Raw genomic sequence first — 144,179 nt, forward strand, 5'->3', positions numbered from 1 at the left:
AAGCAAACACAGCTTTTGGGAGCCTACCTACTCTTGTGTACTAGGACAATTTCCAGAAAAGGAGGAATCATTGTGAGCTTTCTCCAGTCCTCAACGGAAGTGTCCAATATTCAGTTCAATATAATCTTGGTATTTGAATGACTAAAACCCAGGTCTCCTGACTTCCAAAAATGAATTTTCAAATATATTTATTTCAAATATTCCACAGTGTTTTAAAATTAATTTTTTTTTTACAAACGAAACAACAAAAAACTGATAGAACTGGAAGGCAACTTTTTTTTTTTTTAAACCCACTATCCTTTCTATACCTTTTTTTCTCTGGTTGCTCCTTAAATGTTGATGTCCTTCATGATTCCATCCACCACCATAATCAGATGACTCCTAATTATCTATCTATAACCCAGACCTCTGTGGTTCCAAATACGTACTAGACATTTCCATTTGGATGTCCCACAAGAATGTCAAGATCTATGTGGCCAAAAGTTAATTTATCTTTATTCCTTATTACGATAAGGCACCATTCAGTCATTTTCAAAGACATTTATTGACCACGTACTATATGCCAGGCACTGGGAATACAGTAGTAAAGAACACAAAGTCCCTGTACTCCAAAGAGACATTAAATATGTAAACAGGGTCATTAGAGATTGTGATAAATGTTATGACAAAAACAGAGTGATGAGATAGAGTAACTGGGGGAGGCTTCTTGCAGGAGGGAGATCAGGGAAGAGCTTTCTGCAAAGGTAACATTTGAACTTTGATTTGAAAGAAAAACCACCCATGCAAAGAAGTGTGGAAAGAACACTGTAGGCAGAAAGAATAGCAAGTACAAAGTCCCAAAATAGGAAAGGGCTTAGTAGCCTTACATGGCTAGTAGCAATGAAGTTAATGAGAGAGAATAACATAGGGGATTGATGGGAAGTAGGAGTCTAACAATACAGGACCTTGTATGCTGTGTTAAGGAGTTGGAATTTAAAAATAACAAGCCACTGAATGGTTTTCAAATGGATGAAAGGGGTGTCACAATCTGATTTACATTTTTAAATAAGCATACTGCCTGGTGTATAGTGCATGGATTGTGGAGGGGCAAGTGGGTGAAAGGAAAACCAATTGGGAGGTCATCACAGAAAGGCCTAGAGAAAGCTTGGACGAAGGTGGTAGCAAGAGATATGGGGGTAAATGGATTCAAGATTAATAGTGAACGTAAATCACCAAACTTGGTGACTGAATTTAGGGGGTGAGAGAAAGCAAAGATAGCTCTCAGGTTTTTTATTTCAGCACCCAAAGATTGGTGTCACCACCACTCATTCAATCTCCAAAAGGATCATCCTCTATTTCTGCCATCATCCCCTTCCCCCCCACATCCAATCAGTCACTGTATTAGTTGAGGTTATCCAGAGAAACAGAACCAATAGCATGTGTGTGTGTGTGGAGAGAGGGAGAGAGAGAAAAGGAGAGAGAGAGAGAAAGATTTTAAGGAACTGATTCACAGATTGTAGAAGCTGGCAATTCTGAAATCTGCAGAGCAGGCCAGCAGGCTGGAGACTCGGGCAAGAGCTGCTGCTGCAGAGGCCAAAGGCAGTCTGGAGGCAGAATTCCTTTTTCCTCAGTGTGGGTTTTTTAAGGCCTTCACCTGATTGGATAAGACCCATCCAAATTTTGGAGGATAATTTGCTTTACTCAGAGCTTACTGATTTAAATGTTAATCACATACAATAAGCATATTCACAGCAACAACTAGTGTTTGACCAAAAAATGGTTATCATGGTCTAGCCAAGTTGACACATAAAATTAACCATCACAGTCAATGAATTGTTTTAACCCTTAAATATTTCTCAGATTAGTTCTTTCCTGTTACCACTGCTTTACTTTAGGCTTGTGTTCTCCTTTAATTAATTCATAAAATATTTGCTTTATGGTATTAGATACTGTGCCAAATGCTGGAGATACAAATGTGAATAAAAGATATGGATTGTGTCCTAGGGATCTTGCATTCCAGGCTTCCCTGCCTTCTGCTTGCCTACTTCTTATCTATCTTTATAACGGATGACTGTGTATCATTGCCTCTCACACTTTAACAGGCAGAGTCATCTGAGGATCTTGCTAAAGGGCAGATTGCAATTCAGCAGGTCTGGGATGGGGCCTGAGATTCCGCATTTCCAACAAGCTCCCCAAGTACTGCTGTAGATCAAGAATAAACTATGAGTAACTGGGCTGTAGAAAACCTCTGGAAAGACCATGTTTATAAAAGGTGTTTGTGTAGGAGCACCGGGCTGCCTCAGTCAGAAGAGCCTGCGACTCTTGGTTTCTGGATCCTGAGTTGGAGCCCCACCCTCGGTGTAGAGATTGCTTAAGTAAGTAAGTAAGTAAATAAATAAATAAACTTTTTAAAAAAATGTGTATTTTAGACTCCCTGAAAGGATACACAAGAAGCAGAGAACCGTTGCTCCTAGAAAGAACTGAATGGCTGATCATTGTATATACTCCTTTATATACCAAGTACGTGTATTACATATTCGAAAATAAATTAACAACAAAAGCAAAGTAAAAATATCTGAAACTGCTCCCCTCTTAATACCCTGCAGTGGAGCCCAGTGGCCCAAAGGGCAGAGTGCAGTTTAGCCCATCTTAAACCCTTTATTATGATCAGTTTACCTATTCAGCTTATCTCCGATTGTGCCAGTCAGGTCTGGGACCACAAGCATTCCTTCCACCGGAAATGCACTTGAGCAAATTTCACGTGGTCTTTAAAACTCCAGATACCTCAGCACTTACCCCAGGAAGCCTTTCATGCATTCCCGCCCCCCGCTCCCCCTGCAGTTAAAGTTATTACCTTTTTACATTTAACCTCATAATGCTTCTTTTTGTTGCAGTCATCACACTGTGTCGAAATTTTGTTTACATGTCTATCTTTGCTACTCGATTGTGCGCTCCTTGAGGACAAGGCTAGAGATTAGGCCTACCGTAGACTGAGTTCCGAAATTATTCTGCGAAAGAATCATGTACTGGCCTCAAGGGGCTCACGGGAAGGGGAAATCCTCGAGTTCTGGGGCTCTCTTCGATCCCTTCGTGACTAACTCGAGGCAATCGTGCCAAAAGCTGAATTCGAGCACCCAGGCTGGGAAGGCGGCCAAGAACGCGGCCCCGTCCACTCGCTCCTTCCCGGGCGCCGGGCCCACGCTGGCTTCCAGAGGGAGCTCCCCTCCGCCAGCGCGCGACGCCCCCTCCGAGGGTCGGGGCCGTCGGTCCACCGCCCTCACTGGCGGGCCTGGCGCTCACAGCCCGCTTCAGAGCGCAGCTTGGAAAGCTTAGGGGTCTCCTTGGTATCCGCCAAAAACCCCGGGCGCCGACCAAAGTGAACAGAGGGAGGGTGCCCCCGACCGGTTGGGGCGGGGCTGGGGTTGGCAGGGGAGGGCTGGCGAGGACAGGCGAGGGCCAAGCGCCTGGCAAGGGACCACCCTTCTAACTTCCTCGCACTTACGTTTCCTCCCCGGAGCCCACGCCGGAGCAGCCGTCTCCTAGCCGCTTCCTCTCTTCCCGCCCCACTGCCTTCAGCACCACTACCTCCACACCGTGGACTACTGTACCCTTGGGTCTCACCCTCCCGCCCCACTCCCGCGCCGGCGGCCGCATTCCACGCCCCCTTCTCGCCTGCGCGCGCGCGTCGCCCTGCCGCCGCCGCCAGAGAGGGCGGAGCCTGAGCCGCGGCGCACAGTCAGCCACGGTCCCAGCCTGCCCCGCGCCGGCCAACGAGAGCAAAGCCAGTGACTCACCTCCGCCGCGCTAACTCTTCGCTAGCTCTCCCCTCACTCACGCTCACACCCGGTTCGAGATGGCGGCGGCAGCGGCAGCGGCGGGGGACTCTGATTCCTGGGGTGAGGCGAAGTTACGGGGGCAGGGACTGGGCCAGCGCTGGCCTCAAGCCGAAGCAGGCACTAACGCGGCTCGCTCTCTTCCGTAGACGCGGACACGTTCTCCGTGGAAGACCCGGTGCGGAAGGTGGGGGGCGGCGGCACGGCCGGCGGGGACCGCTGGGAAGGCGAGGACGAGGACGAGGACGTCAAGGTGGGTGGGGGCCGGGGCTCCGGGCAGCGCGGGACCGGACTGGCGCTGTCGCGGGCGGGGATGCCCGCCAACGGGCGGGCGGGTGGACTCTGGGCCCAGAGGCGCCGCCCGGGCCTGCGGGCTATGAGTCCAGACGCGAGCGTAGGGCTCCATGGTGCCCTTCTCTCCTCTGCTGGCCGGCCATATGGGCCGGAGTCGAGCAGCGTGGCCCTTTGGACTTCCTTGGCGGGGACGGAGGCGGCCCCGGCCTCAGCCCTTCTTTAAGGGTCTGCGCCCAGGCCAGGATCCCACCCGCCAACTGGCGACGGGAGGTGACAGCAGCGGCAGGGCCCGGCCCACGTGCAAACTTCGCGGTCTGGAGCCGCTCGCCAGAAGGATCTCGGAAGTTGGGGATTGAGCCCCATGGTTTTTCCCATATGGAAAGTCATGCAACCCACCTGCCTTTTTGAGCTCAGGCCTCCCAAGGGTCAGTAACTCATTTACGTTTCCGAAGGCTCATTTGTAGAGTTTGTTCGAGCAGTTAGATGAAATGCTGTGGTTTAATTTCAGTGTTTTGTTTTTTTTTTAAAACAAGACAAATAGATGCAGTAAAGTGAAATAACTTTAGGCTTCCCTCCCCCACCCTGTGGTAAAAGGATGAACCGAGTACTAAGATAGTCAGCGGCTAGTGGTCAGAAACCTAAGGTAGTCCACACAGCGACCTGGAAAACGGACAGTTCACAGAATGAGTTATTTGTCTACATACGAACGACACCTAAGGAAATACTGGTTGGAATAGACGAGGGGCCAGTGTTTTTCTCCTTCGTCGTTTGTTTTTTGCAGACTCCTGGGGACTCATCAAATGGCTTCAGATGACAGTTTGACTAGTGCGTTCATTGTTTTGTTTTTGTTTTAAGTAGCTAACAAACCTTTCAAGACCAGAATGTTAAGGTTCTTATTAACAGAACTCTCAAAATCTTTTTATATTTGTGCAGATAAAGTTTTGTATGAATTGAGAAAATGGTTTGTCTTGGTTTTGATTCGCTTAGTGGATGTTTTACTTTCCTAACTTCTACCCTTCAACACATATTGGGAACCCTATTAAGTCCTTCTGCTTGGGTTGAAAAACTTTAAGCTAGATAACACTGAACTTAATACTACTTTGGTTTGGATTTTACCTTTTTCTCCTGAGTCTGATGAGGTGGATGTCCAATTTATGGAACAGCTTGAGGTTCAGGAAAAATAAGAGCTTTGCACACATTGGAATTAATAAATGAGTAGTACTCTTGTGAAGATACTTAGATGCTCCACTTACATGTTGTAGAGACATGGGAATGGATTGTCTGTCAGTCTCATTGCAAGATATTAGTTACCTCCCTACATTGTAGTGGACTTTCTGTTTTGAGCCTTCAAATTTGTCCTTTCACTTTCTCCTTATTGGATGCAGCTGTTAGGACATCTGTTCTGAAAATTGGGAATAATTTAGCTAATGAGAAGAAAAGATTAGAGAAATCAGAAAAGAAGTACCAGAAAATGAAGTCTGAATGGAGCAGTCTAAAGTGATACCATGAAGTAGTGTGCCTGAGATTATTGGATCTAAAGGGTGTCAGTCCTGATAAATATAATTCTGACCACTTGTAACTAAGATTTACAGGTTGTAAGAGACCATAAAGGTCATCTTGTCCACTCACTCTTTCAGTGCAGGTTCTTTCTTTTATGCAAATATCTTGTTTCTTTTACATAAACATTGAAGTTGATCTTGAAGAAAAACTGAACTTGTCCATTTTATTTCCTAAGTTGAAATGTTGGTTTATTTCTTTTGAATTTCTTCAAGATTCCCAAGTTATGGTATTCAAGGAATAGTTTGATTCCTAGGCTTTGGAATCAGACGTGGATGTATATTACTGGCTTGTCATTTTCTGTATTTGTGGTTATAAACACGTTTTTTAATCTTTCCTTTTAGTTTCTCAATCTATATTTTCATTATAGGAGATAACTTCAGGGGGTTGTTTGCTTTATTTATTTATGCATTCATTCATTCATTCATTCATTCATTCATTTATGGTGGGAAGGGAGAGAGAAAATATTAAGCAGGCTCCACGCCTAGTGTGGAGCCTAAGGTGGGGCTTGATCTCATGAGCCTGACATGACCTGAGCCGAAATTGAGTCCTACACCAACTCAGCCACCCAGGCCCCCCTGTTTTGTACTTTTAAGTGATTTAATATGTCTTAGCGTTATGCAGAGTTGTCTGGCACTTGGGAGGCACTCAATAAATGTTAATACTCTCTTACTTCAAGATGTAGTCTTAATTTTTCTGGCTAAAGGAAAATATACTGGTTAGATCTAGTATCTGGGGTTTATTTTGTGCCACATTTTGTGATTTCCTAAGCTCCAGAGTAAGTTATCTCCACAGTGGCTATTTACTGTGAATTTTGGGTTTTGAATGGGATGATCTTGGTTATCAAGATAGCAAGTTTTTGCTTGCTCAGAGTTTACCAATCTAGAGTTGAATTTTGTCACTTTGGATGGTAGCAAGTAATACCAAATTTCTGAATTCTAATGTTTTAGTACTTAATCTTTTGGTAAGGATGCGAAAACAAGGCTTAGTTTTCATGAGATCAAATAATCATAACCTTTAAATAGTACAACATACAAATTTTTTTAAAGTCTTCAAAGGTAAGATATGCAGAAACAGAATAAGTTCTTCAGTTTATGTCATCATCTAGTGTTTAATCTTTAAGAATATAGATTTAATGTCATTTGTAATGTCCTGAGAAATGAAAACTGAGGTCTTTGTTACAGTAATTTGCTTCAGTAGTTTACTGTCTTTCAGTAGACATTACAACATTTTGCTGCCCTTGACTTTTCAAGTAGGTGTCTGGTAGTGGCAGAAATGGATTTAGGTGAAACCATAGAATTGTTAATATTCATGAGGAGAGAAGCCTATGCTTCTTCCCAGTTAAAAAGATGACAACTAGGGGCCCCTGGCTGGCTTAGTCGGCAGAACATGCGACTCTATCTCAGGGTTGTAAGTTCGAGCCCCATGTTGGGTGTAGAGATTACTTAAAATTAAAGTCCTTTAAAAAAAAATGAGAACTAGGAAGCATACTCTCCTGTCACATTTGTTATTTTACCTTTCTTACTGTCCTGATGTTATTCAGAGGTAGTGGGAGGAATTGTTCACTTAGCATGTATCACTGGACTCCTTCCCCATTGCTGAAGTGATGTGCAGGTTGTGTCGACTAAGAAGGCACTGAGTACCTATCCTTTGCAAGCAGGGACAATACAACTTGAGTCTCCTAGCATTTCAGTATAGAACAGATTAAAAGCTGGATTTATTCAAGGTATGTAGAATTGTTTTGGGGAAACCTCTCCTGGCTGTGTTCAGACGTTTCTGGCATTTGCTCCTGTAATGTTTTTATAGAATTTTTAAGAAAGATCTGAGAATGAACTTAGTTGAAAACTGCTTGTCTCATCCTACCCATTCAACCATCTGTTAGGATCCTGTCCGGCTTAATAGTTTAATCTACCAGAGTAAGGACATTTTTCAAACATTGGAAATAGCACTTCTGAAGAAGGGGATCTCTACTTCAGAGGAATGGGAGATTATTGGGAAATACTCAGAAATTGGGCATTTTGCCAGGAAATGAGTATCTTGAAGTGTGTGTGTAACTTCTTATGAAAAATTCCAGATATAAACAGAGGTAAAGAGAAGTTTAATAAACCGATGAGAAATCTTATTTTTTTCTGTATCTCCAGTTACTATTCTCCCCTCATCAGATTATTTTCAGGAAAATCTCGATTATATCATTTCAGTTCCCTGATAGTTTTTATAAACTTAGTAAGTCTTTAGTTAGAAAGCATGTTTGTTACTGAAAAATATTTACCTAATGTGTTTGTCATGCTGGATGACTGAAAATAAATAAGCCATTTGTTTAGTATTCAGTATCTTGATCTTGCTTTAGCCAAGCATTTAAAGTAGAATTGATTAATGACAGTTCTAAATATGAGACCAGGTAGGCATTGAGATGGAATTCAACTGAGTGCTGAGCCATAATACATAGTAGGATGTTAAAAACTTAATGAATTGAATTAAATGAAGTAGAATTTATTGAGACAGGTACCTTGGCTTCCAGAAGCCAGGCTAGTCCTGAGATGATGGAAGAACATTTGGGCTTTTTTTAAAAACTGAACTTTGCTGGGAAGTCTAGTCTTGCCAGAAGCCTGTTAGAGAGTTCTGAGGCCTCTCAGAGCAGGTCAGTACAGCTTACAGAACATCAGTAAAAGGCTCTTTTCCTGCAAAAGGTTATTCTTTATCTAAACCAAACTACTTAAAGAAAAGTAAAGGAGTATATGTTAATTAATGGACTCTTGCTATGGGGCAGAAGAATTTTATCCTCCTTTGAAGCTACTTATATTTGATGATCTATAAATATATCTTGCTTAAGTTGGAAAGCATTTTCAGCCCTAAATGTGTTCTCTTATTGCATGTGACATTCTGTAGTTGTACATTATAAAAATGGCAGATTAGCCAACTACTGGCTATATTATTAGAAATTTTAAAAAAGCAGGATTTAAAATTTTTGTTTTGTTTTCAGTTCTCAGTCATGTTCAATTGGGAAGCAGATTTTAAACTTGAAAAGCAGCCATCTTTTTCAGAGAAATGGCTCAAATGATATTGGGTGTGTATTGTAGAAGAGTATAGATAAGCAAGTAGTTTATAAACTGCCTCTGTTTTAAGGAAGCTAGCCACTTTACAAGAGCAAGCTAGGTGTTCTTTTGAAGATAAACTGAATATTATAGTTAGCAGATTTCTTACCTACCAAAAATAATTGGGTAAGGAATTTACTTGGTTATTGATAGGTATTCTCTGGAACCAAATAACCATTTAGAGCTTACTAAATTACAGATTTACTCGCTATTTAAGTGTGTTTTAGTTGTTTCTTTAAGAACCTTTTTTGAATTTTATCGGAAGTTATTGTCAGCATTTACAAAATCCTAGTGTTTATAGAAAAATTGGGCAGATTTTGACATTCTACTTTACATGTACTTAGGCACTTGCAAATTTTATAACTAAGAAAACAAAAACTTTAAGTTCTTGGAGAAAACTACCTGACCTGCTTTTGGGATTACAACTATTTGGAAGGGTGACTAGTCTCTTTGTTAACATCACTATGCTCCCTTCTTTAGGGACTTGTCCCCAGTGTGGTAGAAACTTCAGGGCAGATTTGAGCACTCTGGGGTGGGGGTGACAGTCAGGGCTTGCCTTTCATGGTTCTTTTATGAATGTGGGAGCAGGTTCCATAGCTGTTCCCAGGACTGGTTGATAGGAACCACTGCTTTTGCTTCTAAAATCCATTCTGTGGTGGAATTCTAGGTAGCCTCATTATGTCTGTACTGATGGGACAGTTTAACTTGAAGGTCTGGAATAAAGTTTATGCTTTGATGGGGAAACCAGGAACAGGGATTGAGGTGGTACAAAGAGTTGGTATAAATGAGATACTGAGGGAGCAGTGATATGGGTGGGGGTGATGTTTTACTGGCAAAGGGAACTGAGAAATGCTCCTCTGATGTATCTGTTTCTCCATTTTGGATGTACTGGGATGGAGCTGCTCATTTTAAGCCATTCTTCTCCCCTCTTGGCTTCCTCGTACCAGAGGCTGCTGGACTATTTTCTTAAATTTAGTAGAAAATCATCACAGGCAATTTGAGGTAGGAAATTGATAGAATTGTAGCTGGGCATAATACTGTGTGCCATACCCTTCTCTTTCATGAGCTTTCCTACAATTCCAGTGGAACTCATTCTGGAACTGATTGAGAGAACACATTTTGGTGGGGAGAGACCTAATTCTCAGATAGTTATTGTATACTTCAGGGCTCAGGTAAGAAGTTATGTTTAGTATGAAACTTTAAAGGAACTTTGGTCCATTTAGAACTGTTTCCTTCATTTTGGGGGCTTTTTGTTGTTGTTGTTGTTCATTATATTTCACTGAGATTTTGGGATAGCTATCTCAGGGCCTTAATATTCTTATCTATAAAATGGGGCTAACACCACCTGACTTGTAGAACTTTTGTGAGGGTTAACTGTGTTATTACATGTTAGGCCCTTTGCTCAGTGCCTGGTGCAAAGTAAGTACTTGGTAAATGCTTTATCATCATCATCATATCATCACTATTATTAATAGAGAGTGGTGAATATGTATCCCTTTGAAGTAAGCAAATGGTCTTCCTGTCAGAAGCACCGCCTAAGCAGAATATCACTCACAGACCCAGCTTTCTATGTTCTTTGAAGATTAAAACAACAACAAAAAACTCCTGGTGGTTAATTTTTATTTTTAGCTATAGGGTTCCTTTTGTACTATGGTGTATTGACAACAAGCACTTAAGCAAACCAGTGAGATTATTCAAACATTTGCTCTCTAATTTCTAACTCTCGTATCTTAGATGTCCAAACAGTGACTAGTAGGTTTGCTTTCAGTCTGTTAACCTTGAACTGTGAGTTAAACAGCCAAAGTAAGGTGATTATAAAAATATTTTCCTTTTTTTTTTTTTTGAGATTTTATTTATTTATTTGTCAGAAAGAGAGAGAACACAAGCAGGGAGAGTGGCAGGCAGAGGGAGAAGCAGGCTCCCCGCTGAGCAAGGAGCCTGATGTGGGACTCCGTCCCAGGACCCTGGGATCATGACCTGAGCCAAAGGCAGACACTTAACTGACTGAGCCACCCAGGAGTCCCAAAATATTTTACTTTTATACAAATTTCTTTCTACTCTGCTTGCAGACCATATGGCAGCCTTAATCGGGATTTTTTAGTTCTTTGGTGGACTTAGAGATTTTTATTAAAATCAAGGCTTGGTTAGTTTAAATACCTAGACTGATTCAGATTATGACCTGTCTTATTATAAAGCAAAAGCTTGGTGTCATGGCACATTAGTCATCTTTTACATCTTCCAGTTGCATCAGGGCCTCCTGCTTTGCATCTGCAATCCTGTGGTTCAGCTTCAAATGGCATATCATAGTGTGCCTGGTAGTTGCTGAGACAATGGCCAGGCTACCTATAGATTAAAGCCCTATCTAAATACAAGGCTGTGTCTGTCCCTATTAAACTTAAACATTCTAAATGTTTGGAGCCTTTGGAAAATTGTTTGATAATCAGTTTATATTTAGTGACTCTGTTAGGTGTAGAAAAGACAAGAGTATAGATCCACCTTAAAGGGCCCTACCCAAGTTAGGGAGTGGGTTCAAGAAGCTATTGATTAGCTCTTGACTGGTCTTAAATACTGGGTTTAAATATTATATGGATTTAATTCATTAACAGGGTTGTGTTGAATGGAATGTTACTTGAAATAACTGAACCATTGCATTTGGGAAAGTAAGAAATACAGAGTCCTTTCAGTTTTTTATTTAAAAGAGCTGCAAATTACTTTAAGAGAAGTAGTTTTGGCTTGGTTATCTTGTATTTTGTTAACAGAGAAGCTTTTTTATAGAATTAGCCAAGTTGATAAAAAGTTAATATGGAAAAACAAACATGCAAGAATGGCCAGGAAAATACTAAAAAACCTGAAGGCCTGTAAGGGTGGGACTAGCCCTGGCCTATGTAAAAACATACTACAATTAAAGTAAGGAAAGCAGTATGGTATTGGTCCATGAAGAGAAAATAGATAGTGGGATGGGATAGAAAGCAGAAATAGACTAATAAGTACCTGTGAAAATTTACTATATGGTAAATCACTGGACTCAGGTGGACTTTTTAATAACCGATGCTGTGACAACTGGGTAACCATTTGGAAAGAGAATTAGATCATACTTCATACCATACAAGAGAAAAAACTCCACATGGACCCGAGATCTAAATGAAAAAACAATGGAAGTGTGTATGTTCTAGAAGAAGCTGACTTGAAATCCACAGGCAAGAAAAGAAAAGACTGATATATTTTACTGCATAAATATGGTGGGATCCATATACTTCATGGGGAAACACTAGAGGCATTTCCATAAGAGAAGAAAATAATCATCATTATCACTGCTACCATTCACAGTGTACTAGAGGTTTAGCCAGCAATTGGATAAATCAGTTGTGGAGGCATAAGAATTGGTAAAGAAGTAGGGCACCTGGGTGGCCCAGTTGGTTGAGCATCAGACTGTTGGTTACAGGTCAGGTCATGATCTCCAGGTCATGGAATCTGGGGCTTCAGGCTCCGAGCTCAGCGGGGAGTCTGCTTGAGATTCTCTCTCTCTCCCTCTCCCCCTGCTCTCTCTCTCTCCAGATAAATAAATGTCTTAAAAAAAAAAAAAAAGATTTGGTAAAAAAAAAGTAAAGCCATTCTCATTTGCAGATGATATGATAGTACACCTGGAAAACTCTAGAGAATCAATGAAAAGTGATAAATGGATTTAAAAAAAAAGTTAAAACATAAGGTAGCAGGATATAAAATTAACATATAAAAGCCAATTATATACACAAATAATAACCAGTTAGAGGACATAACAGGAAAAAAACCCTATTTACAGTAGGAACGCAGAAATTCTTAGGTATGTACCTGAAGAGAAATTCACAAAACTTCTAAGAGAGAAACTTTATTTATTATTTTTTTTTAAATTTTTTATTTTTTTAAAGATTTTATTTATTTATTTGAGAGAGAATGAGAGAGAGCACATGAGAGGGGGGAGGGTCAGAGGGAGAGGCAGACTCCCTGCCGAGCAGGGAGCCCGATGTGGGACTCGATCCCGGGACTCCAGGATCATGACCTGAGCCGAAGGCAGTCGCTTAACCAACTGAGCCACCCAGGCGCCCTATTTTTTTTATTTTTATTTTTTTTAAGATTTTATTTATTTATTTGAGACAGAGAGAATGAGAGAGACAGAGAGCACATGAGAGGGGGGAGGGTCAGAGGGAGAAGCAGGCTCCCCGCCAAGCAAGGAGCCCGATGCGGGACTCGATCCCGGGACTCCAGGATCATGACCTGAGCCGAAGGCAGCCGCTTAACCGACTGAGCCACCCAGGCGCCCCTATTTATTTATTTATTTACAAAATATTTTATTTATTTGAGAGAGAGAGTATGGGTTGCGGGGGGAGAAATAGGGAGCCTTGCTGACCCAGGGCTCGATCCTGGGATCATGACCCAAGCCAAAGGCAGACACTATGAGCCACCCAGGCGCCCTTAAGAGAGGAACTTTAAAACACTCCTTGAAAAATATAGACATAAACTTGAACAAAGGAAAGACAGATCTTTTCCTTCGCTAGGGTAGCTCAACATCATGATGTCTGTTCTCCCAATATTTATTTATAATTTTAATGCAATACCAAAAAAATTCTCATAAACCTGTTTCTGTGGAGTTAGAAAAGTTGATAATAAGGTGCACATGGAAAAGTAAACATGAGAATTATTAATAGAGGTCCTTTTCTTTAGGATAACTGGGATGATGATGATGATGAAAAAAAAGAGGAAGCAGAAGTAAAACCAGGTGAGCCACTGGGGTTCCTTCATTTTTGGTTTTCTCTCTTGGTGAGCATGTAGTGTTCGTGTTAAGACACATGATGGAATGCTCACAAAATTGAAAATTGAAATTGGTGTTTAGAAACCCAAACATCCTTCTATTCTCCCTTTATTGTTCTCTCCCACTTCTTCTCTCCCCTCAAATCATAATCCGATTGGATTACTGCCTGCCGCTCTCTGTTTGAGTGCTGCTGTTAGGAGAGGGTAGAGGGTGTGGCCTCATTTTAATGCTCTAAATCCTGCTGAAAGTGCTGGGGAAATATGAAGGGAGATGTTTGGGTCTAGGGGTCAGATCAGAGAGTCCCAGAACTTTTCCATTCTTACTTGCCTGTAAGTCACCATATGAAACTAGCTGGGAGAAGTTGGTCTCTTGAATATACAAGTGTTATATGTCTGTCTCATCCATAAACTGGTAAATATTCAGGGTAACTGATTAAAACATTTCTTTCAGAAGTCAAAGTTTCGGAAAAGAAAAAAATAGCAGAGAAAATAAAAGAGAAAGAACGGCAACAGAAGAAAAGGCAAGAAGAAATTAAAAAGAGGGTAAGTACCATTCATTTCCTGCAATACAGAAGTCTCACATCAGTAGTGGTACAATGTCTTAACAGACAGCAATCTGAAGGGCTTCGTAAAGACTGTTCTTGGACGCTATCAGATAAGTGAATCCCCAAACTGAATTTGTGGTTTTTGCAAAAAGGTAACCCAGAAGTTTTATGTATTAGAATGCCTTTTAAGTTTCCACATTCGGCAACAGTCGTGATTGTGTAGTACCACAGTTAGTGATTTTTGCCAGTGCCTGCAGTTCTTTCTAGTTGTGATTAGTCTTTATTTGCAGTGTACATATTGGGTGAGTGAAATATAAAAAATACCATTTCTCTGCCATGTACTATGTAGGTGTTTTTGTTCCTGATTATTTGGAGGAAGATCAGGAATACTCTATTAATTTTCTTAATAGAAAATATGTTTACATGATTAAAAAATCAAAACAATAGTAAGAAGAACTCCCAACTCTTCATTTATTTATCCTGTTTTTCTCCTTCTATCCCTTAAGTGAGTATCAGTTTCTTACATCACTGAGGTATCTTTATGTATTTGGATACTCCTATATATTCTTATTTCTTGCTTTTCTTACTTTTTTTATTTTTATAGTTTCACCTTACTTTATTTACTGTATCATGTAATGTATTTAATCTTTTCATACCAGATCATAAAGAGCTTTTTAATTTTTTTTCTTGGCTTTTCATTCAGAAAAATTTCAAACATAAAAACAGAGAAAGTGAATTATATATGTCACCTATATGTAACAGTTGCTAATATTTTGCCATATTTGCTTCATCTCTTTTGTTGTTGTTAAAATACAATCAAGTACATAACAGACATTATGTATTTTATCTTTAAATACTTCAGTATGCATCTCTGAAAGAGCAAGGCTCTTTCTCACATGATTACATACCTAATAAACAGTAATTTTTTAACATCCTCTAGTATTCAGTTTATATGCATTTTTCTGATTGTCCCAGAATGTCTTTTATGTATGGTTTGTTCAGACAAGGACCTTGCATTACGTTAGGTTGTTAGCATATCCTAAGTCTCTGGAGTGTCTTTCTCTCTTTAAAATGACATTGACTTATTGAAGAGAGGAGCCCAGTTGTCTTATAAAACATCCCACCTTCTTGATTTGTCTGATTGCTTATAGTCCCAATTTCCTGTAACTTGGCAGTTTGATTGGATTCAGATTAAACATTTTTAATTGGAGTCCTTGAGAGGTCATGCTGTGTGCTTCATACTGCATCACATCACACCAGGAGTCACATAATGTCTGTCCTATTATTAGGGATGCTAAAATTGATCACTCGGTTAAGGCAGTAACATCCTTCTATTACAAAATTACATATCCTTGCAAGTAATCCAGTCTGACATCAACGTCTCACCCATTTGTTTAGTATTAGTGATGATTGTTGCCTAGTTTTATTAGGGATTGCAGAATGGTGATTTTTCTCATCCTGTTATTTCTCTTCCATTTGTTATTGGCTGGCTTTTTTTTTCCCCGAGAAGGGAAAAGTAAGAAAAAAGTAAGAAACTTTGCTGTTTGGTTACTTTGGATATGGTTTGTGCTGGAAGAGTAAAAGCTTAATTGTTTTCTTTTAATTACCAATTTTTCAGAGTAAGGAGGGTGTATAATAGTAACTTCAAATGGTGAAAAATGAGGGATTTTTGTGGGTTTCTTTTTGGGTAAATTTGTGGATTTAGAGTTTTTTATAAAATCATTGTGTTTTACTCAGATACAGTAATTATTTTTTTGATGCTCATATTGTCCCAGTTTTAGCCAGTAGGAAACCCTTTAAGTTGTTTAGTCTTCATCTTTTTGACAGAATCTTTGAAAACTTCCTTGCTTTCTGACAGTAAGAAGTGTTGGGTTCACCTGGTAAACTCTTCTTTAGGCCTGGAATCAGCTACTTCTTTATGGTTCTTTTTAGTTGGAAATGATATTTAGAGGCCAAATCTAGTTGCTAGTAGTACTTACTGTTACTGAGGTGGTCTTGCCTCCTTATACCCTTTTTTTGGGTGAAGCTAGGAAATAGATAAATGTACATGAGTATATGTGTGTATGTGTTGTGTGTGTAAGCATTAGTTCATATTGATGTTTTCTCTTATTCTTAAAATACTGGTTTCTAACAATGTTAACGTAATTTTTATTAGCTTTTCTACAATACCAGTAATACTAACAATGTAAAGCTACTGAATCAAGTTTAGGATTTCCTTGCAGTTCTTTTTGGGCTTAGAATATATCCTACTAAGGATATAGAATTACATTCTGGGTTCTAAAGTCATTTGTATTATTTTCCCTGTGTATTTTGATATACGTTTTAGGGTCATTTGTTTCCATTTGTTTTCATTTTTAAGGTTTTCTTTCTTATTTAACTTTATTTTTTAAACATAAATTATGTTCAGAAGTCAAAACTATAGTGAAATGGTACACTCAGAAGAGTCTCAGACATCCATTCCTATTCTATCCTCTCCATCCTGTTCCCTGTCACCCCCTATAAGAAACCATTTTCATTAGTTTTTGGTTTAAACTGATAAGAACAGGGCGCCTGGGTGGCTCAGATGGTTAAGCATCTGCCTTCGGCTCAGGTCATGATCCCAGGGTCCTGGGATCGAGTCCCGCATCGGGCTTTCTGCTCCTTGGGAGCCTGCTTCTCCCTCTGCCTCTCTCTCTCTGTCTCTCATGAATAAATAAATAAAATCTTTAAAAATAAATAAATAAATAAACTGGTAAGAACAGATTGCCTAGATGCACCATATTTTATTTCACCAGTCTTCTAGTGATGGGACAGCTAGATTTTTTTCTCCCAGTCCTTTTAAAACTTGATGAACAGTGCTTCCATGAATAACCATATGTGTGTGTCATTTCTAATGGGTGTAGTCACATTTGCAGGATAAATTCCCAAATGAGAGATTGCTGAGTCAAAGGGCAAATCATATTTGTGGTCTTGATAAATGTTCACAAATTGCCCTCTGTATGGGGTTGTACTAGTTTGCATTTGTCTACAATGTATGCGAGTGCCTGCTTCCCCAGTCAGTAACATTTTAGATACTTTTTAATAACTTACATTTGTGTATCTAAGTATATCTACATGTGTGTTTCTATGATCAGAACAAGCAATAGAATCTTATAACTCAGTCTAAGAAGCCATCTTGATTAGATCTTTCTTGGTCTTTGAAGTTAAAATTTATACTTCCTTTTTTGTATCTTGGTATTAGTCTCCAACATAAAGAAACCTTAGTTTGTCTTAGGTCAAGTATTGAGTTAAGATATGTGCAGTTTTGATGCAGAAAATACTTAATGATGTCCAGATCTACTAAGACGGTTGAGTCAAGATATTTCCCTGAGAAATATGCTGAGAATTCTTTAACTTGGTATAATGACGTTTCTTATTTCATCTTCTTCATGAGAAACAAAATGCTGTGTATTACAGAAGTGGACTTCTGAATCAATCTGTAAACTGCACAGACGTGGATGACCACAGATGGCACAAGCTCCCTCTACTTTTCTTCCCACTTCAGTAAATACTGTCACAGATTTTCCCTCATAGTAAAATGCATTTGTTGTAGGAAATATCACAGTCTAAAGAAATGATATTCACTAAACCATTAACTGGCATCTCAGAGGAATAGGACTGGGAAATAAGTGACAACTTCTATTGTGTGTGTTTAAATTTGTTAATAAATGATAATGTGCTCCTTTTTTTAAAAGATTTTATTCATATATTTGAGAAAGAGAGAGAACACGAGCAGGAGAGAGGGGCAGAGGGAGAAGGAGAAGCAGACTCCCCACTGACCAGGGAGCCCGATGCAGGACTCGATCCCACCTGAGCCGAAGGCAGACACTTAACCAGCTGAGCCACCCAGGCGCCCAATAATGTGTTACCTTTATAGTAGTAACAATATAAAAAGATAAATTCTTTTTATGATTCTTTGGGGAAAAAAAACAAACACTTTTTTATGTCTGCATAGTATAGTTGACCTTTGAACAATAGGAGGGTTAGGGGTGCTGACTCCCTACACAGTCGAAAATCCACATACAACTTCTGACTCCCCCAAAACTTAACTACTGATAGCTTACTGTTGACCGAAGTCTTACTGCTGACATAGTCAACACATAATTTTATAGTTGTATGTATTATATACTGTATTCTTCCAATAAAATAAACTAGAGGGGGGAAAATGTTATTACATCATAAAGAGGGGGCGCCTGGATGGGGCAGTCGGTTAAGTGTCAGACTGGACTCTTGGTTCCACCTCAGGGCATGATCTCAGGGTCATGAGATCGAGCCCCGTGTCGGGCGCCACGCTGGGCGCTGAGTGTACTTCAGATTCTATCTCCCTGTCCCTCTGCCCCTCCTGCTGCTTCTCTCTCTCAAGTCTTTAAAAAAATCATAAAGAGAAAATGCATTTACTATTACTATATTTATTTAAAAAAAAAAAATCTGTGATTAAGTGGACCCATGCAGTTCAAGCCTTTGTAATTCAGGGGTCATTTGTATTGTCATATGGATGTGCTATACTTTATTTAACCATTCTGTTGTTGAACATTTGGGTTGTCTCTAAATGTATTTGAAATTATAAGTAACGCTCCATTGGACATCCTTGTGGCTAAATGTTTGTGTGCATCTTTGGTTTCTTAAGATAACTAGAAGTGGAATTATTTGATTCCGTATAAAGCATATAAAAGTATTTTAAGACTTCATACATATTTCCAAGTTGCCCTAGAAAAGTTGTTTCAAAATACGGTCTTTAGCAGCAGAATATGAGAGTGCAATCGTTCCCTTTTCTGTAGTCTAAATTCCATATTTTTTAAAAAGGCTGTTTTGGAAATAAAACCCAGTCTTCTGGGTTCTAATCTCAGTTCTCTCACATTGCTAGCCATGTTAACCTTCTGTTACCATGGGCATATTGTTTAACCTCTTTTTGCCTCAGATTTTTTTTCATGTAAAATCAGGATAAGAATATCTGAAGTGTTGGGGCGTCTGGGTGGCACAGGTGCTTAAGCATCTGACTCTTGGTTTCAGCTCAGGTCGTGATCTCAGGGTCGTGGGATTAAGCCCCACGTCAGGCTCTGCGCTCAGCATGGAGTCGGCTTGAGATTCTCTCTCCCTCTGCCGCCTCGTGCTTGTTCTCTCTCTCTCTCAAATAAATCTTAAAAAATATCTAAAGTGTTTAAAAAGAATGCCTGAAATATAATAAACACTTTATAAGTGTTTGCTATTATTTATATGGGTTTATAAAAAAAGAATGCACACAATACAAAAATGTCCTGGTCCGTCCTAAGCCAGCTGTTTTAAAACTTCCTTTCTGTCTCATTTTAGTTAGAAGAACCTGAAGAATCTAAAGTGCTAACACCAGAAGAACAATTAGCAGATAAACTGCGGCTAAAGAAATTACAGGAAGAATCAGACCTTGAATTAGCTAAAGAAACTTTTGGTAAGGGGCGGGGGGGCATGGTGATTGCAGTGAAGTATTGAAGTTCCAGGTGAATGCTATGGAAATGTTACTAGTTATGAAAGTTTAGAAAACATCTCCTTTTTTGAAATAATATAATACTGGCTAACTTAGATATTAGAAAGTAGTTTTTAATATTTATATTTGAGATTTCATTGCTTAAGGTTGAGTGAGATACATGTTCAGATTTTTGAATAATTGTTTTGAGTATCAAGTAAAAGATTATTAAGTCATTGGACCCAAATACAAATACCTTTAAATACATTTATCAGCTGGATGAAATGTGAGGCCTGTAGCTTTGAGGTTTAAATGTTGAACTGACTATAGGGCTGTGCCTTTGCTCAGGGTCATTTTCTTTCTGTGACCCTTCTTAGCCTTCACCATGCCCTGTCTTTGGAGGGCTTCCATTTCTGTGTGCTATCCCTGCAGCTGTGGGTGGTACATGAGATAAAAGACATGTTCAGGGTCCTGTGCGCAGGGGAGTTCAGAGTGTTCCGTGGGTAAAGGGTAAAGTAAGAAACATGGCCAAAGAAATAGATAAAAGCTCTCACTTTGTTTAATTAAGCTCATTGTTGTCATCACCTATTGAGTACTTTTCAGAGTAGAAGGTCATGTTGAAACAGTTAAATAACTTTGAAATTGAAACCTAGAGCTAAGAAGGATCTAGTTATCTTGAGTTTTACTCCCATCCTTCCTCTTTTTTAAAATGGATCGAGCAGGCTATAATGATCATTCTCCTTTCTGCGGGAGGTGTGATTTTCTCTCCACGAGTTGCCAGCAATCTGAGAGTAGTTGCTATGATGCTCTCGTGCACTGGTGTGTGCTTGGCATGTCTTAACTGCACTCATCTCATTACATGGGGCATGTAGCCATTATCCAGTGTCTTCATGGGATGGTAAAAGCCACCCATGTGTTTATTAAAGAGAAGAGTTTACATGGTACCTATAAATTCTAATGTGGGACCACAATTATAGATTAAAAGGCAAAAACATGCATTCATACAGGCATCATTTGGTTAATAGGATTTTAATGTTGTGTTTCTCATACTAAAATACTGAATCAGTGATAATTGTTAACAACTAATTCACTTTACTATTGAGGAGGATACAGAGTGTACTGTCTCTTAGCCTTGAATCCTTTTAGGCCAGATTTATTTTTCTCTTGGGATTTAACACATGGTTTACCCCTGCTTAGCCTCTGGAATCAGTTAGCTGGATACTTTCACAGGAACCATCTTTATTTATTTATTTTTTTGCTTTTTCCTTCTCTCTGCACTTCCCTGTGGGCTATTCTTAGACCTGTGCTTTAAGAGCATCCCTTTTGTGCTAGGGACTCCTTTGGTGGTCTGAAGCCTGGGTTCCCTCTTAATCTAATGTTTTTAAATGCATAAAATACAAAGGATTTTACTTAGTTAAGGAAGCCTATTGAAATAGGTATCAAAATATTTAAATAATTTGATACAGTAATGTGCTTCTTTATTAATGCATTAAGTAAGATCTAGTGGCAGGTCTAATAAGTAATGTAATTTGAAAACATTATTTCAAGATAACTACAACTGTAATGTGATATGAAAATACCTGATCTTTTACTGGTAACAGGTTTTGCTAATATCACTGTGATTTGTTGCCTATAATTAAAATGAAAGGAAATGCTAAATTAAAGGTTAGTGAAAATAAAGCTGTAAATTTTTTTCTGATCCAAATTCACAGACCTTCTGAATGCTGTCCAAGGACTCCAGTGGACCTGTGTTAAGAACCTGTGCTTTAGCATGAAATAACAGGGTTGTTCAGGTAGCTAGTTGGTTTATAAACTTGAAAAGAATCTTTCTGATATTTTTAGTGTTCCCTCTTCTCCCGCAGGTGTTAATAATACAGTTTATGGAATAGATGCTATGAACCCATCTTCAAGAGATGACTTCACAGAGTTTGGAAAGTTACTAAAAGATAAAATTACACAATATGAAAAATCACTATATTATGCCAGTTTTTTGGAAGCCTTAGTTCGAGATGTGTGTATTTCATGTAAGTAATTCAAATCTCTATCTTTGTGGGTGGATTTTAGGAAGGGCACATCATACTCAGGAGGATGGAAGTTGACAGTTTTTTTGCATTCTATAATAAATGTAGGATTTGATTTTTAGAACTACGTTACCTTGGGAATGTTCTGCAAATAGACGGTGAGTGTAAGTGGTTTTGTTTTTTGAGGCTGCCTTCTTAATGTTTTTAAAATGGCTTCCCAAAAGGGACATCTGGGCTTTGCTGACCGAGCAGTTAACAAAACACTAGTTTCTTCTTTTATCTAATTATATCTTAAAGGGACTAGGAAGTATCTTTGGGGGAAAATGATCCCTGAACATATGGAATTGTAGACCTGAGTGAGACCACAGCAAGTGTCTGTTCATTTTACAACAAGGAAGCCTGTGACTTGGTTTAAGTTGTTTAACAGAGCTGGTCCCTCTTCTCTGGGCCCGTGGGTGTGGTGCCAAGCCCTGAGAGGAGTCATACATTTCAGAGGCAGGGTGTATGGGAATTAAAAACCAGGGGTGGAGTGGCACTAATGTGGAAGGGGACTGTTTCTGCTAGTATTTGCTGTTGTTAAGATTGAGAAAAAGGAATTCCACACAATGAACTTTAAATTGGGTGTTCCTTGAGAAATCTTTACTAAGCTGGAGGTTCTGAATTTGATTAGTGATATACCCATAGTTGGTATATTATTTGCACATACTTTTTTTCCTATTTTTGAAGGTGCTCTCTAACCAAAACTGATATACTTTTTTTGGTGGCTTGTTAGTTCTCTAAGGATGGAAGGATGTGTTTTTCTGTAAACAGGCTTGTGTCTAATGGGACACTGAGGTTTCTGAGACACCTACTGTTTTCATTCTGGTTCCTGTGGTAGAAAATGGAGACCCACGGGGTGGAGAGTTGTCATTTGTAGTTGTAAGAATTGTCATTCCACCTTCATTCAGCCACACCTTACTGCGCATTGAGGATATGTTGTGGAAAGGCATGGTTATCTGCCCTGTGGTTTTTTGCCCCCCGCATTCACGTGTGTAGATTGAGTAAGGAAGTATGGCAGGGAGCTCTGTGAGCTCTGAAGACACTTCTCGTTTCTCTTTGGTTGAACAGTGGTGCTTGGTTATTACAGGTCATTATAAAGAAATTTCAATAGTTCTGATTTGTGAGCCTAACCATAGATTCTTTACCATCTTATGTTTAACAGGACAAATTCTTAGTCTTTTCAAAAGTTACTGAAGTTAATGATGGCCAAATTAGATGTGGTATTCCTTTTTTTTTTCTCTTAGTGGAAATTGATGACTTGAAAAAGATTACCAATTCATTGACTGTGCTTTGCAGTGAAAAACAAAAGCAAGAAAAGGTAAGAGCAAGCGTGCGGGGGAAATGCGTATTACATGCTGATGGGGGTGTAGGCATAATAGTCTATAATAGTCTAAAGTGTAGTAGGAGCCTGAACTAGAACTTTAAACTGGAACAGAGCAGGAGCGTGAGTGCCATTAAGATCCTTTTGTTTACAGACTCGTTCATAGCTTTCTTTTTGGAATTAATAGAAATTGCCCGGTGTTAGGGTCTGGGATCTCCCTTTGAGAACTAAAGCAATTTTTTGGTACCAGAGGCTTGGGTGTCTGAGGGTTTCTGTACTGGAAAAGGTACCCATAGTAGGTAGTCTCACGAATTAATTCTCTTTTATCTTTAGCAAAGCAAAGCCAAAAAGAAGAAGAAAGGTGTGGTCCCTGGAGGGGGATTAAAGGCTACCATGAAAGACGATCTGGCAGATTATGGTGGCTATGATGGAGGATATGTACAAGATTATGAAGACTTCATGTGACATTTTCTCTTCTCCTGGTGTCTTCTTTCTGTTGCCCACAGTCCCTTCAACATGTAGCACAACTTCCTTTCCTTTCAGTTCTGCCAAATGCTACAATCAGAAGTGCAGTATCTTTTGTGCTGGTTATTTAACCCCTTGACACTTAGGTGCTAATGTGCGAATGAGGGAACTTGGATCTTGCTGCCAAGGGGTTAAAATTGGGAACCTCAGTTGCTACTAAATCATAGTTTAAAAAAAACAAACCTAATAATGTTGTCATTGTTGCTATCTGATTCCATAGCAGCAGTCACTGAATTGGAAAAAAGGTTGCAACGTGACAAAAATTGTGTAGTATTTACCAGCACCACTCAGTAATACAGCCTTAACCATACCTCCTTGAACTACTTCATAACTTGTCAAGAAAAGCAGTTTGCGGCAAGGGCATGTGGTGTGCGCCTAGTATTAAAATTGCTTTGTCTTAAAATTGAGCGTGAGGATATTAAAAAAAAAATACATTGTGAAGAAGACTGCTTATCTCAGAGTGAAGATACAACGGCTGAAAAGCACTAGCTTGATATTTAAAAATTAAATGACCAAAACCCTCCAACCTTGAAGCTGAAGAAGGTAAACCTCTCCATTATTGCATTGCATTACAACGTGTGGAATCTCTCGAATGCATAGACTGTCTAGTTTCTATTTATCAGACTGTTCTGCTGATGGAGTGCCTCAGATGGGGGAGGGAAGCTCCTTACCTGTTTTATTTCCCTGATTTAAGTGTCTGAGAAACAATTCTCCTTCGTTCTCCTAGGCTGCAGTGGAACAACTTTACCAGGGTTTTGGCATTTCCTTTCCTTTATAAAACATGCTCAGCAAACTGCACCAGTTGACTACAGTTTGGTAAACTGTTAACAATTATGACATCTGCAGTGTTTTATAAAGCAACTAATTTAATAAAATCACTATTGTGAGGACTTAAATTTTGTGTTAACTCCCAAGAGATATTTTTGGAGCGTATAGAGCCGAGCTCTTGGGGATAGAGTTCTCTGTATACTTATAAAGCTTAATAAATGCCTGACGAGCAGTTACAGCTTTAAGACAAAAATGATGTGCCAGGCCCTGCATAGTGTCACCCTAGAGCAACAAAGGGATAGGGCTGCCTTCCTCCTCTTATTTATTTGGGCAAATTGTTTGGTGGTTTAGATACTAAGGCCTAATTTTAAGTCACTAGAAGAGCTTATTTGAGATAATTGAGCTTGTTACTCAGGTTATGGCTGTAAGTAAGCATAGATTGGGTGATCATCTTTATTATATATTTTCTTTTAAGCAATTTAACCAAATTTGTGGTTGGAGTCTTTTTTGAAACCATCAGAGAATCAAAAGCAGGGACAGAACAAAAAATGTTTTAAATTTCTCTTAAATAGGAATTAGGAACCTCAATCAAAGCTCTGTTAGACTACTGAGTGTAAGACAGGACCATCTAAATGATTTGAGGAATTAATAGGAAGCAGTGACTACACAGCAATAATCAGAGCAAATAAAGATTGTTTTAAGGTAGACAAGGGCTAAGATTTCCTTGGCAGTAATAATGACATACAGTGAATTTAAAATCTATTTTATTATAGAGATCAGTTTCTAACAAATGGAAATGTATCATCTGTTCCTTAACTGTGTAAATAATATTAAATTCCTTTGAAACTGGAATCTGCAGGCACAGGTATTCTTTAATCAATATTGTATCTCTAAACAGAAGCCAGCCTTCAGGAAGATGGAGCTTTTGATCTTAATACCAATATCTATATAAAGTGGTATAGATGAACAAGCACTTTTAAATAATTTCCTTGTGAAAATTCTCTAATTCTTTACCCACTATTCACAAAGGACTGGTTATGGTCAGTCCCGGGGTTTTACAACTTGAAGACAAATATCCCCGACGCATTATTCTACTCTGATCGCAAACGTCTGTCGGCAGCTCATCTCAGTACAAGACAGCAGGCACCCAGGTCATCTCGGCGATACCCACCCTCCTCTCATCTGAACCCACCTAACCTGCTAGCATGTCCTTCAGACAGCAGCCAGTCTGAGGGTCCTTCAGCAGCACATTTACAATGTCATAAAATTTGTGTTCATACGCGAGCGTGTAATACAGGTAGACGTCTTCACAGTATGTGAGTAGCTTCTTCAGGTTTTTCACAGCTGTGTCTGCCGGCTGCTGCCGTTTACATCTAGACAAACGAAGAACCTTCGGGTTAAGCTACTGTGTTTGGAGTGAGGACTGCACTCTGACACAGCTCCTCACAAAGGAGAGGATCCTGGAATTTGAGAAATTATGTAAGACTAGGCTTAGGGGATACCAGGTAAGATAAACACGGAAATTATGTCATTAAAAATGTTACCTTCATGCTCGCCTTAGTTGGAATAAGGGCAGTACTCCCAAGGGGGCCCCTGAGGTTTAGGGTTGTCGGTACTTCAGGCAGGCTGAGTAGCTGTCCTCCCGTTTTAAATACAGAGCACTGGGATGACACTGTTCTCATTCATCTGTCTGCCTAAATTTGTTAAACGATCTCTTGCTTCTGGGGATTCTTGACGTCTGCCATCTCAGGCAGAGGCAGCTACAGGCATGTTCTGTTTAGCCATAAAATTCTTACCCATACCTTATCAAAGCAGAGGCATTTTAATACTTACTTTGTGGAAATCTCTTCAAATACACTAGATCTTAATAACCTTTGCTGCTTAAATTCTTCCAGGTAATTAAAGTCTCCTTTAAGAATCACTTGTTGGTAGAGGATTTCTGCCCAATCAGGAACAAAGTCATAGGCCTCGGCCACAATAGAAGCCTTAAAAGGAATAGAGGGGAAGATTCCATTTAGCCCTATTTGATGTAAAAGTAAAGGCAAGCTGTTCTAGAAAACAACTTAATACTGTACATTCATAGTGAATGTGGGCATCAACTATGTTGAAAGGCTCTACGTATTAGGGTTGGGGAAAAGTTTGGTGTTAGTTTGACATCTTCTGTCCTTAAACCCCAAACATCTTGCAGTGTTTTTAATCTTCACAATGCATTAATAAAAACTGCTGAGAAACAATATTTTTCCCACTAACTCAGCTGTGTAATGAACAGGGAAAGGGTTGATTCCCTGGTAACCACTTCTTCAAGGGCTCAGAGCCAGCCTCCCAGAAGCCCTGACTCCCTCTGCTAACCCAAGTGCACCATCCTAGAAACACCGGGGCTAGGAGATGCTCAGTCCTCGGGCAGGTCCGCCCATCCAGCCCCAGCTGTGTAAGGGGCAAGTCTGTGGCCTCGCAGCACGAGGAACGGAGACCGCACCGCCTCACCATTTTCCAGCCTCTGTCCAAACAATATGCTCACAGATACTGCCATGGAAGACAGTTTGGTTTCTCAGCTCAAGTTAAGCTTAGAATTTTCCTGGTTCTGTCACTAGCCTTGACACCTTAGGCAAGTCGCTCGACCATTGGGCCCCATGAGCGGGACAGCAGGAGAGAGGATGCTGGCTAGATTTCCTTCCTTGCTTACCTGGTAGAAGCGAGGTAGAGCGATGAGACAGTCCATCAGCTGGTGGCGGCCCAGGTTGATGAGCATCGTGTTCTGGCCCGTGTTCAGAAAGTGAATCTGCAGTGTTATCAACTTGGTGAGCCGGTGACAGTGCAGGGCCTGTCGCACACAGGAGTCCTGAGGGACAAGGGTAGAGGAGGCACAGGTAGAAAGACTGTTGCCACCTCCCCTGTGAACCTTCCAGCAACTGAACTCCCCCCTTTTGCCCTGAGTTGGCCCCTTCACTTGGAAGAGCCCAGGGACAAAATCAGATCGCACCACAGACCCCAAGCCCTAAGGCCGGGCTGAAGTAGGGCTCTACTGTTACCTTGGCGTAACTTTCCGCCGCATCCAGCATCAGAGTCAGGGCTTTCAGCAGCAGCTGCTTCAGGTGGTGCCCGTCCTTGAGGCTGTCCTCTGTAGGAGAGAAAAGGAAACCTGACGGATGTGTGACTCCCGCGGCTGCTCCCATCCCACTCAGTGATGGCAGGCTGGACCGGAAACAACCCCGCTCACACACGGAGGCAGGCACGTCTCAGGTAAAGGCTATCGGGCCCGAAGCACACACACACTGGTAGGCCGCCTCTAGTTCTCAGAAACATCAAGGCAGGCTGGCCCGGCCTCGGCAGACACACTGCTTCCCAACGGATGACACCGCAGGCGGGGCAGGTGCCTTCCACAAGCCCTTCACACGCCCTTCCACATGCCGTCTGTTAGCAGATGGAGTGGCTGCTAGCAGCTGAAGTGGACAGTATTTAGTCTCCTGGGCTCTCGCCCTTCTTAGCCCTAAGAACCTTGGCTGGCTGGTGGCACTGGCCTGGGGGACACTGCTGTGACCTGTGCTCACCCCAGGGCTGGGACTCGATCAATTTCAGTTGGATGCAGGCAGCTGCCTCGTGGTTCTCCCCGATCTCCCGACACATGCTGAAGCACAGAGCGATCATGTTGTGCTTCTCGCTGTCCCCGGGGCGGCAACGTTTGATGTAGTCCAGGAGGGCTGTCTTCAGGGTGCCGCTCTGCCCAGGAAAAAAGGGGGTACCGAGGTCAACCGGTGACTGCAAGGCAGGCGTGACTGGCTGAGTCCCTTGGTTCAGAAAGTTTCTTAGAAACTCCCCCCAAAAAGAGAACCAAAAATGAATACAGAAGTTGATGCTGCCCTGAGTATAAGAAAACAGGCACATTCTCTCTGCTGGTGTAAATGTGAATGGTAAAACCAGTCAGAAGGGAGAACCGAAAAGATGAGCACATGTGCCTTACTCTAGCAATTCCACGTCTAGGAATCGATCCCTTAAGAAATAAGCAGAAGTGCTGAGATGCACATAACAAAGATAAATTTTAATAGCAAACAATTAGAAATAATCCAGATGTCCAAAACAAGGGCTAAGAGCATACCATGTAGCCATTAAAACCAGTGTTGATTTGGAAGATATTCATGACATGCTTATTAAGTGGCTCTTTCATATCTACACAGCATGATGAAAGTTTTGCTAAAACTGTGTAAAAATGTATGTATCTATGTTTGTGGGTGCCTGTGCATAGAAAGGGCCTATACCAAATTGTTAGCAGTGGCTGTCTCCAGATGGTCAATAGACAACAGAGGGCTATTTTTCTGGGGCGTGCTGTTTTCCAAGTGTCTTTACGCTGAATATGCATTACTTTTGTAATCAGAAAGAGTTATTAAAAGAATATTTACATGCAGAAACAAAAATGCCTCAAAAACGATCTTAAAAACCTGGGGTATCCTGAAGGTGTCCCTAGGTCCAGGACTCGCTCCTCTCCTGACAGTGGGACTGGTTTGTCCTGAAACTAGCCCAGCACTGGGGAGAGTTTTTCCGCTTTGTCTCTTTAGTCCTGCTGGGCTGAGCTCAAGTTCCCAGAAGCCAGAAATGTGCCTCGGTTTTTAAATCTTCAGAGGTACAATAGGCTGAAGCAATGAATTGGCCAAATGAATGACTTGGAAACAGAGGCTCTGTAAATGACATGCCTGGTGTCACACAGCATGCTGAAGACAGACAGAGCCTGAAGGCCGGGCAAGTCTGGTCTTTGCTCCCAAGCCTCTTTTGCTTCTGACCCTCCTATGGGTCATCACCATAAATCGCTCCACAGCCTTCCAGGCCCAGGCCTTGGCATTCACTCCCTAAGGCTTTCTCATGGTCCCCTGAAAACTCTCCACTTCTGAGCTGCTTAATCCACTTCCACTGAGCTCACGGAAAGGGTTCTTGCCCCGCCAGAGCCGGCATTCAGACAGGTGATGGAGGCTGAGGTGCAGGCGCACTGACTCCCTTTGCTCCTCATTGAACGGCTGTCAGCATATTCGCTAGCTGTCTGAAGCCAACCTGAAGCTACGGCTTCCAGGGCTTGTCCTAGGGAGTTCTTTAATTCCCTCCCTCCATATCCGGGGCTCCACCCTGGTTAGGATGATTCCGGAGAAGTCGGAGACTCCTAAATGTCCCTAGTATGTGCCATCCTGGAGCTCAAAATACCATACACCTACCGGATCCAACTTCTTCCTCATCAGCACTTCAAAGTAGTGCTTTTTATGCAGCAAGTCAAATATGTAGGTCATCTCGTTGTACCTTCCCATGCCAGTGAGGAGACGCACCTGAAAGGGCAAGGGCCGCCTGCGTCAGCCTCGGCTGGAGTTCTCTGAGCCAGCCCGCCACTACCCTCCTGTTTGGTTGCTTCCAGATGCCAAGCTCCAGGGGGCAGAAGGGCTAATGCCAGGCTGCCATTCTTCACTCCCTTGCTCCCTTCCCATGGACCCAACAGGGGGCCTCCTCCTCTGGAGGATTCAGAAAGGCTCGTCACTGGGACACCAGGGGCTGTTGCCACCTCTGTCGTGTGTAAACATGACTGTAAGTGCCGACGTGCCATTGGTGCCCAGGGGCTTGCTCAGCCACCAGGGGCATGAGTGGTCAGCTCATTTCAATTCAGAGATCACACTGAACCTTGTTTCGGGGGGAAATACAACTGACTTAGCCCTCTAGGAAAACTAACTGCCCTGGCAAGCGGGTAGGCCAGCCCTGGAGCATGGCAGTGTTGATTTGGAAGATATTCATGACATGCTTATTAAGTGGCTCTTTCATATCTACACAGCATGATGAAAGTTTTGCTAAAACTGGAGCGATTTGCTAAATCCTCTGGAGCGATCTCTGATTTTGACAGCAATCATAACCTGGAGCAGGGTTGAGCTGCCCACCCAAGTAGGGAGTGGTATCCAGATGGGCAAATTCTCTAAGACCTCACCAGCTCTGAACTGGCTGCCAGCCTATCTGTTCTCTCAGAACTTTCCTCAGAAAGGAGGGTAGGGGGTCAGGGGCTTACATACCATCAGCCCGTACTCTTCATTGGGGGCCAAGTGTTTGTCCGTGAGCAGCCGGGCAGCTTGCAGGACCCGGATGATGCCCTCCATGTGGCATGTCAGCGTGAAGCAGTGATGGGCCAGGATCAGCAGCTCCGTGGCTGGGGAGGTGAGGCGGTGGTAAGACAGGATTATGAACCTGGGCAGGAGGGGGAAGGGGCCTATACAGACAGCCTGTCTGGAGAAGGGCCCCCCACCAGTCCTCTGAGATCCTTGACCTCACTGGCTTTGGAGTAGAATTTGGCAATATACACATACAACTTTAAAAATGGGTATACTCTTGAATCAGAAATTTATCTTAGGGACATAATCACGGATGGGCATATAAACTCGCCTGTAAGGATGTTTGTCACAGTGTTTGAAACAGGAGAAAACTGGAAGCCATCTTAAGGTCCCAAATTAGGGTATAAAAATTTTTAATTCTATGAGAAATACTGTGTAACCACTAAGAAGGATATATAGAAGAATACTGTCATGGAAAGATGTTAATGACAGCATGTTCATAAAGTAATTATAAACAGTATACACAGGATAATGCCATTTTTGAAAAACTGAAGCCTACAGACTTGCATAGGAGAAGATCAGAGGGACACATACTCCCGAATGCCTAGAATGAACTAGATACTGTGGAAAGCTAGCAGGCTTTGAAGTCACAGAGTCTGGGTTCCAGGAACTCCTCCACCACATGACAGCTACAAGTTAATCAACTTCTCTGAGCTTCAGTTTCCTCCTAAAATGGGGATGGTGATCGCCACTTTGTAGGGTGAGGGAAGAAGCAGCAGCAGCTAACCACCGCACATTACCAGGTGTCTTTTTGTGCGATTCTACAGTCAGGGCTGCTTTTCCACCGTTGTTTTCTACATTTTCTTCAATGAACTGCTGGCTCTCTACCAGGAACTTATTAACCATGCTGGAGGGGCAGGGATCCAGAGCAGGAACAAGGATCCAAACGGAGTTTTGGAAAGGCTAACGCCAGCAGACTTCTTGGAGACCTCCGTGGGCCCCAAGCACGTAAGAAAATGGCCAAGAACTTACTGCAAGACAGTTCCCCATGGGGAACGGAGGAAATCTTGTCCAACAACTTCATGCCCACCAATGTGCGGTCTTGACACAGCGTAGTCAGCTGAAGAAATGTCTGGCTTTCCTCTGCTGGGGTGAACATCTGCTTCTGTCCTGTACGTAGAGAAAGATGGGGAGAAAGGTGCGGCTTTAACCTTGCGAGCTGAGAGCAAGGTCAGAGTCCCCGGCCGGGAGGCCCACTCTGCCCAGGCCTGGGCACCGGAAGGGGATGCCGAGGGAGCCGCCGGGGCAGTTCCCTGCTCTGCTGAGCTCACGTTCCTTGGCCTAGTGTCACCTCACAGGTCGGCAGGGGTTCACCAGCTCAGAGAAAGGCCCGGCCGCTCTAAGCATAATCGTAAAACAATAAACGAAAAGCAACAACGACAACGCCACGTGTTCTCCCGACAAGTGCAACCTGGCAAGGCCAGAGGGCAGCGTGCAGGAGGCACAGGAGTGTAACCCCCCACTCCTTACTGCTGGGACCTTGAGAATGTGGCCTGAGAGGCTGGGGAGGCTGGCCGCGTAGGGCACCTGTTCCCTCCGATGGAGTCAGCAGCTCCCGGGTCACCTCTTCAGCCACAAGGTCAGCCACCATGTCCGGCTCGAGGCCCTGGGTGCTGAGGAAAGCCTGGGCGCGCTTGCATCTGTCAGGCCGCTGAGAGGCCAAAACCGCCCGGAGCACGGCCTCGCCGTCCTGAGCGGCCACGTCTGTGTAGGGACAGCCCAGCTCCTGAGAGGAAAGCAAAGTCAGCCAAAGCTCCTGGGAGGAGCCCGGAAAAAGCCAGCAAAAGGCAGCCCTTTCTGAAATCCCACGTGGACTGACGGACTCCTCTGTTTGCTGAGCTTAAAGATCCCTCACCCCGAGCAGGAACCTTAGAAGCAGCAAGCACCATTTTCTAGTCCGTCCTTTCACTTCACCAATGAGCTGAAGCCAAACAAGAGAAAGGCTTGTCTTCACGAGCCATCAGGTGACTTAACATCTTGTTGAACACTGAGCTTTTTAAATGTTATGAAATGTAAGAAAGTTGGATAAAAAGGCAAGAGCCCCTCCTCTACCGTTCCCGTGGCCGCAGCAAAACCCTCCATCTCCAGAGAAGCCCTTCCAAAGGGCCTTAGTGCTTGGCATTATTTCTCTTGTGCTCTTCTGCTTCTTAGAGTCTATTATTTTTGCCCCTCAATCAGCACGAAGTCACAAACAATTCTCGGCTGCTCTGGTTCCTGTCTTTATAGTCCTCACATTCTATTTTATTTTATTTTACAACTTATTTTGGGCTCTCCCTCATAGAAGTCCCCCAACAATCCTGCAGCTAACTAAGCTATCAGGGCCAGAAGGGACCGCGTCATGTATAGAGGGAGAACCAGGAACCCGGAGGTGTGAAATGTCTTGCCCTCGCTTCTGGCTGGCTGGGCCACAGCCAGGACTCAAAAGGCCCGGCACTTGGCCTGGCATCCTCCCCAGTATTCCCAGAGATGCATTTACAGGGGCCAACGTCCCGATGAGTGATCTGCTCCCACATCATGATTATCATGTGAAGGGCCAACTTGGCAGAATCCAAAATCTACCTCCAACTTCCTGCTGCAGCTCCCCCACTAGCTCCCCCGCGGACCCCACCCTTGGGCACGTACCTTGGCAAGTTCATACAGACACAGGACCTGCCGGCAGTAGCTCTTCCCATGAAGGCATTTGCTTGTCAGAGTTTCCAGATTAGTCACCACTTCATCACAGGGGGGCAGCATCACAAATGTTTGACTATCCAAACTTGAAGCTGGAAGCAGATACAGGTCTGAGGGGGACCTTGAGCTGGCAAGTGGAGGCCTCTCCCCAGACCCCTATGACACTAGCTCTCTGCTCACAGCTTCCTCCATTGCACCCCCACGACGCCCCCCTGGATCTGGGCCCACTTCTGACCGGGCCCACACCCCACTTCAACTTATTTCATTGCCGTCTTCCAGGAAATTCCAGCTACTTCAGAGGCCTCATAGGCTACAGAAGACTCCAAGCCACCTAATGAACACTCTAGATCATCACCAAAGATGTCTGCTAAACTCTCTTCCACACACCCTTCCCCTTTCTTCTGATATCACATGAGTCACCAGGTCTAGCTGTGTCTCCGAAACACGTCCCTGGTCACGGCCTCCATTACAGTGTTCATGACCCTGCGTGTGAGAGGCTGCGGCCGGCCCTCCCCTCTCTCCATGTCAATCTCCCACAGACTCAAGAGAATCTTTCCAAAATGCCAATCACAAAAACCAAGGCTCATCTGGATAGAGGCCTGAAAGGCATGATAAAAAAAAATTAAAATCCATTCCTGATTTTAAAAAAGAAACAGGGGCGCCTGGGTGGCTCAGTCATTCAGCGTCTGCCTTCAGCTCAGGTCATGATCCCAGGGTCCTGGGATCGAGCCCCGCATCGGGCTCCCTGCCTGGCGGGAAGCCTGCTTCTCCCTCTCCCACTCCCCCTGTTTGTGTTCCCTCTCTAGCTGTCTCTCTCTGTCAAATAAATAAATAAAATCTTTAAAAAAATAAAAAAGCTCTCAGCTGAAAACAGAAGAAAATGGTCTTAATTTGAGAAAGGGTTTCTATTAGGGAAAAAAATGTAGAAAAGAGTCACACTGTTCCTAATAACAAAAACAAAATTGAAAAATTTAAGTATGTAACAATAAAGTACTGTTAAGTAATAAAATTTTAATTTGAGTAAAATTATAAGTGCGTATCAATACAGCATTAAATAAATATCAATACAGCATTAAATTAAATCCATACAGAATACTCTGCAGCCATTAAAAAGAATGAGGTCAATATATGTGTACTGACAGGAAAAAATGTAGAATAATGATATAACTTCATTTTTGTAAAAAAATAAAAGGGGTGTATGTGCGCATGTACATGTGTAAACCCACACAGAGAAAGTGACATGTACCAAGCACGTAAAAGACGTTATTCGGGGGAACGTGGTGGGGGTGGTGTCGACTGGGTAGATGACTTTCACCTTGAACTTTATGCACTCCTGTACTGTGATCTGTTACACTAAGCATGTAATACTTTTGCATTTAAGATATTACACATTAAAAAATATGCTTTAAAGACCAAAAAGTAAATAGCAACTCAGACTGTGTAATTCCCTGCTTAAAATCCTTCACTGGGGTTCCAGTTCTAGGGTAGGGAGAAGCAGCTCACTACCCCATTCACTGCTCACCCACTGGACTTGGGAAAACCCGGCACACAGCAGACAGCACTAAATGACACAGATTATCATCTTTTCCCCTCTAGTAACCTCTAGCCTGAATGCAATGCTGCCTGAAACCCAAAACCAAGCACTAAGACTGACAGAGAGCACGCACTCCAGGAGCAGGAAAGGGAGCTCCTGATGCCCTTTCTCTCTCATCTCAGCTCCTAAGCAGCGCCCAGACTGCGGTGGGAGGGGCCGAGGCAGCAGCTGGTAAGATCCCAAACTCAGAGCGGAACCTTATTTTTAGATTCGAGGTGTTCTGGTCCAAGACAATGCAGTGAGCCCTTGTTTCCTTTTGCATTATCCTCCTGTCTGCTGGCCCAGGATGCGGGCGTGGTCAGGGACGTGCTGACAGAATGGGGGAGCTAGGACTCCAACTTTGGGCCAGAAGATTGAAAAGGGAAGCCTCAGGGAACCAGAAAATACTTGGGAGAGAGAGTCAGAAAGCCACGCAATAAAGTTGTTTATAAACTCTAGGGCTCACTCCCAGGCTTTGCATATGGAGATCTGCTCCTAGTCAGCGTAGCAAGACCTGAGCACCTAATTCACAGCCTCCTACCGGGCTGCAGACTGATCTCAGGCTGTTGCATACACACACCTCGGAGCTGAATGGCACCACAAAGGCTTTGAAATCCGAACTGATAATAGAACCACAGTCTACAGAGAGTGGGTTGGAACTTGTAGCCCACACCTAACCAGGTCAACTGCCTGCTGAAAAAATTAAAAAAACACCATTCCTCATAAGATTTAAACAAGACCCAGAGTCTCATAACATACTAATCAAAATGTCCAGGATGCAACTCAAAATTACTCAGCATACAAAAATGCAGGAAAATCTCAATTCACAGGAGAAAAAACAATCAACAGATGACACCTAGTACTAAAATGACGTAACTGTTGAAATTACCTGATAGTGTAGGCAGCTTTTTTACAAATTGTTACAACGAACAATTATAAATGTTCTTGAGACAAACCGAAAAACAGAAAGTCTCAAAGAAACAGAAGGTATAAAGAAGAATAAAATGGAAATTTTGGAAGGGAAAAATAACTGAAATTTTAAAATCACAAAAATAAACTCAATAGCAGCATGCAAATACCAGAAGAGTCAGTGAAATTGAAGGTGGACAAACAGAAATTATCCAATCTGAAAAAAAAAAAAATCCAATCTGAACAACAAAGAGAAAAAAAATGAAAATAAAAATGGAATAAAGTCTAAAGGACTTGGAGACAGTAACAAAAGTTCTGTGATTTGGGTCACTGGAGTCCCAGGAGAGGACTACGAGTATGGTGCTTTGAAAACATAATGTCTGAAAACTACTGAAATTTGGTGAAACACATAAACCTAAACATTCAAGAACGTTCAGTGAACCCCAAACAGAATAAACCCAAAGAAATACATGCCCGTCAATGTATAATCAAACTACTGAAGACTAAAGGTAGAAAAAAAATGAAAGCAACCAGAGAAAAATGCATTATCGATAAGGGAAATGATGATTCAAATGACTTGCAGATTATTCACCAGATACTATGAAGATCAAAAGGAAGTTCTACAATATGTTTTAAGCACTGAAAGAAAATAATGAATTTTCTATATCCAGCAAAAATCATCCTCCAGGAATGAAGGTGAAATAGACATTCTCAGATGAATAAAAACGATGAAGAAAAACTAAGAGAATGTGTAATTATAATTATTCTCTTGAGTTTTTAAAAATATGTTTTTTTGGTTGAAAGTAAAAATTCTAGCATTGTTTGATGGGGTTTTCAATGTTATGGAGATGTAATATAAGGCAAGTAGGGGCACCTGGGTGGCTCAGGTCAGCTAAGCGAAGGACTCTTAAGTTTAAGCTCAGATCATGATCTCAGGGTTGTGAGATCAAGTCCCCCATCATGCTCCCTGCTCGGCTCAGAGTCCGCTTGAGATTCTCTGCCTCTCCCTCTGCCCCCACCCCCCCAGCTTGTGCACATGAGCATGTGGTCTCTTAAAAAAAAAAAAAAAAAAAGTAGGACATAAAGGAAAAGAAGTGACCCTATAGGTGGTAAGGTTTCTACATTCCAGCGGAGGTAGTAAAATACAGCTTTTAAGTGGGCTGTAAAAAGTTACGAAAGTTTAATGTAATCCATAAAGCAACCAATGAAAAAACTATGCAAATATATATAGTCAAAATCTGAATAAATTAAAATGGAAGAGTAAAAAATGTTCAAATAACCCAAAAGGCAGGAAAAAATGTTTCCTCAAAAGCTACAAACTACCAAACTCTTCAAAGATGAAAAAGATAACCTGATTAGTTGTATAACTAAGAAAGAAATTAAATTTGTAGTTTAAAGTCTCCCAAAACATAAATCTCCAGGTTCAGATAGTTTTACTAGTAAATTCTACTGAACAGCTAAAGAGGAAATAACACCAATTCCATTACAATGTCTTCCAAAGGAAACAAAACAAAACAAAAACAGTAGAGGAAGGAGTGCTTTCCAGCTCATGAAACCAGCATTACCCAGATGCATAAACCAGACAAAGACAGTACAAAAAAAAAGTACAGGTCAATATTCCTCATGAACATGAATGTAAAAATTTTCCAAGTAGAAAACTGATTATAGTAATGTATCTAAAGAATAATGCACTATGACCAAATGGGATTTATCTTGAGAAGACAAAGCTGGTTTAATATTTTAAAACTCAATTAATGTAATCTACCTAATGTAATCAATTAATAGTCTAAAGAAAAAACCCACATGATCATATCAATAGATGTGGAAAAAAAATGACAAAATTCAACAATTGATTCATGATAAAAAAAACTCTCACAAACTATGAATAGAAGGGAACTTCCTCAACATGACAAAGCCTATCTTCAAAAAACCTACAGCTAATATCATACTTAACTATGAAAGACTGAATGCTTTCAAAGATAGTCTCTTCAACAAACGGTGCTGGGAAAACTGGAGAGCTACGTGCATAAGAATGAAACTGGACCCTTTCTTACACAACACACAAAAATAAATTCACAATGGATTAAAGATCTAAATGTGATACCTGAAACCATAAAATTCCTAGAAGAAAACATAGGCAGTAATCTCTCTGACATCAGCTGTAGAAATATTTTTCTACATAATGTCTCCTCAGGCAAGGGAGAAAAAGCAAAATTAAACTATTGAGACTACACCAAAATAAAAAGCTTTTACATAGTAAATGAAACCATCAACAAAAGACAGCCTGCTGAATGGGAGAAGATATTTCAAATATGTATCTGATAAGGGGTTAATCTCCAAAATATATAAAGAACTTCTATAACTCAACACCAAAAAACCACAAATAATCCAACTAAAAAAATACAAGACATGAACAGACATTTTTCCAAAGACATACAGATGGCAAAAGACACATGAAAAGATGCTCATCATCATCATCATCATCATCATCATCAACAGACACATGAAAAGATACTCATCATCAGGGAAATGCAAGCCAAAACCACAATGAGATAATCACTTTACAACTGTCAGAATGGCTAAAATAAAAAACACAAGAAATAACAAGTGTTGGTGAGGAAAAGGAACCCTTGTGCACTCCTGGTGGTGTGCAAGCTGGTGCAGCCACTGTGGAAGACAGTATGGAGGTTCCTCAAAAAATTAAAAATAGATCTAACCTATGATCCAATAATTCCACTACTGGGTATTTACCCAAAGAACCAAAAACACTAATTCGAAAAGATATATGCACCCCTATGTTTACGGCAGCATTATTTACAATAATCAGGATATGGAACCAATCCAAGTGTCCATTTGTAGATGAACCAAGATGTGGTATATATAGACAATGAAATATTACTCAGCCATAAGAAAGAATGAAATCTTGCCACTTGCAACAATATGGATGGACTTAGAGGGTATAATGCTAAGAAGTCAGTCAGAGAAAGAAATACTATATAATTTCACTCATATGTGGAATTTAAGAAACAAATGAACAAAGAAAAAAAGAGACAAACAAAAAACAGACTCTTAACTATACAGAACAAACTGGTGGTTACCAGAGGGGAGGTGGGTGGGGGGACGGATGAAACTGGTGAAGGCCATAAGAGTCCACTTACCCTGATGAGCAATGAGTAATGTTTAAAAATGTTGAATCACACTGTACACCTAAAACTATACTGTATGTTAATTATACTTGAATCAGGAAAAAAAGAAAAAAAAAGACAATGCTTTCTCCCTAAAATCAGTAACAAGTCAAGTATGTCTACTCTTAACCATTTCTATCCAATGTCATACCAGAAGTCCTAGCCAGTGCAATAAAGCAAGACAAAGAAATAACAGGCATTCAGATTGGAAAGGAAGATATAAAACCATCTCTATTCACAGATAGTATCGTCTGTAGAAAATACCGAGGAATCTATAAGAAAACCCCTAGGATAAGCAAGTTTAGCAAGGTCGCAGGATACAAGATTAACACAAAAATCAGCATATTTCTATATACTATCAATGTACAATTGGAAACACGATTACTGGTATAGAGTAAATTTTAATGAACTAGCTACAAGTCAAGTAGATTCCCTCTAACTTTGATATACAGCTAGTTAAAAGAAACTTAAGTTTCTATTTCACTGACTAGTTAATTACCTAGTTTATGGACTACCCTTGACTTGTATAACTAGTGGGCCAAAAGGGACCCTTTCTTTCTGGGAAAGAGTACCAACAGCTCCATTCAGGACTCAGGGCAGTTTGATCTCCTTCACTTACTGCTCTGGACTTTCCTTAGTGGAATGCCAGGTTCTTCTTCCTCAAGCCGCTCGGCACTTTGTAGGAGAGCATGGATCTCTGGGCGCAGGTCATCCACACTAGCTTCCCCTGAGGCCAGTGCTCTGCAGTGCAACACCAAGGCGACATCTTGGTTGTAGAAATGAAAATACCGACATACTCTACTTGCTTCGTGCACACAGCCATCATCCAACAGGCGCCCAATCAGAAAGTCCAGTGACTCCTGCCCCTTCCAATCCAGCCTGTTCTCACAAGTCTCTTTGGATGGAAGGCCATTAATTTCCAAGTATTTTGATGTGTTCAGAGCAGCCAACATGGAGAGTGAAAACTTACTGGCTACGCTATCAAAGGAAAGTTCCCCACTAGTTGAGATGTGCTGCGAAAACCTGGGCTCTGTTTCCTGTTTTTCTCTGAGGGTGTGCTGGGTGATGCGGCAGAGCCAGATCTGCTTCTCCAGCTCCTCCAGCTCGTCCACAGGCCCCAGGCCCTCCTGAGCCAGCCAGTGTGCAGCCAGTGTGAGCAGCAGCTGCCGCTCCTCCGCGCGGCTCTGGCCCTCCTCAGCTGGGGGCTCAGGCGCCTGCGGGGCCTGAGCTGAGAAAAAGGAAGAAGCTGCTCTGCTTGAAATGGAATTTTTCTGAAAACTCTCATGACATTTTTTCCAGAAGTCAATTCTTGCTTGTTTCAGGGACCACTGGCCAGTGTGTTTTAAAGTCTGCATTTCCCGTGTTATCTGCGAAATTTAACAAAACACTTTTTAGCCTTTCCTGGATAAAGAAGTATCATAAATGCTAATGCTCCCTACGTGTGCCAGGCTTGTTAAAGCCAAATCAAGTCAGAGAACATGAGACTTGGCTACAGATGATCCTGGATATTTTATCTGGAAAGTTAAACTATGAATAGCAATTCTAAATTTATCTAATTGAAGGGGGTTCAAGACAAAGCCATCCTATATTTAATTCTATTCAAAGCACAAGAGCCGGGCGCCTGGGTGGCTCAGTTGGTTAAGCGACTGCCTTCGGCTCAGGTCATGATCCTGGAGTCCCTGGATCGAGTCCCGCATCGGGCTCCCTGCTTGGCGGGGAGTCTGCTTCTCCCTCTCCCACTCCCCCTGCTTGTGTTCCCTCTCTCGCTGTGTCTTTCTCTGTCAAATAAACAAATAAAATCTTTAAAAAAAAAAAAAAAAAAAAAAAAAGCACAAGAGCCGTGGCATAACCTGTAAGCTAACCTTGGTTTCAAGCACACATTCTATGCTAATGGGCATCCTAGGGCTCATACATTTCTGAATGTGTGAATCAAAAGTAAAAAAGCCTCTTTTCCTATAAATTACATTTCTCATTTGATTCTGGTTAATGCTAGCTCAAAAAGCTAAGATTTCAAATAACTTAAAAGACTAATGATACCTCTTCAATAACCAAGTTGTCCACAGGTAGTTCTGCTAATTCTGCTACCCTTCTGGCCAAAGCAAACTGTCCCTCTGTCTCCAGTTTTTCCAAAATAGATCTACATTCATGCTGAAAATTCTCAAGGCTGTAGCCACTAATAATTCCATGATTAATGGCTATGGATGTGTCCTTTAAAATTTGGCTAAGGACACAGAGCTTCTTCACATCTGGACCTGTGCCAAAGAGAAGAGGGTATAAAACATTTAATCAGTAAAATGCTGCCATCAGAGGGAAAGTATGTCTGTTTAACACAATAATGCGATTAAAGAGAACACAAAACCTATTTTTCTACTCTGGCTGGCTAGCAGATGAAACCATAAGCCATCTCCTATATGTAAGAACTATTCAAGATTCGCATAGGGGCTCAATCTACACAGCTCAGGGCAGATGTTGGTGGTCTGCTATGTAGTAGCAACTCAGTCAACCTTGGGAAGATCTGGCCATTCATTCAGGCCGATCCCATCTCTTTCTGGACTTTTCTCCAACCCTGAACAAATTTGTTTTTATGACTGTTCACTTGCTCATTCAGTGCAGACATCATGTGGATGAAGACACAGAACCAGCAGGACAGCTCAAACTGCAGCTGGTCAATAGCCAAGTGCCTTAACAGAGCACATCATATTCAGAATGGAGCATCACTTGCTCCTTTGGACAACTGCTTAAACCAGGGAGACCCAGCTGAGCTCTTGTTCTTCTTCTTTTCTTAAGATTTATGTATTAATTTGAAAGAGAGAGCATGGAGCAAAGCGGAGGGGCAGAAAGAGTCTTAAGCAGACTCTGCCCTGAGCACAGAGTCCGATGTGGGTGAGCCAAAACCAAGGAGGGGCATGAAAAACATTCTATAGGAGCCTATTCCCAGTGGCACCTGCTGGGCTGTGGTGTGATTTCAGTAGTTCTGGGGACAGGAAGACACCTTGCACAATATCCACCAGTAGGGGGATGCTGGGTTTCTTTGTTGACAGCATATAAAACCCAGGTTTTTAGAAAAACAACTTTTCTCTAGGCACATGCGTGTTATACACACAGAGAACACAAATGTTCTACGAAAACAAAAAAATTTTAAGAATAAAAGCAGTGTAACGGTTAACAACATAGACAAGCCTTATAATTTTTCAAGGACACAGTAACTCTGGCAAGAAAACAGGAAGTTCATTTCTGAAAAAAATTAAAATTACTACAGATCAGTGAAAACACCTGTATGTTAAAAGGACCTACTATTTGGTCTACAGAGTAATGGACAAGTCCCCTTTTATAGACACTGCATTTTGGAAACATCCCTCTTTGTTCCCAGTCTTCAGCCCTGCCAGCCTGCACCACAGGCACTGAGCCCAGCGTTCGGTCATGTTCTGTGCAGATATGAGCTCTCCAGGTGAGTATCTGTGAGTTTAAATGTGATAAAATAACCCTAGTAGTGAAAACGTCAGGATCTAGTATAAAACAACAACATAATCATGCAACAAAAACTTGAAATTATCAAGTCGAAAAGAAGGTAAGGCAATAATTAGTTTCACTCGATCAGCAACAACCTTAGACACTGCCAGTGTCTGGAGGAATCCGCAAAAAATAAGTATCATTCTGTTTTTGAAACCTTCAAAATGGATTAGTCATTCCTGAAACAGAGTTTGTGACCCTGAGCAATGATGACATGTTAAGGCTACTTGTCAGAAAAAAGAATGACAGTGACGGGGTGGAGACTAGTCAGGGGGAAATGCAGCTGACAAGTCCTCAGAAGGAGTAGACAGTTGTATTATTTCGAGATTATACCCAGTTGTGCTGTTTTCAATGCTTTAACCATGACTGATGTTTCCCGCAACCTCTTCTTCATACCTCATTAGGGACTGTAAATGTAATGTTATATATCATATGTGTTTTCATTTCCTGACTGCCCTTCTAAAATATTTTTCAAGATTAAGGAAGCTAATTTCTTAACAACAACTTAACTGTAAGGACTATCTTACCATCAGAGAAGAGCTTTTCTATTCCAACAAAGAGCTGTAAAAGCTTCCCCAGTTCATACTGGGTCCCACACTGCTGCAGCATAAGCTTCAGAAGGAAACACACCTGCTCCTTCAGCCACAGGGCAGGGATGGTAGCATGGACCCTTGTGGCTGCCGTTTCAACCTAGGGAAAGAAGAGGGGGTCAGGAAAGCCAGTTTCACAGGAACAGCAAATCAAAACCTCCAAATTTGGGAAGAGCTAAGAAAGCCAAGGTACCATCGAGAGTCATCTCCTATCACAAAGGGGAACGCTTATTCAGGTCCTTTCCAAATGACAGGAATTGGAAGCCTGCCTCGGAGGAGTGGCAAAAGAAGCCCTCCGTGGCAGCTCTGTGGTTTGTCTCTTTGTGGGACGTCCTCCTGGAGAGAGCTGTGTGTGTCGAAGTCAAGGATGAACAAGAGACCTAAAGAATGCCAACTCTGGAGTGAATGGATGCAGATACCCTCAAGTTAGTGACTGCCCAACAAATAACCCTGTGAGTTGCTGTGACATTAACCTGACATGTTTCATTTAACAGCTTTACAGAGGGATGTAGGCCTGCCCTGGAGTCCAGAAGATCTGAAATTCATCTATCAAGACCTCTTAGAAAGATTTAACATTGCCCAACGTATTCTGCCCATTTGCTTGTAGTTTCTACTACCGTTAGGGGAGGATCTTGATTAAGAAGCCTGGATCCATGTCACTACAATCAAATGCTAGCAATATTAATAGGAAGATGACCCCAAGAGGCAGGCTGCATTAGCGTGAATTAGAGCATGAGTTCTTCATCTTTATTTACTTGTTTACCTACTCCTGTTGCTTGCAGAAGAGGGTCTACAGCAGGCAGGTGATGGAACTGGTCGAACGAAAAACATACATCAAGTAAAGGGCGGAGGCAAGGATGGAAGAGGTGCACTGTCCCTCCACAGGGACAAGCTGGAGCAGGGGCAGTCAGGAAGGAGTAAGACATCTGGGAGGACCTAAATATACAATGAAAAACTATAAAACTCCTAAGGGATAATATAAGAAAACCCAGATGACCTTGGATATGGTGATTCCTTTTTAGATACAACAATACAACATCAAAGACATAATCCATGAAAAAATAATTGACCAGATTGATTTTATTAAAATTAAAATCTTCTGCTCTACAAAACAAAATCTCAAGAGAATAAGACTAGCAACAGACTGAGAGAAAATATTTGTGAAAGACACATCTGATAATGGACTGTTATCCAAAATACACAAAGAACTCTTTAAGTGGCAAAAAACCCCCACAACTCTTAAAAAATAGGCTGGGGGTGCCTGGCTGGCTCAGTAGGTACAGCATGCAAGTCCTGATCTTGGGGTTGTGAGTTTGAGCCCCATGCTGGGCATAGAGTTTACTTAAAAAAAAAAAAAGGCTGGGGGCGCCTGGGTGGCTCAGTTGGTTAAGCGACTGCCTTTGGCTCAGGTCATGATCCTGGAGTCCCGGGATCGAGTCCTGCATCGGGCTCCCTGCTCAGCGGGGAGTCTGCTTCTCCCTCTGACCCTCCCCCCTCTCATGTACTCGCGCTCTCTCATTCTCTCTCTCTCAAATAAATAAATTAAAAAAAAAAAGAAAAAAAAAAGAAAAAAAAAAAAAAGGCTGAAGACCTTAACAGCTACCTCACCAAAGAAGATATACAGAGGGCAAGTAAACATGTGAAAAGATGCTCCACATCATATGCAAATTAACACAATGACACACTGCAACATACCTATTAGAATGGCCAGACTTTGGAACACTGACAACACCACAGGCCAGCAAGGATGTGGATCCACAAGAACTCTCAGACATTGCTGGTGGGAATGCAAGTGATGCAAGTGATACAGCCACCTTGGAAGACAGTTTGATGGTTTCTTAAAAAACTAAACATACTTTGACCACTTGATCCAGCAGCTGCGCTCCTTGGTATTTACCCAAAGGAGTTAAAAATTTACATCCACACAAAAATGTGCACAAAGATGTTTAAAGAAGCTGTATTCTTTTTTTAAGATTTTATTTATTTATTTGAGAGAGAGAGACACAGCGAGAGAGGGAACACAAGCAGGGGGAGTGGGAGAGGGAGAAGCAGATTCCCGCTGAGCAGGGAGCCTGATGCGGGGCTCGATCCCAGGACCCTGGGATCATGACCTGAGCCGAAGACAGACGCTTAACGACTGAGCCACCCAGGCGCCCCTAGAGCAGCTGTATTCTTAAGTGCCAAAAGCCGGAAGAAAACACTAAAAAGAAATGAGCTATTAAGCCATGAAAAGACGTGGAGGAAACTTAAATACATATCGCTAAGTGGAAGAAGCCAGTCTGAAAAGTCTATGTTCCATATAATTCCAATTTATACCACATTCTGGAAAAGGCAAAACTGTGGAGATAGTAAAAAGATCAGTGGTTGCCTGGGGTTGGGAGTGGGAAGGGATAAATAGGTAGAAAACAGAAGATATTTTAGGGCAGTGAGACTACTTTGTAGGACACTATTATAACAATGCATGTATGCAGTTATACATTTCTCCAAATGTATACCTAAAGAATGTACAACACCAAGAGTAAACCCGAAGGTAAACAATGGATTTGAGGTGATTATGATGTGTCACTATAGGTTCATCCTTGGTAACAAATGGACTGTTCTGGTGAGTGATACTGATAATGGGGAGGCTCTAAATGTCTGGGAGCAGGGGATATATGGGAAATCTCTGAACTTTCCTCTTAAATTTGTGATTAACTAAAACTACTCTAAAAAATAAATTCCTTTTAAAAACGTGGGGATGGGGGGGGAGGGCGTTGGTGCAGAGTAGAAAGTACCAGGATCTGTCTCCTCACTTAGACAACTGCACTGGCAAGATCTGTTCAGTGCAATTATTTTGGAACTCTAGAGTCTGTTGAAGGCTTTCCAGTTCCAGAGGAAGACCTAATGGAAAGTAAATTGCTGATAATCTTGTTCAATTTCTGTCCTTAGCAGTGCTGGCTACCCACTCCCCACCCTTAGCCACATGGGAGGCAGCTGGGCATGTACATGTTTCTGCAGCAGCTTGCACAAGGCTTGTAGAAGTTGCGGGGACAAAAAGGAACCTATCCTCCAAATATCAAAAATTGGTGCTCTGTTGTTTCCGACCATAGAGGTGCAGGCAAGGAGGTGGGCCGCCATTGTTGTTTCACCTCACCCACTGGTGCCAGCCCCTCCCCCTCCAACTGAACAGACTTCCAGAGATTTAAAGGGCTGGCACCAGGTCGCCTGGGTGGCTCAGTTGGTTAAGCGTCTGCCTTCGGCTCAGGTCATGATCCCAGGGTTCTGGCATCGAGTCCCACATCGGGCTCCCTGCTCAGCGGGGAACCTGCTTCTCCTTCTGCCTCTCCCTCTGGCTTGTGCTCTCTTGCTTTCTCTCTCTCTCAAATAAATAAATAAAATCTTCAAAAAAAAATTAAAAAAATAAAGAACTGGCAGCCTTTTCCTCCCCACTCCCTTCATTTTCTTTTTTCCCTCTTGGGAGCCAAACATTAAAGATTAGGACAATTAAAAACAACTGCATATATGAGGAAAATTAGAAAGTGACTCTGTATATGCAGGGAAAGGCTCAGAAAAGACCTGAGAAGACCTTAGGTTTACATTTCATGCCAATCCTTGGCACAGAAATGACTTTTGACCATCCAAAACCGAAAAATAACAAAAACAATAACAAAAACTACAAGCCCTGGGGAAGTGGGAGAATCTGATTTCCAGGGTCACCACATTATTAGATCCAAATGTCCAGAGTTCAACAGAGAATCACAAGGTATACAAAGAAACAGGAAAACAGGGCTCATTCAAAGAGGAAAAAAAAATGACAGAAACTGTTCCTAAAACAGACCTAATGACAGATACACTAGACACAGATTTTTCTTTTTTTTCTTTTATTAACTAGACACAGATTTTAAAACAACTGTTTTAACTAAAGAAGATGTAGAGAAAGTCAAGAAAACAATGTGTGAACAAAATGGAAATATCAACAAAGAGAAAAACCTAAAAAAAACAAAATTCTAGAGCTGAAAAGTAAAATAACAATGAAAGTAAAATTAAAATAACAAATTTACTAGAGGGATTGAAAGGCAAATGTGAGCACGCAGAATTAAAAATCAGCAAATTTAGAAGCAGGACAATGGAAATCATCAAGTTTGAGGAAGAGAAAGAAGAAGACTGAAGAAAAGCAAACGGAGCCCTAAGAGACCTATGGGACATTATCAAGTGGACTAACATAAGTATCATGTAAGTCCCAGAAGAAAGGAGTAGAGAAAATATTTGAAGAAATAATGGCTGAAAACTTCCCAAACTTGATGAAAGACATGAATATAAACAAAATATAAACATCTAAGAAGTTCAACAAACTCTAAGTGAGATGAACTGAAAGAAACCCATAATGAGATACATTATAATCAAACTTGCTTAAGATAAAGAACAAAAAAAGAAATTTGGAAGCAATAGGAGAGAAGTGGCAGATCAAATACAAGGGACCCTCAAGAAGATTATCTGCAGAGTTCTCATCAGAAACTTCGGAGGCCAGAAGACAGTGGGCTGATATATTTAAAGTGCTCAAAGAAAAATACTGTCATCAAGAGTCCTATATCCAGCGGAACTATCCTTCAAAAGTGAGGGGAAAATTAAGACATTCCCAGGGAAACAAAAGCTGAGGGGGTCTGAGCACTAGACTGGCCTTGCCAAGAAGTCTGTAAGGTAAAATGAAAGGACACTAGACGGTACCTCAAAGCCATATGCAGAAATAAAGAGCTCAATAAACGTAAATACATGGGCAATTATAAAAGCCAGTATTAGTGGGGCGCCTGGGTGGCTCAGTCGTTAAGCGTCTGTCTTCGGCTCAGGTCATGATCCCAGGGTCCTGGGATCGGGCCCTGCATTGGGCTCCCTGCTCCGTGGGAAGCCTGCTTCTCCCTCTCCCATTCCTCCTGCTTGTGTTCCCTCTCTCGCTGTGTCGCTTTCTGTCAAATAAATAAACTCTTAAAAAAAAAAAAAAGCCAGTATTACTGTAGCACTGGGTTTCTGTTTTCCATGTGATTTAAGAGACTAATGCATATAAAGAAAAAAGAACAGTTATTAGTATAAAAGCTGGTATTACTGTAACTTTGGTTTGTAACCCCAAATCTTGTTTTCTTCATAGTTTAAAAGACTAATGCCCTGAAAGGAATTATTTATGTTTTGGGGCACATAATGTATAAAGATGTAATCTGGTGACATCAACAACTAAAAGGTGTGAGGTCAGAGCTGCAAAGGAGCACTTTTCATATGTTATTGAAGTTAAGCTGGCATAAATTCATGGTAACCAAAAATAAAACAGCTGTACGAGAAGCACAAAATGAAATGAGAAAGGAATTTAAACATGTCACTACAAAAAATCAACTAAACACAAAAGAAAACAGTAATGTGGGAAATGAGAAACAAAAAAGCTACAAGGTATAAAGAAAACCAACAGCACAATGGCAGAAGCAAGTTCTTCCTGGTCAGTAATTACTTCAAATGTAAATGGATTAAGCTCTCCAATTAAAAGACCGAGATTAGCAGAATAGCCAAAAACACATGATCCAACTATGTGCTGTCTGCAAGAGACTCACTTGAGATCCAAAGACATAAACAGGTTGAAAGTGGAAGGATGGAAAGAAGTACTCCATGCAAATAGTAACAAAGAAAAGCAAGGGTGGCTATAATAGTATCAGACAAAATAAACATTAAACTTTGTCTCTTGTAAGAGACAAAGAAAGAGATTCGATACTAATAAAACGTTCAATACAGCAAGAAAATATAGCAATTATAAACATTTACATACGTAATGACAGATGATCAAAAGCAAAAGCTGATGGAATTGAAGGGAGAAATAGAAAGTTCTACAATAACAGTTGAAAACTTCAATACCGCACTCACAATAATGGATAGAATGAGACAGAGATAAGAAAATAGAGGCCTTAACACAATAAACTGAATGGATTAACAGACATATAAAGAATGTTCTACCCAAGAACAATAGAAAACACATTCTTCTCAAGTGCACAATGAGATATTTTCCAGGAGAGACCATATGTTAAGCCATAAGTTTCAATAGATTTTAAAAGACAGATATACAAAATATTTCTTCTGACTACAATGGGATAAAATTAGAAGTCATCATTATCAAAAGGAAAACTGAAAATTCACAAAATCATGGGAATTAAACAACACGTTTTTATAAAGAGAGAAGTCTCAAATTACTAAAATCAGAAATGAACATGGGGCCATTACTACCCATTCCACAGAAATAAAAGGGATTATAAGAGAGTACTATGAACAACTGCATGCCAAAAAGTGGGTAACTTATGAAATGGGCAAATTCCTTGAAACGTAAAACCTACCAAGACTAAATCACAAATAAATAGATAATGTTAATAGACCTATAGCTAGTAAGGAGACTGACTCAGAAATCAAAAATCTCCCCACAAAGAAAAACCCTGGACAGGATGGCTTCAGTGGTGAATTCTAAAAACATTTAAAGAACTATGACCAACCTTTCTCAAACTTTCCCAAATTACTGAAGAGGAGGGAACTCCTCCAAACTCATTTTATGAAACCAGCATAATCTGGATACTAAAGAGATGGAGACACTATAAGAAAACTATAGACCAGTATCTCTTATGAACACTGATGTAAAAATCCTCAACAGAATACTGGCAAACTGAATTCAGCAGCATATTAAAAGGATTATTCACCATTATCAAATGTGATTTATTCCCTGGGATGCAAGGATGCTACAACATACAAAAAAATAAAATAAAATAAATCAATGGATATATCACATCAACAGAACGTAAGAAAAAAAACCCACATGATTATTTCAATTGATGTAAAAAAAAAAAAAAGTATTTGACAAAATTCAATACTATTTCAAGGTTAAAAAAAAAAACTCAACAAATTGGGAATAGAAAGAAACTATCCTACATAATAAAAGCCAGAGTGAACATTTTACTCAATGGTGAAGGACTGAAACCATTCTTCTCAGATCAGGAAGAAGGCAAGGATGTCTGTTTTCAACACTTCTATTCCACACAGTATTGAAAGTTCTAGCCAGAGCCTTTAGGCAAGGGAAAAAAAAAAAAAAGGAGCACCCAGTTTGGAAAAGAAATAAAATTATTTCTGCAGATGATATGATCCTATATGTAGAAAACCCTAATGATCACACACACACACACACACACACACATTCAATAAATGAATTCAGCAAAGTAGCAGGATAGAGAGTCAACACACAAAAATCAGCTGCATTTCTATACACAAACACTGAACAAACCATAAAGGAAATAATTCCATTTCCAAAAGCATCAAAAAGAATAAATTACTTAGGAATTAACCAAAGAAGTAAAAGACTTGTACAGTAAAAATTACAAAATACTGCTGAAATTAAAGACATAAATAAATGCAACTTCCAATTTCATAGGTTGGAAGCCTTAATGTTGTTAAAACAATACTATCCAAAGCGATCTTTGAATTCAACGCAATCCCTATCAAAATCCCAATGATGTGTTTTTACAGAAATAGGAAAACCCATCCTAAAACCATTTGGGATCTTAAGGGACCCTCAATAGCCAAAATAATCTTGAAAAAGAAAAACTCATGTTCCCTGATTTCAAAACTTACTACAAAGCTGTAGTAATCAAACATGTACCATTGGCATAGAGACATAAAGACTAATAGAACAGAAAGTCCAGAAATACACCCTCACATATATGGTCTAATGATTTTTGACAAGGGTGCCAAGACTATTCAATGAGGAAAGGACAATATTTTCAACAAATGGTGCTAGGAAGACTGAATTTCCACATGCAAAAGAATGAAGCTGGATCCTTACCTAACACATACACAAAAATTAACTCAAAATGGGCTAAGAACCGAAATATGAGACCTAACGCAATAAAAACTCTTAGAAGAAAACACAGGACAAAAGCTTCACAACACTAGGTTTGGCAATAAATTCTTGGATAGGACACCAAAGGCACAAGGAACAAGGGAAAAAAATAGGCAAATTGAACTTCATGAACACTTAAAAAAATTGTGCATCTAAAGACACTATCATCAGTAAAAAGGCAGTCCAAAGAGTGGGAGAAATTATGTGCAAATTATATATGATTAATATGTCAATGGGGATTACTTCAATAATATACAAAATTCCTAACAACAACAACAAAATAAACAACAAAATTCAAAAATGGGCAAAGGGCTTAAATAGACATTTCTTCAAAGATGATATACAAATGGCCAATAAGCATGAGAAGATGCTCAACATCATTAATCATTAGGAAAACGCAAATCGAAACTACTATGAGACACTACCTCATACCCATTAGGATAACTACTATCAAAAAAACAGAAAACCATGGGGTGCCTGGCTGGCTGAGTCGGTAGAGCATGCAACTCTTGATCTTGGGGTCTCCACACTGGGTGTAGAGCTTACTTAAAAACAAGTGTTGAGGAGGATGTGGAGAGACTGGAACCTTGTATACTGTTGTGGCAAGGTAAAACGGTACGGCCTCTACAGAAAGCAGTATGACAGGTCCTCAAAATATTAAAGATAGAGTTACCATATCATCCAGCAATTCCACTTCGGGGAGGAATACCCAAAAGAACTGAAAGCAGGATCTCGAAGAGATTATTTGTATACCATGTTCACAGTAGCATAATTATATCGTGGAAGCGACCCAAATATTCATGGATAGAGGAATGGATAGCAAAATGTGGCATATACATAAAATGAAATTTTTTTTCATTTTAAAAGTTATTTTTATTGTGGAAAAGATTGTATATGCAAAAGCATGCATAAAATATATCTACACTGTTTAAGGAAAAATAAAAACAATTTTGATGCTGAATATACAAGGTGAACAAATGGAACTCTACTAGTAGCTTAGATTACTCCTCCTGGATGACATCACATCCCTACAATCTCCCTCCAAGGAGGAAACGTTATCCTCATTTTTTTTTCCTTTTAATTTTTATTTAAATTCAATTAATTAACATATAATGTATTATTAGTTTCAGAGGTAGAGGTCAGTGACTCATCAGTCTTATATAATACCCAGTGCTCATTACATCATGTGGCCCTCCTTAATGCCCATCACCCAGTTACTCCGTCCCTCCGCCCACCTCCCGTCCAGCAACCCTCAGGTTCTTTCCTATGATTAAGAGTCTCTTGGGGCGCCTGGGTGGCTCAGTTGGTTAAGCGACTGCCTTCAGCTCGGGTCATGATCCTGGAGTCCCGGGATCGAGTCCCGCATCGGGCTCCCTGCTCGGCAGGGAGTCTGCTTCTCCCTCTGACCCTCCCCCCTCTCATGTGCTCTCATGTGCTCATTCTCTCTCTCCCAAATAAATAAAATCTTAAAAAAAAAAAGTCTCTTATGGTTTGTCTCTCTCTCTGGTTTCATCTTGTTTTATTTTTTCCTCTCTTCCCCTATGATCCTCTGTTTTGTTTCTTAATATGAGTGAGATCATGTGATAATTGTCTTTCTCTGATTGACTTATTTTGCTTAGTATAATACTCTCTAGTTCCAACCACGTCACTGCAAATGGCAAGATTTCACTTTTGATGGCTGAGTAGTATTCCACTGAATATATATACCACATCTTCTTTATCTATTCATCTGTCGATGGACATCTGCACTCTTTCCATAGTTTGGCTATTGTGGACATTGCTGCTATAAACATTGGGGTGCATGTGCCCCTTAGGATCATTACATTTGTATCTTTGGGGTAAATATGCAGGAGTGTAATTGTTGGGTTGTATGATAGCTCTATTTTCAATCTTCTGAGGAACCTCCATACTGTTTTCCAGAGTGGCTGCACCAGCTTGCATTCCTACCAACAGTGTAAGAGGGTTCCCCTTTCTCTTCATCCTTGCCAACATCTGTCGTTTCCTGACTTGTTCATTTTAGCCATTCTGACTAGTGTGAGGTGGTATCTCATTGAGGTTTTGATTTGTATTTCCCTGATGCCAAATGATGTGGAGCACTCTTTCATGTGTCTGTTGGCCATTTGGATGTCTTCTTTGCAGAAATGTCTGTTCATGTCTTCTGCCCATTTCTTGATTGGATTATTTGTTCTTTGGGTGTTGAGTTTGATAAATTCTTTATAGATTTTGGATACTAGGCCTTTATCTGATTAAGACATTTGCAAATATCGGGGCACCTGGGTGGCTCAGTCGTTAAACGTCTGCCTTCGGCTCAGGTCGTGATCCCGGGGTCCTGGGATCGAGCCCCACAGCGGGCTTCCTGCTCAGCTGGGAGCCTGCTTCTCCCTCTCCCACTCCCCCTGCTTGTGTTCCCTCTCTTGCTGTCTCTCTCTCTCTGTCAAATAAATAAATAAAATCTTAAAAAAAAGAAAAGAGTAAAAAAAAAAAAAAGACATTTGCAAATATCTTCTCCCATTCTGTAGGTTGTCTTTGGTTTTGTCAACTGTTTCCTTTGCTATGCAAAAGCTTTTTATCTTGATGAAGTCCCAATAGTTTATTTTTGCCTTTTGTTTCCCTTGCCTTTGGAGACGTGTCTAGCAAGAAATTGCTGTGGCCGAGGTCGAAGAGGTTTCTGCCTGTGTTCTTCTCTAGGATTTTGATAGATTCCTGTCTCACGTTTAGGTCTTTCATCCATTTTGAGTCTATTTTTGTGTATGGTGTAAGGAAATGGTCCAGTTTCATTCTTCTCCATGGGGCTGTCCAATTTTCCCAACACCATTTGTTGAAGAGACTGTCTTTTATACTACTGGATATTCTTTTTTTTTTTTTTTTAAAGATTTTATTTATTTATTTGAGAGAGAATGAGAGAGAGCACATGAGAGGGGGGAGGGTCAGAGGGAGAGGCAGACTCCCCGCCGAGCAGGGAGCCCGATGCGGGACTCGATCCAGGGACTCCAGGATCATGACCTGAGCCGAAGGCAGCCGCCCAACCAACTGAGCCACCCAGGCGCCCTATACTACTGGATATTCTTTCCTACTTTGTCGAAGATTAGTTGACCATAGAGTTGAGGGTCCATTCCTGGGTTCTCTATTCTGTTCCACTGATCTGTGTGTCTGTTTTTGTGCCAGCACCATACTGTCTTGATGATCACAGCTTTGTAATATAGCTTGAAGTCGGAATTGTGATACCACCAGCTTTGGTTTTCTTTTTCAACATTCCTTTTGCTATTCAGGGTCTTTTCTGTTTCCATACAAATTTTAGGATTATTTGTTCCAGCTCTGTGAAAAATGTTGATGGTGTTTTGATAGGGATTGCACTGAATGTATAGATTACTCTAGGTAGCATAAGCATTTTAACAATATTTGTTCTTCCCACCCATGAGCATGTAATGTTTTTCCATTTCTTTGCGTCTTCCTCAATTTCTTTCATGAGTGTTCTATAGTTTTCAGAGTATAGATCCTTTGCCTCTTTGGTTAGGTATATTCCCAGATATCTTACAGTTTTTGGTGCAATTGTAAATGGGATTGACTCCTTAATTTCTCTTTCTTCTGTCATTGTTAGTGTATAAAAAGGCAACTGATTTCTGTGCATTGATTTTACATCCTGACATTTTGCTTAATTCCTATATGAGTTCTAGCAATTTTGGGGTGGAGTCTTTTGGGTTTTTCACAGAGAGTATCATGTCATCGGCGAAGAGTGAGAGTTTGACTTCTTCTTTGCCGATTTGAATGCCAAAATTTTATTTCTTTTTGTTGTCTGACTACTGAAGCCAGGGCTTCTAGTTCTATGTTGAACAACAGTGAGGAGAGTGGACATCCCTGCCGTGTTCCTGACCTTAGGGGAGAGGCTCTGTTTTTCCCCAACATACAATGGAATTTTATTCAGCATTTAAAAGGAAGGAAATTCTGCATTCTATATGGATGAAACTTGATACTATGCTAAGTGAAATAAACCATTCATAAAAAGACAAATATTGTATGATTTCACTTATATGAGGTACTTAAAGTAGCCAAATCATAAAGACAAAAAAGTAGAATTGTGATTGCCAGGGGCTGGGAATAAAGGAGTTCTTGTTTCATGGGTATAGAGTTTCGGTTTTACAACATGAAAAGGGTGAGGGGGATGGATGGTGGTAATGGTCGCACAACAATGGGAATGTATTTAATACCACTGAACTGTACACTTAATGGTTAAAATGGTAAATGGTATGTGTATTTTGCTCCAAAAAATAATTAACAACTCAAAAGAAAGAAAAGAAATCTGGTAGAGCCCCAACCATGGAGAGTGACAAACTAAGGAAATTAACATTCCTATTTGCTGTGATTTTGGAACCTCAGGCATATTTGAATAACTGATGCAATATTTTCAAATAATGTAACTTTTAAACCTTCCTTATGGTTACTGATTGAGAGCAAAAGCCTATACTAAGGTTCCACTGTGATGTGTTTGTTGGGTAGAACCAGTATATAGTTTTGTCTCATTTATCACAGAGTTCTTGTGGGGTCAAGAAAGCAAAAGTGCTAAAATCCCAAGCAGGACTAAGGCACATTTTTCTTCCTTCCTTATGACTTTCTCTTTTCTTCCATAGGGTTAATTAGCTCCACATGATAAATAGGCCTGAAACAAGCACTAAATAGGTACAGCCTGAAATTGACCACATGGCTCAGCATCATTTGGACAGGGACCATGAGGACTGTTGATGAAAAAATCCATTACTGTCGGTCACAGTGAATAACGCAGTATTAAACACCTTTCACACTCAATGCTGTTGGAGTTATCTTAGAGTGGCAAAATGTGGCCCATGAACCACCACACTCCTCTTGAGCATCCATAGCAGGTCCTGTTAATCCCTTTCCCACTGAGCTTGGCTGCAGCTCAGGACACTGATCAGAATTAGCACATTAGATGAAACTTCTCTGTCATGCCTGGCAACTGAGGTGTATATAGGCAAGGCCACTGTAACTCCTGTCCTGTCTCCCCACCTCTGAAACAGTACAAATGAGTTAGTTTGAATTATGCCACATATCAGCTACTTGCCTGCTGTCATAGCCTGACTACTAGCAGGTAACAGGCCACTTGAACCAATTTCAGATCAGTGACAAAGAGCAGTAGGGTTCCAACTTACAGTTTCAAAGCTCTTTTGGAACTCCAGAAGTTTCGCTTCAGCTTCCTTATAATTCTTGAAGAACATACACAGTTCATACATCTCCATCATCAACAGTAGTGGGGAATCCTTTGAGGAAGAGTTTGGATGAAATTACAAAATCGTGAAGTCAATCAATAGTATTTTCTCAATGAAAAATGACAATATAAGAAGTTAAAGACATAAGTACTACTAATAACAGTTTCATAGAATTAAATCATATCTGTTAAAAAGAAAGGAGGTTAAATTTATATTTCTTTTACCTTTTAGAAAAAAGATATTCAGGCCAGGTATACCTACTCAACAGTCTGTTTTCTGTCTGTTCTGTACTTGGTCCACTGTCCAAGAGCTGGAGACATTCCACTAGATGGTGCTAGGTATGGTACCTCTACATACCATCCTGGAAAATGGGCTCCACTGAGCTGCCAACCTACTGCTGTCTGTGGCATTTCTATCATTTTGGTGGGAGCTTTTCAGTCAGCAGACAGGAATTTTGGAATGAGAAAGTATAGATCTGAACTATAAACACACTACTTACTAAAGTACTTTGAGACCCTGGGCATGTTACTTAAATTCTGTGAGCCTGAGTTTATTACTCTAAAATGAGAATACTACCACTTCATAACATCCTCATATAATATTATCTTTCTATAGGATTATTGTGAGAACTGATGAAAATAATATATATAAAGTTCTTTGCTAAATAAATGGTCGTTCTGTTATCATTATTTGTTGTTGGCTAAAAAAAACAGTTAAAAACAACTGAAAAAGTCAATGGGGATATTCTGAAGTAACCCTTTTAGATACAGGAATGACATGAAGTGACTATCACTACCTTAAAGAAAAGTTGGAAACCTCTGATGAGAGTTTTGCTCTTCTGCTTTGTTAATAATGTTCTCCAGATGACTGAGAGGTCTTGAAGGTCCCACATGTGTTCTTCCATTGAGCCCCGAATGTGTTCTGTTGCTTCAGCTGCAACACTGTCCTCCACAGACGTGATGATCCAAACACAGAGACAAGGAATAGTACTGGCATCCTACCACAGGATGAAAACTTTTCAAAATAAAATAACATTTGTGTCTGGATTACCTGACAGAGGGACTTGGGGGCTCCCAGCAATGCTACAAACATGGGTAGAGATTTCCTGTTTAGAACAAGTTACCTCAATAAGTTGGTTAAACTAGCTTGAAAAGCCTCCAAACATGGAATAAACTCTAATGAACAACCAAGGGACTATTATAAACTGTTCTGTAGAGGGTAACCTATCAAAAGACCAAGAGACTGAGCGGAAGTTGTAGAAGTACTAAGAAAACAAGACTGGCTTCCACAGAAATGCTGATCAAGGTACTGTCTAGAGCATCCCACTTCTCTGCTCAAGAGTCAGGGTCCTTTCTCTATGACTGCCAACCAGAAACCAGGGCTCGGACCACTTAAGCTACAGAATATTAAGGTAAAAGAAGTATACTAGATAGCCCGGAGCCTAAGCTGGAAAAGCACAAAAGGTACAGTGACCTTGAAAACATGGCAGAGCCTCACTGTCATCATCACCCCACTTCCTCTCTGATTATCAGCCTTCCCTGTCCCTTTCCATTGTTTCTATTGCTCTATGGGTCCTTAATTTAGGCTTCTCATTATCCTCACCTGGAGACATGAGGCCAGGACACTGAGGATAGGGGCTTGTTGTTTCACTGCTTCAGCTAGGAGCCAGCACCAGGAGTTTGGCTCCTCTGAGCACCGGAGCAGAACTTCAAAAAAATCAGCCATCTCTTCTTTGTTTCTCTGGAGTTCCTGGGGGGCCCTGCTACAGACTTGATCACTGTCCATTCTGGAGTTAGACACTGAGGTCAAGTTCTCAAAAGCCAGTCTTAAGTGGTCTTGAAGGACAGGACTGAAATACTGAAGAAGAGATTTCACCTAGAAAACATATTAGATGATAAAGACCAATTTCATCTAGAGCTGAAAAATGTTAAGAAAAGCAGAGGCAAAATTGTTCTTTCTCACCCTGAACTGTGTGTGTGGGAAGTGACCATATCATTTTACAAAGTTATTTGTTGCTTTGGAGTGAATTTCCATATTTAATCTGGAGTCACAACAACTCTTCCTTCAGCTTTTTAGTACTAATGACTAATCCTGTCTGATGCCAACCCACCGAAATCTTAGTAAAAACAGTAGTATCATAGAAAACAAAAGCCTAGGTATACACAACAGAAAGAACACTATTTGTCCTCCCAGAAGTCTTCCAATTTCCTCTGCTTGAATGGCAACAAATGGTGGCTTACCTCCTCTGGGTGATAGTTATGGAGTTGGCTGTGAATAATGAACTGTAACCAATCGTTTGCTTTGGCACATTCTCTGAGGTAAGACGTGCTCAGTTTCACATTGTGAAGCCTGCAGAACTGTACTGCTAATGCCCACTGGCTGCTAGATTCACTAGATAACCTGTAATTGGAAGTTGGGGCAGTAGAGAAAAAAAAATTGTTAAAATATAGCTTTAGTTTAAATGGAAAATTAGTAAAAATTAAACAAATTTAACTGCAGCATAGGGCGCCTGGGTGGCTCAGTTGGTTAAGCGACTGCCTTCGGCTCAGGTCATGATCCTGGAGTCCCGGGATCGAGTCCCGCATTGGGCTCCCTGCTCAGCAGGGAGTCTGCTTCGTCCTCTGACCCTATCCCCTCTCATGTGTTCTCTCTCTCTCAAATAAATAAATAAAAAATCTTTAAAAAAAAAAAATTTAACTGCAGCATATTCTCTAAAAAACCTTTCAACAAATACCAAATGTTTATTAGGCTGCTTTGGAAAATAAAGAAAAAAGAGGGCTCTTGCATCCACAATGGATAAAAGCTTTCTTAGCATACTGGCAGAATGCATTCCTTTTATCAACCAAGTATCTATCCATAGATAGATTATACTAGCTATATACCGTCCTTAGGAGAATTGAGTAAATAGTCACTCAAAAAATTTCCTGAGTGCTTAATTGTTTTGCATGATTCAATTTAGAGTATCAGAGCCCAGACAGGTGCTTGGGCTTCCTCAGTTAGGGGGGAGTACTTGTTCCTGCTCATAGCCAGAAACTGTTGAGAACAGAGTCACTGATAGCAGGTACAAGAGAATGGTGCATTCCCAGGGTCTGGGGTGGCTAGGTCACCCCAGGTGGCATAGCACAGAGGAAAGATGGCATAAATGTGTAAGTAGAGGGGTTTTTGTGGATAGATGGTTACCTCAACTTTCATTATCAACTAATATATATTAGCAAGAGAAAATTAAGGAACTCACTTAAAATCAAATTTTATGAGATCCATATCCCACCTCTTCTTTTTTTTTTTTCATAGAGAGAGAGCAAGGGAGGACAGAAGAGAGAATCTTTTTTTTTTTTTAAAGATTTTATTTATTTATTTGAGAGAGAGAATGAGATAGAGAGAGCATGAGAGGGGGGAGGGTCAGAGGGAGAAGCAGACTCCCTGCTGAGCAGGGAGCCCGATGCGGGACTCGATCCCGGGACTCCAGGATCATGACCTGAGCCGAAGGCAGTCGCTTAACCAACTGAGCCACCCAGGCGCCCCAGAAGAGAGAATCTTAAGCAGGCTCCATGCCCAGCGCATAGCCTGATTCAGGGTTCAATCTCACAACCCTGAGATCATGACCTGAGCCAAAATCAAGGGTCAGAGGCTTAACCGACTGAGCCACCCAGGTGCCCCCATCCCATATCTTCTTAAATGATTTCAACATGTAACACATAAGAGACTTCTCTGACCAGCAGGGCAGTGGAGGAGACAGAGCTCTTCTCTATCTCTTGGAAACTCTATCTCTAAAGAGTGAATAATTAGCTGCACCCTCCCTTTACTGATGGCTAGAAGCAATTAAAACCCACTGTCCATTCACTGAGTGTCTGCTATACGCTGGCTGAGTAAGAAGGCCTGAAGGGATTGGTAAAAACATCTGAGGTGTTGGAAGAAAGACTAGGCAAATACAGATTGGAAGAATAAAGCTTGCTGGAAAAGAGAATGAGGCTGCAATTCAACAAACCTCTTTATTTCCTGCTGCTGAATGCTGTTCCATATACCTTCTTCTAAGAGGATAAGCAATTCCTCTATGGTGGCCTTTTCACCCACAGCCAGTTTAGATAGTTTTTCAGCTGTAAGAAATACAAACAATAAAAACTGGTCAAGAGAAAGGGTCAGGAACTCTTCTATTTGAAGAGTGTGGCCCAGGGCCATTTCAGAAGCTAATTAAAGGGCCCAAGAAAGTGAGATAAAGTGCAAACATTCAGCAGGAAAAAGATGAAGCAGGAACATAATTATTTCCTGCCCCAACCACTCACAATTCGATGCTTTAGACCTATTCATCCCTTGTCCTCTAAACAACAAACCCCAGATGGAGAAGGTACTGTACCTAGAGACTCTCTGATACAGCTGTACTGAGCATCTTCGTTTCTACACTTGTAGCTCAAAATGATATTGGCCACTTTCATATCAACTCTGAGCTTGAGGCTGTCGAGGCCAAGCAGTTCTAAGAAACAAACACAGGCAGCTCCTACTGAAGGTATGTAGAAGGAGGAGAGCCCTAAAACATAGGCTTCATTGCCTACTTGCTGGATCCTGAAAAAGAAAGGAATCAAAATCACATCAGAAAACTGTTTCTCACCAGGAAAAGGAGATGGAATTACATAGTGATACATGGAGTGTCAGACACCTGTGATTTTTAGCTTCCTCCCCCTTCCCGTTTTGGGCCCCTGCACACATCCATTTAGGTTCTTGGTAGTTTTTCATTGTCTCCATAGCCCCCCATTCCCTTATATTTAACTTTCTCCTAAAACACCTACTCATAGGCCAAATTATTCTTGCTTCCAACTATATCCAGGGAACACAGAACAGAATTACAGAAAGACTCCCAAATTGTGATCCTATCAATTATGAGTATATATGCAAACTACCAAAAAAATTAATGCTAATTAAAGTTTGACATCACATATGTAGTTTTATATGCACAGACATATTTCAAGGAAAGATGCACAAGAAATTAGCCATGTTTATTTACCATGCAGAATGAAGATAGGAGACTCAGGGACTTTTTATCTTTCATTTTTCACCCTTCTGAATTACTTGAATATTTTATCACTAAAATGCATTACGTTGTTAACTATGAAACAAACCAATGAAGTAAATCTATATTTAGGTGACTATATCTAATACTCCTCCCAATTCTGTGATTTATAAAAGTGAATTATAAAAAATGAGTTATCTTAAATACAGAATTCACATCTTATTATACAATTCCCTCTTAAGAATAATTACTAATATTTGGCAAGCTCCTGGGTTATTTTAAAAAAAACAACAGAATTTTAAAAGATATAAATACTATTTTTAATATTATCTTTTTTAAAAAATTTTCTTTATTATTTATATGAGAGAGAGACAGAGATAGTGAGAGAAAGCATGAGCAGGGAGGTGGAGAAGCAGGCTCCCTGATGAGCAGGGAGCCCGACACCGGGCTCGATCCCAGGACTCTGGGATCATGACCTGAACCGAAGGCAGGTGCTTAACCGACTGAACCACCCAGGTACCCCTTAATGTTATCTTTATTATCTTTTTCCCATTAACAAAAGACACACTAAATCCCCCAAACTTGGGATATACAGAAACGCACAGAGGAAGGGGAAAAAAAAAAAGACGACCAAATTACTAGCCTGATATAACTACTTTTCAAATGTATATGTAAAATACAGAGATGTCTTTTATTAAGAGTATAAATTATGTTTTAAATACTCACAGCTGCTTGGGAGTCTTGCTCTTGGTTAATTCCTGGACCAGAAAAGTACCAAATGCAAATGATGGCCGGCCATGTTGTAAATAATATGCAAAATTCAGACGTTCCACTATAGCATATTTATTAACTAGGTCAGGGCTAGAAAAATGTGGTAGATGACTCACTGCGTCTGGGGGGAAAGTGAAGCAATATTAATCCTCTGTACCTCACCATGATTAATTGCAAATCTGCACGTGGAAAACTTAACTCTGCAATGGTGAAAGAAAACCAGCTGCAGGACACTTGGGTGGCTCAGTTGGTTACGTGTCTGACTCTTGATTTTGGCTCAGATCATGATCTCCGGGTCATGATATCAAGCCCCATGTTGGGCTCCATGCTCAGGGGGGATCTGGTTGAAATTCATTTTCTCCCTCTCCCTCTGCCCCTCCCCCAGCTTGCACATGCATTCTCTAATAAATAAGTCTTAAAAAAAGAAAAAAAACAGTTGCTATAGTCATTTTGTACCACTGTGCATTACTAGGAACCACCAAAATGTAATAGCTCATTTTAATGTGTAGAAGTAGCCCATTTTTAAAAAAAATTCATTTTAGAGAGAGAGAGAGCATACATGGGGGGGGAAGGGCAGAGAGAGAGGGAGAGAGAGAATCTCAAGCAGACTCCCCTCTGAATGGGGAGCCCAACACAAGGCTCAAACCCACAACACTGAAATCATGACCTGAGCTGAAATCAAGAGTCAGATGCTTAACTGAATGAGCCACCCAGGTGCCCCAGGCCCCCATATTATACAAAAATATGTATCCAAGAAGCTGCATAAAAACTTATAAATTATGCTTCTTCCTCAACTTGTTATTTTAGATGTCTTAATTCTGTATTTGATGATCCTTTAAGTCACAATGGCAATAATCCTTTAGCTATAACATCTCTGCTAAGGATCTGCAAGAGGAGCTTTTTAATTTATTCATGGAGCTCATTACACAATGAAATCCCTTCTTAACATTTTTATGAGTCCTCTATACACCAAGGCCAACTCCCTATACCTTTCTCCAATACACAGTGTAAGAACATCCTTTTCTCCATATTAATGCCCTCCTCAATTTCCTTTTGTTATCATTATACTTTCTGATGTATTCAGAGCACCTTATTATCTATATGATGGTACCACCGTTCTCAGGCCAGCAGAGTAGCTCAGTTTAAAGTTCCTCTGTGCCCATAAAAATAGCAGAAGATATTTGGATGTGATAAGTTAGTATGAAAGAACTCCTCCTGTTAGACAAGCCCTAATCTTTAATCGCCTCTTAACCACTTACTACCTATTAAAAAAAAAAAAAAAAGAAGTAACATTTTGAACTGTTAAAGAACAAGTTCTGGAAAACAGTGCATCTGCTTTTATTTTCAAAGTTCAAAGCTTATTTCTGAAAAAAAGTTTCATTCTCCTGTGGCATTCCAAGGACTTTTTATATTGTGACTTGGCTCTTTAAAAAAAAAAAAAAAAGACTTGAAGAGTTGAGAGGCATCTGTCAACTTTCCAAGCTATTACTTAAAAGTACACCCCCTTTGAGACTAAAAAAAATTGTCATATGCCTTATCTATTTCTTTGTGAGATCACAGTGACTTTGGTAACTTATTACATATAAAACTGTTCATTCATTCATTAAATATTTGCCGAGTACATGTAAAGTATATAGCACTGTCTGGCGCCAAATGAGCTAACTTGAGTTTTTAATCCAAGTAAGACCCTGATTTTTTAGCAGCTGGGGGCTAGTACGGAGAGCACGTATAAGAGAAAATTCTACCCAAAGGGAAATTTTTCTCCTGCCTGTCACAGAAGCCAAGTCACCTCACAGTCACCCTACATCTCTTTTCAATGGTAAGATCATATGAAAAAGGAAGCAAATATTCTAATTAAAGACAATTCTCCAATTTTATAAATCCACATTATGTTTTCATAATTGTTTCATTTACTTTGTGCTTTATTTCCTCAAATATGTTTTAAACTTCTTAACACCAGGCAGGGAATACATCTTCAACTTCCTCTCTGTTCCCCTCATGTACCTAGTACAGTGCTCATTTTCCACAAAGGGGTCAGGACTCTAGCTAAGTGTTGGAGTTGGAGGCATTAAAACAGGGCAGGGGATTCGGTCTACACTCTAGTAGTAAGTTCCCAGAGATTAATTAGAGTATTCTCACTTGAAAATGCAATACATACTACTTTATTCAACCCTCAACGAATATTTATTGAACATCTACTATAGGCTGGGAACTTGCACTGAGCCTTGGGCACTAGGTAAATTAGATCTATTGAAATTTGGATTACAAAACCGACACATTAGAAAATTCATTTTTATGCACGTCAGTAAATATTTACAGCGTATACATGCTAAGTGCTCATCTGAAGCCTACTTCAGAGTAATTTCACAGCAGAGGCACCGCAGGTACCAGGATATTAAAGGCTAACTCTAAATTTAAAAGTAAAAAAGTAGAGTTTAAGAATGGCATTAAAAAAAAAAAAAATCAGAGAAAGGCTTATGGCCTAAAGAGAACAGCAGTGTGTATGCGTCTGGTGCTCACCATGTGCCAGGAACTGCAAGAGCTTTTTAAATGCCTTGTCTCCTTTCATTCTCAGGTAATATGTGAGGTGGGCACTGTTATTAACCTTATTTTATAGGAAATTGAAGAGAGGGTAAATCACTTACCCAAGGTCATACAGCTATTTCATGGTCAGGCCAGGATTTGTCTAAGGCCTACAGCTATGCTCTTAACCTTTATTAATACTATACTGCAAACAAACAGAGATTTGGGGAAAGGGAGAAATTTAAGCAGATAGGTACAGCTTACATTCCCCAGCAAGAATAGCACTAGTGACGCACTCTAATTACTTTTAACTCACAACACGCTTTCAATTCAGTCTCCTAGAAAATGTTTTCCATTGGAATGCATCTTCATTTTTGAAATGGAAAGCAGTGAAAAAAACTGGATTGGCTTTACATAAATTAACTTCTACCGTCAACACTGATGAAATACTTCTAAAGCCCTAGGTACCTGGAATGACTTACCTCCTACAGCCAGTGTGTTGGCAGACTGCCAGCCAAACAATCTGCTAGGGTCAAAGGGCAACAGTGACTGAAAAAGCGGAAAAGTCAGAGTTAAAAGTTAAGTGATTCTAAAGTAAGTAAACAAAATTATATGAAAAGACTTCACAAGTGTCTGCTTCCCTTCTCCAACCTTATCTTTCTGGACTTAAATTCCGAGCGCAGCTTAAAAAGAAAAAGAATGCATGAGACACTTTCCTATGTTAATAAAAATAGAGCCAGCTATGTTCCTTTTAAAGACTTTTCTTGGGGCGCCTGGGTGGCTCAGTTGTTAAGCGTCTGCCTTCCACTCAGGTCATGATCCCGGGGTCCTGGGATCGAGCCCTGCGTCAGGCTCCCTGCTCCATGGGAAGCCTGCTTCTCCCTCTCCCACTCCCCCTTCTTGTGTTCCCTCTCTTGCTGTCTCTCTGTCAAATAAATAAAATAAAATCTTTAAAAAAAATAAATAAAGACTCTTCTCACTTCAAACTATATCTGCAAAGTACACTCTCTTTTGGTTGAAGCATCATCAATTATAATGTAACATGGACTTTTGAAATGCTTTTGGAATCCAAACCCAAGAGGACTAAGAGGCTAGATAATGGTACCATGTAAACAGGACAAGGTGAGCTAAGGCTGGTCCGGAAAGGGAATAGGGAGACAAGTAGATCAAAGGTTAGAGGAATGTGATGAACAAATCACCACCACCAAAAAAGAAAAAAGAGTGGAGTAAGCTTAAGCCAGTCAGAAAAGGTTTGAAAGCAGGGAGCCATGGCTGTTTGAAATTTGTCTAGGCCAAAGATGTAGCAAAGACTATAAACAGGTGGTAGGAAAGATAAAGGAGAAAATTTTAAAAACCTTTAAGTCACGATTTGGGTGGCTAAGGAAAGTGCAGCTTTGATTCAAAATCATGGGAGAGTTTGGGCGCCTGGGTGGCTCAGTTGGTTGAGCGACTGCCTTCAGCTCAGGTCATGATCCCGGGGTCCTGGGATTGAGTCCCGCATCGGGCTCCCTGCTCTGCGGGGAGCCTGCTTCTCCCTCTCCCACTCCCCCTGCTTGTGTTCCCTCTCTCGCTGTGTCTCTCTCTGTCAAATAAATAAATAAAATCTTTAAAAAAAAAAAAAATCATGGGAGAATTTATGGTCTATTAAGGAAGGACTACTTTTCGTAAAGTAACAGGACTAAAACTGCATGAGTCAACTTGAAAACAGAACAAAGAACAACCTGAAATCACTTATGTTTTAGGCTGATTGAATAGGTAGTAAAACTATGTTTTTGTACAATCCACCTATAGTTTACAGCGGTGCTACTGGTCTGCAATGAGATGAGAAACTTGTGATAAATTTAAATGCAGCTAACTACTTCCTGCTTCCAGAGTGTCTTGCTAAATTCTCTCTCTCTCTCTCTCTCACACACACACACAAACACACACACACACACACACAGAAAGCCTGCTGAACTGAACATGACACAGATTTATAGAACAGTCCAAGATCTTAATGTCATCACATACCACCACCAAGCCGTTCATAGCCTGGCAGCCATCTAGGGACCACATTTTTGAGTAGGACTACTCTATAAATTAAGGACTGTACACATTAGAGAGATTTTGTACCTTTATAGATTATAGAGCTTATGTTGAATTTAAGGACACTGTGGGAATATGTGCACTCAGAGAAAAAAAGCAAAAGCCCTTTGAAACGAGAAATGAACAAAAGAATGTGTTCATCATAGAGGATCTGAGTAGGTTTCAGGGAACCTGAATTCCTCTGAAAGAGAAGCAAAATTAAACACGTATGTGCAGTTTTTCTGGGTAGAAGACTCCTAACTTGCTCATATTCTTAAAGAGATCTCTGTCCTGAAAAAGGTTAAGAAGCACTGATTTAAATAAACAAATAGCCCTATTCATTGAGGAGAGAGAGAGAAGTTATCAGGAGTAGAATGAAGTGGCTTTTGAGGAAGGCAGCAGACAAGCAAGCTGGCCAACTGTCCGTCTGCTCTCAGATCCATTCCCACCTTTCTCTCCTGTTCTGCAGAGAACTGCATTTCCCAAGCGCCTCTGCCCTTGGGCTACCAGACAGGTTTTGCCAAGAGAGACAACATGGGAGATTAAAGGTGGGAAGAGGGAAGAAACCAGGATATTTTCCTCTTCCTTTGTTTTCTGGGGTATCTCCTCCAAGGTTCCAGCTCTACCCTCCACGTTCCCCGCTCAGGGGAACAGGCAGCCTGGCTGTGAGTTCAGTTGTTCCCAGGGACGGGCCCGGCCTCTGGGTTCTGCTAACACTACTTTCTTGCACCGTTCTTGCAGCGTTAGGGGTGTTGGTGGCTTCCTTGTCAGTTTTTGACTTGTCTCACCATCGCATGTTTGGATTCCCCATTCTGCTATGACTGTGTAAGTAATTACCTATGTTAAAATGTCCTCCATGCTACAGACCCAGAGGGCGTTTCAGTTTTCCTGGCTGACCCGACTGACACTCCTCAATACCGTACCTGAATAAGGTGGTAAAGCGTAATATCGGGTGGCAGGACATTAGAGGCAGTGTATTGTGGGAAGAGAGCAGTTTTTAGCTTGGGATAAGGAGTTAATGCCATCTTCAGTAACTGGGGATCTACTTTCTTCAAACAGGTCTCATTTTCATCATTCTGAACAACCTAAATAAAAAGATCACATGATACAGAGTAAGGTTTTTCTCTTCTCCAAATTTAAGTCTTTTTTTCACAAGAGTGAAACAAGATTAGCTTGAAAAACTACATGGTAGTGAAGAAAACACTGGTCATGGAGTCACAAGCCAATAGTTTTAGTTCTGGTTCTAAGAAAAACTAGCTGGTGACCTTGGGCCAGATATTTAACAGCAGGCCTCAGTTTCCTACAAAATTAGGAGGTTCAACTAGATCAGTAGTTTTCAAACTACATGTGAAAATATTGTTTGAAAAAAGTCTCTGCTACTGAAGTATTTAAAATATTTAAATAGTAAGTAAATGTCTTTAAAGGGAAAAAAACTACTAGACTAGATGACTCCTACCTAGGTCCTTCTCCCTCAGTTCTCAAGTTATTCTAAGACTAATTTCTGACAGGTGATTAAAAACAGAGGCATAGATAACCATATGAATTAAAATATATTGCAATAATCTGGAAGAGGTGGTATTATATTAAGTTATTATCAGTAAGAAGCTTTTAAAGATTTTTATTAAACTGCATTCTTCAGTTTCCTGTAATGAGGCATACTATGTACTTTCAAAAAAGCAGAGATGGGCAAGTTTCCACTGGGTCCCTCAGAAGAGTTTATATGGATAGCTAAAAATTTTGCCTATTAATTCCCAAGCCACACATCTAAAGTATAGTTACTCCTAGGAGCAATCAGATCCTGATTCTATCCTGAAAACAAACCTGAAGTTTAGAAAACAAAGGTAAAAAAAAAAAATCTCTATACCACATATTAGTTCCCTTCCAACTTAAGTGAATATAATACAAAATTTAAAACTTCATCCTTGTTTTATGCCCTTTAATAAAATGAAATACTTATGTAAGTGGTTGTATTTGAATATCAAAGGAGTCTAGAAAATCCATGGATATTTCCACTAAATTTAAAATCAGTCCTATTTTACCATAATAGGTAAAAGTGCTACCCATACCTGGCTGACACCCCCAGGGGCATACATTGTCGTAGCAAGGGCCAGGAGGGTATGTCCTTCCAATAGCATACTGCTTATACTGGCCTGGTTGCTGGGAATCAGTATCTGAGCATTTGCAAGGCTAGCCTGGAAGATCAGTTTGGGATCTGAAAAATAAAAGAGTAGGTTTTTCTCCTTAAGAGAAAGAATTACATAATTCTGAGGAAGAAAACTTTTAACTCTATCTACAGTAAGAGGTACTTTCTAAGATGAAAAGCAACTGGAAAACATCATAAAGGGAAAAAATGAAAGATTTGTCCAAATAAAGTGAAAACTTCTATTCAGACAATTGAGACAAACAAGTGTTGAAACAGACAAACAGAATAAAATTGAAAGGTAATAAACTAGGGGGGAAATTTTAACAACAAATTAACAGCAAATGACAACCTAAGGATTAATGTCTTCAGCAAAGAGTTCATACAAATCAATGCCCAAAATACTGACTCTAACAGATAAGTAGACAAATAACCATTTATAAAGGAGGAAATATAAATGTTTGACATATGAAAATATGTAGTTCATTAGCAATAAAGAAATGCAAAATAAAATAATAATCAGATGCCGTATATTCCTTATCAACAAAAATCATCATCCTCAAGCACACAGCTGGTCAGGGCACAAAGAAGCTGGGACTTAAGGATAAAATGCTCTAATTCCCCTGAAAAGCAATCTGGCCTTATAGCAAGAACCTTCAAAATGTATATAACCTTTGATCCAGTAATTTCATATCCAGGAATCTATCTGTACTAAGGAAATAATCTGAAACAAAGACAAAAATTTTATGTTCAAATATACACAAGACTGTTATTTATGATAGAAAAAAACTGAGAATAGCCTCAGTGTCAAAAGATGAGAGAACAGTTTATTAGTTAACAGTACATCCATATGATGAAATATTATGTAGACATAAAATAGTCATTGTCTCTAAGAACACAGGAAAATTCTTATAATTACTATATGAAAAAAGCAATAGATAAATACATAGATATTTCTAGTTGTATCCCTAGTACTTAGAGACTGTCACAATGTGGGAGCTTAATAAATATTTGTTGGATGAATGAAATATAATATAGACAAGGCTAAAAAAAAAGTATAGAGAAAGTACCTAGAACAAAATACATTAAAATATATCAAGAGTTGCCTGTGGATGATTATCTACCTAGGCTATCTGCCTGTGGAGTTTTATCTTCTAGATAGTTGTCTGTGGCTTCCAATTTTTCTTTACAATGAACATGTATTATTTTATAATCAGCATCAAAAAAAACCAAAATAAAACATAACAAAAAAACCCAATCCACATTATGAAAAAATTTTTTATTTGGAAAAAAACCAGGAATTCCATAAAGGATTGGCTGTTGATATTTCTTGCCTGTATAGTGGCTCTGCCTGGCCCCTTTCTGGAGAGAATCTCTGGAATAACACCAGCTAATCCCTCAAGTGGGCGGCGGGGGGGGGGGGGGGGGTGGTGTCCCAGGGCTCTTCTGATTCGAACCGGAGCCAAACTCTCCTTCAGGAGCTCTACTACAGAAGCCACGACAATCCCACACGCACTGTGGACTTTTTTCCTCTTCCATATGGAGTTGCTTACTAAAGGATTCAGGGCAGGCACCTGGAAGACAGACCACTTCTTCACAGAAAAAGGGTGTCCATCTACCAGACAGCAGGAATTCAGCCTGTGATAAACTGGTGAGATGAGAGATATCCAAAGACAACCAAGCATGAGGCTGAGGGGGAAGGGCACACACGCACACATGCCATCTGGCTTTTCTTGGCTGGAGAGAGGGAAACATTTTTGGTCTTCTGCTTCTTAAATAAAACTTGAGCCTAGGTTATAGTCAGATATTTGTCTAGAGCCAAGTGATTTATTTAGAACTCACCAATTAAATGCCATTCAACAGACCAGTTATTTAGCAAAAAAAAAAAAAAAAAATTAGAATTTTTAAAAAAAGATTTGATTTATTTTAAAGAGAGAGCAGAGTGGGAAGGGCAGAGGGAGAGGAAGAAAGAATCTCAAGCAGACACTGTTGCTGAGTGCAGAGCCTGACAGGGAGCTCGATCTCTAGACCCTGAGTTCATGACCTGAGCAGAAACGAAGAGTCCGACGCTTAACAGACTGTGCCACCCAGGTGCCCGTAGCCAAAGAAATTTTTGTATTTTAATACAGTACACCCATACCTGTTAAATTACTGGAAACTTGTCGACACTGAACTAAAAATTCAAACCAAGGGTAAGCTTCATGTAATTCTTTTTTTTCCAAAAAGGGACAATTTGAAGGACTAAGTCTGTATATAAAACAAAAGAACAAATTCTGGTTAACATACAGGATAAGACAATTATAACCATGTTTGCTCAAATGATAATGAGCTTTAAAAAAGGAACTTTGGAATTAAAAGTAAATATAACATTATATACTCCTTGTGCTGTGCTTTATATATTCCATATGATCTGGAAATAGAGAAGAATTCAGAGACAGATAATTTTATTTATAATGTCTTTACTTCCATGATGAAATTTTACCCAACCCTATAAGATTAACATACACCTTGTCCTTTCAGATACTTTATATTTTATTGTATTTTTTTTTAAATTTATTTGAGAGAGAGAGAGAGAATGAGTGAGGGGAGGGGCAGAGGGAGAGGCAGACTCCCCGCTGAGCAGGGAGCCCGACGTGGGGCTTGATCCCAGGGCCCTGAGATCATGACCTGAGCCGAAGGCAGACGCTTAACCGATTGAGCCACCCAGGTACCCCCTACTGTATTTTTTTTTAAACATCAAAGACTCTTTAGCATTTTCAAACTTCAGAGGTTTTTGAAAAGTTTTACACACTACAGAGAAGCTAGGACTGAGGAATTCAGTCTCAGAATACATCCTCTGAATATGACTTTTACATCTTCCCTTGCCAGTAGCTTTGGGGAAAAAATTCCTGTGTCTAAATAAGCCTCAATGGTATGAACCGGAAAAACATCAACTGTTTGAATTCCTAGTCTTTCATACACAAAATAAAATAAAAATGTTCTCATTAGCACATTAAGTGTAGGCTCTGCAATAAAACCTAAGCAGAATTAAATCTGGCTGTGCCATTTACTAGAACTGTGTACTTTAAGGCACATAGTCTCTCTCAACACTCCAGTTCCCTCACCTGTGGAATGGGAGTAACCACCTCATAGGACTTTTGGGAAAATTAGATGAATCAGTGCACATCAAGCACTTACCCTAGTGCCAAGAACACTGCATACTCATATATTAGAGACTACAATTCTTTGTATTACTGACCCAACAGTAATTCACAGTGGCCACATATGATTCTGCAGGTTGATCTTGGGCACGTACGTACTGATGTATATTCACCTATCTAAATATAAATTGTAGAGCATATCTAACATACCTCGTAGTGGTTATGAATTCAAAATTGTTTAACATTCATTTGTCTGGGAATGAAGGTACCAAAGAACTCGAAGTTAACTTTTAGAATTTTCCCCTCTTTTAAACTTCTATAGCATTTCTTTCATTTTATTCTCTCTAGTTATTTAAAAGGTTAACAGAGATGTTACAGGATTAACATCACCAAAAACACATGATAAGCATTTAGTTGAATGCAGCATTGAACTAAGGTACCAAGAGGTGGAGCTGGCAAGGGAGGTGAGGAGCTACAGCAAAAAGACCAGCATTCTTCAAGTGAATGTTTAGTATTTTCCTAAAAGTCATGTTCAGAAGTAGTATGGAAAGAGGAAACGTGAAGACCTGCTCAAAGACAAATCAGTTCTCAGTACTCACTTGTAACAGTCAAGATAGACATAGAGAAGATACTGCAGACCGTGTTCCAAACAATAGAGAATGAAGTGAGAATGGAAATCCCAACCTTCTTTGGATCTGTAGTTTTGAATGGGGAGAGCATCTTGCATCACACCCCCAATGCGGTTCAGTCTTAGCAGGAAGAGTTCAAAGTCTTCTAGTTCAGACTTAAGAAAAATCCCATTCCTGTTGAGCAGGTTTCAGAGATGGCAAGTTACAAAGTTGCCAGATTCAGAGCAGACCAAACCACTTCCATTGCTGAAGTCTTAACTACTTAAAACTAAGGATTTACAAATTAAGACTGCCAAGTCTCACTCTATAACGATGTTCTGACTATATTTTGCTAGTTTCTGATGAAGGTTCACGCACCATTTTAATATTTAAAGGTAGTAATGACAGTCTAGAGTTATCTTACATATTTCAAAAACCTAATCTATCTCTTTTTTTTTTTTTTTTTTTTTTTGTGGTTTTGACTGGTACTATACAATCTACTTTGGCAACAGTGGTTAGCTCTTGAAGCTAGAGGCTTTAACCACCGAAATTTCCAAAATAGCCTAACAAAATTGTTATAAAAAAAAAAAAACTAAAGCAGAATAATTTAACTAGACCAACTACTAAACAAGAATAGAAATTTGCATTTAAATATTACTTTTTACAAATTTACTGTTAAGTATATGTACCAAAGGAGTATAGAACGCATATAATGTGGCATTTAAAGAAACACTATGTAACCATTACCCAGATAATAGAATATTATATCTGGAAGCCCTTGGTGTATTCCTCCCCCACTGCATGTCCTTTGCTACCCAGAGCTAACCACTATCCTGATTTTGTAATAACCATTCCCTACTTTTATTCATAGTTTTACCCACTCATATATGCAACCCCAAATAATATATGGTAGGGTGTTGCCTATTTTAAACTTTATATATAAATGGTACATTCTGGATATATTGTTCTTAGTCTTATTTCTTATATTCAACATTGTGTGATTTACCCATGTTGATACCTGCAACTACAGTTTGGTCCTTTTCATTGTTACATAATATTCCACTGTGTGATTATAATACATTTTATTTATCCACTCTCTATGTTTGATGGTCATTACAGGTGCTCCTAGATTTTTGGTAAACCAAATTTCCATTTCCATTTGTGCTTCCTCTTTTGTGAAATGCCTATGTGCTCTGATATCTTTCCCCTCCAGATCCAAGCTCTACTCTTCTCCTGTCCTCTATCCCCGGAGGATCACCTGGACAGAAGACTGTAGTATCCTCAGGCTTCTACTTTGGTTCACCCTATGGGAAATCACCATCAGATGATAAGAGTCAGAAAAAAGAGAGGATGGGGATACCTTGGCTCTCTCTGTGCTGGATGACTGCACGTTGGCTGACACTCTCCACTAGGGAACACAACTCATGCCGGGCAGTTCTCTACGTCTCGGTAACTATTCTCTTCCTTCACCCCTCTAGGCGTTTAGAAAGCATACCCTAGTCCCAGGGTCATGAAGATATTCTTCTACATCTTCTAAAAGCTTTATAGTTTCACATTTGTCATTTAGATTTTCTACTTGGAATTGATTGTATACATGATAGAAGGCAGAAAGTCCAATTTAATTCCCCGCCCAACATAGCTATCCAGTTATCCCAACCCCCTTTGTCGAAAAACTGTTCTTTGCCCACTGTGCAGTGCCACCTTTGCCATATATAAAGTGAGCATACGTGCAGAAGTTTGTTTCTATGCTCACTAAAAATAAACAGAATAAGGTTTTATATCTGGTAGGGCAAGTTCTTTTTCAGGGCTATTCTTGACCCTCTCCATTTTCCTATAAATACTTATAATCACCTTGTTAAAATCCACAAGAAAACCTGCTGGGATTTTTATTGAGATGGCATTATTCTAACGACCAACTTCGGAATCCACGACAGGCTTGTCTTGCTCCACATCTAAAGAGAATGTTTGTGATGTTTCACCATCAAGCATATTGTTAGCTAGAAGATTTTTTTAGATACCCCTTTCAAGTTAAGGAAATTTGTCTATTCTTAGTTTGCTAATATGTAGCTTTTATTATTAATTGATGCTGAATTTTATCAAATGCTTTTCTGTATCTAGCAGGGATTTTTTCCCTTTAATCTGTTGCTATAGATCTCAATTCATTAATGTCATAATTCATGTTAAGTCATACATATACTAGCTTTTTAAGCAATCAAATACTAAGCTACATATTTGATAGGCATTCAAGTTATACGTAATTTTACTTTTGGTAAACAAGAAGAGGATTTAGGGCAGTGGAAAGAACAGCGAATAGAAAGCCAGGGGTAAAAGAACTGAAGTCTGAAAGTAACTGGCTTGGGCAAAGCTCTTCTCTAGATCTCTCTCTCCACATCTTCAGGTTGGGTAGGGCAATACAGCTATACCTCCCCAATAAGTATAAATATACAATAAAATAAATACACGGGGAATAGCTTTACGAAACTTAAAAATTAACATACACGCTATGGTCTCCTTATATTATTTTTATAGCTTGGGAAGACAGATTAGGTGTAGCTGTATGAGATGTGCTGATATTCAATCATTTTTGACCCACACATATGGCAAGTTCGCACGGTTCAATCTAACAGAATTATTTTTAGCAATGAATTAAAATTTTAAAGTCTCCATCACTTCAAGAGCTACTTCCCCTCACTAATTTCTTAACTGAGCAGTTCTCTTTAGTTCAAACCACATGGAGCATACAGCTGGGAGAAGAGTGGCAGACGTTACTCGACACTAAGGTATCCTCATCTCAGCTCTTGCCACTTAGTCCTTGTCGCTGCACTGACAGCTGACCATTTCTACACCAAAGCACATTTAATGATTTGAGGAAAACCTTCATCTACAATTTGAGAGCCTATTCACTACCACATGATATTAAATGCATGTGATTTTAAAACCTCAATGGATGGTAACACCCTTACAGTTCTGAATACTACGAAATGATGTTGCATTGGATTTATGGCATTTCAGAGCAAAAATTACACGATTATTTTTTATTGCCCTTCCTTGTGTTCATCCCCACAGTGACAATACCTGGCCAGCTGATCTAAAATTTCATTCCTCATGTAGCTGTTGCAGCAAGTATGCCGATCGATAACATCAACAGTCAGAAGGGGCCATCTGTCCTGCTCAAGCGAAGCACAACTGTTCTGAGTCTGAAATTCTCCAATCCACAAGATAATGCTTGACCAGTCATGGCGAGCTGTGAGATAGCTCCAGAGGGCTTCAGGAGAATATGATTTGTATTCTGCATTAAGAAGAAAATAACATTAAAAAAAAAAGAATAAAATACATTTTAAAATAGCAATGAATTATGATTATTGACATGAAACTCAACACTAATTAACTGAATAGATATGATGATCTGCACATTTATGTAACATGAATTATTCAGGCCCTCTGCTTATTTTACTATTTTCCTCTTTAGTGCTCATTTCATAATACGTCAGCTGCAGGAAGAGCTAAATGTTGTTCTCATTACTACAGTGGTTAAACAAAACTTGGAAATTAGCTGTGTATTTCACTTATCTTTTCAGGCCTCTTCTTCCCTTTTCTTCTCCTTAATATAAATAAAAACTTTAACCTTCTATGAATTACCACTGTTTGTTCCCCAGAGCCTGGTGTGATATAGATCCTTGGTACACAAGAAGAAACATGAAGACTATTTGGAAAAACAAAGATTTTGTCACTTTGAGGCTGGGAAGAGAATTCTTAGCCTTGAAATCTCAATTCACTGAACCATATGGCTTTTCTCGTCCAGTATCACATTAGAAATCCCTTACAAAACTCTTGAGATAAGAAAGAGGTCTTAATGCAATGACTTGCATTTTAAAGCAACTATGTTGCCTCCAAAAGGAGTTCTAAAATGGAGACTCATGGAACTATTCAAATACCAATGCCTAATTTAATCCTCATTCAATATGTTAGATTTTAGGTTCTTTCACACTTGCCTTCTGGACTTATCCTGGGGAGAAGGATGGATTCTTGTGTTAGTTGAGTCCACCATTGAGCCCAATTTAACACAACTCTATGGTCCTGTTTGTTAAATTTATCTTTAGGATCATATTTCAGGAGTGAGTCCAAAACAGATTTGTGCTTGAAAAAATCCCGTTCCTTTATCCAATACCTACAACAGTGATATAAATGTTTTTAATTTTGGACGGAAAAGCATCATTCTTTTTTATCTGTTCATGAACTTCTACTCTTTTAGCGAACACATAATTCAGTACTCTCATTTTTGTATTTGTTATCTTAAAAATATGTATGTGATTATACACATATGGAAATGACAGGAAATTCCTGAGTCCTCTCTGGATGACACAAGTTTTATCTTCATAGAGAATGTACGCTCAGTTCCACATAAAAAAAAAAAATCTGTGCTAACAATTATAAACTAAACACTGTCCACAGTATTTTTTCCATATTATCAAAAGTGGGCTAATGAGACTACCTGGCAAAGGACTGGATCTGCATATTTTCTTGGAAATGTCCTGAATAAAACTTCTCAACTTGATGCACGAAGTCTATAGTTCTTTTTTCATTTTCAGAAAAATAATTTTTTTCTTTTAAAATTTCAACCTTGAATAAAAAATAATTAACCAGTGATCTCACAAAAATCAAGCACAATTGCAAAACAAATGTCATGAGATTAAATGTCATTTAAGAATTGTATTTTGAATTTTTGAGGTATATATGAATTCACACAAATTTTCTTTTACCACAAATGCAAAACAATCATTAAAAAATACAAAGGAGTTCTCATACTTTTACTTACTAGATAGTAGTTGAATATTAAAATAATTCATTTTGGAGTTTCACCAAGGTTTACTAGAAGATGTAAACTACATAGCCTCACCTTTACCTACCAAAAAGTCCCGTATATTTGTATCAGTTGTATAGAAGCATATCTTGAGCAACTGGTCTTTTACATCAAAGCCCTACAGTAAACAGAGAAAATTTTCAAAACCTTTACATTTTGTAACAGGGCTATTTTAACCATAAATATATGTTGGGTAAAGAAGTACTCTATTACAGACATGTATCCTGTTAGAATTCTACAGCTTTTCTGCTCTTGTGAACGTTCATTCTCTGTATTTATCATACATACATACTGCCTATCCCTAAAGTCCTTAGTGATTTTGCCAGAACAAAGGCAGCACATAGAACAATCTGAGGTAATGCTAGGCTACCATATGATCAAAACTACAGGTATCTGCTATAATGATTCACCTGAAAACAAAAGTCAATGCAAATTGCAACCCTTACACAGTTTCACTCCTCTATACCTCCAGAAAATTACCATGGGCAAGACCCCAACCATGCAGATTAGGGCCAGGTCCTCAGCTTAGTTCCAGGAGGACTGCCTACCTTTGGGCCTTCCCCTTCTCAAATTAAGTAAAACCACAGAGCACAAAGCAAAGGTATAAGCTACTAGACAGCTCAAATGGAGACATAAGGGGTTGCACGAACAACCCAGAATGTCCCCCTAAAAATGAGGTCCTGGGCATGCTTTGACATGTGAAGCCTTCTAGGAGAAGCACCGTCTCCTTCAACCAAAGTGCGAAGTGTAACAGAGCAAATGATGGAAACTCAAAAAAACTCTCCAAAAAAGTTCTCAGTAATGAAGAACATTTCTATTATTATTTCCCTGTACAAGCTATATAAATTTCTTAGTCTGTGACATAACTATGAATATAAATCAATTTTTCTATCAACCAGAAATTGTATTAAATATAGAGATCTTTTCTTACATTAGAGACTTTAAGATCAGACAGATTATGCAACTCACCATGTTCTTCAAAAGTTCAGAGGCTTCCTTTATATTGTTCTTTTTCAAGTTGTCAAAGACCAAATTTAGGCCTATTCTAATCAGCTCCTCAAGTCTTTGAGCAGAATGATTGCTAATCCTGAAGAAAGTCTGTGCCTCCGGTATTTTGTTGTTTAAAATAGCATTGGCAATAACTTCCTAGGAAAAAGAGAAAACTATTTGCCTTTTAAGTTCCTTTTCATTTCCTTATTGTAACATAGGACTTATATATTTATTGAGCACCTAATGGACTTTTATTGAAAATCTGCTGCTGGATTTGCACAGGGGAGATGAAATTGACCAAAACACAGACCCTGCTTTTAGACTAGTGGAAAATACACAAATAAAGTATCGAGTACAGTCCTGTATGATAGAGGCAATGATATCCTATTTTACATCCTATTTAGAACAAATCACTAGGATTCCCTTAAATAACAGTATCCCAAGGTGCTAGGCAGGAGGATTCAGAAAAAGAGCATCTAAATAAAAGGAGTAACAAAAAGAAAAGGCTTCCTAGTAGAGAAGACTTATGAGGTGAAGTTTAAAAGGCAAATGTTATATACATATACTGAGGAAAGAGGACAAGTGTTCCAAAAAGAGGCACTATGGGGGCGCCTGAATGGCTGTCAATTGGGTATCTGCCTTTGGCTCAGGTTATGATCTTAGTGTCCTGGGCTCCCTGCTCAGTGGGAAGTCTGCTCCTCTCCCCATACCCCTTCCCCTGCTTTGACTCACGCGTGCATGTGCTCTCAAATAAATAAAATCTTAAAAAAAAAAAAAAAAGAAAAGACAGAGAGGGACTATGTACAAAGGCATAAAGGCAAGAAACAGTATCAGTCTTTAGGAACCTCCAAATTACTCAATTTAACTGGAGAAAAAGTTGGACAGAGTAGCAGATGAGACCTGAAAGAAAAGCAGAGGTTCCATAATGCAGGGTGTTATACATGGGAGATGGGATTTATCCTAAAACTTATGTGGAGACACTGAAGGATTTTAAAAGCAAAAGGTGATATAATCAGATATATATTTTAGGAAGAATATGCAGGCAGCAACGTGGAGAATGGACTGAAAGAGATTCAAGCTCAAGACAGTAAGGCATTAGGTTACTACACTAGTAAGAAGAAATAAAGACCTGTACTTAAGACCAATACTCAAGAGAGAACAGAAAAGGGACATTCTTAACCTGGGGCTTTTGAGGGGTCCGTAAATCCCATGAAGCCATGTGCAAAACTGTATGTATGTGTACATGCGCACATTCACAAGCATGTGTTTGGAGACAAGAGTTCACAGCTTTCATCAAAGTAGACTACAACCTCCCAAAAAGTAAAAATCAATTATTTTGAGTAAAAAGACCAGAGGACCATGAATGGCACCCTGAAGCACATTAAAGAGGGAAAACAGGAAGTGAAACCTGCAAAGGAGACTGGAAAGAGAAGCCAAAAAAAGGAGAGGGGAAAATCAAGTAATTTTTTGGCTTGAGAATGAGATACAGAAACTGCAGTCACGCCAGGTACTTCCCCATTCCTCCACCCCAAGACCAGTGGTCCTGTGAACTCGCCAGGATGTCAAACTTATCCCTTTCACTCCCTACTGAGTCTTATCATCTGGGTTAAGCTATTTTGGTCTTTGTCTTTCTAAAGCCAATACTCTCCATGTGGGTGGAGGGATTCTTCTAGGCCCCAGTCATAAAGAGGGCAACAAGGTTTGGTTGTACTACTTCTATCACAAAAAGAAAAGCAAGCAGGTGAGCACAGAAAATTTAACTGGCAAGATATCTTAACTAGAATCTGAGGACTCAAATCCAGTATACTTCTAAGACATAATGGCATAAAATCAAAGTTTCCTAAGATCAAACCATCAGCAGTAATTTGATTTATCCATAGGTCAGACAGAATGCTTAAGTCCAAAGTGCCAGGCCCTACCCATTGAGGAAGTGTTAAGAGTATGCCACCCCACATGGGTTTGGGGGTGGGTGCCTGTCACCAGATCCAAGTGGGCAGATCTGGCATTAAGAGGGAACTTAAATGTGTTCCAAATAAATGAAGCTTGTAGACATAAATCTGAAGTCGTGTTCAGAGATCCCCAAATCGGTAAAACCTAAACGCTTGCCAAAGATTCTGAATCACAAATATAAGATTCTAAATTCTGTTTTGTTTTCTCAGATCCTCTAAATCTGGCAAATAAAAGAAGTGATAATTGCTCATATTTACCTCAACGCTGAGTTTCTCCCATATATTGCTCTCTCTTACTTTGGGAACATTTTCATTTACATCATATTCATCTCCTGTATCTATTATCTTCCAAGGAAACTTTATCATGAAGGTTCGAAGTTCATTAATGTAGCTGGTCAAAATGTTCACTCCTTTCTGTAGATGTTCATCTAGTTCTACAGAAAAGACCAATTTGCCAATTTCATATATACAAAAATGTATGTGTGTGTATACATATACATACAGAGCAAGAACTAGAGAGAAGGAATAAACCGTAAGCTGTTATGATTATAAAAGAACTCTAGAAAATGCCAGAATTTAAACTCTAAACACTAAAGTGTTTTTAAATTTCGGACAAAAAAATCTGAGCTTTTTCCTATTTACAAGTAGCTCTGTAATTTAATATAACCCTTTTCACAATGATTAGTCCTTTCTGTCAACTCTCCCAGTATTAGAACCATGTCACTCAATTATACACTGACTTTTCTCAGCTTTAGTAAATAGCACTCTACTAGCTCATGCTCTCTCATGCAATAGGACCACTTGTATGTCTGTCCTGACACAGGAATAGGGCAGTCGCACCCCTCTTTGATGCCATTCTTACCTTCATTGTGAACAAAAAGCTCTTTTATTTGTTTGTTAAGAAAAGACAGTGTAAGATTAAGCAACTGTTCTGAAAAGTGTTTGCTTTGGGTTTCAGAATCACTTTCTCTAATTGCTGAGCAAAGTAAATCCAATGCTGGTGTCAGCTTTTCCACATCTAAGAAAGAACCAAAGAAATTAACATGAACATCAGTATACTCCTAATAAAACTAACATATCCAAAAATACCATGTGGCAATACTTTTTTTTTTTTAAGAACAAAAGTGGTATATTTCCGTTGGACTACCTGATAGAGAGGATAGTGCGGTATGAATGGATAGTATGAATGACACACATAGTACAAATTCATTTCATTTGAAATAAAAATGCTTACACAGCTCAACAGGTCACTTGGAAACAAACTTGCTTAACTGTATTACCGAGCAAAAAGAAAGCTGAAGGGGCGCCTGGGTGGCTCAGTTGGTTAAGCGACTGCCTTCGGCTCAGGTCATGATCCTGGGGTCCTGGGATCGAGCCCCGCATCCGGCTCCCTGCTCAGCGGGAGGCCTGCTTCTCCCTCTCCCACTCCCCCTGCTTGTGTTCCCCCTCACGCTGTCTCTCTCTCTCTGTCAATTAAATAAATAAATAAAATCTTAAAAAAAAAAAAAAAGCAAGCTGAAGCACAAACACCCTTCTTTTTTGACATGCATTTGGAGATAGGGAGGAAGACACTACCTGGTTTTTTAAATACTGACCTTCCCTTAAGGTCTGGTCATGGAAGTATAAACAATGTAAATGAAGCTACCATTACCAGTTGGCATATCACACCTATGTCACCTGTGTATTCCGAGATCACACATATACCTGCCAATGAACCTGGGAAGGGTTGCTGTATCACAGTTACATTTGAGTTTTTGGCAAGCAGGACTGAGGAAGAGTAATTTGGAACACGTTTTCCATCCTATTTAGAACAAATCACTAGTATTCCCTTAAATAACAGGTTACAAAGAGAAAGATCCTGCCTGGAATGTATCCTTTTTCACTCTGGTTCATTTTTAGTTTTTGTTTGTGATTTACGTAGTTGTTTGATTCATCTGCTTATAGTACAATCCTGCCACAAAGTATTAAAGCACAAGATATCTATTATTCCTTCAACATCTGCATTTTTCAAGTTTTATACTCTACTACATCCTTAGTAGGTCAACTGTTCTTGAATAATAAAAAAATAATAATAAATGGGTAAAACTCTTCTAAAAATGCAGATGTCTATAACTATAAGGGTACTAGATGGGAAGCAGACAATGAGGGAAGAGAAAAAAGCAAACACGTTCATGTGCAGGGAATGTGGTTCAAGTCTTTGGATTTAAAAACAACTTCCGCAGAGAAGCTGGCTATAATGGAATTTCCAGAAAACTTCCTTTGCCCCCACAAAAGGACCTGAGAAGCCCAACCCAAACTTTTAAAAACTACAGTTATAAGATGCAATAAATGATAATCAAAGCAGTCAGAGGGAGAAGGATGAATGTGTCTTCCATTCAGCTAATTTGTAGCTTAACCTCTTTAGCTATTGGTGGATCAGTAAAAACCACTGGAGTACCACATAAGTGCTTTGAAGGATAGGGGTAGAAAAGTACTGAGCATATTACCTGTCTATATCAGTAACAGGACTTCATGGCTAGGAATATTTTCTTAACAGTAAAATGACTCCAGGAAAGATCTCTCTTACCATCATTAAATGTGGCATAATTAAAAAAAAAAATTTTTACTAGTAGATATAGTGAAAACAGAAAATTACAAGGCAGAGAACACAAAAGAATCAAGACGATGTTATAGGTTCAACAGTATTCCATAAGGCTAGAAAACCTGTTAATGCTGAAAGGCCTAGCAAAACACACTTAAAAAAATTTTGGGGGGGGGGGGGCGCCTGGGTGGCTCAGTTGGTTAGGTGTCTGCCTTCTGCTCATGTCATGATCTTGGGATCCTGGGATCAAGCCCCACGTTGGGCTCCCTGCTCAGCAGGGAGTCTACTCCTCCCACTCTCTCTGTCCCTACCCCTGCTCATGCTTTCTCTCTCAAATAAATAAAATTTTTTAAAAATCTTAAAAAAATTTTTTTAAAGTAATCTCTACACCCAACGTGGGGCTCAAACTCAGGACACCAAGACCAAGAGTCGCATGCTTCACCAACTGAGCCAGCCAGCTGCCTCTTGAATAATTTTTCAATCAAAATATCACTCTTGTTTATAAATCAGTTATTTATCATATGACATTTTGAATCCTTTCTTTCCACATACCAAAGAATCCTACACTCAGCCTTTAAGTATTCTGCATTGCTTTGCCAATCTTGTAGCTGCGTATCTTGTTCCAGTCAATTTTGGTGCGAGCAACTGGAAGCTGCCTTGAATGTGGCGTATGACGCTGTTTGATAGTTTTCACTAAATGCCATCTGGTACTCATTTTCTGCATGCTCTATGATTTAATAAATTCCTTGGCAGTTTGGACTTCACTTGAAACAGTTACTGAATCCTGCACATCTTTAGGACTAACCAACTGAACAGTGCCATCTTCATAATAATGAACCTGAATCTCAAGTACTCCGACCACCCGGGCTGTAGGTGGTGTGATGGTGAACTCCCACTCTGATCTCCAACAACCATTCCAGAAGTTTTTAGGCTAAAACTGGTGGTTTTCAATACATGCAGTGATGGTGTGTTGCCCATCTATAGTTCTAGCATAAACAGTACAGAAGCCATTGGAATAATGATTTTTCACATAGGCCCTTAAAGCACTGTCACAGGATTCTCTCCAAGACTTCAGATCCATCTGCGTTCTCTGGGTCACTTGCTTCTTTCCTAAGTGATCAAACTCAAAGGAAATTTTGTTTCTTGGATCTAAAAATCTGCTATTACCCAGGTCACCATGTTCTCTAATTAAGACCTGATCTTCATAGGTGTGAACTGATCCATGTTATACTGGGCAAATGCACATGCTGCCCCTTCCCTGAGGAGAATGTCATTATTAAGTAGTAGCTAGACATCGTTGAACACTTCATTAAATTCCCCTGGGGGTGCAGGAGTGATGAATTTAGTGGTTACGTGTACCTTCTCCTCATCCGACCCTTGATCCTCAAAGTTGGCCATCTTGGGCTGCTCTGACATGTTGCAATATTGCTAAGCATAAAACAAGAACCAATGTCTTATTCTCAAAAAGGTCACAAAACTTATGAAGTGTTACCTGCGAACGTTAGTGATTCTACTTACTATTAGTCATTATTTACAGATATTAGTAGTAACTACCATTTTGCTGACCACCTATGCTATATCTTAAGTAATGGCCTTGGTGTCTTATAAATGCTATCTCATTTATTATTTTCAACACCCCTGAGAGGTAATGTTGTAGGTCGCTTTCCATAGATGAAGAAACTGAGGTTAAGAGGGATTAAAATAACTTGCCCAAGCTAATCTGGAAAGTAAATGGCAAAGTCAAAATTTGAACTTCAGCCTGTCTTGATTCCAAAACCATTCTCTTAAACATGCAGATGAAAACAGGAAATGTGGGTTCCTGAATCCTCCATTTACCAGCTGCAAGCCCTAATAATGGGATTTCCATTTATCTCAGCATTGGCTCCACCTCCGGAATTCCATGAGAATGGCAAGAAATGTGGGTTTGACCCCAAGAGAGCTGGTAAGCTATTTCCTGGCTGATTTCCAGACTCAACCCCACCCTTTAGGCCAAAGCAGTACAGATAAGAATAGAATAGAATGAGGAGAAATCACTGACTGAACAGAAGTGAATAATGACCATACATTTGCTAATGGAATCCCATTTACCACAAACCAAGCTTTTTTCTATAAATTCAAGCAGACATTAAAAAAAAAATTGGAGCCTTAAAAAAAAAAATTAGCAATGTAAGAGGAAAGAGACAAAACTGCACCAAAATGAAAGAGAATGTTCTTAAAAAAGAAAATCTCTAATCCACAGTGTGAGAACACTACATTGATAGAAAAAAAGGAGGTTGTCATTTTCTCCATGGAACTAGAGTACAAGTTGATTAAACTTTTCTGGAGGATGATTTATCAAAGCGTTTAAGAATGTAAATCATGGGGCACCTGGGTGACTCAGTCGTTAAACATCTGACTCTTGGTTTTGGCTCAGGTCATGATCTCAGGGTTGTAAGATCGAGCCCGGAGTCAGGCTCCATGCTCAGCACAGTGTGCTTGAGATTCTTTCCCCCTCCCGGGCCCCCGGCTCATGTGCTCTCAAATAAATAAAATCTTTTAAAAAAAGTAAATTTTGTGTCTATTTGACCTGGAAATTTCACATCTACACATTTATCCGAATAATTGTACACACGTGAAATTATACACACACACACAGAATTTATAGCACATTACCAACAATAGTAAAAGTTGGAATCAATCTAAATGTCTAATAGGAGTATGGTTAGGTAAATTATGGGATAGTCCATACAATGAAATTCTATGCTACCACAAATAAACAGTGTATCTATTAACAAGAGAGAGGTCTATAATATATCATCAAGTGAAAAAAAAAAAGCAGATAATAAAACCATATGTATAAGGAAAAACATACTTTATTACCCTATCCCTCTAAAGCAAGGATGCACATGGCTTCCTGGTCCAAGAATAAAAACTAGGTTTCTGGTTTATTACATAGGAAAGCCAAATCTTGAAAAGAAGTGTTGGTAATGTAGCAAAAAAGTGGAAGAGTTAGGCTGAAAAAAATTTTTTTAAAGATTTTATTTATTTGACAGAGAGGGAGGGAGAGAGAGAGGGCACAAGCAGTGGGAATGGCAAGTAGAGGGAGAAGCAGACTTCCTACTGAGCAGGGAGCCCCAAGTGAGACTCGATTCCAGGACCCTGGGATCATGATCTGAGCTGAAGGCAGATGCTTAACTGACTGAGCCACCCAGGCACCCCTAGGCTAAAAATTTTTATAACAAGTCTCAATCCATAACTCAGCCATCACTAAATATCTCAGATAGTTGCAAGAGTGGGCAATTAAAGAGAATAAAATTCTCTTGAATTTAAAAGGTCATCTCTTCCGGCTGGGCACCTAGCTCCTCCGCTTCTGTCCGCTCCGCGGCGGGAAGCGCCTTCCCCACAGGACATCAATGCAAGCCTGAATAAGAAAAACAATTTCTTCTTCCTAAGCCATGGCATATCAGTTATACAGAAATACCACTCTGGGAAACAGTCTCCAGGAGAGCCTTGATGAGCTCATACAGTCTCAACAGATCACCCCCCAACTTGCCCTTCAAGTTCTACTTCAGTTTGATAAAGCTATAAATTCAGCATTGGCGCAGAGGGTCAGGAACAGAGTCAATTTCAGGGGCTCTCTAAATACGTACAGATTCTGCGATAACGTGTGGACTTTTGTATTGAATGATGTTGAATTCAGAGAGGTGACAGAACTTATTAAAGTGGATAAAGTGAAAATTGTAGCCTGTGATGGTAAAAATACTGGCTCCAATACTACAGAATGAATTGGAAAAAAAAAATGGCTTTTTTTTAATGCCATCTTCTGTTATTATTCATCGCTTTTTTGAAGAGAATCATAGAAGAGACTTTTTTTTAAATTTATTCTGGCATCGCAGAAATGACTACACTGTGCTATATATACTATCAGAATTCCAATAGAAAGAAGCTTATAACTCTAGCCTCTTACATTACCTTTTCAGCATGAAGAAACAGAAGTTTTTTTTTTTTTATAAATTTTCATCTTTTTTTTTTTTTTTTAAAGATTTTATTTATTTATTTGAGAGAGAGAGAATGAGAGAGAGAGAACACCTGAGAGGGGATAGGGTCAGAGGACGAAGCAGACTCCCTGCCGAGCAGGAAGCCCGATGCGGGACTCGATCCAGGGACTCCAGGATCATGACCTGAGCCGAAGGCAGTCGCCTAACCAACTGAGCCACCCAGGCGCCCAACAGAAGTTTTTTTTTTAATAACAAACATTGTTGCCTTCCTAAGAACATTCTTGAATAAACTCATTTTAAAACTCAAAAAAAAAAAAAAAAGGTCATCTCTTCCTTCCATACTAAAAATACAAAGCACAGTACAGGATATGAACAATAAACACCCCACTTAGAATGAGAACATTTATAGATTCTTATAACTCCCTCAAGATTCCACAAAGTATATAAAATGTCATGATTGAGTTTCAGCAAGTCTGTCAGTCATCAGAAAGCACAACAATAATATGAAAGTGACTAAAAAAAGATAAAATGATAAATACAAATGTAGAAGCTTTTTCTACTTACTTCTTAAATACAAATGAGATGGAAAGTCATCAAGCTGATCAGGTACAGAAGATTTTGAGGATGGATTCAAAAGATTTTCTTTGCTTTTCAAAAAGAAATCTACTGTGTCCAGCTGACGATTTTCTATCCCAGCCTGAAACAGTAGAAAATCAGAAAAAAATTACAAAAGGTAAAAATTTGGGATACAGGCGTGGGGTCGGTGGCTGCTGGGCGGGCGGGGCGCAAAAAAAAAAAAAAAAAAAAAAAAAAATTTGGGATACAGATTTTTTACTTTTTTAACTTTAGAACTTAATGCACCAAGACTGCAAGAGACACAAGGCTACTTATCCTGCAGCAGTACCCTGGTTCTGGTTGAGGATTCTGACAATGATTATGCAATTTGGGGCAAGTCTCCAACTTTTCTGAACAAAAATTTCTGCTTCACTAGAAACAAGAAGTTAGACTAGAAAACACTTCCAACTCTACCACCTGTAATTTAATACTACTCAAAGCTAGGTACTTGGGGACCATCTTTACAGGTAAGTTAGAATCCATTTGAATTAAAATGTTAAAGCAGTATGATATAAAGTTCACTGAAAAAGCAGGCTAAAAACAGATTCCCATTTCTGACTGGACAACTTGAGGAAGCTTTCCATACAGCACACTTAAAAATCAGACACACACACACACACACCTTTAAATGCTGGAAACAAACAAACAAACAAAAATTCTCCCAGGATAAAAATGAGGACGACAAAGACAAATTCAGAAAAGTAACAGCTCTAAAATCAACTGCTATTTGAAGGATTCTGCATCTTTCTGATGGCCCAAAGCAGGGGTTAGAAAACTAAGGCCCATCAACCAAATTCAGCCGTTGCCTGTTTCTGTAAATAAAGTTTTATGGGAACACAGCCACACCCATTCCCCCATTCATTTCCATATTGCCAATGGCTAATGGCACATCTGAGTAGTTGCAATAGAAACCTACCTGCAAACCCTAAAATACTTACTATCTGGCTCTTTACAGAAAAAGTTTACCACTCCTACCCTAAAGCACTGTGCCTAAGAATTATCTGGAGAGTTTGTTTAAATATAAATTGCTAAGCCCTACCACCAAGAGTTTCTGATTCAGAAAGTCTGGGGTAGGACTTAAAAATCTGCACTTGTAATAAATCTCCAGGTGATGGTGATGGTGATGCTGTTAGTCTGGGGACCACACTTTGAAGTTCTGGGTGTTAACAGACCAGGCAGGTTGAGGTGAGAGGTATTGGTGGAAGTTATACATGGAGGAAGAGAGGATAAACCTAGGGTCCACACAAGGTGACACTGTCCAAAAACGGATAAACTGGAAATACTGCCCCCAAAGGGAGACCATAAAAAAACTGCCTTTGCTCTGGTTGGTCAGAGGTAAAACCAAATTGTCTATGATTAAACAGCGAATATTCTTGTTCTTAACCATCTGAGCCACCCAGGCACCCCAAAGGATGTGTTTAATAACAGATTAGACACAGCTGAAAAGAGAACTGGTGAGCTGGAAGAGAGATTTGAAGAAATTATCTACAATGTAACAAAGACTCATAGAGGTTAAGGGAAAATGAGGGAAGTATGTAAAGTCTAATTACTTCTGACTGAAGTACCACTGTGACTTCACACAACATGGGGGGAAAATACACATTCAATGTTCAAGCACATTTAACAGTTGCAAAGACTGAGTACTTAGTAGGCTAGAAATGAAATCTCAACAAATTTTAAAGAATTGGTATCTTTTTTTCCAATATATATATAAAAATATTTTGCCAATATTTTTCCACCAAAAACCATGACTCATCAGTGAGACAAAAAATCACTGTCAAAGTGGAGAACACTAAAAACAAAAAGCTTGCAAAAGTAGCCTGAGGGGAAAAAACTAAACCCTCCAAGAAGTAACAGCTGATTTCTCAATGACCATGGAATTCAGAAGACAGTAGTAGAAAGTGATCATGAATGTTCTGAAAGAAACAACTGCCTACTTACAATTCCATACCTCCCAAAAATACCTTTCAAAAATGGCAGCAAAATAGACATTATTAGTTAGATAAAAACAGAGTTCAGTGCCGGTCAGATCCTCACTCAAAGAGATTCTAAATGACACACTCTAGGCAGAGGGAAGGCCTAAAATGTGAGAAGAAACAAAAAGCAAGGAAATGTATCATACCTGTGTTAAAAGAAATGAACCTAAATACATAATGATATCTATTGTGGTTAAAAAAATAAAACACAACAGTAATTTAAGTAGGGGAAAAGTAAATAAAGTTAAAGCATTCAATGGGCCTATATTATCCAGAAGGGTAAAGTTATGAACTTTGGATCTGATAATTTAAATATATATGTTTCCCAGAATACCCTCTAAAAGAACAAAAACTGAATATTTAATATCCAAACTAGCAGAGGTCACAGGAGCTCCTGGAGAGCTGATAATGTTTTATTTTTTTGACCTGGCTGGTGGTTATAAGAGCTTTTGCTTTGTAATTATTTGTTAAACTGTATGTATATTCTGTATACTTTTTTATACATGTTATATTTCACAAAAATAAAATTGATTAATGTGGTTTATTACAGTAACAGATGAAAAAAGATGATTTGGGCGCCTGGGTGGCTCAGCTGGTTAAGCAGCTGCCTTCGGCTCAGGTCATGATCCTGGAGTCCCGGGATCGAGTCCCGCATCGGGCTCCCTGCTCGGCAGGGAGCCTGCTTCTCCCTCTCCCTCTACTGCTCCCCCGCTTGTGCTCTCTCTCTCTCTCTCTGTCAAATAAATAAAATCTTTAAAAAAAGAAAAAAGATGATTCATATGATTGTATCAACAGATTCAGAACAAGTATTCAATACAATTTCAATACAGTAACAGATAAAAAAAGATGATCCATATGATTGTATCAACAGATTCAGAACAAGTATTCAATACAATTTCAATACCCATTCATGATTAAAAATTCATAGCCAGGAAAAAAGGAGAACTTAACCTTATAAAGACTCTTTCCTTCTTTCCTTTCTTTTCTTTCCTCTCCTTCCTTTCCTTTCCTTTCTTTTCTTTTGAGAGCTAGAGAGGTGGGGGAGGGAGGGCAGAGGGAGAAGAGAGAATCTTAAGCAGACTCCTGGCTAAGCACAGAGCCCAGTGCAGGGCTTGATATCACGAAGCTGAGATCAAGACCTGAGCTGCAATCAAGAGTCAGATGCTTAACCAACTGAGCCATCCAAGTGCCTCATAAAGATTTTCTTAATATACACGAGTGCATGTGCACAGACCCATACTTTAATAGGTAGATATTACAGGTATTCTTTTTTAAAATCAGGAATAAAATAAGGATGCCCACTGTTACTTCTGAGTGATATTATGCTAGCGGTCCCAGCAGCAACATAAGGAAAAGAAGTAAAAGAATAAGGATTTGAAGAAACAAAATTGTATTACTTTGATGTTATTGTACATTAAACATATAAAAACTTCAAGAAAATCTAACAAATTATTAGGATTAATAAGAAAATTTAGCAAGTTTGCTGGATACAAAAATCAATGTATAGAAGTTAAATGTATTTCTTTATATTGGTAACAAACAAAATGTAACTTAAAAATATACCATTTATAATAGCAATATGTAACATAGTTTTTAAATATATACAAACGTAGACTACATTTAAGCATATAGTACTTAAATATAAACACACATATATTTAAATAAAAATACATATCCAAACTAAAAATAAAGCTAACAAAAGATGTTAAGCTCTTAATGGAAAAATTAAAAATTATAATGTTTCATTGAAAAACATTAATGAAGACATGAAAAAATGCAAAAAGAAACTTTGTTTATGGATAGGAATATTAAATATCCTAAAGATGTCGATTCCTCCCAACTTTATATATAGATTTAATGTAATTCTAATAAAAATCTTAACAGATTTTCATGAAACTTGACAAGCTGATCCGAACAGAGGGAAGAGGGTTTTAAGGGAGAGCGAATAATAAAGACATTCCTGAACAATAATAAAGTGAGGGATTTATAGACTGGCCCAGGACAAAGACCAACGGAACAGAATAGAGCCCAGAAACAAACTCATGCATATATGGAAACCTGACACACAGAGATTTCAGATAGTAGTAAAAGGAAGGACTTTAGAAAAAAAAATGTTTTTGAGACAAATGGTTATCAATACAGGGCGGGGGGGGCGGGGAGGGAATAGGTCACTACTTCACACCATGCATAACTGTAAGTTCTAAATGGAAAAGGACTTAAGTATGAAAGTCATACTTTTAAAACTTAGGAAAAAATTATAGAAACATCTTTATGACTTAAGGATAGGAGAAGTCACAAATTACATGCAAAAAGGAAAAGACTGATTAATGAAACTACACTAAAATTTAGAATGACATTAAAATCAAAGACCCCACAAAGAAAGCAAAAAGACAAGCCACACATTAGAATATATTCACTCCAGTTATAACAAAGGATTAGTATCTAGAATACATCCAACATACAAACTACAAACCAGTAAGAAAAAGACAAACACCCCAAGAGAGAATAGGCAAAAGACATGAACAGTCACTTTGCAAAAGAATCCAAATGTCATATATACATCAACCTTACCCAGCAGGAAAATGCAAATTAAAACCCATCATAATATCAGAATGGCAAAATTTTTAAAAATCTGGATATGCCAAGTGCTGGAAAAGACATCAACAATGAAAACTACCATACATTTCTGTTAAGGGTATAAACTGATAAATCAACCTTGGAGAACTAGAGCATCATCTAGTAAAGTGAAAGATACACATGTCCTACGACCCAGCAATCCTATTACCACCACAGGGAAACTCTCGCACACGTGCTACAGTAGATGTGTACTATTTACAGCAACAGGGTTCATAACAGCAAACAACTAGGGGAAAGCCTAAAGTTGGATAAAGATATATTTATACAATGGGGTATCATATGTGAGTACAGTACATGTTTGTATTTCTGTGCTGTTGGTTGTGATCTCTCATATATCATCCATTCCTCATTCAAGTCACACACATGCATGAGCACTGTATAAGGGAACACTGTCGGCTCTATGGTCTGTGGTCACACTGCCTGGGTTCAAATCCTGACTAACTACCACCTGCTGTCCATGTATACCTGAATTAGATTTCCTAACCTGTGTTCCCTCATCAATAAAATGGGGTTAATAACAGTATTTCCCTATAGGGTTGATAAGAAGATGAATGAAATAACACTTTATTACTACCATTAATATTTGAGAAAACAACCATACAGAAATGGGCATGATTACTTCTGGATAATAGATTTACAGGTGACAAATTTTTTTTCCCCAATTACTCAAATTTTCTACAATGATATTATGTAGTGTATAAAAGTAAGCTCTTCAACAAATGATGCTGGAAGAAATGAGTATCTGCCTGCAAAAGAATGAAACTGGATCCCTTGCTAATACCACATACAAAAATTAATCAAAATGTATCATGGACCTAAATTTAAGAGCTGAAACTATAAAACTCTTGTAAATTTCCACACCTCAGTTTAGGCAATGGTTTCTAGACATGACACCAAAAGCACTAGAGATTAAAAAAAAAAAAAAAGTAAATTGACTTTATCAAAATTAAAAACCTTTGTGTTTCAAAGGACACCACTGAGAAAGTGAAAAGACAACCTGAAGAATACCAGAAAATATTTGAAAGTCATCAGAGTCTAGTACCTAGAATATATAAGGAACTCTTACAACTCAACAATAGAGACAAAAAATTTAAAACTGGACAAAGGTTTAAATAGATATTTCTCCAAAGACATATAAGCACATGAAAACATGTTCAACATCATTAGTCGTTAAGAAAATGTGAATCAGGGTGCCTGGGTGGCTCAGTCATTAAGCGTCTGCCTTCGGCTCACGTCATGATCCCAGGGTCCTGGGATCGAGCCCCGCATCGGGCTCCCTGCTCTACGGGAAGCCTGCTTCTCCCTCTCCCACTCCCCCTGCTTGTGTTCCCTCTCTCGCTGTGTCTCTTTCTGTCAGATAAATAATAAAATCTTAAAAAAAAAAAAAAGAAAAAGAAAATGCAAATCAAAACCACAATGAGGGGTCCTGGCTGGCTCAGTCAGAAGAGCATGCGACTCTCAATCTTGGAGTTGTGGGTTCAAGCCCCACACTGAGCACAGAGCTTACTAAAAAGCAAACAAACAAACCACACACAAAAACAAAAACACACATACAAAACCCCCACAATGAGATACCATTTCAACTTCATAGCTACAAGGATGGTTATAATAAAAAGGTTGACAATAACAAGTGTTGGTGAGGATGTGGTGCTGTTGGAGCCCTCACATACTGCTGGTGGGAATGTAAAATAGTGAAGCTGCTGTGAAAAACCAGTCTGTGGTTCTTCAAGAAGTGACGTGACCCAGTAATTCCATTGCTAGGTGTATACCCAAGAGAAATGAAAACATAGGACACAAAACTTGTACACCACTGTTCACAGGATTATTTATAATAACCAAAAAGTGGAAACAACCCAAATGTCCATCAACTGATGAATGGATAAACAAAATATGGTACATCCATATAATGGAATATTACACAGCCATACAAAAAATGAAGTAATGATACATGCTACAACATCAACGAGCCTTGAAAACATGCTAAGTGAAAGAAGCCAGTCACAAGAGGCTACATATTTTATACTTCCATTTATATGAAATGTCCAGAATTGGCAAATCCAGAGCCAGAAAGTATATTAGTGTTTGGGACTTAGAGGCCACAAGAAATGTTAAGTGACTGTTAATGAGTACCGAATTTCTTTTTAGAGTAATGAAAATGTTCTGGAATCAGATAGTGGTGATAGCTGTACAAGCCTAAATACACTAAAAATCACTGGATTGTATACTTAGGTGGGTGAATTTTATGGTATGTGAATTATATTTTTTAAAATATATATATATATTTTTAGATTTTATTTATTTGACAGAGACAGACACAGCGAGAGAGGGAACACAAGCAGGGGGTGCGGGAGAGGGAGAAGCAGGCTCCCCGTGGAGCCGGGAGCCTGATGCGGGACTCGATCCCAGGACCCTGGGATCATGACCTGAGCCGAAGGCAGTCGCTTAACCAACTGAGCCACCCAGGCGCCCCTATTTTTTAAAAATATTTTATTTATTGATTTGAGAGCGAGAGAGCACAAGCACAGGGAGCTGCAGAGGGAGAGGGAAAAGCAGGCTCCCCACTGAGTGGAGAGCCAGGCACAGGGCTCAATCCAAGGACTCTGGGGTCATGACCTAAGCTGAAGGTAGAAGCTTAACCGACTGAGCCACCCAGGTGCCCCAAATTAATTTTAATAAAGCTGTCATTAAAAATACAAATTTGCACATAACATCATTAACTTTCAGTTTTTGGCCTTTCAAGGGGCTGTGTGGTATAGAGAAAAGTACCCTGACTTTGATTCTAGCTCCAGCTCGTATCAGTAATGCTATGGGCCACTCACTCAACCATTCTGAGCCTAAGGTTTTTCATCTGTAAAATGAAATGAATAAAAAAACTATCCAACCCATCTCGTGTGGTTATTTTAAGACAAAACTAGATAATGCATCTAAAAGTGTGCACTATAAAATGCTATACAAATTCAGGTTATGTTGCTTCTACAGCTGGAGAGAAGAGTAAGGGCCACAGGTAGAAATAAAAGATCACTCTTGTTCATGCTTTCCATAGCTTGTAAGTCTTACCAGCTTACTGTTGCCTCCATTCCTTGCAACTTCTTCTTTCTTAGTGTTTATTATAATTTTATATCTTTTAAGGCCCAAAAGGGTAAACTGCAAAAGGGTAAACTAAGCAGAATTCGGGTAATGAAATAACCAGAACGAAGCAAATGGTTGGGTAAAGACTATGGTCCTTTTTGCTGCTAGGTTAAATTAATTCTCCCAAATCTTCAGTCAAATAAGAGTATCTGACAGAAAATAATCAAGCGAAGTCATACAGACATTTAATTTTGTTACCTCCAGCGCATGTATGGGCATTGAGCACCTCTCCCAACCATTGAGATGGCAAAGAGAGTCCACAATGCTGGCACTTCCATGGATCATTAGTCTATTTAAAAATTCCTCCTGAGTCAATCCAAACAAAATCAGAGAGAGTCCATTTTCTACAGGGAAAATAAAAGTTACCTTAAATAACTTATGAGGACTTAGGTTTTAGGATTATAACATGAATTAATTTCTAATTACTTAATACTTCAGTGCTGTAATTACAAATATATTTATTGGACACCAGGTACTACTATGACCATAGTTAATTTGATTTTTTAATGTTTTTAAAGAGGAGTTTTATTTTTTAAACACAGACCACAAGGTACATTCTAGTAGGAACAATGCATCCTATCAAACAGGACTAAATCTCACTTTTCTACTTTCTATTATCCTGCACAATCAATGCCTGGAATCTTAAACTATTTACAGAGATATTACATTTCTGATTTACTAAGATAAAGCAAAGAGCATGCTCTTGACACAAAGAAATACATCATTATGCAAATTTGGGTATTAAAGAAGAGACACATAGTTCCCTCATATCATCCAATAGCTTTATAGGAGGTTATAGCATGAATGCTGAATGAATACATATCCGAAATACCTATATATATATATATATATATATATATATATATATCCGAAATGTCTACAGGGCCAAACAGGTGGTGAGACAAGTGTAAGAAAAACCTAACAAGAAAATGGACCATCTAAAAGAACTGAAATTCAGCTCCAACCCATAAATTACTATGCAGGAATGCTGGCCTAGTGTTGCCAGATCTTACAGCTTTTCAGTAACAGCCGGAAATCCTCTAACTTTACGTGTTTATAATAAATAAAGTCTTTTTTAAAAAGCTTAGATCGTGCAAGCCAAACAAAATAGATCTGCGGTTCATAGATGGCCCATACGCAGCCAGCTTGCAACTTTTGCTTGCACAGACGAGTCAAGTGAAGACTCCCTGGATTAAAACCAACCTTTATTACTCTTAAGACTTTCTCTTAGTATCTGAGCTGAGCATTTAGCAGAGCAAAATTAACCTTAATTAAAAATAAAATGTATGAGACAACAGTACCAAGAGTAATACCAAATTTCCCCAGTGAAAGACTACCACTTAGAGGAGACAGTAGGCACTAACATCACCAGAGCAGAAATAAAATAGGTTTAAAAAGCACATCTCTCAGCAATTCAACCTGATACAAGACATTCTCACCTGTCAAAACAAGGCACAGCTGCTGGTCTCCACTAGTGTCTATAGGAATACACTTTTTGTCAAGGGAGAAACACTGCATACCCTGGGTCTCCAAATCCCAAAGGACAATGGTGCAGCCCATCCTTTCCACTGCCCAAGTAAACAGTGCACTGAATCCTGTCACAGACATACATGTAAGCTCAACAGGTTCCTCTTGTTCACTAATGTTCATGATTTTCCATGATCTCCCTGGGTCACTGGTGTTGGCATGATCCTTCTGTGGAAACTTATAGTGGCTGTGCATTATGTCCTGTGGAATGAAGGCCCAGCCTGGCATACTGGTACTGTGGTTACCAGATTCAGGGGACTCCAAATGCAAAATATCCTGGAACCATGGAGCACAATAGGAAACCTCCAGTTTGGAGCTCTTTATTGTTTCATTCAATGATGATAGCTGGGCTTTCCAAGACCTGGAAGATAGGGTAGAACGCACATCTGTTACAGTGAAAGGCACTAAATAAAACACTAATCAGGAAGAAGATGCATTTAAAAAAAAAAAAAAGCGTCTACTTCTGTAAATCCCTTTAGTAAAAAGGACCAAAAAAAAAAAAAAAAAAAATGAAAATAAAGTAAATCCAAAAAGGGAGTTTCTGTACCTATCAACTTGAAAGGAAAACTTGGTCAGTTTCATGTTGTAGTCAGAATTAACAGGATCATCTTCATCTATCCCCTTAGGGCCTTCAATAGGAATGTCTTCTAGAGTTCTTTCACATAGTAGGTGTCCTGGGTGTTGCCTACATTTTAAAATGATAGCCATGGTCAACAATGATGATCAAATCCAAATCTGCGTTACTATTGCTCCTGTTAAAAATTGAGGGGAGGGGAGGGGGTGTCACACAGAAGGAACAGTATAGACAATAAGTTTCTGTGAACAGGACTTCTTATCTCCATTGCTTATAGCACAGTGATATATAAGAATCTGACCCATTTATAACTATGTGTGGTAATGAATTGTTGGTAGTGTTGATTTCCTAATACATACATATACTGAATCATTGTTATACACCTGAAACAAATATAATGTATGTCAATTATATCTCAATTAAGAAAAAAGATTTTGACACTTATGGGCAGTTAGCTTTATGAAGAGATAAGAGCACTTATTGTCTACTATATCACAGATGTTGTGATAAAAACTTTAAACTAGGGGCGCCTGGGTGGCTCAGTCGTTAAGCGTCTGCCTTCAGCTCAGGTCACGATCCCAGGGTCTTGGGATCGAGCCCCACATCGGGCTCCCTGCTTGGCGGGAAGCCTCCTCCTCCCTCTCCCACTCCCCCTGCTTGTATTCCCTCTCTCGCTGTCTCTTTCTCTGTCAAATAAATAAATAAAATCTTTAAAAAAAAAAAAAAAAAAAACTTTAAGCCTTTCAACAACCCTATGAGGTAAATATACCCCCATTTTATAGATATGGAAACAAAGGCTTAGAGAAACGGTGGGACTGGATTTGAACCAGGTCAATGTGACCATAAAGTCCAGGTTTTTAACTGCTCACAATGCTGTCGCCACAAAGTAAGACTTAGGCTGAGACCAGGGGAATGCATAAGAACTAGAAAGACAAAATACAAGTGCAGGTGTACGTTTAAGAGTATATGCAGAAAGAGGGCTGTCACATTTAAGAAACACAAAGAAGGCAAAGGTGGCTAAAGCATAGAGAATGAGAAGGGGGTGTGAGATGAGGCTGGAGAGCCTGGCAGGAGACAGATGGCGCAGGGCTTTATGGGCTATTAAGGATTTAGTTTCATCTTGGTGGGGTGAAGCTAAATAAAGGTTTTAAGCAGAAAAGCAATATGATCAGATACAGAAGAGTAGCTGGGGGAGAAAGAGAGGCATTTCAACACCCTGAGCACTTAAATTATTATTAACCCTTTCAACAATTTGAAGGTAATATGTTAACATACATCTATCAAGGAGATGACCTAAAGAAGTTAGAGAAGGCAGGGTGACAGTGAGAGAAGAGGGCGCATGAAGACGGTCGTTCCCCATCCCCCCAAAGGAAAGGTGGATACCCTGTCCCCAGACATATCTGGCTCTTTCTCTGATAAGCTATCCATTTTAACAACATCACTCTGGCTATTGTACAGAGCATGACACTGAGGGGGTAAGAGCAGACATCAGGAGACCAATGAGGAGCTGTTACCTTACCTTAGCTCAGATAGTGAGGATAGTGGCATGGATGAGAGTGGTAACAGAGGACTTAAGTGGACAGATTCAAGAAACATTTAGGATGCAGAGTGACTAGGACCTGGTGATTCACTAGATATGGATCTAATACTTAAAAGAGGTTTGAGATATAAAAAAGAAAGGAAATGGAAAAGAGTCCTTAGAAAGAAGGAAGAAATAGGATCCAGAGCACAGAGGGATGGGCCTTCATAGAAGGAGGGGAATCCACTGAAATACAAGGGAAGATGAGGAGATAGGTACAGGAAAGTGGGTTTGCAACTTAACGTGAGAAACTGAGGGAGCTCTGGTTAGACAGATTCTACTTCCTTTATAAAGTAGGAGGCAAAGTCACCCAAGAAGATTTGGGGAGTAAAGAGATGAGTAGAGACCTGAGGAAAATAGAGGTTTAAAAAACACTGTTGTAAAGAAAGGGCGCATGAAAAATCATAAAATTTCCAGTTAATACTCAGAGACCAGTTGAAGGTAGCAAAAGTGAACTTATAGTGCTATCAATTTTCCTTTGTGGTTTTCTCACAGGGGCCTGGTTGCTTGGATGCAGGGACAGAGAAGGCAGAGTGAGGGGGGGAAAAAAAAAGATTTTGTCAGACCATAGGGCAGGAGCAAGAGTTTAGGATGCATGCAAAAAAGGGACTGAAATGAGGGTCAGAATTCATGCTGGAAAGGGAGGAATGTCAAGACAAGAGGGGGCTAGAGAGTGGAAGGTCAAGTGACTGGAAATTCCAATGATGTCAGACAACAAGAAGAGTGGGGGTAGTTGAGTAAGTGACATGGAAAGTTTGGGAAGTTGTGGTAAGTGAGATGTGTAGATGTGTAGAAGTTGGGGGCGGAACAGTTTCAAACAATGACAAAACCAGGGTAAGAGTATGGGAGCGGTCAGCTAAAGTAAACTGGAAGAAAAAGTCACTGACAATGAACTGAAAGAACAAACCTAAGTTTAGGTTCTCAAGGAGTTTACAAACTCTGTAGGAAACATGAAAAAATGAGAGAATACAAGGTTATACAATTAAGTGCCAAACTGTAATTCAAAGCAAAAGTGCTATAGAAGTTCAAAGAAGAGAAATATGATAAAATGAGTATAAAATTACAGGTGGAAGGAGTTTTAGTAAGAAAAGGCCTCATGAAAGAGGTAGATCTTAAAGGATAAAATGAAAAGGAGAAACTAACATTCTGTATCAGGGGGAAAAAAGAGCTAGAACCAGGAGTGAAGAAAGAGAAACACACTTTTAAACTTCAGAGCACACTTAGAAAATAAAATATGCAGTCAACTCCAGAGAAATCATACTAATTAAAGAGCATTCACGTAAATAATAAATAGAGATTACTCTTTTAGTTGGGCAGGACAGATCCCTAAATTTATTGGGAATAAAACACTAGCTTTGACTGATGTTAAAGTAGCTGAGTTCAATGCAATTTGTTCAAAGGAATGTGCCTAATGCTCTTTTCAGAGCTCTCTTGAAGTGTTACCAAAATATCCAAAGGAATGGAACCCTACACTTGAGGATGAGGGCAGCTGAGTAGGCTTTCCTCCCTCCTCACCTGTCAAATTATTTTCCAAGGTAGAGGATTAGGAGATAATTCTATATACACAGGGTATGTTTTAGTCGGTAAAAAATGGCCTGATAAACAAGCATATGATCTCAGAATGTGCTAATCATCCCTGCTTAAAGATTTTTTTCTTTAAAGCACTAAAGATTTTTTTTAAAAAAGCATTAAGCCACTTAAAAAAAATCACAGTGGTAAGAAGTTCTGGTAGGTATGTGAAGATGAATTTGTCCTCTCTTGTGATCCAAACAAGAAGCAATAAAAGCCATCAAAGTGCATTCCCAATTACTCAAGGATTTGTTTATCTCATTCATATTACGTTAGGACCAGAAATCCTAATGGTTTTGAATGGCCCTAAATAATGAAAGTCATAAATGTGGACTAGCCTACTTTTAGATAGTTGCAATGTACAGGCTGGGGTGTGTACTTATAACGCTCATATCATACCTCTCTCAGACATTATAAAATCAGAAGTAACTAGAATATCTAAATCAAAAACAATACAAAGAAGCATTCAATCTTTACTAATATATTTAGATAGCCACAAGTGTGGGTCCTTCAAGGGAAACACCTGAGGAAATCCTCAGCTGGAGAAAGCTAGCTTAATAGCTTATCAAAGTCCTTCAAGAGAAAAGTAATCCCTGAGGCTGCCAGAACCCCAAGCCACATAAGAAACAATTCTAACACAGGGTAAATCCCTTTTTCTTCTACTCTAATATAGCGCAAAAAGTGGGTAAATAATGTATTAATAGCCAACTGTGCTATTATACATTATGTACTTGATTATTTTCAAAACTAAACATGAGGGGCGCCTGGGTGGCTCAGTCGTTAAGCGTCTGCCTTCGGCTCAGGGCTTGATCCCAGGGTGCTGGGATCGAGCCCCACGTCCGGCTCCCTGCTCAGCGGGAAGCCTGCTTCTCCCTCTCCCTCTCCCACTCCCCCTGCTTGTGTTCCCCTCTCTCGCTGTGTTGCTGTCAAATAAATAAATAAAATCCTTAAAAATAAATAAATAAAACATGATAATATAATCCATAGATAACATATACAAATCAAAATCACAACTTCAACATACATTAATAAAAAGGTAGCCAATGGTCATTTGCACAATTTTACAGTAACAACCTCACTAGGTAGTAGCTAAAACACAATCTAGCTACATAGAGAAATAAAACCGGTTTTAAAAAAAGCTAACAAGTATATTTTTCACCTCTTATGGCTTTAATTATTTACCTCAAATTGGAGACTGCAGTAATTTACATACCTGAAATACAAATCGAGGTTAAGAGCGACTGCAGAGTTGGAGGAGCTGACAACCACTACAACATCTAGGTCTTGAGACACTTTCAGTGAAGTAAAGGAAGAAATCTTGGCTGGCTCCTCTCGCTGCTCATTACACATATCTTCCTGGACAAGTGCTAAATCCACATGAGCTACATGTGTACCGTCCACTGTGTCAAAGATGTCTTTGAGTTAGAGTTAAAGAAAATGCCAGTCTTAAGTATGCCTCACTACTTCAAGCACAGGATGGGATGGACCTTATAAACTTCATGGCTGCAAACTTGCAGGGATAATAACAAAAGGAATAGTGGACACAGAGGCAGCCCTCATCACAGTAATCGGAGGACCATGAAGCTGGTGACCCAATAAACCTGACTGAGAGCTCATTCAGCAATACTTGCTGAAAATCCATTCATTCTGTGCCGGGCCTTGAATGATACCTTGCTAATATTTTCCGCTAGAGTTCTACAACAGTGCTGTCCAAGAGAAATACAACGTGAACCATATTTGTCTTTGTAATTTTCTAGTAGCCTTATTAAATAAGTAAAAAAACCAGTAAACCTAATTTTAGTAATACATTTTATTTAACCCAATATATCCAAAGTATTACCATCTCAACATGTAACTGATATGAAAAATTGAGATATTTTACAACCTTTTTTTCATATAAATGTTCAATATTTGGTATTTTACGCTTGTAGCAAATCTCAGTTTAGACACTAAATATTCATTGGAAATACCTGATCTGTATTTAAACTTCGTAAAATTCGCATTTGAGAACTTAAATATATTTAAAAGTTCTCCAATAACTGAAGGAAGTATCAGCTTTTCAATTTGTAATTAAGTAAAATTGAGAATTCCGTTCCTCAATCACTGTAGCCAATTTCAAGTGCTCAACAGCCATAGAAGCCTAGTGCCTACCACAGCACGTTCTGTAACCTAACAACAAGGATGAAGTTAATGCAACATTTTATGACATTTTTACAAAAGAAATTTTAATTAAGTCTATTTTATATCTAAAGTAGAAAAACCATCACTTTAATTCAGAAATAAAAGTTCCAAAATCATGTAAGGGGTCATTTTCCAAGGCTTCAGAACAATTTTGCTAATGATCTATGGATCTGCTAGAGACAAAGAAACTATTTCCAAAACCAAATTTAAAATGGTTAAGCAAATTCTATGATTCACTAATATGACGGAATCATTAGAGATAAGTGGATTATATTTATACATGAGAGTGAACATATAACATTATAAGCAGTCCTTGAAATCCTTTCTGGAACAAGCACATAGGAGATACTTAACAAGCACGTTTTGAATAAATGGGTAAAATAGAGCATATATAATTTAGAAAAAACACAAGCTGGATGATTATATGACTATGAAAAAACATGTACATATTAGAAAATATTTCAGTAGAATATAAAGCAACATTGGTGAGTATTTTAAGTTCATGAAGATCTTTTTCCCTGGAAAGTTTTACTGAAAAACTAACCATTTCTACCTATATACCAGTCCCTAAAACTAAAAGCCTAAAAAAAGGCTCATCCTTCTAGGTAGTCTCCTCCCCTACATATCCCCATCTTTACTGCCAAGGATACAGATCCATCCTAAACTACTCAAAACAAAAAGAATTCCTCTGCAGAGCTGTGTGTCAATAATCCTGTCCACTGCCTGTGCAGGCAAGGGTAACGTTAAACAGTTGAGTACTCCAATCTCAGCATCTCTTTCAGGAAATACAAGGTGTAGGACAATACATTTGTTGATGAACAACAGTGATTTGTTATTGTGAAATGACAGAATTCTCAAAGATAATAAGGAAGCACCTAGGAAACAAAAGGAGATTATTTCAAACTCACTGGTCACAATTTTACAGTTGGTAATTCTGATTTTGTAAACATAACACAAACAGGTGAAACAAAGAGGAAACAGCACTTTGTCCCACTCTAGGCGGTTACTGCTCAAACCCACCTAAGGAAGTGATTACTGGTACGTAGGTAAGAGGATGAATAAAGAAAGCCTACAATGTCTTTGTTCATTCTGTTTATGGCCAGAGTCTGAGAGCACACCAGAAGATTCGAGAGAAAAAAAAAAAAAAACCCTACTTATCCCAGGAACCCCACAAGAACAATCAGATTTTTTTTAAAGAAAAAGAAGATGGGAAAAAAAAAAAAAGAAGGCTAGTGCCTTGTGGGCTCAGTTGGATGATCATGCGACTCTTGATCTTGGGGTTGTGAGTTTGAGCCCCACATTGGGTGTAGAGATTACTTAAAAATAAAAAATTTGAAAAAGAAAAAAAAAATGAACCTTAAAATCAAGGGTGTCAAGTATGCTACTGCCTTAAATATAGAAGCCTGAGTACTTGGATTTCCGTTCCCTGCAGCCCTCAGGATGGGTAACCAGTCTAGATCAGCACCATCCAACAGAAATACTGTCAGCCACAAATGCAAACCACAATTAATTTTAAATTTCCTAGTAGCTGCACTGAAAAAAGAAACAGGTGAAACCAATTTTTTACATATTATTTACCCTATTACATCCAAAATATCATTTCAACATGTAATTAATACAAAAACCATGAACAAGATATTTTACTTTTTTATACTAAGCCTTCAAAATCTAGTATGTATTTGACACTTAGAGGACATCTTAATTCACATTAACCACATTTCAAATGCTCAACAGCCCCATGTGACTAGTGGCTACTGTATTGGACAAGGCAAATCTCCCTACCTGATTTCATCCCTTTAAGAACTTTTCCTGGAATATGTAAGATTATATAGTAATGTCACAGACTTAAACATGCTGAAAGACCACCTGTAAATACTTACTGATATTTTGATCTTCAATGAGCTTTTTCAATGTCTCCTCGCTACAGCTATACAAAATGGTTGCATCACATCTTCCATCTTTCAAATTAAATTCATAGATAAACAGTTCATAATTTTCACTAAGAGCAAGCAGTTTGGGCTTGTCTGTTGGTGAGCTGCTGTTACGAGAATCCTCCCATACAAAGCTAAGGAAAAAGCGTAGATTATTATATTCTATTATCCACAATGTTTACCCACAACGGTGAGGGTAGAAGGGCAGGAGGAGTAAAAAACAATTCTTTAGGCCACATGGTAGTAGCATTAATCCCACACCCAACTTAAGGGAATGTAAATTGCTCTGGGACGTCCCCCCTCATTCCCCTGAGCCCCCTTTAAGCCAACAATATAGGAGTGAGGGATGAAAAGAGGGCATGGAGCAATAAATGATGGCTGCTTTTATTCCTTCATCTTAAATCCTGTCTGATGAAATATTTAAAGGAATGGTCATAAGGATAAGTTTCAACAACCAAATATGTATATTATTTACAAGAGGTGGTACTCACAATTAACAAAATAGATTTTGCTAACTTAAATGCTTTCAATGACTTTTAAAAAGTGGACTATTTGTATTTATAGATTATGAAGACTCCAAGATGCTATATTATAGAATAGTTCTGTCCAACAGAACTCTTCATGATGATGGAAGTGCTCTATACATCTGCACTGTCTAATATAGTAACCAACAACCACGTGTGGCTACTGAACACCTGAAATATGAATAGTGCAACTGAGGAAAAATGCAAAATTTATTAAGTCACATGTTGGTAATGGCTACCGTGGACAGCTCAGTTACAAAATTATTAAAGCAGTATAATGTCAACACACCAACAATGGCTAAGAATGGTGGAAAGAGACTAAAGAATGATGCTATAGCTTCAAATTAAATTACATTTAAAAAATAAAAGGGGGGCGCCTGGGTGGCTCAATTGGTTAAGTGACCAATTCTTGATTTCAGCCCAGGTCATGATCTCAGGGTCATGGGATTGGGCTCCTTAATAAGGGGAGTCTGCTTGAGATTTCTCTCCCTTTCCCTCTGCCCTTCCCCCCCCCACACACACATGCCCACACACAAGGGCTGTCTTCTCTAAAACAAATCTTTAAAAAAAAAATTTTAATTAAAAAAAAGTGAAAGGGCCCAATTCTGAAAACAATACAATGGAATGAGAGGAGGCTACCATCTAAAGTTTCATCTTTAAAAAAAAGCTGTTTTCTACAGAATAAATTTTATATCTAAAAAAAATCAGACTTGGTGCTCTAATGTACTTATTAAAGAAAAAGATTGACATACTTTATATTTCTATCTTTATACCTAAACTGATGATTTTTCATGAACACCCAATTCCTGTTTACAGTGAAAATCTGGAAAACAATCTGAATGTCGATTATGGAAAAGATTAAACACATTAAGGCATATTTAAAAGGCAGAATACAGTGACACCATTGACATCGTTAGCATATGGACCATCACATAAGACAGGAAATTTTCAATAAAAATAACTATAGAATGTACAGTTGATTTCAACATATATAAAAAGAACTGTTTACTTTGAGATAAGTAAACCCTGAATACTGTCAATTTTTTTTTTTCGCCATGAAGCACTTGAATTAAAATCCAATTCAAACAGAAAGTCCTTCTTGATCCTCCTTCAATCTACTAATTTCATGCAGTAGCTTATGGATGCCCTCATTATTTCATGTGTGTGTCTTCTTTTAAATTCTCAAACACCTAAAGAGTTCTCCTTTTCTCTGCCTCATTCCTTTCTTTACAGGACTGTGTCCAGGTACTTAACATGGTAATAAACCGGAACACAGGAATAAACTAATTTCCGCTATCGAGAGATTCTTCCTCCTAGCATCTAGAGATCAGGAGAATACAAACGCCCAATCGATTAAAGCACTGGCTTATTTAACAAACAAATCTCTATTGTCAGGCACTGTTACAGAACCTGGCGATTCCAAGCTAAGACACCTCTTAACTAAATGTTTTAGGAGATGGTTTCTAAACGTTTTCTATTAAAAAGAGCCCAGGGGTGCTGTCTGGCTCAGTTGGGAGAGCAAACCCCTTTACCTTCGGGTTGTGAGTTGAGCCCCATGTCGGGTGTAGAGATTACTTAAATAAATAAAACTTTAAAAGAGAGAGAGCCCAAAGACTCAGAGGGCACTCTCAAACTTCATGACATAAACTCCCAACTCCTGGACGGAGAGTTACAGAAGTGGAAAGTTAATACATGATTATAATTGGTTTTTTCTGTCTTCCCAAATCATGCAAGCTCCACATATATGTCTTACCCAACTTTTTAGAGACTGCTCCTATGTAACAGTTTGCGTGTAATAAATACTCGCTGAGTGAATAAATGAATGGGCAAACTAGAATCCATCCTTGAAGAAGGCGGCGGGGGCGGCGCCCGCGGTGGGGGGGGGGGGGGAAGGAAGTCGCTGTTTCAGGCACAAGAAAAAAGTATCAAGATGATTCAAATTAGAGATGATCCCCAGCTGCTATCTTTAAGGGATTTAACTGAAAGAAAATGGGCAAGGTGCACAGCACAGTAACGATTAATTAACCTATGCTGAATTAATGAAAGAACCCCTACGTTGGGACCTGCTCCAGGTTCGCTGCGGCCAGCAGAGGAGTTGGATGCCTTTTCTGCGCCCCGGGAACGGGGAAGAGAGGGTGGGGCTGCAAAGCGAGGAAAAGGTTCCGAGAGGGCACCCGGATCACATCTCAGGTGTTTCCCGCGGCTGTCATTCCTCTCCCGCCACCTCCACGCCTGGAGTGGAGCACTGGGGCTAGCCGAGCTAAGGCTCGGGACTCCTCGGACACTGCCCAGCCCTCCCGCAGCACTTACTGCCGAAAGGGGCCAGTGAGGCAGCAGGTTCCCCCGCTCCGGCCGCCCGGCGCCAAGGAAAGCACTTGCAGGCTGCCTGCAGCTGTTAGGCTCCCCAGAACCTCCTGCTCTCTGTGCAACTGCGCCCGGGATCCCAGCCGCCCCGTTGCCTCCACAGGGACCGGCACCAACAGCATAGGTAGAACCCGCTCCATGGCTTTAGCGCTGCCGGTGCCCCAGCCAGCAGCTCCTCCCGCGGCCTTTTCTGCAGCCATTTTGATTCGGCCATTTCTTCCGGTCACCTGAGCGCAGCTGCGTCCTGGGCATGCGCGTGGAACCCACCCTCTCGCCCCCTCGTGACTCTCCCCGGGACAGCTGAGCTGTCTCGCCGTATTGCATCCCTGGCCTGTGGATGCCGGCGTCAATTACTCCAGCAAAGCTACATCTGCCTTTGCTTCAAGCCTTTTTACTTAACTACCTTGAAAGAGTTAACGGTCAAATTGAGCGGCTTCAGGCACGCTGTAGCAGTTTTACTCACTCCCTGGCATTACCCTCTGCTTTCTTACTCTAAATGCTTCCCCTCTATGGGAACCGGTTCTGCCTCTCTCCTTTTGCTTTTCCTAGTGTGCTGTTATTTCCGTTTACAGGCCCAAATGGTACCATGTCTTTGGTAGTGTGGACCGATCCATCATACGAGTTGACCTGAATGTTGAAGTCAAATAATATCCCTTGTAAAGGGCAGGGAAACAGGGTAGTTAAGGGGTGGTGTGGATAGAGTTCCCGTTTCATTACTAGGCTTCTCAAGGAAGTATGATCCAAGGTCTTCAGCAGAGCTGGAGAGGAGCAGAGGGGGTGAGGAAAGAAGAGTAGAGGAGGAATTTAGGAAGTTCTCCTAATAAACATCAGTATCTTAACACATTCTTTTCCACAATCAGCTGGGGTCACACAGGTGACCAACAGGCCAACCCCTCCACTTGTGCTTTGATTCACATCCTCTTCTTGTTCTGGACTTTGTAAAATTCTTTTTTCTCCTGCATTTCTTTCTCTCCCTTTACTGGGGTGCTTTATCATGTGAACATGCTGTAATGTCATGCTCAAAAGAAATCCTCCCTCAACCTACACCAACCGCTACTGTCAAATTTTACTTCCCCTTTAGAAAATTTTTACTTGACTCCTCTTTTTTAATGCCCCCCAACCCATTTTTCCTCACCCTCCCCCCGCCCCCTTAGACATTGCCGATGGGCTGGATAAAGGTGGTGGCTGTCAACCCTTAGTTCCAAGACTTATTCTAAATTGCTCTGCTTTCCCTCACCCCTGCTTTTCAATTCTTGCCTGAGCAGATGGAATAAACCTCTGAACATTTTTCTCTGCTTTTCTCCCTTGTTCCTCTGACAAGCAGCAGTCAGAATGATCTTCTAAAAATGAAATCACATTACATCCCCGTTTAAAATTCTGACTATCCATTAGTTAGAATCCTGATTTTTAAATCATGGCTTATAGAGCTAAACCCTATTTACCTCTCTCCAACCTCAACACCCTTCCACCTTATCTGCGAACTTCAGCCACACTTGCCTTCTTTCTGTTCCTGAGATACATTAAGTTCATTCTCACGTGGCACCTTTGTGCTCACTAGTGCCTCTACGTGGAGTACTTTCAGCTTAATTGTAACTGCTATTAACAGGACTTCCTGGACCATTACCCTCCAGTCACTCCCCACCCAGTTTTGTTTCCACCAGGATATTATCACTACTTGATCTTTTCCATCAGTCCCTGTCTAGCCAGAATGTAAGCTTCAGAACAATAGGGAGTTTTCACTGCTCACTGTTACCCTACCACCTAAAACCGTGCCAGGTTCCTAAAAGGGACTCCAGGGATTGATGAATACATGACCTTGTTTGTCAACTTAAACCAAACATTTCATATCCCAAGGGGAATATTTATAGCCAACCCTATTAGCTTAGCTACTCTCTTTATATAAAAAAAAGGTCAGCAGTGAAGAAATTTCCAAGGTCATACTTTTGTTAGACATAACAAGGCCTTGTCCCTTTTATTAAGGGCATTTTAGGGGCATTCACACATAAGAAAATGACTTTCATTATACCTCCTAACTTATGACAAGTTTCAACACATCATTTTATTATCTCTTTAATTATACCTTATTATGTCAGGCCCAATATATCAAGGCATAAGAAATGTCCTCAGACTCTCTGGATCCTGTAGACCTAGCCCATACAGGTAGTATCTGATGATTAAACTTTTCCCATGTATACATATTTCAGAACAACTGGATCAGTAGACCCAAGCAAACCTACAAAGAACAGATTTTTAACTGTAAACAAGTCTATTTTCTAAAGTATGTGTGTGACTTGATTACTATCTGACCCCTTCCAGCAGCTGGTAAATTGAGGACAGAAGTGACCTTCTTGTTGCTCATGCTTTTGTCTTAGATTAGTTGTCCCTCAAATATTTCTCGAATTAACAATTAACAATTCAGCTTCTCATATAAATCCTTGCCCTTAAGTAGCTTGGCATGATAAATGAGCAAAGCATCTGGGAATAAATTAAAAGGTTTGGCTGAAGAAATAGGCTTCAGGATCCTAACCCGAGCAGACTGGTTACTGGGTAAATGTTAGAGTGTCTAAAACTACTTCTAAATACAAATTATCCTCCATACTCTTGGGTTAAAAGAACTAAATGACAGAACTTAGATAGTGCTTGAACAAGGGGCTATGACCTCGTTTCTGCCATCGCTTACTCCATCCTAGCCTCTAGGTGCTGTACCAATGGTTTGTCCACATGGTGACAGAACAGAGGAAGAAGGTTGCTGGGGAAGGCTAGGGGTTCTGCCAGAGAGGCTGTTGGCATTTGGGCTATCTCCCAGGCAATCAGAACCACCATGTCGGTCCTGGAGGGCAGAGAAGACAGAAAAACATCAGAGTCTTTGTATCTATGCAGGAAATAGACTCAAGGCCAAGGTTCCTAATTATTTTACCACCACCACTATCACCCTCTGTGCTTGTAACAGTTAAGAGAACGTTTGCATATTTTGTATGTGTCAGGCAATGCTTACATATCCTCCTTAAGAACTCTGGTTATTGGGCACCTAGGTGGCTCAGTTGGTTAAGCGACTGCCTTCGGCTCAGGTCATGATCCTGGAGTCCCGGGATCGAGTCCCGCATCGGGCTCCCTGCTCAGCAGGGAGTCTGCTTCTCCCTCTGACCCTCCCCCCTCTCATCCTCTCTCTCTCTCTATCTCATTCTCTCTCAAATAAATAAATAAAATCTTTAAAAAAAAAAAAAAAGAACTCTGGTTATTATCATTATCCCTAGGTTATAAATGAAGTAACAGGCTTAAAGAAGGGAAGTAACATATCTGAAAGTTGCAGTGCTGGTAAGTGACAAAGGCAGAATTCCAACTTGGGTCTCTGACCCTAAACCTTGTCCCCTTAATCATTGTTTTACTGCCTTCCATGGGAAACCAGCACTCTAGGGCACTATAGAAAAAGGAAAAAAAATGAAAAGGGAGAACAGTTCTAACTCTGATATTTTTCTCTTCTCTGTCCAACTTCCTTCCCAATACTTGAATATACTACTCAGGTAATATCTCACCTGGCTCAGCCTATACATGCCAGGGGCACTGAAATAGTATATTTATAAGGCCTTTAAGATCTTACCAAGCTGTATGATCACTGTTGGGCTCCTCGAGGGAAGACTCCAGAGATACCAGCTGCTCCCCATGACTCAGTAGGGCATAGAGCAAAGATATTCCAAACTGCAAGTGAGACAGTATGCAAAGTAAAAGGAGTTCACCAGAGGCATTCAGTGCTTTCCTGGCTCTGCTATTTTCCCAATTAAAAGGGCAGGTTCCCATGTAAAAATGGAGTTCAACACTGGTCAAACTGTCAGATTTTACAATGACTGGCCAAAGAACGCTCAGACCTTTCAAAGGAAATCACTGCTCTGAACTTTCCAAAAGATCCTTGTGGAGAGTTGATTAAATGCACACTTGTGGGTCTTACTCTCAGGAGTCCATCTATAGATGAGGAATAGACTCAGGAATCTGATGCAAGTAGTTTGTGGACCCCACTGAAAGCAGCATTGCTTTAAGCAAAGATCTTCAGAAAGGGGTTCACAAAATAATCCATTGGGGTATTAAAAGATATCAGAACTTTCACATCTAAAGTCTCTGCATTTAAAATTTTCTATCTTGTATTATGTATTTAGTATAGTGTTATATGTATAGGACTTCTAGACAAGCACATGGGTGATAGGGTTCAGAACTTTTTACTAAGAGGGATACACCATCAAAAAAGTTTGGTGACCTCTGCTCAAGAGGTCCCCATCAGGACCATCCTCAGGGAGGCTTTTAGAAAAGCAAATGCATGGGCCACACCCCAGGTCTACTAAATGAGACTCTCTCGGAGTGTGACCAAGGAACTCTCCAGGTGATTCTAGTGCTCACTAGACATGGAGAAGCACTGCAGAGAAGATGGAGAGGTAACATTCCTTTGCTTATTCCTTGCCAGGGGTACCAACTGGAGGCCATCTGTGGAAAGAGAAAAGCCTCCCCACTATGCTACCTGGTTCTGAAGCACCAGAGTGATCGGCCGCTCTGAGGAGCCAGGTGGAAACAGCATGAGTCCCTGAAGTCCTTGGAGGAGTTCATGGAAGGTCAAGTGATGGATACATTTGCCCAGAGGCTTGAATAACATTTGTAGAGCCTGCAAGAAGGTCAGTAAGTGCCTCTCTCAGACTCCACTACAACTTCACCTCCTCCTACTTTGCCTCTACCCCCTTTTCTTGATGACCTGTTTTGGGTACTTTCCTGGTCAGGTTATTTAACTAAGCCTATCACCATTGAGGTCTCTCCAACCTTAATACTGGTCCTTCAATACCCACTTATCTAGGAGGCCTTCCCTAAGAAGGGTAGATATGGGGCTCAACACTTCTCAAGGAGTCTTTATCTTCTCAAACCTCCACAGCCCACTCACACCTGTGCAACCACATGCCTGTGTTTCTTGGTCATTGTACCTCAAGATGATCGGTTGTTACTATAGTAGTTGGTTCTGTAACCTCCTCAACTGAGGGTGTCAGGTTTGGTACCTCTCCCTGCCCAACACTTTCTTGGGCATCTCTGGGGGTGGGGGACAGAGAATGGAGAGGAGGGGTCCCTAACCCATCCACAAAACCATCCTCTTCTCTCCTCAATGCCACAGTACCTGATCAGCTACATCCCTCCTGACTAGGAGGGGCAAGTGGTGGGTGATAGCCAGAAGAAGGCTAACAGCTCGATCCTGGGGCAGGAAAGGGAGCAGCCTTGCCACTAGAGCTTTCCCCTTTCTCACGGAGAGCACCTGCAGGAAGCCATCTGCTGCCTCCCTATATGTGAGAAAGGAGAACATTTTCAGGGCTCTGCATAGAGGGCTCTGGCTACATGCCAGAAAGGAGGGGCAGAAGGAAAGCTCATGTGTTTGCTCATCTTTCCCTTTCTGGGCTGGAGGTGTGACCCTCCCACACTCACTCCAGATTATTCTGCTTCTGGGTCTTTAAGGCCTGGAAGAGCTTCTCGACCTGGTTGCTCTGCTGTTCAGAGTAGCAGGGCTGTGGTGGCCCATCCTTCTGGGCCTCCTCTATCTCTAGTAACTGAAGAAACATCTGGGAATTCGAAGGTGGGAAAAGAGGTCAATTTGAGCAACATTCCATTTCCAAGGATAAATTAGGAACTCATCCTTAAGGAGTTGATATCTCACCTTCTCAATCCGGGACAATACCTGAAGCCTCTGACTGCTTGCAGCTCCTAGCTCCTAGGAGAGAGTCCCAGGCTGTCAGCCACACCTTTATAGCAGTAGCACCAGGCCTCAGGTGAGCCAGAAATGGAGCTGGAAAGGCTAACACAAAGTCTGACCACACTTCGTTCTCACTCTTAAGTCACAATCTGATCTCAAGCAAGAGAGTGCCCCTGTCCTTTCTCCAAAACAGGGGAGATAAAAAGGGTTGTGGGAGGGACACCTGGGTGGCTCAGTCGGTTAAGTGTCTGCCTTCAGCTCGCGTCATGATCCCAGGATCGAGTCCTGCGTCGGACTCCTTGCTCACCAGGGAGCCTGCTTCTGCCTCTCCTTGCACTCACCCTGCTTGTGCTCTCTCTCTCTCTCTCCCCAACAAATAAATAGATCAAATCTTAAAAAAAAAAAAAAAGGTTGTGGGAAGATAGCATTTCTACCTGCTCTTGGGATCCATGGGGCACAGCATCAATAGCTCGGCGAGGGCTAAAACACGTCGATACAGCTACCTGGCCCAGGGAACCCTCGATTCGAACCACTGCACAAAAAGGAGTCAGGACAAGCATGTTCCCCTCCCCTTTCCACACTCAGTCCATCCAGATGTCCATCCCAACCCAGCAGGTCAGCCCTGGTCCTACCTGACTCATAAGCCTCTGCCTTCTGAATGTAAGGTGTTACCAGCTTGAGAGATTCAACCTTGCTCCTTCGCCCAAGTAGCTCTTCATCTGTCTGCTTCTTCTCTAGTTTCTGATAATATTCCTGAGAGTCCATGGGATAGAAAAATGTATCCTCATCTTCTGAACTTAGAATTAAAGTTCTCAAGTGCAACTTCTTAATACACCCTTTCCTACAGCATTCATTCCAGAAAGGATCCTGGCCCCTTAGGCCCTTCTGCCAACCACTCTGAAGCACCTTGAGTACCCCGGGCCTCACGACATCTGGCTTGGGGGTCTCCATACTGAGTACTTGAAGAGCTAGACACCACCACCAGATCTGATGAAAAGGCAGAGAGCCACGTGGAGAGCCAGGAAGCAAACCCATGTCAGCATCTGCAACCTTCTTGAATTCCTTCTTCCTTGGATACATACTGCACACCTTTCCTCCCTGTTCCCCCTTTTAGTTTTGTGATCCTACCTGTGCTTTCCAAAAATCAGAGTTATCTGATGGCATGAAGATCTTCAGCAGCTTGCAGTACAGAGATACTACTACTGTCAATTGGCCAGTAGCTAATAGCACTCTAGGCCAGTTTTAGGCTTCTGAAGAATGGCTCAGCAGCTCTAAGGGCTTCTTAAAGAAATCTGTAAAATCCCAAGCTAAAATAAAACTACTGAGTCAAACAAGGATTTAGATAAAGCTCCTTCATTTAGGAGCAGTGCCAAAAAAATCAAGAGTGTAAAAATATTTCACTTTCAGTGACCTGGGGAGAAAGAGTTTTTGAAGCATGGTGGAAAGAGAGGAAGAAATTAGTCTAAATAGGAAGGAGATAAAGGTGGGAACGTTGGTAGGGGGCTCATGGAGGTTGAAAACAAAGTGGAACACAGCTTAGACAACCCAAAAACCCATAAGCAAAGCTTGCCTCGCAAATAAAAGGAAGACAGGGAGAAGAGCGTAAGGAGTTAAAACGTCTGCCGGCATTTATTCAATTTAACAAGTTGAATCCCATTGTTTATAAAATTCATGTGTTTCCTATCTAAAAAAAGCAAAAAGTAGATGAATACTTACAACATTTCTAAGACCCACAGAAGAATACAAAAGTGGAAAAGTCCATATTTCAAGGCTGAGTAAGGGAAATTCTTGGCAAAGGATGAAGACAAAACCTCAGTGTTTGCGGGAATTGTAAATAATCCCATTTGTCTGAAGTGTAGCAGAATAGAGGGGAAGGATCTTGGGATGTCAATTTTAGAAATATGGCCCCTATCCTGTAGTGATTGCCCCTCCCACCTGACTGGACATGGCCCCTAAGAGCTGGAGAGATGATCCAAGAGGGCCCATGGAGTCCAGGCCCATTTGATGCTAAGGTCAGAAGAGCACCTGGGGCTCACCTGATAGTAGTAGTCATCCAGGTGGGGGTTCTCACTCTGCAGCTGAACCATCTGTACTTTTATCACCCAGTCTTTCTCTTTTCGGGTCATGAGGTTAACATAGGGGTCTGGCTGCTGAGACCAAGGCTTCTTGGCTGGGGGACTTCAAGCCAGAAGGGTACATTCCTTGAGACCTACCCACCCCCGCACAGTGAGCTTCCCAAGGAGTGGTGAGCAAGGAGGGATGGAACAGAGTACAGAGGTGGGCAACACGGGGAGAGTCTTATTTGTGCAGGGGCTTTGGGGAGACACCCAATCACATGGGGATACCCAGCATGCAAGTGAGCTGCCCTCAACCCTGCTGCTCATCTAGGCTTTACCTTGGTGTTCGACTGTGTTGCTGCAGCTGCAAGATCCGTTGGTGCTGAGGGTGGAGCTGGGTCAGATGACTAGGAAGACTTAGAAAGAAACTTGGGCTGGGTCAAAGAAAGCACTCAACTCCCTACCCTTCCAACCAGTTCGCCTCTAGTAAGCTCAACTGGGCATCTAAGGCAACCCTACCTGTCCGTGTGCCTCCCCAAAGTCAGCCACAGGAAACAGCACAACCCCAGCTCAGCAGGGCTCACATTCCCCTCTGGGATATATTTTCCTGCAATTTGGCTGCAGGAAATCTTGACACGGTAGAGACCCATTTGGCCTGGTTGTTGGGAGTTCTGAGTCCTAATCTCAGTTCTGCCATGCCAGCTAACCTCAAGTAAGTTCTTTTTGGTCCCCCTGGGCCTCCACTTCCTTCTCTGTGGGGGAGAAGGGACTGGGCTCCACTGCACACTTCTCTGACTAGGTTTCTGTAGGTGTTTTTCTGTGGCAGCTGGTAGGCGGCCCCCATCCCTCCTCAGCCACTACGTCCTGAAACCTCCAGAGAAGAGCTCAGTCTGGGGGAGATGCTGGGGGGCCCGGTGCCCCAAGCCAGTACCTGAAACTAGGGGGCCAGGAGGTTGGCAGGCTGCAGAAGAGAGTTGGGTCTGGCGAGAGAAGTCGAGGTCCAAAATGCCGTGCTGGAGAGCTGGCACTGGGAAAGGTAGTCCGGAAAGGAACTGGAGAGAGGTAGTCCAGCGTCTGAGAATGGAATTCGGAGGTCTGGGAAAAGGGCAGCTCCACCAACAGAATGCTGCTCCGTTGCCACATGGGCCTCCTCCCACCTTTACATTCTCACCTGCCTTTTCTCCCATAAGAACCTCACCCAACAGAGTTTGTCACCTCCTCAGAACAGCTCTCCAGTCCCTGACAATGTGGGGGCATGTGCCTTTCCAGTCTGGTGAGTCAACACCTGTTTCTCTCGCTCTCTCTCTCTCTTCTCTCTGTGATAGTCTTTTTTTTTCAGGCTCTTGTGCCTTCAGCCACTGGGGCAATGCGTGTCTGCCTCTTTGTGGACTCCTCTGAAGCCCTCCTCAGAGCTGCAATTATCTTCTCATTCTCCCTGCAGGATTTCCTGCAATTCCTGTTCTCATTATACAGTTAATTAAGGGCAGCTGCTCTTTCTAGCCCTAAGCTCCATGCTGCTCATCTGCTGAAATGTAGGGAGATGGAAGTAGGGCTCTAGTTTGTCCTTTTCATACCGACAGCCAGTTGTCCCAGGACCACCTTGGTCATTTACCAAGCATCACTACATTATGGGTGTCTCCCACCTCCCATACCTACACCTCACTTGGGGTGCTTCATCGCCAGAGCAAGGTCAAGAGCAGACAAAGGGACACTCCACATGCTCCTTCTCTACATACCATTACTTTCTCACAGGATGGAGATTGAAGTGACTCACCTGCCACAGAAAATGCAAGGAAGCAGGGGACATCCCCAGCACACCAGAGGCCTTGATTCCAGAGGAGTTGAGAAGGACTCTCTGGAATGGGAGGGAGGAAAACAGGCTTGAATGAGCCCCTGAGGTGTCTTCTTCAGTCATCAGTGTCCATTGGGTGCGGAGTGCAGGAAGGCCAACCACTTCAAATATTCAAGACAGTGGTAGCCTGGCCCTCCCTTGTAATAAAAAATCAACTGGGTCAGGACCTCCCTGCTTCCTCTGAGGGGAAGCAAGACTGGTATCTCAGGAATAGGTTGAGGGAGACTGAGTGATTTCATTTCTTTTTTTAAGGTTGTTTGTTTGTTTGACAGAACACAAGCAGGGGGAGCAGCAGGCTGAGCGAGAGGGAGAAGCAGCCTCCCCGCTGAGCAGGGAGCCTGAGTAACACACGTGGGGCTCAATCCCAGGACCCTGGATCAAGATCTGAGCCCAAGGCAGACGTTTACCAACTGAGCCACCCAGGCACCCCATGATTTCATTTCTATATAGGAATCCTTATCTCTCTCCACTGGTTGGGGGAATCCAAGGGAATAAATACCAGGAATGAACTGCTAAGACACAGGGGCCCAGGGCCAAGGATGACTCACCTTCAGTACCTGGAGTTCAACCAGCACCTATGGGCTATGCACAACCCTGCTAGGACCTGGTTTGTAAGGTGAAGACAGCATCAGAAACTAAGTGAGACATAGGAAGAAAGAGGGAAGGAAGGAAAGAGTCCTTACTCAGGTTCAAGCCTGAAATAGAAAGTGTTAACCCAGAACCTATCTGAGACAGGTGTGGAGGACGTGTAGTCATGGCCCAATAGTTAAGGCGATGGACTAGAAAGGAGTGGAGAAGAGAAGGTCTGTGAGCTGCAGTGGGTTCCGGCCAACTGTCCCCCCACCCCGCTCCTGCCCTAGTACCTGGGTGTTATGGATAGCACTGAGGACAGCTGGATCCCCGAGATCATGCTCTTCCTCCTCCACCTCTTCTTCCTCCTCCTCCTCTGGCTCTGGGGCTAGATCTGGATCCAGATCCTCCTCCTCCTCCTCCTCCTCCTCCTCCTCCTCCAACTGGGAGACAGACACCAGCTCCTCCTCAGGAGCCGAGGAGCTACAGGGCTTGCTTGGGTCTTGGTTTAAGTAGGGGCCTGAGGAGGGAGTAGATGGGGACTCAGGTGTGAGGAGTCTCTTCTAGAGAGGCTGCTTCTCAGTAACACTTCTGTTCATAAGTCATCTCCACACCACCTTCAAACAGTCCGCACCCCTTGCTACTAGTAACCCCCACCCCCCGACTAGAGCAAATGGAACTTGGCAGGGGCCAAACACCTTTGCCTTCCACATCTCTTCAATTTCCTCATTAGGGACCACCCTGGGCTTCTCTACCTGCTCTCCCCCACCTAACAGCCCTCTCAGTGCCTCCTTAACCAATCAAGTTCCAGGTGCCAGGACTCACTGCAATTGAAGCCTACTGTGCGCCAGATACGTCACATGTATGTGTCCACTTAACTCTCTGAGCAGTCCTGCAAGGCTGGTAGTGAGCCTTTCCCCATCACAGGGAGGAAAATAGGGCCCAGAAAAGGGACCTCAGTCACCAGTGTGATGTAGCTAGCAAGTTGAAGAGTTTGGAAGTCACTCCCAGTAATTCTGGACACCCGGGCCCACATCTGTCCACTGAACCATACCAGTTAGTCTCTGCACCCCAAGGCTTTTCATCCAGATTCCACAGCCTACTGAGCAATACCTTCAGGGCCTTTCATCTTTACAGGCTGGCAGGCCTCCACCATGTCTGTTTCCTCTGGTAAGAAAACACTGTCAGCCTCTGGAAGGTAAACCTGAGACAGGGAAGAAACCCAGAGACACCCTCCTCCTCAGTAAGGATGGCATGGCACCCTAAAAAGCCATGATCTCCCCCTAGCAAGGTAGCCAGAGGAGTAGTGGCCCAGCGTCTCGAGGAGCAGGACCCTGGGCTCTGGGACTGCCCTAAGCCCCACCCTCTGCCCTCACCAGCCCAGCTGCAGGGAGCTGTCCTGCCAAGGGACAGAAATGAGGGACAGAGCTTGGAGTTGGAGAAGCACTTCCACACAGATACACACCGCCCCTCAACACCAGCTGCCTTGGACACCCACCGCCTGACTGTTGCAGTCCTTTCTGCTTAGTTTAGCCATGGCAGCCTAGACAAGGGCTGGTTTGCTGCCCCCGGCTTTAAGGGTCCCAGCCCCTCCCCTGCTACCCCCTTAAAGGGCCAGCATCCCCCAGCTGCTGTGTCTTGATAGAAATATGAGAATATAATCTAACGATAAAGACAACTCTTGAGAGGGTAAGAGAAATAAACTGCATTTTTAAACCCCCGAGGTTGTGGGTACAGTTCATGGGGATTGATATTTGGGAGCAGATTATTTTTAAAAGACCCCTATTTTCCACACCCTTCCTAGGAGCTTTATGAAGTTATGTTCCCTTCAATCCCTAGGTTTTGCTCCATCACAATAGGATAGGAAAGCCCTGGGCGGATCCTGAGATTTGCTAGCAACCAAGATCTCAGCACTTGGGCAATGCACCTGGGGATGCTCGCCCTTCACTGGGTTCCATTAGTTAGGGCTGCCACCCAGTTCTAACTGATGATCAGGGGCCCCTGTGAATTTAGAAGCCAGATCTTCAAGGCTAAAACACTTTTGCATGAGTTACACAGATAATCTTATATCTTCTCGACTACTGTCATGGAAAACTGGTTCAAAAGCTCAGGAGTGAAAAGAAAACAAGACAACAACAAAGGCAAGAACATGGGTACAGCTGGTAGGCAAAAACCTAAGACCCACCTGAGCCGCAGCTAATCCCTGAGTGATCCTGGGTTCTGCACCCACATTCTGTGTTTAAATGAACCCCACATGACTTTGTAGAATTTCTGAATAAAGATTAAAATGAAGCTAATTTCTCTATATCAAAAATGCTAGTTAGGGCCCTATTGTCATGGTTATAGGATTGTGGTTCTTGGTGCCTCTAAAGAAAAATTTTGTTTCAAAAGTTTTGCTGTATGTCAGAATGATATGAGTGCGGCGGGGGTGGGGGTGGGGGTGGAATTAAGTAGCTTAAGTTTGAGTTACTGAAAAACTTTTCAAATATCTGAATTGGGTTCAGATCTTTTTTGGTGATGTCATTCAGCTGTTTTTCTCAAGAATTTCCTGATCGCTCACTTTGGTATTATTAATAAAAGGACCAAGTGGTGAATTTCAGTGTTCCAGAAGTGATTTATTAGATTGTTGTAGAGACCAGGTCTTAGGAAGAGCCACTTGCTGCATTCGCAGCGTAAAAATATCAGGACGTGTTTATTCTTAGAAACAAAGTCCCTTCCTTGTTTTTGTTTCTCATTTTAACTGCCCTTTATCTCTCTCTTACCAATGAACCAAATTTCTCCACTTCCTCAACTCACATCATTCCTTCAACCATTGCTCTCTGGCTTTTGACTCCATCCTAATGAGGGCACCAGGGGACAGATGAACAATTCCACAAGCTCCTCAACCCTTTCTACGGACAGCTGACAATTTTTCAACCATATGTTAGTACTCTGCAAACACACTCTCAAGACAAACCCCCTACCCTCACTTATACCCAGATGCCACCCCTAAACACTTCTTGGATTAAAACAAATCTGGAACTACCATTACCCATCACCCCTCAGAAACTATTCACAGTTACCAATGATTTCTTAACTGTAAGTGCAAAAGACATGTTTCAGTTCTTACCTTAGTTCAAGTCTACAGCATTTGACACTGTTGGCCATGCTCTCCACACGTCTCTGTTCTCCCGCAGTTTCCCATCACTTCACTCTCCTGGTTCTTCTTGTACGTTTTGGGTCATCTTTCTTTGGTCTCTTTCTTGTTCTCTTCATCATCATCCAAATCCTCTTCTTCATGCCTTTTCTCTTTCCCCTCTATGTCAAATATTCTTAATTGGACAGTGCCCAGAAATTGTGTGTTTCTGTGATCTTTAACATGCATTTTTCTGGAGAGACAGTTCAGAGCTTTCATCACATTCTCAAAGGGATCGAGAATCCCTCCAAAAATTCAGTCCTTTGCACCTTGGTATCTCTGGGCAATCTCACCCACTCACGGCTTCCTACTTAGCACACGTGGATGATTTCTAAGTCTTTTCGTCAGATCTGACACTTTCCAATTAAGCACCTCAGTGGTTTTTATCTCCTGTCCATTACAGAAGGCATTAGATCCTTAAAATCTGCCTCTCCAGCCTCCAGTCTTCCAGTTCCCTGCCTTCTAGTTTGGGTTTCAGAACTTGTGAGCTACATTTGGCTGTTGGGGAGAGTGGAATTCTAATGGAGCCCTCTCTCTTAATCAGTGTGCACCAGGATGACTCTGGCCTGGGGGCCTCTCTCCTTTGGCCTGGGAGTTGTATTCGATTGTTGATCAAAGCAGCTCCCTGTCCCAATTCTTTCTGTCTTTCTTTTCAGTGATATTAAACGTGTATCTTAGCAAGTAATATGCTCTTCATTGTGTCTCACAAGCAAAATGAATTTGCAGAGGAAGTTATTTTAATTGGAGGGTGATTTCAGATGCTTTATTAAATTGTCTTATTTGAATTTTCTAAATATACAAATGGGGGGAAAAGTTAGCTCAGGTTTCACTTCCTCCAGGAAGCATTCTCAGATACCCTCCTCCCTTCCAGGCTAGATGAGGTGCCCATCTTAGGGGCACTCATTGGTCCTTACACTATTTTCTCACTGTACCTGCCACTGACTTGTAATTCTGTGTCTGTATTTGTCACCCCCACTTGAGAACAGATATATGTCTTCTTCATCTTTGTGCTTCCAGCACTTAACACAGTAAATGCAACAGAGTAGGTTCTCAGTAAATGTTAATTGAGCTGAACTGAAATGAAAAACAGTCCTTCCCCTTGGAGACTTCCTCAGATGGAGTTTCTAGCCTGCCACCTGGGTGTGTCCTACTCCAGCCCACTCTCCACATTGTTCCCAAGAAATGTCATTCTAGAAAACAAACCTCATAATACCTACACCAAAAATCATAAAAGATATAAAGATTTCACTAAAAAAGTAAAAACTTCTATACTGAAGACACATTTATGCCAGCATAAATTCTTACAGAGAAAGGATTTAAATATTTTTTAAAAAATTAAACCTCAAAAATACTCAAAGAAAGTGTGAATTTTTAAAAAAATGTAGAGAAGTTCCTTCTAACCATGATCCCAAATCCATTAGCCATGAAAGGTGACTGATAAATTTGCCTACATAAAAATGTAAGGCTCCCAAATGTCAAACAAAACAAAACAAAACAAAAAACCGTAAAAGCAAACAGAATAACTTTATTTTGATCTGGCAATTTGAAATTTACCTTTAAAAACTATTTAATAGAACTTTTAGATGAAGAGTCTTTTTATTGTTTCTGAAGATTTTGAGGGCTCAGGAAAGGAGATATTTATGTTAAGTCCAGATCCTTTTAGCAATACTTCCTTCACAACTCCTGATAATCCATATTATCCAAACAGCAACCATGTCAAAATTAACATAACACCGTTGGTGGATAATATAAAAATAAGATTCCTAATTTTTCTCACATTTCTTTTAAAATCCTATACTTTGGCTAAGTGCTGAATGTCTGTTAACACAGAAATCTACATCCTTATTGAGACTGAGAAACCTTTTTTTTTTTTAAGATTTTATTTATTTATTTGAGAGAGAGAGAGCACAAGCCAGGGGTGGAGGGGAGAGGCAGAGAGAGAAGCAGACTCCCCACCCAGCATGGAGCCTGATACCGGGCTTGATCTCAGGACCCCGAGATCATGACCTGAGCCCAAGGCAGACCCTTAACCGACTGAGTGACCCAGGCACCCTGAGACTGAGAAATCTTTGACCATATTATTCACTTCTTCTTAAAAAAACAATTGTCCTCATTTAAATAAGAAAAGTATGACTTTGTCTTAGTCCATTTGAGCTGCTATAACAAAATACCAGAGACTGGGTCACTTATAAACAACAGAAAAATTTTTTTCACAGTTTTAGAGGCTAAAAGTCCAAGATCAAGGTGCTGGCAGATTCAGTGTCTGGGGAGAGCCCACTTTCTAGTTCACAGATGATGCCTTCTCACTGTGTCCTCACATGGCAAAAGGCAGGGGTGAGGGAGCTCCTCAGGGTCTCTTTTATAAATTCAGGAATCCCATTCATGAGGGATCCATCCTCATGACCTAATCACCTCCCAAAGTTCCCTCCTTCTAATACCATCACCTTAGGAGGGGATTTCAACATATGAATGTGGTGGGGGAGCGATACAAATATTCAGTCCGTAGCCATGAACTCTGGGGAATATAGGCTAGGTATATAAAACTATTATGTTTTTACCTATATTTTACATCGCAATATAATATTTGGATATACAAATCTCAAAAATGTTATTGTTTCTCAAAACTATGCTTCTATTTACATTATAGGAGAGGTGTATGTGCAGACCAAAGTTGAGACTTTGTCTTCCAAATCTATATTCAATCCATAATCAGGTAAGTCAGCTTTCTGGGATTAATCAGTAATTGCCACATTTACATGGAAACTTCTGGTTAAGAGAAACTTTTTTTCTTGAGAGAGAGAGAGAAAGTGGGGGTCGGGGGTAGGGGCAGGGGATGACAATGCAGAGGGAGAGAGAATCCTAAGCAGGCTCCATGCCCAGCAGGGAGCCCGACATGGGGCTCTATCTCACCACCCTGAGATCATGACCTGAGTCGAAATCGAGTCAGACACTGAACCAACTGAGCCACCCAGGCGCCCCAAGAGAAACTTTTTAAAACAGATTGTTTGGTGTTGCATTTAGGCTCAATGTTCATTTATTTAAACCACCTGTGACATTTGAAAATTTTTTTCAAACGTAGGAAAATGTAGTTATTAATAGGGCTTCATTGAATTATAAAGTCTGCAAAATATTTCTGTTACACAATTAAGTACAACTGAATAGATATGATTAGACAAAAATACTTTCCTTTCACATTTAAATTATATTTGTTTCACACGTAAGACTGCCTGAAAGCAAGTTGGAAGAGACTATTACTGATCTTGACTGTGCAACTTACTGCATTTCTCAGCCTCTTTTTTAAAAGTTAAGTAGTTTGAGTTTCAAGTTCTACTTTTCTACTTATCTTCAAACAGATGGTTTAGCATAAAACTTGAATGGGTGACACCATTGACCATCAAATTGTTTGTGGACCAGAAATCAACTCTATCAAAGTTGCTTCCTTGTATATTTCTTTCTATCATGAGCTTCAAATACTCTAAGCAGAATTTGGCTATGACTACTTAACCCTGATTTGGTGATGATTATGATGATGGTTCCATGATCCTCCAGGTTCTAGACCTTCTGGTTTCAGATCCAACACATCTGTGCCTATCGAGGATTAATTCCGAGAAAGTCACCTTTCAGAAATGGTGCTGAATAGACAGTCACCAATGTCAGTTTCCATCGTGTGTACTTCACCTGATTTTTTTTCTATTCAAAAACTGAGGTTTTATTTCCCTCAGAGGCAAGATGAAAATCAATATACTATCCTACTTGGTCTGAAACGTGATAGTTGATCTCCAGCAAGGCCATCAGGGACATGGCCTGATGGAAGTCACTGTCCTGGAGGGCTGAGGCTGCCCCCGGAGCAGCCTGGCTCTTGTCACCCATGCTGTGGGGCTGAAAGAGGTAGACTCATTCAAGATGGCTGAGAACCTCCAGGCAAGAGTGGCAGTTGTCCTCAGAGCTGGGAGCAGAATCTGGGAAAAGGCGGGATCTAGGATGGACCGCAGTCACTTTCCCAACCCTCCCCCGCCTTTTCCCACTCCGGGCTCTCTTCCTTCTAACATTTCATTTTGACAAACAAAAACAAGGTGAGAGGATGAAAAAATTAACTTCTATCTTTCACCTAGCCATAGGTAACATTTGCCTAACAAATACTCTTTAGGCACACTCCTCTGCTGCATTAGCCAGTGTTGTTCCCAGTGCCTAGGGATTTTGGCTGAGGGAATCATGAATAGGAGACTTACTGAACAGGAAACACATATAACAAGCAAATATGTGAAGAACTGTTCAACCTAACTGCCTTTTAAAAATATGAAGTCAAGGGGGCCTGCGTGGCTCTATTGGTCACGGAATTGGAACCGACTCCTGATTTCACCTCATGTCATTATCTCATGGGTCATAAAATGGAGCCCTGCCTTGGTCTCTGCCCTCAGTGGGGAGTTGGCTTGATGACTCTCCCTCTGCCCTTCCCCCCACTCAAGCACACACACACACACACACTCTCTCTCTCTCTCTCTCTCTCTCTCGAACGCTCTCTAAAATAAATAAATCTTTAAAAAATATATGAAGTCAAACAAGGAGATGCAATTTTTCAATGATAATGACGAGCTTAGGGAAGAATGTGGGAAGATGAGTACTCTTTCTATTGGGCAGTGGAGTGTAACCTCGTACAAAGTCTACGGAGGGCGATTTCAGTGTAGCGGATGTGGTATAATAGGAAAAAACTGGAAATGTCCCCAATACAGGATTGGGTAAAAAAGTATGGTATATTCATGTCATGAAATACAGTTGACTCTTGAACAACGTGGGTTTGAACCATGTGGATCCACCTATAGGTGGATTTTTTTTCTCCCATAAATACAGTACAGTGCTGTAAATGTGTTTTCCTTATGATGTTCTTGATATTTTCTTTTCTCTTAGCTTTATTGTAAGAATACAGTATATAATGCATATACAAAATATGTTAATTAATTGATATGTTAATTGAATGTTTATATTATTGGTAAGGCTTCCAGTCAACAGTAGGTCATTAGTGGTTAACCTTTTGAGGAATCAAAGTTATATGCAGATTTTCAACTGCACAGGCGGGCGGGGGGAGGGGGGGTTGCCTATGACCCCCATGCTGTGCAAGGGGCAACTGTATTATGAAAGCCTGAAAAAACTACATAAATCTCTATTATTATTGAAATATGGATATATTGTCCATGATATATAGTTAAATAAAAAAACCTATTTGCAAAGAAATCTATGCAGAATAATTACATCTTTGTAACCATGTAGATCCATATTTATATCTGTATATGAATAGACGAAGTCTAGAAACAAACATCAATTCATTAGCAGTAGTTATCTTTGGGTGGTGGCTTAACAGACAATTTAAAATATTTTTATTCTTACCTATATAGTCTGAATTTTTCATAATGAATATGAATTTTATAATTAGAAAAAACATGAAGCTATGTGGAAAAGCTTTTTAAAATATCAGACAAAAAATGCCTCAAAGACAAATGAGTTAAAAAAAGAAAAAAACCGGGCGCCTGGGTGGCTCAGTTGGTTAAGCGACTGCCTTCGGCTCAGGTCATGATCCTGGAGTCCGTGGATCGAGTCCTGCATTGGGCTCACTGCTCAGCAGGGAGTCTGCTTCTCCCTCTGACTCTCCCCCCTCTCATGTGCTCTCTCTCTCTCATTCTCTCTGTCTCAAATAAATAAATAAAATCTTTAAAAAAAAAAAAACCCAGTTTCACTGCACCTGCATCATGATCTAAGGGATAAAGTCCACATTCTTTCCTTGGCACCAAAGTCCTCTGCATGCTCTTTAACCCCTCCAGGTGGAATTAATTGCTTTCCTGGAATCATAATTTAGTCACACGTCTCTAAACCAGAGTCTCTGAGCTCTTTGAAGAAAGATGTTCCCCCAGTGCCAGTCCAGTGCCCAGCACTTAGCAAGGTGCTCAGTAAAGGTCTGTTGAATGATTGAATGATTGTGGTGCACACCGAGATCTGATGGATGGATCAGGGCCAGGCTAAGTAGAAAGAAGCCAACACTTTGGGAGGCCTTTGTCTAGAAGGACTAGAAGGCTCTTCCTGTTCCTCTCCTTCTCTGTTTAACACTAGCAAGAGCAGGCAGGGCAGAAGTGGTTTAGCCCACTTGGCGTGTGGCGTCTGTGAATGGTCCAGAAAAGGTAGCTGGGACTAAGCCAGGTTGGCGAGGGTAGTGATGGGAGGGGCAAGACCAAAGCTCCTGACCAGCCCAGGTTTCTGCCCAACTCCCACTCCCTCAGCCATCGCACTGACAATAGCCCTTCCTCAAACACGAGTGGACCAAAAATGCACTATATGGCTAGAATCTGGTTAACCATCAGGTAAACTTGACTTTGTTTTTGTTTTTTTTTTTTAAGATTTTATTTATTTATTTGACAGAGAGAGAGAGAGACAGCGAGAGCAGGAACACAAGCAGGGGGAGCGGGAGAGGGAGAAGCAGGCTCCCCATGGAGCAGGGAGCCCGATGTGGGACTCGATCCCAGGACTCTGGGATCATGACCTGAGCCGAAGGCAGACGCTTAACGACTGAGCCACCCAGGTGCCCCAGGTAAACTTGACTTTGAAAGGCAAATATTTATACTGAACTAGGCTCCTGGCAACTAAGGCCCAAATATTCATGATTCTGAAAAAGGGGCATGAATTGTTTTTTTCTTGCTGCTGTAACACCACACGTTGCACAAATTACCACAAACTTGGTGGCTTAAAACAACACAAATTATCATCTTACAGTTCTATAAGTCACAAGTCTAACATAAGTTTCAGGGGGTTAACATTAAGGCAGGGCTGCTTTCCTTTCTAGAGGCTCCAGAGGAGAATCTGTGCTTCCTGATAATCTCAAGGGGAGATGCAAAGTCCCTTACACCATTCACATTCATTAGGACATGAACAGCTGGGTGGGTGGGGCATTATTCTGCTTACCACAAGGTATGATATGGAGAAAAGGCTAAATTGTTAATAATAAGAAACCAGTTCTGTACATAATGACATAGAAAATAGCTATATTATTGGGGCGCCTGGGTGGCTCAGTCGTTAAGTGTCTGCCTTCCACTCAGGTCATGATCCCAGGGTCCTGGGTTCGAGTCCCACATTGGGTTCCCTGCTCTGCGGGAAGCCTGCTTCTCCCTCTCCCACTCTCCCTGCTTGTGTTCCCTCTCTCGCTGTGTCTCTCTCTGTCAAATAAATAAATAAAAATCTTAAAAAAAAGAAAAAAATAGCTATATTATTAAACTAAAATAATCAAGTTCAGTTCATATGTATAGAATGATCCAAATTTTGTGGAACCCCCCTTCCCCTCACTAAACTCTGAGGGTGAGCTCACTGAACCACCTTCCACCTGTCACAGCCTGGCTTCTTGGGGTAGATGGTGGAGTCCATCTCACCTTCTCACATCCTCAGGACATCGAGTGGCCAGAGGGGTCAGTCCCATCTCAGATTCTGCTGTCATTGGTCATTGGATAAAAAGACTTTTGGCTAATTTTAGAAATCATAAATTGTCTTTTAGCAAACTCATTTGCGGCAAGTTGATCTACAGTTCCAACAATGATGATAAATAATAAAATAAGGGGAAAAAATCACAAACTCACCAAACTTCTATTTTCTGACTTCCTCCTTTGTATTTTGACTTCTCCAATTGTGTGTATGGTGGCTCTTGTGTATACATCTCTCGCCTTTTGGTGTTTTTGTTTTGTTTTGTTTTAGATTACTGATTTTTCACTAAACAATTCTTCCTGGTTTCTTTACAGTCTTCTTTTAGGAGAAGAGTTTTCAGCAAGTCCCTGCCTTCTGAGCAAAGAACAAAGTGGTGTCTGGCTACTGGACACCTAACAATGACAAAAGAAAAAGGAGAAGAGTTTAGAAAGGTCCAAGACATCAGAGAGTAGAGAGCATAGAATCAAATGCAGGTCCAACAGAGCAGGGGAAAACCAGAAAGGACCACATATACTAACTGTCCAGTATCAGCTAAGCAAGCTGACAAGTGGGAAGCTGGGGTTTAGAGAAATTTGCCAAAAGGGAAAAGGGGCATTTAAAGGAGAGTTGGTTTTTTTTTTTTTTAAGATTTTATTTATTTGAGAGAGAGAGCATGAGCAGGAGGAAGGGCAGAGGGAGAGGGAGAAGCAGACTCCCTGCTGATCAAGGAGCCCGATGAGGGACTTGATCCCAGGACCCTGGGATTGTGATCTGGGCTGAAGGCAGACGCTTAACCGACTGAGCCACCCAGGTACCTGAGTTTTGATTTTTAATAGTGCTGCATGGAATCTAAAGCAGGATAGAAAATCCAAGTTGGAATTCTTCAATTTTTTTTAAGATTTTATTTATTTATTTGAGAGAGAGAGAGAGAGAGAGCTCTCATGGGGGGGAGGGGCAGAGGGAGAGGGAGAAACAGACTACCCTCTGAGCAGGCAGAGTTTGACCCCAGGCTGGGGGCTCCACTGGGGTGGAAGTGGGGGGTGCGGCTGGTGAAGGGGGGAAAACCCAGGATCCTGGGATCATGACCTGAGCTGAAGGCACACGCTTAGCCAACTGAGCCACCCAGGTGCCCCAGAATTCTGTAGTTTTTAAATAGAAACTGAGATGCAGACCTGAGGATTTATGAGGTTGGAAAACATGGATTGAAAAGAGGCTGTGCCAGTAACTCAGTCACTGGGTGTAATATCCCCAGGGATGGTGCCCAGTGCCTGGCTCCTGGGTTGTCCTGTTGCCCCCACACTGTTAGGGGGTTTTGGCTTCTGCATTTACTTAACACTTTCCTTCATCCAAGCTGACAACTGATGATACCTCTAATCCCTCTTAGAGTGGGTGCTGTGTTCCAAACTATACTAGTCTTTGTAGTTATAATTTTAAAGTTCCTCACTTTCCAAAGTAAATACAATATATACTGTATATTGTATATATGCAGGATAAGCACCACACCTTAATGGTTTCGGGGGGTGGGGTGGGGAGAGTGAAATAAGAGACAGATGAGGGAACTTTCACTTTTACTTTGTTTGCATTTTTCCAATGGGCATTACAGTCATGTGTTGTGCTTGTAATTAAAAATAAAAAGTACCTTAAATACTGTAGTTACTGTCAAGAGGATTTGAGAGAAATCGGAATTTCATAGGTCTGTAGTGCTTGATGTTTTTAATACCAAATGTGTATGGTTTTCCCAATAAAAACAAGTTGGCAATTGAGAGAGCTTGGTGGTTACACACAAACCTGGGGCAGAGATTCCCCACCATCTGGATATCTTAACTGTCTTGAATCTTCCCATGTACTCTTCCTCAAATAGCGATAATTGTACTTACTTTATATTGCTCTTGTGAAGTATCTTCTTTTCTTTTTTTTTTTTTTAAGATTTTATTTATTTATTTGACAGAGAAAGACACAGTGAGAGAGGGAACACAAGCAGGGGGAGTGGGAGAGGGAGAAGCAGGCTTCCCGCCGAGCAGGGAGCCCGATGCGGGGCTTCATCCCAGGACCCTGGGATCATGACCTGAGCCGAAGGCAGACGCTTAACGACTGAGCCACCCAGGAGCCCCAGTGAAGTATTTTCCCCCTCCTATGTACGGTGTCTGACTTAGCAGCTATCAAAAAAAAAAAAGACTCGTACTGTGTTCCATTTCCTTTGGGCCTGTTGCCCATTATGTAACAGCTCTCAAATCTGACCAGCAGCACAGACACCTCAGGTGGGTGCTAATAAATTAATTATTGTGCTGATTTTAACTCAAGATTGGAATCTCCTGGTGGGCAGAGTCTGTTGTCCCCTTCTGCTTTATTGTTACAGTACTTTCCACAAAGCCTGCACTTAACTGACATTTGCTCAGTTTAATGGAATTGAACTCAAAAGATTGAGGACTTCCAGTCTCCAGATAGACCTAACCAGGATGTACTTTTAGACAGGCAATAACCTACAAACTCCTCAAATTAAACCACTTAACAATAGTCATCTCTGGGTTGTAGGATTACCAGTTTTAATTTTTTCTTTTTTAGAAAAGATTTTATTTATTTGAGAGAGAGAGAGACAGCATGAGCAGGGAGAAGGGGCAGAGGGAGAAGCAGACTCCCTGCTGAGCGGAGAGCCGACTCTGGACCTGAGCTGAAGGCAGATGCTTAACTGACTGAGCCACCCAGGCGCCCCTAATTTTATTCTTCATAGTTTTTAGTATGTTCCAATTTTCTAGCTTCTGCATTTATTACTTTTGTGGGCAGAAAACAAAATGTCTGTTAAGAAATAATCCTACACATCTCGGTGCTGGTTCCTGTTTATCTACTTCCCCTTACCTTCTCATATGCTTTTAATCCTTGCCCAGAACTCCAAGCCAGCCAATGAATCCTTCCATTGAACCTTCTCTGAAAGTGATTTTCTAGTGGAAATTATGGGGGCCTTTGGAATCAGACAGGCCAGTGTTTGAATCCCAGCCCAGTATGAATGTGGGCAAGTATCTTACCTCTCTATCTCCTCATCTGTAAATGAAAGTAACACCTACCTTCTAGATTGTTGTGTAGTTTGGGTCAGCAGCCTCACAAACTTTAATTTGTATATGGATCACCTGGGATGTTACTAAAATGCAGACTCTGGTTTAATGTGTCTGGGGTGGACCCAAGAGCGTGCATTTCTAAGAACGCCTAGGTTTTGCTGATGCCAATGATGTATAGACCACACTTCAAATTGCAAGGGATTAATGACATAACATTTGAAAAAGCCCTGGCACAAATGTCCTACCTATGCTTGGTCTTCTCCTCTTGAGTGGGACTGGTTTTCCTGGCTGTTTGGATGGGCCCAGCTCAGAAAACTGCTGACCGAAATCCACTTGGTGCAACTCAACTCATTTGAGCATTAACCTACTCCTATTTTCTCCCCACTTTAGTATTGTTCTTTTTCTTTCTGTTCAAGCACTTCATTCTTCTTCTGCCTGACAACAACACAGCTATCTGTGCTTTTTGGGGTTTTTTTTAATAGCTTTATTCAGGTATAATTGACATACAATAAATTGTACTTAAACTGTACAGTTTAATAATTTCTAAAATATGTATACATCCATGAAATCATCATCAAACTCAAGATAAACTCATATCCATCAACCTAAAGTTTCTTTATCTTCCTGACTCTCCCCTACTCTGCACCTTCCTGAAACCACTCATCTGCTTTCTGTTCCATAGATTAGTTTGCCTTTTCTAGAGTTTTATATAAGCAGAATCATACAGTATATACTCTTTTTTTGTCTGGTCTCTTTCATTCAGCACAATTATTTCATCCATGTTGTTGTGTACAGTACTTCATTCCTTGCTTGTTGCTTATAGTATTACACTGTATGGGTATACCACAATTTGTTTATCCAGTCACCTGTTGATGGACGTTTGGATTGTTTCCAGCTTTTGGCTATTACAAATAAAGTTGCTATGAATATTTGTGTACAGGTCTTTGTATAAACATATGCTTTTATTTTCTCTTGGGTAGATATTTAGAATACCCAAGGCTGGATCATATGGCCAGTATATATTTAACTTTTTAAAAAACTGTCAAATTATTTTCCAAAGTGATTGTATCATTTTACATGATAAGAGAGTTCCAGTTCTTCCACATTCTTGAAAATATTTACTATTTTTTAAAAAGATTTATTTTATTTGTTTGAGAGAGAAAGAAAGAGTGAGTGGAGGGGGAGGGTCAGAGGGAGAGAATCTTCAAGCAGACTTCTCACTGAGCAGGGAGCCCAACACCGAGCTTGATCTCATGACCCTGAGATCATGACCTGAGCTGAAACCAAGAGTCGGGCGCTTAACTGACTGAACCACCCAGGCACCCTGAAATATTTACTATTTTGAATAAACATTCACTGTAAAAAAAATTTTTAGGAAGGTCATACAGGCAAAAAAAAAAAAAAAATTCCAGCCGTTATTCCCATGACTGGGAGATAACACTATTAAATTGCCGTGTTTGTAGATTTCCACAAGTTTACCCTACTAAACAAACAGTGCTCTCAGTTAAAAAAAAGTTTTGGGGCACCTGGGCGGTACAGTCGGTTGAGCGTCTGACTCTTGGTTTTGGCTCAAGTTGTGAGATCAGGGCTGTGAGATGGAGCCTGGTATCAGTCTCCACCCTCAGCACAGAGTTGGCTTGGGATTCTCTCTCCCTCTCCCACACCCCCCCCTTTTGCTCTCTCTCTCTCTCTCAAATAAATTAAGTCTTTTAAAAAAAGTTTTATATCTCATTTTCATTCTCACTATTCAAAGCATGTCATAAATGGAAATTTAAGAAAAATACAGTTCTCCAAACACAAAAAACTGAAAAATATATTTTCTCTGTCTTTATTGCATTTTAAAATTACTTTTTAAATTGGTTTTCTAAGTGAATAGGTCAGAATCTATCTATAGTGAATTTTAAGGATAGTATTTCTCTGTGATGTAGTAAACAGAGAATTTAGAGGTAAAAAATAGCCCTGTGTCTTCCTATACTCCCAGGGAACTAGAAAACAATTCAACATGAACATTTCAGGTGTTAAGAGCCTTAAATGAGTTTTTTTAAAAACACAAACAAACAAATGCGAGAAGCAAGAATGTCTTTACTCATAACTTTATGCATAACTATTATTCTTATATTTCGAGAGAATTATGGATAGAGCTGGTAGGAAAACTAGGTAAAAAACATCAATAATTATAGTATGCTTGTTAAACATAAAACACTCTGTTAGGAACTGTGTGAGGCTCTCTGTGCATTATCTCATTTCATTAGGTCCGTGGAGAGTATTCTACTTTTTCTAGTTCAGACATGGCTTCCATAATAGGGGTTATTACAAGGTCTAAAAACATGTAAGAGAAATATATAACATATTTGTTGTTTCCTTGGGGAATCACAACCCAACTCCTTTTAACTGAAAACCATGGTGATTTCCAAGATCTCTGTCCTCCTGCCCCATGGTTCACTTCCTCTCCTCACTGTTCCACTGAGAAGACTGGTGGACTCAGCTGCCATGTGATGTCAGCACCTTTTTAAAGGTATCTCTGGAGTATAGGTTTTCTTAAGTGGTTTAACATGGTTATGCTCCTACAGTCAGTAGGTTTGACTTCTTTGGCTGGGCCCATGGCCGAAGCAATCCAAATTCTCACTAAAATTTCAGTGCCCTTGTCTTCGAAGTGTCTAAAGCATGAATGCAATGGCATCAGGAGAGTTTGAATCCTAGTCTCAGCTTTTGTTTTCCCTTCTCCATAAAAATTAATGGGGTAATTCTTATTTCCTACTGTTTATTCCTATATTTACTGGTTTGTTCAATCAATCATTCATTCATTCCATTTACCGAATGCCTCCTATGTGCCAAACCATTCTAATGTGCTAATTCACAGGGAATGATGTACCTAAAGAGGTCTGTAAACTCTAAGGCTCTAGGCAGTTACTGTTTTGCTATCAGTGGTTTTGTTTTTCCCACAAATCAACTAAACGAAGAAAATTAGTTAAACAAAAGCAGGAAGATACAGAGAAGAATTTCTTGGCACAGGGCTTTATTTACAAAAAGAAACTTTTGCCTGAAGGAATTCAGGAGGCAAGAAGGTCCTTGTCCATTCTGTACGGTTCTCTGAGCCGTCCTCAGGTGGCCTCGAGGTTCCTGGACTATTTTTCTTGCCCAAAGAATCCAGAAACCCTACATTATATTCCTGGGTCGTAGTTACTAATCAAAGTTCTTATTCTGCCCCGCACCATTCATCCTTTGTCCACTCAATCTTTGTGGGCTTGAGTTTTCTCGAATGAAAACCACAGGTCCTAAGGTCCCACCTGGCTCGGACATGGTAAGCAAGTTACTCTGAGGCTGGATGGTTCTCAAAGAGAGAGCGCTGGACCAAGGTAGGTCCAGCCCAAGTTCTACGGTAGGAGGCCCTCTCCCCAGGCTCTGGCGCGCACCCAAGTCGGAGCGCGCGGGTCTAGGGACAGCGAAACCACTCGGTCCAACCCATGCCTTCCTAAGCATCACGGGACCTTACAGGAAAATGAAACTGAAACCGGGAAAGTCCCTCTTTCTAACCTGGCCAGTCCTCAAGCGCTAGGAGACGAGTGACGGCCCCTGCCAGAAGGGTTCTGATTGGCGGGGCGCGCATGGAATATAAGTAGAGGCGCTGGGCGGACTGCCAGTCCTAGTGTCGCGCTGCTCGTGTTTGGGTGGTGATGGCGCCTCTCCTGACCTTCGTCCTCGTCGGGCTGCTCTCTCTCTCCGGCCTGCATGCCGTCCAGTGTGAGTGTCCGCTCTTGCCCCAGCCCTTCTCCTGTGCCCCAATCTTTGTGGCATTCTCCGCATTAACTCTGTAACTCACCCACCCCTCCTCCTCCCTAGTTCTTCTCCCCGGCCTGGGGCTAGCAGCGGGCTTAGTCTGCGGGTGGGGAAGCGGTGGGTGGCCGGGGAGTGGGGAGCTGGGAGGGGGTGCGAGCCCAGGACGCAAGACTCTTTTTTCTTCTTGGGAGAGGGGGACGCGGGAGGCCTCCGGCATGTGCGTGCCGGGTGGGTCAGGACGAAGTTTCGGGATGATGACAGACTTCGGAACGACAGAGGTTTCTCTTCCGCGGAACCTCTAGCTACCCGGGTGCCGCTGTCTGCCTGGGAGGGCGGGAAGGCGGGTCCCAAAAGCGGGGAGGCGAGGGCTGTGAAAGGGTGGGGACATCGGTCTGGGCTTTGCGGGAGGCACCGCGCGCGGACATTAGTCCGCTGCAACTGCTCTTCTCGGATCCCGGGGGCTTCGGGCTTACTCCGCAACGCCCGGCTGGTTGCCCGCCCCACGAATATGCGGGGAAACCGCGGGGGAGGAATTCACACGTGGAGTTTGTAGAATGTTTGGAGGGGTTACAAAGCGCTTTGACATCATTAATTCACTTGTTACCGTTCCTTGTCGCTTTTAATAATCGTTAAGAGCTAGTTGTTATTGATAAGGAGCGTGCTGGGGACGTTGTGTGCTTTATGCCATTTGGTTCCGAGATGAGCCTACGATGTAAATGCAATGGTTAATATCATCAGCATTTCATACATAAGGAAACTGAGACACCAAGAGTTTAAGTAACTTAATCACCAACAGGGGGGAGAAATGGCAGACAATCTAGCGGGAGCAGAGCTTTTTGTGCGGGTCTGCGCCCTTTGGCTGCAAACTCTGCGGTTTTTCAGTACCTCCTCGTCAGCTTCTGGTGAGATTCTTGCCAGCAAGCTGGAGAGCCTGGGGCCCTGTTGCCTTTTCTTCACAGAGGGCTTCCTCTTTGGCTCTTTGCCTGGTTCTTTCCAAGATGAACTAAGCTTCTACTTTCTGTTTTGAAAAAGCGAAGGTTTACCAGTCAGGGAGATTGTAAAACCACTGATAAGGGTAATCAACATGGTTACCCAGGTCGTCTGTCAGGGACGCTCTACATCCTGAGTACGTTCTAAATATCCCGCAATATACCAGAACCCTCATATTTTCCCCTCACAAAAGCTTCTGTGAAGCGGGGGTTTTGATCATGAAAAAAAGTATTTAATTTATAATCTGTTCACAAAATAAAGCACAAATACTGTTATTGATATTTGCTGGCGACCATAGAAAACATTTTAAAAATAACAAGCTGACATTAAAAGAAAAATCTTAATTTGAAAATTTCCGAAGTAATACATGCCATGAATAGATAATTTCTAGAAGATACTCTGGAGGGGCGCCTGGGTGGTTCCTTCGGTTAAGCATCTGCCTTCGACTCGGGTCATGATTCCGGGGTCCTGGAATTGAGCTCCACCTAGGGCTCTCTGCTCAGCAGGGAGTGAGCTTCTCCCTCTATGCTCTCTCTCTCTCTTTCTCAAATAAATAAATAGAAATCTTAAAAAAAAAAAAAAAGATACTCAAGAAATGGGTAATGATGATTTGCCTCTGGGGGTCTATTTTTTGCTCTGTCCCCTGTGTGGGTTTTGTTTCACTGTGGACATAAATTGATGTTTTCCTTAAGCTTCAGAAGCTCAACTAACTGTCCCAAAGTCACAGAACCAGTGAGTGGCTGAGTCCAGATTCAAACCCAGGCCTTGTCTGATACTTGTCCACCTCTTAGAAAAGGTTATTGTGATGTTCTTGCAGAACCCTGCCTGGCTTCCTCAAAGAGAGAATTCTAGGCCTGATGAACCTGTGCTCTGACTCTTACGGCATTTATTATGTTCTAATTATTAGAAGTTCCGATACAAAGAGCTTTCTGATTTGTCTTCATTTTTAACTTTATGAAAAAAATCAGGGCTTCATTGGGATCCCTAGGCTAGCTCCTGGTGGGGCTGGTGACCTTTCCTTTGATGACAGGGTGTTTCTGGACAGATAAACCTGGTCAGAGTAGCCTAGTCCTCCTCCTCCCCACCACCTCGTGGACACGGAGGAGCTGCCCTTTAGTAAACAGGTACACCGCACGTACGTGTATTTAAAAGTGAATTATACACATATATTAGTGTCAATCTGTACATTTAGTGGCAGTAACAGTTCTCTTCATTGGATGAAAAATATGGAATGGAGTTTATAATAGTTTCTTTTCATATCTACAGGGATGGTCTAGTTATGCATCCTATTTTGGAAACTACTGTTCTATAGCAGCAACATATTCCCAACGTGGCAGTTAGAGCAATCACTTGAGGGTGCTAATTAAAAATGCAAATACCAGTCTTGCACACATTACCCCACTTGGTCACAGTGGAGAGTATGTTCTTTCTCATTTGCCACAGTCCTCACCCTGCCCTATTGTTCTTACCCAGCCCAATTCACTCATTTATGGTATTTCTGGCTTCTGTACGCATTTAAGTTTGGTTTGAGGCAATAATAATAACAGTATCTGCCATTTCCAGAGCAATTGCTGTGTGCCAGGCATTATACTAGACGCTTAATACATATTGAGAAGTCAGATGGGTGTGGATCTAGGCAGGAGCAGGAACCAAAAAGGAAAGGAATAAACATTAAAAAAAAAAAAAAAGTGGGCTGAAACAAGGTACAATAACATAAGTTTTTTGATGCGGCTATTATGAAGAGTGTGTGAAGTGAGAAATGAAGTTTGAAAAGTAGGTTGGGGCCAAATCATGAGGACTCTTGAGAGATGTGTGAAGGAATTATATGGGTGCTAATAAGCCATCAAAAGTTCTTGAGAGTCTCCACCGAAAGGTTCTTAAGGATTTGGCACAAATTCCAGTGACAGAAGATGATAATACTAGAAATCTGCTAGAAAAAAACCAAAAAGCCACGAGTAGAGGAATTATGTGGAAAAGATACTAAGTCGTGGTTTTATCCCTCAAAATGGATGTAGCCTTTTGGAAAAGTGGAAGTTCATTTGGCCAGAGTAGAAATGGAATTGGGAGAAATCAGTCACCACATTTAAACATTTGTTGCCTGATATAGCTTTAGACCAAGGTAGTCCCAAGTGAAATACTCTGCAGTTTTCATTTGTCTTTCCCTTATGTCCCTCAGATACTCCAAAAATTCAGGTTTACTCACGTCACCCCGCAGAGAATGGAAAGCCAAATTTCCTGAACTGCTACGTGTCAGGGTTCCACCCACCAGAAATTGAAATTGAATTGCTGAAGAATGGAGAGAAGATGAAGGCAGAACAGTCAGACCTGTCTTTCAGCAAGGACTGGACTTTCTATCTTCTGGTCCACACTGAATTCACTCCCAATGGACAGGATGAATTTAGCTGCCGTGTAAAGCATGTTACTCTCAATGAGCCCCAGATCGTTAAGTGGGGTAAGTTTTTAAGTTCTTTCCTTAGCTACTGACAGTTGTATCTGAGTATAGGCATAGCTTAAAGCTGCTTTGATATAAAAAAAATCTGCATACTGGGATTGACAGGGAACATTATTAAAGCTCTGGTAAGTGGCACCTTCTGAGACACCTCTGCACAGCCTGAGCCCCGAAACAGTAGTTTCCCTATAGCAGGAACAGGGAGCGGCAGCAGCCCGCACCTGCACAAATGCACATGAGCTCCCCGGGTTTCCTACCTACTGGCCTCCTTGGGCTTTCCTGACAGCCTCATGGACTAGAACCATCAAAGGTCTCAGGGAGGCACAGGCCTTTGTCTGTAGGCCCTGCTCTCCTAGTGCCCTATCCAGTACTCCTGGCTGGGTTGGGATCTGAGGCTAGTAGGCAAGATTGGGCCCTACTGGGTATTCAGGGTTAGGGACAACAAATGTTTTAGACATTTGTTAGTAGTAGTTTAAAAGTAAAGCTTACTCTCTTTCTTTCTCCGTTTTCTTTTTCACAGAGCGAGACAACTAACCAACATCATGGAGGTAGGTTTCTAACCTTAAGAAAATAACTTTTCTTGTTTTGCTGTCCTGGGAACTATTTACAGACAACTCTGTAGGATAACCCTCATTATAGGGAAGACATTAATCAGGGTAGCATTTCAGCAGGTAAGAAGGAATCCTACAGGGAACATGGAGTGGCATGAGAAAGGTGTGTGCCCCAGTCTAAAGCTACCAGTGTCCCTAGCCCTCTAAAAAAGTCAGAGGAGCTGTTGGAGTACTCTACCAGGATAGAGGCAGCTAGTTACCCACACTACCTGCGAGGATTTGATCTTTCTTCTTCCATTTCTGTGGTGGGCATCCCTGGGCCTTCAGACATGAACTGTTCTCTTCCTTTGCATAGCAGTTGCTTTATTATTCAGCAGTGTGAAAGAGGGAGGAATTGGACTTCTTTGCATTGTTGGAGTCCAGAGGTAGAAAATCCAGCTTTTCTGTGAAATTCATCTCCACAGGGTACCATGCTACTGAAAACCTATTCAAACTTCCTGTTACATCCTAGCACAGGGAAGTTCGTTTAAGAGAGCCTCAGAGAGTTTGGGTGACCTGCCCGGAGTCACACAGTTACTAAATGGGAGAGCTGGGATCTGAACTCTAATACCAGCCTTCTTTCCTGTAAGGTTGTGGGAGAACCAGGGGAATAAATTAATGGGCTATGCTCTTTGCAGTGGGTTTGGAAAACCGTCTGCAGCTATTTCTTTTACAACACAGCAAAAGTTGGACAAATCTGGTGGTGTGATCTATAATCTAAATAAAATAAATGTATTTGCTAACAAATCTATTTTCTTTTTTCCAGGTTTGAAGATGGTGCATTTAGATTGAACAAATACTGTGTTCTTTTTAATGCTGATATGCTTTTATGCTTTTTGAATACAAATCATAAAGTTATCTTGATGATGATACAAATACAATCTACATGCTAATTCTACATTGGTCATTGTGTCGCCATATTTGACCTGTCTGGGCAGGTAGCTGTAGTTGTGGGGCTGGAAGCTTAGAGGTGGGGAGGGGAGAATTCTCTTGTTCACCATCAATATCTTGGTCAGATCTGAACTGTTCAGTCTATTCACACAAAACTGGATAAGAAGATAGTTATGCATGTTTAGAGTTAATTTCCAATTTGCATACTTTGTTTAGAATTTGGGGGAAATTTTTGAAATTTGAAAATTGAAAGATAATTGTCAAATTATTGGAAATTTGTTATAGTGGGTAAGACACCGTCATATAGAATTCATATTCATCTCTTACATCAGACACATTGTTGCACATAATTTGACTTATGTTAATTTTGTTCCAATAATTAAAACAATGGTAAAACTTGATGTGTTCAGTTTTCTTATATATCAGTCCCTCTCTTCCCTTTTCTTTTTTTTTTTTTTTTTGAAGGTTTTATTTATTAGAGAGAGAGAACACAAGCAGAGGGAGGGGCAGAGCTGAGCAGGGAGCCCACTTCAGGGCTCCATCCCAGGACCATGGGATCATAACCTGAGCTGAAGGCAGGTACTTAACTTACTGAGCCACCCAGGTGCCCCCCCTCCTTTGTTTTCGAACAGGAAAACAGTTTTCAAGTGTCACTTGGAAAAGAATGTAAACCCCTGTTATATAGGGCTTGACTCACGGTGGAAGGGGCCTCAGCAATCCTCATTTTACAGATGAGGAACAAGATCCCAGGGGAATTAAATGACTTAGGGTGACACAGTGATCTGCTGGGAGACCATGCCTGTTTTTTAGCCAGTGTTCTGTTCCTTGGGCCAAGACACAAGGAATGTGCAGACTCTAAGAGGAACCAAAAGTACCTGAGGGTTTCATATTTTAGCAAGCAATAGATAAACTTTGAATGAAAAATACTAGATTTTTCAATTTCAAAATATAGTTCATACATGCAGCATTGTGCATTTGTTTGACCAAGAATTTGTTAGTGCTAAGTACTGACAAGATGAATAAAACACAAAACTGCTCTCAAATTGCTTCAGTTTAGTGGAGGGGCAGACACGTGATCAAACAATTGAAAAACATCCTGATAAAGAATATAATGTAGGTATGCCCAAAGAACTAGGTGATAGGAAAATGTGTTCAGGGAACAACAAGAAACTTTAGGTGTTAGGGAAGCCATTTGCTTGAGTTGAGACTTGGTGATAGTGGTTCTCCTGAATGGTGAGTGGAATCTGGGGTTTCCAGGCAGGGGGTGCAAATTATGGGAAGTATGAAGGTGTGACAGGTGTGGGTAATTCCAAACATCAGAGCAAGGGTATTTGAGGGAATGCTTGCAGGAGCTCAGCTGAGCAGACTGAGCAGTGACTTACTTAGACTGGTCACTCTCCATCCTAAATGCACATTAGAATGACCTGTGGAACTTGTTAAAAACTACTAGCTCTAAGAAATAAAGTCTATTAAAAACAAAAACAGGGGCATTTGGGTGGATCAGTAAGTTAAGCATCTGCCTTTGGCTCAGGTCCTGAGATCCCAGGGTCCTGAGATCCAGCCCCACATCAGGCTTCTCCAGTTCCCTTGCTGTAATTTTGTCCTGTTCTTTCATTTGTGACATATTCATGTCTCATTTTGTCTAACTCTCTGTGTCTGTTTCTGTTTGGTAGGAAAGTCTCTTGCTCTTGAAAGTAGTGGGCAGGATGTGCACTTTTAACAAGGTGCTGCCAATCCTTTTCCCCAGGGGATGAGCAGCTGCCTCAGAGACCAGGGTCAGGGGGTGGTGCTCCACAAAGCACACGCAGGCAGGGGCTGCGGAGCCCAGAAGTTGTGTGTGCTCGTCCTTTCCCACAGGGGATGCACAGCTGTCACCAAGATGGAGCCAGCTGGGGCAGGCAGTTTTAACAAGGTGCGCACATCCTTCGTGGGATGTGACTGCCATGGCACTGCCAGGACTGAGGCTCTGCAAAGTGTGCAGTCCAGATAGGCAACGTTGGCAAGGTTTGCGCCAGTCCTCTAGGGGAAGGGACCTGCAACGCTGGTCCAGCTGGAGGGGGCAGCTGTGGTGTAAGCAGTTAGGTAGTGAATGCCCATGCTGTGCTGGTTTCTGCAGGTGGCTCTGTGTTTATGCTGGGGGGAGGGGGAGGGAAATGACATCTGCCAGCTCCTTTGTTCCTGGAGAAGTCCTTCATTGAACTCAGATTAGTGAATAATTCTCCCTCCCATATGCCCCAGGCGTTTTTCCAATTGCTGCTTCTCAGCCAAATCTCTGTAGGCTGTTTGTTGTGGGGTCTCTTTAAGGGCAGGGACTCAGTTTCCTATCACTCTCCCAGCTCTCCTAGATCTGAGACTGCTGATTTGTAAAGTTCCAGGCTTTAAGTGCTGTGGTTGCAAGAATTTAGGATATTCAGCCCTGCCCCTCTGGTTTTCAAAGCAAAATGTTTTGGGGATTCCTCTTCCCAGTGCAGGCTCCCTGGTTTGATAGTCTGTTTCTTTTTCCTCATCACACCCTCAGCTCCCTTCCTACCACAACCAGACCCATGCTTGAGATAGCTCCCTATCTCATCTCTGCCCTTCCTACCCTCTACAATGTGGCCTCTCCTCTACATGTAGTTGTAGTGTGTGTTTTGCCAGTCTCCGGGTCGTTTTTCCCAGTTATTTACACTGATGTGCGTGTTATCTATAGTTGTGTCTGTGGGATGAGGTGAGCTTAGGGTCCTCCTACTTGGCCATCTTCCCTGGAAGTCCAGAACAATCAAAAGTAGACTTTTTTTTTTTAAGATTTATTTATTTATGAGAGAGAGAGAGCAAGCACATGAGCATGGAGTAGAGGGGCAGAGGGAGAGGGAGAGAAAGTCTTAAGGAGAGTCTGTGCTGAGCACCGAGCCCGATCCAGGGCTCCATCTCATAACCCTGAGATCACGACCTGAGCCAAAACCAAGAATCGGTCACTCAACTGATTATGCCACACAGGCGCCCCTTGAAAGTAGACTTTTAAAAAAATATATTATTCTACATACTTATATATGATTTGAATTTTTACATCTTTTATTATTTGAGTATAGTTCATTATTTTAAACAATAAGGTGTTTATATAGGCAGAAAGGAAAAAAAAATCTTGTTAGTCTCACCAGCCAGAGATGATCACTTATCAGTGTTCAATTTGGCATGGTTAGCTTTTCAAGAGATTTTCATTTTTGTTTTATTTGTATTTTATTTTAAATTTTTAAAAGATTTTACTTTTAAATAATCTCTATACCCAACATGGGGCTCCAACCCACAACCCTGAGATCAAGAGTCTCATGCTCCACGACTGAGCCAGCCAGGCACTCCTGTTTTGTTTTGTTTGTTTGTTTGTTATTTATTTTAAAGATTTAATTTATTTATTTGACAGAGAGCATGAAAGAGTGCACAAGCAGGGGGAGCTGCAGGCAGAGGGAGAGGGAGAAGCAGGCTCCCTGGGACACAGGGCTCCCTCCCAGGACCCTAGGATCATGACCTGAGCTGAAGGCAGCTGCTTAACCCACTGAGCCACCCAGGTGCCCCTGTTTTATTTTTTTTAAAGGGTCATTGTTGAAACTGAAGATGACACAAATACATGGAAAGACAGTCTATGTTCATGGATTGGGAAAACAAATATTGTTACGATGTCCACACTATCTAAAGCAATTTACAAATGTAATGCAATTCTCCATTAAATACCAACAGCATTTTTCATAGAACTAGAACAATTAGTCCTAGAATTTGTATGGAGCCACAAAAGACTCTGAAAAGCCAAAGCAACCTTGAGAAAGAAGAATAAAATCACAGTCCCAGATTTCAAGATATACTACAAAGCTATAGTAATCAAAATAGTGTGGTACTGGCACAAAGATAGGAACATATTTCAATGGAATTGAAGAGAGCCCAGAAATAAACCCATGATTATATGGTCAATTAATTTACAACAAAGAAGGCAAGAATATGCCATGGGAAAAAGACAGTTTCTTTAACAAACAGTGTTGGGAAAACTGGACAGCTACATGAAAAGAATGCAACCGGACCACCTTCTGACACCATACACAAAAATAAACTCAAAATGAATAAGGACCTAAATGTGAGATCTGAAACCATAAAAATCCTAGAAGAGAGGACAGGCAGTAATTTCCCTGACATCAGCTATAACATCTTTCTAGCTACCTCTCCTGAGGCAAGGGAAACAAAAGCAAAAATAAACATTGGGACTACATCAAAATAAAAACCTCTGCACAGCAAAGGAAACAACCAACAAAACTAAAAGAAAACCTACTGAATGGGAGAAGATATTTGCGAATCACATATACAATAAAGGTTTAGATCCAAAATATGTAAAGAACTATAAAACTCAACACACACAAAAAAACAAATAATCCAATTAAAAATGGGCAGAAGACATGAACAGACATTTCTCCAAAGAAGACATACAGATGGCCAACAGACACATGAAAAGATGTTCAACATCACTCATCATCAGGGAAATGCAAATCAAAACCACAATGAGATACTACCTTACACCTG

General features: G+C 40.7%; 5 protein-coding genes and 1 pseudogene across 6 annotated transcripts; 3 read left to right on the forward strand and 3 right to left on the reverse strand.

The window, feature by feature from the left end:
• Positions 1–3,744: 3,744 nt before the first annotated feature.
• Positions 3,745–23,419, forward strand: EIF3J (eukaryotic translation initiation factor 3 subunit J). Its single transcript, XM_021695564.2, has 8 exons — positions 3,745–3,875; positions 3,962–4,065; positions 13,454–13,508; positions 13,992–14,083; positions 19,411–19,525; positions 21,403–21,564; positions 22,845–22,918; positions 23,255–23,419. Exons 1-8 carry the CDS (start codon positions 3,833–3,835, stop codon positions 23,384–23,386), a joined length of 777 nt encoding a protein of 258 aa, XP_021551239.1. The 5' UTR covers positions 3,745–3,832; the 3' UTR covers positions 23,387–23,419.
• A 1,640-nt stretch (positions 23,420–25,059) lies between these two features.
• Positions 25,060–107,310, reverse strand: SPG11 (SPG11 vesicle trafficking associated, spatacsin). Of its 2 annotated transcripts, XM_021695563.2 has the most exons (40): positions 107,042–107,310; positions 104,157–104,341; positions 102,927–103,151; positions 101,309–101,510; positions 96,921–97,058; positions 96,286–96,734; positions 95,045–95,190; positions 87,054–87,186; positions 80,794–80,949; positions 80,190–80,365; positions 77,962–78,138; positions 77,039–77,110; positions 76,624–76,751; positions 76,124–76,299; positions 75,207–75,420; positions 72,123–72,326; positions 70,524–70,630; positions 68,310–68,455; positions 67,167–67,328; positions 64,662–64,728; positions 61,612–61,777; positions 60,235–60,440; positions 59,869–59,977; positions 58,124–58,283; positions 57,486–57,758; positions 56,680–56,880; positions 55,827–55,934; positions 42,714–42,876; positions 40,714–40,928; positions 39,296–40,043; positions 32,962–33,101; positions 31,867–32,065; positions 31,312–31,449; positions 30,244–30,377; positions 29,410–29,517; positions 27,763–27,931; positions 27,244–27,332; positions 26,898–27,053; positions 26,048–26,199; positions 25,060–25,587 (listed from the first exon to the last, which is right to left on the reverse strand). In XM_021695563.2, exons 1-40 carry the CDS (start codon positions 107,293–107,295, stop codon positions 25,407–25,409), a joined length of 7,332 nt encoding a protein of 2,443 aa, XP_021551238.1. In that variant the 5' UTR covers positions 107,296–107,310; the 3' UTR covers positions 25,060–25,406. The 2 variants fall into 2 exon arrangements, with proteins under 2 accessions (XP_021551238.1, XP_044774116.1); XM_044918181.1 differs by lacking the exons at positions 31,867–32,065; positions 32,962–33,101.
• LOC110585475 lies at positions 83,087–83,910 on the reverse strand (annotated as a pseudogene).
• On the forward strand, positions 85,838–86,352 carry LOC110585351 (transcription initiation factor IIA subunit 2). The gene has a single exon (XM_021695562.2). The coding sequence runs from the start codon at positions 85,947–85,949 to the stop codon at positions 86,274–86,276; it is 330 nt and encodes a 109-aa protein (XP_021551237.1). The 5' UTR covers positions 85,838–85,946; the 3' UTR covers positions 86,277–86,352.
• Positions 107,311–109,309: 1,999 nt separating the features above from the next.
• Positions 109,310–118,440, reverse strand: PATL2 (PAT1 homolog 2). Its single transcript, XM_021695749.2, has 15 exons — positions 118,398–118,440; positions 117,578–117,804; positions 116,637–116,717; positions 115,794–115,936; positions 115,201–115,269; positions 114,842–114,983; positions 113,438–113,558; positions 113,240–113,337; positions 112,770–112,823; positions 112,541–112,674; positions 112,239–112,398; positions 111,600–111,740; positions 110,694–110,791; positions 109,776–109,925; positions 109,310–109,328 (listed from the first exon to the last, which is right to left on the reverse strand). Exons 1-15 carry the CDS (start codon positions 118,438–118,440, stop codon positions 109,310–109,312), a joined length of 1,680 nt encoding a protein of 559 aa, XP_021551424.2.
• Positions 118,441–134,564: 16,124 nt separating this feature from the next.
• On the forward strand, positions 134,565–140,041 carry B2M (beta-2-microglobulin). Its single transcript, XM_021695379.1, has 4 exons — positions 134,565–134,684; positions 137,887–138,162; positions 138,680–138,707; positions 139,516–140,041. Exons 1-3 carry the CDS (start codon positions 134,618–134,620, stop codon positions 138,691–138,693), a joined length of 357 nt encoding a protein of 118 aa, XP_021551054.1. The 5' UTR covers positions 134,565–134,617; the 3' UTR covers positions 138,694–138,707; positions 139,516–140,041.
• Positions 140,042–144,179: the final 4,138 nt, after the last annotated feature.

Source organism: Neomonachus schauinslandi, chromosome 9 (assembly GCF_002201575.2).
Source record: "Neomonachus schauinslandi chromosome 9, ASM220157v2, whole genome shotgun sequence".
NCBI classification, from domain to species: Eukaryota; Metazoa; Chordata; class Mammalia; order Carnivora; family Phocidae; genus Neomonachus; species Neomonachus schauinslandi.

Bases quoted from the DNA above. Each gene is read 5' to 3' on its own strand.
- B2M (XM_021695379.1), top strand. From the start codon at position 134,618: ATGGCGCCTCTCCTGACCTTCGTCCTCGTCGGGCTGCTCTCTCTCTCC. The intron at 134,685-137,886 runs GTGAGTGTCCGC...TATGTCCCTCAG, and splicing joins CGGCCTGCATGCCGTCCAGT to ATACTCCAAAAATTCAGGTT.
- EIF3J (XM_021695564.2), top strand. From the start codon at position 3,833: ATGGCGGCGGCAGCGGCAGCGGCGGGGGACTCTGATTCCTGGG. The intron at 4,066-13,453 runs GTGGGTGGGGGC...CCTTTTCTTTAG, and splicing joins ACGAGGACGAGGACGTCAAG to GATAACTGGGATGATGATGA. The intron at 14,084-19,410 runs GTAAGTACCATT...GTCTCATTTTAG, and splicing joins AAGAAGAAATTAAAAAGAGG to TTAGAAGAACCTGAAGAATC.
- PATL2 (XM_021695749.2), bottom strand. From the start codon at position 118,440: ATGGTGGAGGCCTGCCAGCCTGTAAAGATGAAAGGCCCTGAAG. The intron at 112,675-112,769 runs GTGAGATATCAA...TCGAATTCCCAG, and splicing joins TATTGTCCCGGATTGAGAAG to ATGTTTCTTCAGTTACTAGA. The intron at 111,741-112,238 runs GTACTGTGGCAT...ACCTTCTTGCAG, and splicing joins GGAGGGATGTAGCTGATCAG to GCTCTACAAATGTTATTCAA.
- LOC110585351 (XM_021695562.2), top strand. From the start codon at position 85,947: ATGGCATATCAGTTATACAGAAATACCACTCTGGGAAACAGTCTCCAG.
- SPG11 (XM_021695563.2), bottom strand. From the start codon at position 107,295: ATGGCTGCAGAAAAGGCCGCGGGAGGAGCTGCTGGCTGGGGCACCGGC. The intron at 104,342-107,041 runs GTAAGTGCTGCG...CTTTTTCCTTAG, and splicing joins CTCACTGGCCCCTTTCGGCA to CTTTGTATGGGAGGATTCTC. The intron at 26,200-26,897 runs GTAAGCAAGGAA...ATTCCTTTTAAG, and splicing joins CTCTACCTCGCTTCTACCAG to GCTTCTATTGTGGCCGAGGC.